Source organism: Aptenodytes patagonicus, chromosome 3, assembly GCF_965638725.1.
Source record: "Aptenodytes patagonicus chromosome 3, bAptPat1.pri.cur, whole genome shotgun sequence".
Taxonomy (NCBI): Eukaryota; Metazoa; Chordata; class Aves; order Sphenisciformes; family Spheniscidae; genus Aptenodytes; species Aptenodytes patagonicus.
Window position 1 is genome coordinate 129,032,685 of NC_134951.1, and position 144,179 is coordinate 129,176,863.

General features: G+C 38.7%; 2 protein-coding genes across 5 annotated transcripts; one reads left to right on the forward strand and one right to left on the reverse strand.

The window, feature by feature from the left end:
* The first annotated feature begins 29,850 nt into the window (after nt 1–29,850).
* Nucleotides 29,851–61,092, forward strand: FANCL (FA complementation group L). 3 transcript variants are annotated; one of them, XM_076335169.1, is made up of 14 exons: nt 29,851–29,978; nt 33,068–33,126; nt 34,111–34,171; nt 35,229–35,285; nt 36,973–37,070; nt 43,508–43,604; nt 48,483–48,551; nt 56,367–56,517; nt 58,285–58,368; nt 59,002–59,047; nt 59,137–59,218; nt 60,017–60,133; nt 60,464–60,535; nt 61,010–61,092. In XM_076335169.1, exons 1-14 carry the CDS (start codon nt 29,886–29,888, stop codon nt 61,043–61,045), a joined length of 1,122 nt encoding a protein of 373 aa, XP_076191284.1. In that variant the 5' UTR covers nt 29,851–29,885; the 3' UTR covers nt 61,046–61,092. The 3 variants fall into 3 exon arrangements, with proteins under 3 accessions (XP_076191284.1, XP_076191286.1, XP_076191285.1); XM_076335171.1 differs by lacking the exon at nt 58,285–58,368; XM_076335170.1 differs by lacking the exon at nt 48,483–48,551.
* VRK2 (VRK serine/threonine kinase 2) lies at nt 59,043–108,244 on the reverse strand. 2 transcript variants are annotated; one of them, XM_076335168.1, is made up of 15 exons: nt 108,126–108,244; nt 107,683–107,823; nt 96,136–96,191; nt 95,546–95,615; nt 94,623–94,710; nt 94,373–94,481; nt 92,833–92,925; nt 83,926–84,058; nt 73,792–73,912; nt 71,152–71,210; nt 69,162–69,343; nt 64,923–65,096; nt 64,405–64,581; nt 63,572–63,663; nt 61,283–61,349 (listed from the first exon to the last, which is right to left on the reverse strand). In XM_076335168.1, the coding sequence occupies exons 2-14, from the start codon at nt 107,816–107,818 to the stop codon at nt 63,592–63,594; spliced, it is 1,470 nt and encodes a 489-aa protein (XP_076191283.1). In that variant the 5' UTR covers nt 107,819–107,823; nt 108,126–108,244; the 3' UTR covers nt 61,283–61,349; nt 63,572–63,591. The 2 variants fall into 2 exon arrangements, with proteins under 2 accessions (XP_076191282.1, XP_076191283.1); XM_076335167.1 differs by lacking the exon at nt 63,572–63,663 and having other exon boundaries at nt 59,043–61,349.
* Between the last annotated feature and the right edge of the window lie 35,935 nt (nt 108,245–144,179).

Consider the following 144,179-nt stretch of genomic DNA (forward strand, 5'->3'; position numbering starts at 1 on the left):
AGGGCCTCTGAAATGGCACTAGATGAGTGTGTTTAGATACCTAGTCCCAAGGTTGCAGACAGTTAAGGTCCCAACTATGCGTCTTCTTATGTAGAAGATGTCTTATTCCTATCCAAAGCCTTACTGAAGTCAGTGAGGAAACTCACATTTATTTTTTTTTTTTTTAAATTAGAAGAATTTTCTCCACAGAAGAAAACATCTATTTCATCCAGTCTTTGCCTGAGAACATGTTTACATCCTTCTCCCCTCATTCAGCATTATTTGGAATTGTATTAGGGGTACATTAGAGCTGCAGATGCATTAAATCCCTTTGCCCTTCCCCCTAAAAAAAAGCAGGTAAACATTCTCCTTCTACACACCATTCTGCTGCCCTTCTGCATCAGTCTGAAATGTCAGCTTTCTGTCTCATTGCTGCATCTGGCAGCCAAATGCTTTCTCCCTTGTAACAGAACATGCAGGATGAGTTGAAACATTATCCACCAACAGACACAGTAAGTGCACAGAAGGGAACGTGTTGCTTACAGCAACTCTTTGCCTATTTGTTGCTGTCATGCTCCATGGCTATATTCTTTTTACCTTTGGTCTGGTGGGCTTCCCAGTTGGGACCTGATGTAGTTGCACAAAGCAGTAAGAAACGTACAGATCCAAGAGCCAGTTTTCCTTTCTCTTTGCCCTGCTGTGTTCTTTTTTTTTTTTTTTTCTCTCTCTTCTGGCTTGCACAAGGGTGGAGCAAAGGGGCATATCTGATTAATCCTTTTCAGACTGGAAGGCTTTGCAATTTTATTACAGGACAAAATTATTATGAACAGCTCGAGCTAGAAATACTCTTTGATACGGAGAAATTTATTTAAAAGTTTGCCTTCAATGCCTGGTAAGACCAGAGCTAGAATATTTGAATAAGCCCTTTGAAGCTTGTAGTTGCCTGAGTTCATTGTCGTCCAAAGCTATAGTCCAAGATGACTGGAGCTGCTGCAGGCTTTGTGAACTTATTACAAGCATAGGTGAGTTTCTGTCATGAAATTGGAGTGTCCATTAAAACTTCAAAGGATAAGCTTGATCTAAGTTTTCCTTGTCATAATGTGTAATACTAATTACAGAGAGATTTATTAAGCTTCTCTCATTTTATAGGTTGAATCTAGTGGAGGGTCATGGAACATATTAAGGTTTTGACCAACAGTAAAGAGCTGAAATTTTCATATTTTGCTATTCATGACCTTGGGACTACCTAAAACGGCAGTCACCTTTAATTCAATGCAATTGTGCCTAAGCACATCTGTACTTTCATTCCACTGATGTTTCAAGAGACAAAAAAAAAAAAGAGATGAATGTTGAGTGGGTTTAGGAGGCATTTTAAAAGCCAGGCACTATGCTAGGCCAGAAATGAGGGACCTTGCCATGTAAAATAGTCTTACACTCAGGTGGTAATGCTATAAATTGAGAAAAAAAGATATATAATTTAGTAAATTAAGTTTGAGTGCTCTGTCCTATCCTGAACTAAGTCTGTGTCCCTGCTGCACATTAAAGACCCATACTGTGTGCCTGAAAAATCACTCTTAAAACAGTGAGGTTTCGCACATACTTTAATATTGCAGTCCTATCTACTGTGAGTGAAATTACCAACTGGCACAGCACAGCTAATAGTCTTATTTTTTCCTAACGGCACAGAGCAGAACCACAAAGCAGATGAGAGAAGTGTTTATATTACTTATGCTGGTGTAAATCTATAGTAGCTTCTGGAGATTGAGAAAGTTTGGAAGGGCCGCATTTTCCAGCTGTTTGTTTATTTCTTTTGACGCTGGTTTTGCAGACTTGAGGGTGGGCTTCATCTGGCTAAGAACAGCCCTGACATCACCTAGACTCTCTTGGTATAGTTAGTTCAGATCTAGTCGAAGGAGCCTAGGGCTCAGTTTGTTTCACCTTGAAGTAGACTCTAAAGTAGTTCAGTGACTATTTTTCTCTGTTGACCTAAAAGGGAGTTTTGTGTGCAGCAGGTACATCATTGTAGATGCTTGCGAGACAGATATCTTCATGGGGTTTAGTTTTCAGAATTTCCAGTGCTCACTTTCATCATTTTCACCCAACATTTCAGACAAATGTGAAAAATTAAAAAAAATCTTAAATTGCTAGAGGCCCTGCAATACTGGATCCCAAATACATCATTTAGTGGATGGTGTTGTTTTCCATGCATTGTATTAATACAACTAAAAGCAACATTTATCTATCTTATCTTTCAAAATTAACTGAAACAAAACACCCAAAAGCCAACTGGATTTCTTTCCTTCTTAGGTTCTTTATGGTATCTAACAAAAACTCGGTAACAGGGCTGTTTCTGCTTAAAAAAACCCAAAACATTTGCAAGGGTTGCAAACCCCGTCAGGTTTATGAGACAACCACTCTATTTGTCTTGAGTCACTACACTCGGAGCAGTTCTTACTTCTGCTAACAGAAGATCCTACTTTCACTTCACATAATGTAGGATAATTCTTTAATAAACTAAGCTAAATTATCTTGAAGGGTATCACTGAAGTTATTCTGGATTTACAATAATGTAAATATGAGCAGAGCGTGAGCATGAATTTGTGTCTTATTCCATTTTTAGATGCAGTTTTCACAATTTTGTTTTTACATAATTTGCCACACTGGGAGGGCCAATGGTATGAATGTGGCAGGCAACAGGGAAGTATTCATTCCTCCAGATATTTGACAGTAAACTGAGAACGTTGTCCGAGTGAGGAGGTTAGTCTCCAAAAGCTTCCTGTATAATCCATGCAGAAAGAAAGGCTCCTCCAGAGAATGTCTGAGAGCACCTGAATTAGGCTTCTGCTCTGAACTGCTCTGTGGAGGGTCCTTTCACTCTCTTCATATATAGGAAGATTGCCTTCCCCCCAATATACATTGGGTGCCTAAACTTACATGAAGGTGAAGAACCTCCCTGGAGAATCTATTTTGTGCGTGGATTTTTGTGCATAGACGACATGACTAGTGGGAGAATGCTTTTTATATTGGTGGGGTTAATTTGGACTGCTGTACAACTGTACTTAAATCCTTTTGCAAAGAACAACCTTTTGCCTACTGCCCTAAAGAATTTATTTGTTTTCATGAGTTTGTCTCAACCTTCAAGTTATTGTAACAGTTTTGTGTATTTAATATACAGTGTGTGTTAATATCACAGACAGTTTTATAACAGCATTATAACATACACCATTCCCTCCAGCTTTTTATGGACATCTACGCTTCTGCATTAAACTACTGTAGCTTGTGGAATTTACAGTGGAAATCAAGAATGAAGTCTGATGAAAAGCCTTTTAAATTGTGTTGTATACATCCACTGCATCCATCTTGCAAAAGGACTAAAATGAAGAGAACTCTTATGTGATAATTTCTAGCATCGTTTCTTAGCAAGAATACAGGATTACCATTCTGCTAGACAAACCATAAAGGAAAAAAGATTGTAGTACAGTAGGAAGGCTAACTTCATCTTTTTATTTGAAGTCAAGTTTAATTATTTATGTTTTCTGAGGAAAATAAAAACAAAATGGTAACTATGCATTCTTAGTTTAACAGAGGTCTCATTTTAGATTCTGCAGCATTAAAATACAACTAATATATCCCATCTAGAAAAATAAAAGCAGAAGAGACCCAGCGGAGTGGGGGGAGAGAGAGAGAGAAACACAGACAGACAGACAGGCACCTCTCTCCCTACCCCTGCAAAAACTGGAGCTAAATAATGAGGAATTTTTCTAATTGCAAAGCAGTCTATTTATTGTACTCTGAAGATATATTAATTCTTAATTTGAGAATGTCTATGTAATTTTTAATGTAAGCTTTATGCAAGAGACGGAAGTTCTTATTATATTACCAACCAAAAAGAAAAGACACAAAAAAGCTGGACTGTTCTTTTTACCTTAGAAATGCTCTGAATTTCTACTGAAAAATATAATAGATGACACAAGTTATACTTCACATTATCGGTAAATACTACCATAACCTCACCATGAGGCAACACAGGTTGTCATATCTAGTTACTATTTTCTTAGGAAATAAATGACTTCTGGTTATCATGGGCCGATGTGACATGACAGTGTAAAATCATATTCCAGTCTGTGGTGAGCAAGATGATAACATATGTCACCACTCTACTAAACCTGTGAAAATCCCTTGGAATTTGTATTTATTAAACCTCATGTTCACCACACTGTACAGTATATGGCTTCTTCACTGGTTACAGTAAAGCACTGCTTACCGTTAATTGCTTCTGTGGATTCAATTTCAATAGCAATCAACCTTAAACAAACTAGTGAAAACTCTCCTTAAAGAAATACTATGAGCATTTTTCAAAAGTACTAGTATGCTACAAAATTAACTCAAGGACAGCTCTTTGGCAATCTGCATCGCCTGTTTGCATTCTACTAATTCAACTAAATTTAGCTCACAATTAAAGCACAGCTGACCCATACTGAAAGTACATTACCTGCATTTCGGTTCTATTTACATAACAGTTCTTATCCTCTTTATCACTCTATCTCTCAATTTTTCTCTTGTTTATCTTACTACAGATGTTCTTAATGGGGAATTATCATCCTGAAGAAATACTTTGAGGAAAATTATGATTAAACAGTCTATATGTAATAGATAGAAGCAATTCCTGCAGAACTATCTTCGCAAAGCAAAGCAAAAAGCAAACTGAAAAATACATCTCCACAGTTTAAGACCTCTATGTTCATATAAATGTCCAATCCCTCTTTGACTTTTGCCAAACTAACATCCCGTAGCAACAAGCTCCACATTGTGTGAGAAGTATGTCTTCTGCTTTAAATTTCACTGAGTGTTCTTATCATCCATGACAAGATCCTAACCATCCTTATCGAGACATTACTTCATAGCTTTTTATCATATCTATCATGTAGCCCTTCTGTGAAGCTGGTGATGCCAATTGTTTCAGTCTTTTCTCCTTATCCTCTGTCATTCTTGCCAGACAGAACTGAGCTGCTTCTAATTTTGCGAAACTTCTGTTTGCAGTTGGTGACCAGGATTGTACATGGTGTTTGAAATGCGGAGGACAACTGATGTAATGACATTAAAGAGTTTTTCATATTATTCTTCCTTCCCGTACCAAAACTTTCTACTATAGCTGCATGCCAAGTGGAGGACTTTATTGTACTCTTGCCAATGCTATCTAGGTCCTTTTCCTTCGATACAATTAATTTAGAACTCACTAAGGTGTAAAAATAGATAAAAAAATCCTTGTAAAGTACATTAATTTGCATATATCAACATTGAATTTAATCTGCCATCAGGTTGATCATTCACCTAACTTGTTTATTTTCTTCTGAAGTTTCTTATTACCGTCTCTGGACTTGATTAACCTGAATAATTTTGTGTCATCTGCAAATTTTATCACCTCAATGCTCATCCCTTTTTCCAGTTCATTAAAAAAATATATTAAACTATGCCCCTCCTGCTGCAGAATAGCATGCACTTGGATGTCAAATTCTGCTATGGTGCAAACTGAGAATTCATTTCTTCCTCCTTTTTATATCTCCTAGTTGGATTGATCCATGACAACAACAAAGTGAAATCTTTTTTGACTGAAAGCTACGGGAACTTCGTTGGGCATGGAATTTCTGTTTTTGTCTCCAGCTTTGTGACTACTTAATTTCTTTACATTTTGTGAGGGTTTGAAAGGCTAGACTTAAATGATTAAGCAGTTTACCTTTAGCCACCTTTTTATGACGTATTCAATGAGTTCTAATAGATAATTGGTATGTGAATGTCCTGTTGTATACAGAAAATCAGAAAAACAATTTTTTTTACCAGATCAGGTTCATTTAAAAGTAGTATTTATATTATACTAATTCTAGGGTGTATTGTTCTGAGAACCTTGGACATTTCAACATGGGTCTTTATTTAGAATATGTGTCTGAAGGGGTTAACTGAATTCCTTCAGAACGTGTGGCTCCCTGTATTTGTCATTTATGTTTGAGAGGACACTCAGCACACTTGGAGCCTCCTTTAGCCCTGCAAGGTTTCATTTTCAGAAGCAAACAAGCAACCTGTTTCCCCACCTGACATGTAATTGCTCCCTAGGATAGTCTGGCAAGCAAAATCATTACGAGTACTGAGAGGCTAAGTTTCTTGATCCTGCAAAGAAGGATTTGCAGTTGTTAGTTCAAACATAAAAATTCTCTGTATTTCTAACTAGCAGATTTCCTCGGTTGTCTGTCCCTTGAGAGCAAGTTATCAGCTAAATGAAGGCCAAAGAATGGGCCATACTACTACGCTGAAAGTAACCAGACTGTAGGCAGGTCTGTCAGGGCTACCTGTCTTCCCCCTGAAAGATGAGACCCTGCTCTGCTGGTGTCCTCTGCCTGATGATGAAAGTGAAATCAATAGCAACATTGGAGCCTTCCACTCTCTGAAACAAGAGGACCTTTCTGAAGCTCAATGATATTTTGGAAGGTGGAAAAGGGAATGAATAACAGAGGGTAGAGGGAATTATTTATTCCACTTGCTGACCTCCCTGAGATATCTTGGGAAAGTTTTTCTTGAGTTTGCTAAGGATTTAGTAGAGGGAGGTGACTGGAAGCTACAGAAGTTTCACTGATGCTTCCCTAAAATTGGGAAGTAATCCTCTAAGTTGTATTAATATTTAACTCCACATCTTGATGCTCTGTAATTCCTTTAAAAGGAATCTATATTATTATTTTGCCAGGAACATGGGTTACAATATATTATACACAGGATTAACAGATCCGTCTGGTAATTATGTAATCTGCATGTAACCCATGTTACAGAATTTTTTTCCATGCCTTAGTGATTTGCGGAGCTTTTTGAACACCTGAGAGCTCAATATGCAGAATAGAAATGTTTTTACATAAAGGAGTCCCTTTACAAGAAGGAGTCCTTACCTCTTTGCTGAATTATCTGTTGTATACAAGATCACTGTTAGAAAAATTCTAGTGAAAGGGTGGCACACATCAATTTTTTTAGTTCTAAATTCCTTGGAAATTTATATTGCATTGTGCAAACAGTTTCAAGATATGTAAGCTGAATTTTTTTGGTGATCTGATGAGTTAAGGTCATCTCTTCCTATGAGGAGAGGCTGAGAGAACTGGGGCTGCAGCCTGGAAAAGAGAAGGCTGATGGGGGATCTTATCAACGTGCATAAATACCTGACGGGAGGGAATGAAGACTAAGGAGCCAAGCTCTTCTCAGTAATGCCCACTGACAGGACAAAAGATGACGGACACAAATTAAAAAGCGTAAAATTCAGTCTGAACACAAGAAAAATTTTTTACTGCGAGGATGGTCAAACACTAGAACAGGCTGCCCAGAGAGGTTGTGGAGGCCATCTGTGGAGATACTCAAAACTTGACTGCACACAGTCCTGGGCAACCAGCTCCAGCTGACTCTGCTTGAGTCAGGGGGTTGGACTAGATAATCCGAGAGGTCCCTTCCAACCTCAACAATTCTGTGTAAATGTATACAGAATATTTAATGATTATTATTTAAAATGATTTAATGTTAGCTATAACTACTAATAGACAGTCTAAACACAGGAACTAGTTAACAAGTCAAACAGAATCCAAAACCAGCCAAACCAAACAACAAATGAGAGTAGTTCAGTCTTTGGTGAAGCCTGGAATTTCCAAACCACTTAACTAACTGCTTTTGAAGTCAGTCCTTCAAAACTTCTGAGGTGCTTCGGTACATTTACAAAATTTACACCTAGTGCCTCTTCTTTGTGCATGAATTTAGTCCAATTATATAGGTCCAGTGATGAATATAAACTGTCGGAATTTCAAAACATCATCAAATCTATGCACTGCTCTCTCGTGAAGAAGTGAGAGAAGTGAAAAATCCATCCTTTACTGATTCAGCCAGTAACAATTCAGTTTCTTGTCTCAGTGTAGTTAAATCCCCAAGACATGATTTTATGGGTGAGAATGTGAGAAATGCTTTAATAAAAACTAATGCCTCAATATTTTTTTCCAGTAAATTCATAGAATAGAGTACTAATTAAATTATTAAACTCTTATGCTCTTTTGTAAAGACTACCTTTTTTCATAATACAAATGATGAAAATGTTTCAACAATGGTACTTAAAATATTTTCGAAGGAATCTTTATCCCATTATTGCATATTAGACATGTTTTATGATATGTTACTGTTTAGAGTATGAAGAGGAGACTTCTCACTTCTTCCAAAGCAACATATGGGACACAACAGAGACAGCAAATGTTTATGAGTTAGAGGAGCATGTGCTACCAGAGCCAACTTAAATAAGAAGTATCAGATGTTTCTAGTGATGAAAATCTTTGTGTAAGGTGAAATGGGCTACATTCCGTTTCTTTTATTCCAAAGATGAGATGGATTTGAAAAACCTACCTGGCTCCTTGATGCAAGGACTCGCCACATGAGATAATCTCCAGCACATTACTATTGGCAAGCAGATCTTTCACCCTTTTTTCTCCATGCATTACAGAAAATATTAAATCAGTTTGGTGTCCATAAAAACTTTTGATCCTAGGAATAGCCTAGGGTACTATCATTATCTTCAGGAGAACCATTTGTAGATCTTCAGTAGGTAGCACTAATTTAATTTCTTTGCTAGAGAAAAAGTGGCTGATTTTCTAGATCAATATTTGATTGAATATGTTTGAAATGTCAGCAGATAAAGGCCCCTTTTTCTGGCCCAAAGAGTTTTTGAACCACAGAGGTATACTGTTCTAGCTCCCCTGGGATCTGACTGCAAGGAGGTCTCAAAGATCTGTTAGAAACCTTCCTGCTGTTCCTTGTGTTCTTCCAGCAAGACTTTCTAAAGGTTGAGATGAGAAGAAAGAAGATCAAGAACCAAAATGTCTTTATATCCATTTTTTAATCTTTCCTGGTGCTTCTCTTAACTAAAAATAATCGTTTATAACACCAGTTTACAAAAAAACTCCTGTAATACGATCATGTGAAAGGAAGAAAAAAAAAACAGTCAGGGCCAGTCCTTCAGATTTGCTTTAAGAAGATGCTCCAACAACTTTTGCAAGCCATTGACATTTGAAGGGCTTTTTCTCTTTCATGACACTAATTAAAGCAGAATATCAATGTATCATCTTCTTGAAAGTGATCTATTAAAGAGATATGCTCAAGGCTGAAAAACCAGGGCAATGGACATATGTTTTAGAACTTCAGAAGAAAAGTTGCCCAGTTATGTTAGATAACTACAGAAAAGCATAAAAGTGAAAAGATATTCTTAAACAATGATAAGAGATGCTGTTGAAAAAATGGCATGATGTGAGACCCTGCGTCAATATATTCCATATAAATTCATGCCAAATACATGCAGACAGACATCCCCCTCCCTCAGCCCCATACAGAACAGTGCTCGTGTTCATGCTGTTCAAATGGAGAGGTTTCTTTAAATCTTCAGGACCTAGACATACATTTCTCAGAATGAGACAATGAAATACTGTGGATGGAAACTTCGTGTAAAATTGAGACAAGAAATGCATCTAAAGAATAAACCATATTGCCTATCTTGACTACATGTATAGCTTGATGTTACATGATTAACAGTACATACACTTCTACATAGTAAGATCCATTCATCTTAACATTAAAAACTAATTTAAGTAAGAGAAAAATGATGGTGATTTGCTTCATAATATTTGACTTAGAGCTTTGATTTTATTTTTAAAAGTATGTTTAACTTGCTAACAATGTATGTGCACGTTTTTTCAATATAAAAATTAGAAAGAAAACTGTACCAAAGATAGTGAAAGCATGTGGTACCATATCAGTTCTGATGATAGCAGTTCTTACTCATCTGCTGCAGTGTCTAATACCAGTTTTCTGTCACCTTTATAAATATTACATTATTTGCAGGAATCCAAAGTCCCCTGCTTTAAAAATGCCTTTTCAATTAGCCAGTATTTGAGAAACACAATATACTACTTTAATTTATTTTACTGTGAATTAAAACATATCCCTATAAGCCAGAAATGTGTAAGATACACCAGTAGCTGTTTTGTATGTCATTTCAGTGACCCTGGGAAAGGCTTTCAGTCTTTTAGTTTCTTTTAGAAGCAGCAAAAATGCACCAACACTTCTGTTAATCTCTTGGGAAATACAGAAAAAAAATCACTACCACTCTGGTATCTACCATGTAATTTAGAAAGATGCTCTGGTAATTCCAATGCCTTGTATGTAAATAGAATGTTGGTTGCTCATTACTTCATTAAAAAAAAAAAAATAGCAGCTTTGCCACCCACTATTTCTGCATCAATCCTAAATGACTAGATTATATCAAAAACACCTCATCCAGTTGCTGTACCAGGTTCTGCTAACCGAAACCATAAGCCTCCAGCAGCGAAGTCAGATACCCAATAGTCTCTGCATGGATCAAAGTAAGCCAAACAAAATCTATGTTGTGTACCTGCTTCCAATACGTTTGGGAAGCACTGTTAATGAAAAATGAGGTTGATGTACCTATTGCACACTTCTGGATTACTGTTCACTACCATCAAACTGAAACCTAATGAAACAGAGACCACCTACAGTGGAGGGATATTGTGTCCATCTGACAAACTGCATCCAATTTACTAACTGATGGGATGGCATAAGCTGCCACTGGTCATATGATTTTCAGCTTCTGATTGGTCATACATTAAGCATTAGTAATGGGGCAATGCCACTTCCACTATCATTCTCTGGCAAGAGTAAAAGTGTTACATAGTACACTATAATTCTGAGATAATGATAGCATGCAATGTGCTGTTTTCTCCCCACTGCGGGCACAAAAATTGTAGGAGACTTGGCTCCTCCAGACTGTCTTTATGGAATTAACAAAGAAATACGCTTGCCATGACATATATTGAACCTTTTCAGTGCATTTCTGGGTAACTTTATGGGCACATGTGTTATGTATGTCACAACCAAACTCTGCAGGAAGAGATAAAATAGTGCACACATCACACAATGGGTATAAACAATGGGCAACCTAAGCTCCAACCTGCATAGTACAAAGAGGTTTTTTCCAAGAAAAATGCTGACTCTCTAAATGGAAGATGCTTTTGTTTCTGCACCTGTTTTGCTCAGTATCTTGTTAGGCTGCTTCTGCTTCTACTATATGTCATACTAATAGGGAGAAATTATGATGGATATTAGTTGATCCTCTTGTTATTGCTAGATGTGATTATTGCTTTTTCCTGCTTGGGCTCCCTCAGTGTACTCCTAACAGAGTGCAGCTTATTTAAAAGCTCTGCTGTTTAAGTTTTACTAGCATAATAACCAGTTCTCTCCTTATGGTTGTTCTGAAGTCAATTCACTGGCCACCTGTCAGTTTGTGAAATAAATGTTAGGTTTTCCTAATGACTATTAAGGTTTTTCATGGATTTTTCTCCCATCGTATCTCTCTGAACTTGTCCAGTGCTGCGTTCGTGCTTGTGATTTATGCTTAGCAGGTGTTTGTTTGCTATGGGTTTCTAAATGTTGGCTTCCTACTGTAAGAAAGGAATGGGAAGGTGGGAATGGGTTTATTGTATTCTGTATATTGTTCCACAACTACAAAATGGATTTCCAGCTGACACTCTATGTGCTGCTATGTATTAAGCCACAAAACCCTATCTATATCGGCAATATACAGCTAATGCAAGGGAATTCACAGTTAAGACTGAAGCTCCATTATTAACTCACTATGCTGTGCCTAGGTATTGCTGTACATATTGTTTTGATATATACCAAGAACACTGCAATAGGTAAACAAAAGCAGGTGAGCTCACAATACAACTTCAGTCTTCACTATGAGATTCTGTGCCCTGACTGTTTTAGCCAGACCTTTTATAGTCCCTGAATTTTATCCTTTGCTATTTCAGTTTCTCAACTTTAAAATGTTTGTTGAGGCTATGTGATCCAATAAAAAATATCCTTAGTGATCTCTTGTGTAAATACGTAAAATGTTTAGCTAACTTCTTTTAAAAGGCATTATTCACATAATCTTTGGATCTACAACACTAAAAACCACTGCAATTAGCTAGATTAGAGCAACCTAATTTTAAAATGCATATTATTTACCTGATAAACTGTAAAAGCTCTTGTCAGAGTCATTACAGTGTTTGTTATAAATACTTTTTGCCCCCAATTCTCACAGACATCATTCACTTCAGAGAGGATAACCACTGCCGTGAAGTTGTGGATTGTTAAGCGTTACTAAAAGCACTGAGATTGTTTTCAATACCGTACCTATACAAACAGTGGAATACTGTAGGAATCGTACCTTTCCTTAGTCTGCAAAAGCTTCTGAGGCTGCTTCCTCACACCTGCAGGATCATTACCCAAAGCCTCATGAGTCAGCAGAAAAAAAAATTATTGCCTTCAGTGGGCTTTGGATTAGTCTACATTTTAATATACCTTTCAAAGATGGGGTTTATACATGCACGGCTCCTCTTTTTCCCCAAAGACAGATCCTACTTAGCCTATGAGTCATAATTTACTTATGTCCTCAAGGGGCTCCATTGCATTTTGGTCACCTTTTTCTGCCAAGTTAGGTCTTCTTTTTTCCAGTGCTGCTGACTGAGCATGATTTGGGGCTTCCTTTTATTTTTACATTCTCATCTTGCCACTCATGTTACCCAAGTAGTCACTGGCATGAACTGTAGTTGACTCTTACAGTTTTATAAAGTTTTGACTTTCTTCCTGGTGACTTATAATGGCACTGGTATGCCATAAAGGGGAAAGAAGATATAGCTCAGCTTTCTGGAAAAAATATGAACCAACCCAATACAAGATAGTGCAAAAACCTGCAACTGGTTATCACACTTAGTACTGTGGGCTGGCTTTGATTCACCTTAAAATCATTATTATAGAGGTTTAAATCAGCATTTCACTTGAAATTAGAGCCTACTATAAAGAATGAAATCTTAACAACAAAACCACTACACTTCATGGTGTTTGTAGGACTCTACCCGAAATTTACATTTAAACTAAAATAACCTTCTATCTATCCTTTGCAGGAATTTAGTTACTGGTCTTTACTCTTCAGCCATTCAGCGTGTTTGGGAAGTTGCAATGCATATGATTTTATTTAGTGTATAACTTTCCTCCAGATCATTGAGATACACACTAGAGCTAAGATTGGCTGTCATTTGCCAACAAAAGGTTGTTATTTTTGTTGTTAAATGTCTGCACGCTGTTTTGACAATAACTCTTCTGTTTCCTTGTCTCCTCTGCTTAAACTTCATAGCACACACAGATAATTTAGAAGACCTTCTGAAGACTGCTACTTATCAATACCTGTTAGCTCCATTTTGTAACTCTTATTTGAGGAACGTGTCATTTGAGTTATTTCTTTATTTGGATTTTTACTACTCTATAATAACAGTACCCAGTCAATGCTCTGGGCTCTACCGACAACCTTTTAAAAATACGCACATAAATAAATAGAATTTCCAGTTGTCGCAAGATCCATCAGAGAGTCCAGCAACAAAATAGATATAACAAAAATAATTTGTCCCTACAAAGTGACTGATAGTTCCAATGACCTCACTGGAACAGAAGCTGTATATCATTACCATAGTACCATAATGACATCACCAATCCTTTCCACCTGTATTCTTATGGGATAGGGAGAAAGAATGGGCTGAAGATGAGAAAACATATGATTTTATAAACTGAGGGAAGGCACCTTGTAACAGTTCTAAGAGGAATGCTTCTAATATCTGTAAGACAACTTAAGAGAAAGGAATCTGGATGTAAGAGATCCTGATTATAACACTGTGCTGGTTTTGGCTGGGGTAGAGTTAATTTTCTTCATAGTAGCTGGTATGGGGCCGTGTTTTGGATTTGTGCTGAAAACAGTGTTGATAATACAGGGATGTCTTTGTTATTGCTGAGCAGGGCTGACACAGAGTCAAGGCCTTTTCTGCTTCTCACCCCAGCCCACCAGCGAGCAGGCTGGGGGTGCACAAGAAGTTGGGAGGGGACACGGCTGGGACAGCTGACCCCAACTGACCGAAGGGATATTCCACACCATAGGACGCCGTGCTCAGCATATAAAGCTGGGGGAAGAAGAAGGAAGGGGGGGGACATTTGGAGTGATGGCATTTGTCTTCCCAAGTAACCATTACGTGTGATGGAGGCCTGCTTTCCTGGAGATGGCTGCACACCTGCCTGCCCACGGGAAGGAGTGAATGAATTCCTTGTTTTGCTTTGCTTGCGTGCGCGGCTTTTGCTTTGCTTATTAAACTGTTTATCTCAACCCAGGAGTTTTCTCACTTTTACTCTTCTGATTCTCTCCCCCATCCCACCAGGGGGGAGTGAGCGAGCAGCTGTGTGGTGCTTAGTTGCCGGCTGGGGTTTAACCACGACAATCACTTTAATCATTAGTCTTAATCTGGACCATCAATTTCTGTGGATTTTTCCATAATTTTATTGGTTTAAAAAGAACACAGCCAAGCTTATAATAGGCCTAGTTAGCATTATAAGAATACTAACACAAACTACCTGCCAAACAGAATCACATATACATGTGTGTTTTTGTAAAATCTGAATTCCGGTATTGTACCACAGTGGAATCCTATTTTTCTCATAAAGTCTGCAACAATGCTGTATAGCTCTTGAGAGAGGAACTTTTTCATATACTGTTTGAATCACCTTCCTTTTAAAATGCTGCTAAGTGTGAAATTAGTGTTGTCCCTCAAAGTGGATGAGAATAATTGTCAGTAATTGAACACAGTTTGGGGGCTAATTATATAAAAATTGGTATTAAAAGAATACTACAGGATTGATTGAGTTTTGCAGTTCATATTTAGTTTTCAAATTACTAGAGTTGAAAGGCTGTGGTAAGAAACAATAAAAATCCATTCAAAGCTGCTAAAGCAAATTAAGGTTTACTAGTCCTTTGAAAGACAAATGATCCAAGTGAGGTAATGTAGGGAGGACAGTAAAAATGTTCTTAACACTTACCATAGATTTAAAATATCAGGTGTTTTAGGATGCCATATGTTGAACACATTTAATTTTTCCACCGAATTTCTGTTTAAATGGTTGGGATTTCTGATTTGTTTTTTCTTTAAAAAGGGGGAAACTGATAATGTCGTGGAAGAAATGCCTTCTTTAGGTGTATCAACTCCAGAATTTTGTTGAGGATCCATTAAAGTCAGTACATGCTGAGATGTGAGAGGAGCATAGCCTGTCATGACCTTGATCTATGCTTTTGAATAGGAGCAGGAAATTAGTTTTGGGGACAATTTTTAACCACCACTTGTTCTAATTATATAGTGTCAGAAATAAATGCGCTCTTGACAAAAGTAGAGCAAATGAACTTACCACTGTTCCTCATGCTGGAAGGAATTTTGCAACCCCAGAAGCAGTTGAAGCACTCCCAAATTTTCCTGGAAGAAGAACTGTAAAAAAATAAGACAGAAGGGAGAGAAATCATGTACACTGTTGGATGTCATAGGCCCAGAGGGTTTCAAGACCTATTGTATATTTCTTTGCAACCAGAAATAGCTGGAAATTGCTGAACAATTAAGAAAAAAAAAGTCAAATAAACATTGATCTACCCCAGAAAGTTATTGGTACAGAAACATTTCCTTTTTAAACTAGTAGCATGGAAAGACCACTAAGCAATATTTTGAACATGCATGTGACAGTGCAGAATGTTTTAGATGTGAATAGCCTACTCATGGAACATTCAAAAGGCTGGACCAAAATAATTTAATTCAGGGGTTTTTTTTAATTGAAGCTTATAAGTGTTGTGAGGAAGATGATACCCTTTTCAGATTTGTTTATTTTCCTACAAAAATGTCATTCCCTCTTTATCAAAAAATCTAGAAAAGGTTTGTAAGAATGATCGCTAATATTTTTCTCTTAATGAAAAATGGTAACTCTAGAAAAAAAAGTATTACAGTAACATTTTAAATAAATACAGGCTAGCTAAGTATAAAACAAATATTCTTGTAAAATATTTTAAAAAATCTGATAAATTTCAGTTTCCATGTAATTGTTTGGAGGGTGAATATCTTGCTATAAACAGTTATCATTTCACAGGATTATTGTATCAAGTAATTTGGATGTTACAAAAACAGTGAATATTTACATTGATAAAAAATATTTCTAAATGAAATAGCAAGTATTGGAAAAATAACTGAAATGTATCTGGGTAAAAAATCCATTTCTCTCAATAAAGACAAAGTTCAAGGCTAAACAATTTAAAAAAAAATCCAAAGAAAAGAAAAGTAATCACACCAGGATGAAGAGATATGAGGAAAGACTGCATAATAATTGCAACCTCGAAATGATCGTGAACAAGGAATCAGCCCTCTGATGAATCATGAGATTACCATTGAAGTCATTGCTTTAAGGAAAAAACTTTTTCTTCTGTTTTACTGTTAGTACAGAGAACGCAGAATTTGTGCTTCCAAGGCTCTGCTGACAGCCACTATGTCATCGACTGAAGCTGCTCTCAGCAGCTAGGCCTTTTGAAAAATAGTCATGGTATCTAGAGTCACATCTCTAAAATTGACAGCTTTGACTGGATACTAGGTATACCATGAGAGCATCCATTCTGCAAAATTGTTTTACGTCCAGCAAAAATTTAATACTTGCAAAACCAAATTACATGCCTGGGCATACACTTTAGAGAGCAAAGAGTTTAGTTTAACACGAAGAAACCAAGTTAATTATTCTGTTTCTATACAAACATTCAAAACCAGACCCTTTCAATAATAGTTTGTGACACTAGAAAGAAAGGCAACATGCAGTAGTTTTGCAAGTTGTGTGAAATGTAATAGTGGTAAACATATGCAGAAAAACTAACAACCACCCAATGCTCTAAATATGATTCATTAGTGAGCAATTAAAATGTTCAGGAGATGAAGCCAAACTGTTCTTTCTACAGAGGAGATGCCACTGGCTAAAGTTATAAGCAGTGGAAGAGGAAATATGCTTTCATATAACAGCCAACTGCAAATGCATATGATCAAACAAATTTGTCTGCTGAAATGGATGTACAAACTACAGTTAATGAGTCTGATGAAGTTTTTAATGGATTGGGATGCATTAAATCTATAATATATCACACTGCTATAGGCCCCAATGTGCTTTCTGAAGTAGATGTGCCACATAAAACCCAATTAACTCTCAGAGACAGAATACAAACTGAACTTCACCAGATGGCTCAATCATTTGGAGTTAATTCAGACACCACTAACTGGGTTAATAGTATGGTCACTGTACTAAAACAACAAAAAAAGTTATAAGAACTTCAGAGATAAGAAAGACATGAATAAAGCAATCAACCTAAAGTAGTTCCCCAGAAGAATAGGTGAAGAGGTCACATCTAGATTTCAAAATGCAAGAGAGCTTTTAATTTGGGATGTCAGCCAAGGAGCCTGGCAAGTCTAACTCTTTATAGAGTTTGTTCCTTCAACTCTTTTCAGAAGTCTGCAAGAATGAATACGTTTCACAATTCCATCAGCACCTGATTTTTAGGAGTGTCTCATCTCAGAGTTTGAAGGATGTGGACAGCATGGAACCAAGTAATTACTACTGACCTGCTGGGAAGTGAAGAAGATCAGCTCCAAATCAGAATGTTTAATTTCTACAAAGGAGAAAGAACATCAGACTGCACAGAAACACACTTCTTGTTCAGCCTGGAAGAATTTGGTTATGTAGAAGAAAATGGTGACAAAGAGCCAGACTTGACCCTGCAAAACTGGATTTAAGTGTATGAATGGAATATCCCAGAGCAAGGTAGTCTGGCATACATTCATAGGCTTGTTCCCATACTTGAACATATTCATCCATAACTTCTTACGGTTAAGTACTTCCTTCAAACAATACATAATGACAGTAGGTTGAATGGCAGAAGAAAAGCCTTTGGAATACAGAAGACGTTATTCCGCAAGTACTGGAATATTTTGAGATTAAGCAAGGTCCACAATCTCAACTGTATTATGGGCTATTTTAACATTTACTAACATGTACTTCTAACCCTATAAAACGTAACAGAATGCTCACACTTCTTTTAGTTCAGAAACAGTCTCGTCCAATGCCTAAAAAATCAGGATTATTTAAAAATCCCATATACAAATGATCATTTTCATAAATCCTGTTGTCCTTGCTGAAGCCATATTTTATACTAACACCTCTGTTTTGACAGATAGGTGAATTATTTTACTTTTTCTATCTCACTATCACTGCCATTTTAAAACATGCTTAACTGAGATTTGAATGTTACATAGCTGGCGGAATCTTTACTGCTGTGAATGTTGCCTTCTCTTCAGCTGCCTTAGAAATACGAATCCAAGGTCAATCTAAAAGCAGATTTTCCTTAAAAATAATCCTTCCTTACAAGCAGCTCATGCATATTACTGAGTAGTACAACACAACCATAACCTTACTCAGTTTCACCAGAAAAATCTTTCAAGCTTTCAATGGCTTCAAGGCCATGTAGTTTGAAGAAGGAAACTTCAATGATCAGCCTCAAATCCTGGTCCTTCTATATGACTTCTGCACTCTTAGCAAAACCCCTCCCTATTTTCTTTGTGATCTTTCATGATTTAATTAGAAACATTTTTAAAAGGCGCTTTTTTTTTTTTACTATAGTAGTATAACATCTGCATTTTCAGCAGTATGCTATTTAATCACATTTGGTTATAAAGTGAATTTCTTAGTACTTAGTGTAATATCTTGTAGAACCCATGCATTTGGTCTTTTAGTGTCCCTGACTCATCATCTTATATTCTTTCATCAACATTTTAATAGCCACTCTTAAAAATGTAATTTGATGGCTAATTCTCTAAACCTGTTTCAGTTTTGTTATTTCTTTCAAAAGTTGTGTCTCTGCACGTTTTCCTTCTGTGATTACTGCACCTGAAACTAATTCCAAGCAAACACACAGACTTAAACCCAGGGCCAGCATAAATTGAGAAGTTGAGAGAGCTCTGCTAGGTTATGTTATGGTATACTCTGATTCTCAGGTAAGAGAATTTTGTCAGTGTCAAGAATTTCACTTTTAGCTTTAATTGAAACATGTTTATTTATTATATATCTAATGTATGGTATGCAGTGTAGTTTGAGTTTAGACACTTGAATTCTGTTTTAATCCTGTGTTCAGTCCCCATGTGCTTTATTGGATCTAGCACTTGCTGTCTACAGTTAGCCCTCTGTTCCAATGTAATTTAGTCGGTGACTCTGAAAATCAACTATCTGCAGCTATTTTGCAGAGACTAACTGGGTAGAGCATTTATTCACTTACTTAACTTTTCTTGTTAATCTGACAAAAATAAAACTTCATACAGTGAAGTGGGATATCTAGGAGTTTCAGGGAATTTTGGATCAAAGCTTCCCTGAGGATAGCACCTACTTAAAACCATACCTGATCCAGACAGCTCTGAAATAGATGTTTACCTAAATGTTTTTCTGAATGACTTTTCTTTCTTGAGTATGGAGGGTGAATAGTCATACGTATTTCAACTGGCCTATTTAACATGAGCAATGTTAAATAGTTACCTATGAGAGTATCTGTTCCTTTTTTCTCTAGCAGTTCACAAATAGTTATCACGGAAACCAGGGGACTAGGCTGACTGAAAGCCCAAAAGAGAGTTCCACTGCTATATTTTTCCTTTGATAGATTTCTGCTAGTCTTTAAAGTACTGGGAAACAGGGAAATTCAAACTACTCTCTGGACTCTTTGAAAAATGCCAATAAGGAGAGAGAAAAAAACAAAAAAGGCAAAATAGAACTGGCAAGATCTAACATAACTGAACTGCATAAAGTTAAAAAAAAGAAATCCTCGACCAAACAAAAACTTTAAGGTGTCTGCTGTTGTTAAGGAAATTTCAGAAAGATAAATAACCTGAAAAAACAAAGGAAAGAAGGTGTAGATGCTAAATATCTGATGGAGAGTCTTCACCTAAAACTTGAAAACGTACTTTAAGTTCTAGTTTGAAAAGTGACTATGTGGTACTGATGCTTGCTTATTCAATAGCTGTGTGCACTATGGAAGTCATATGTGCCTACTTGGGTTTTGAAATCACATTGTGCAGAGTGCACAAAAATGAGACAGTATTTTCTTCCTATGTGTTTAAAAAAAACCCCACCTGTATACAAATTTCTACTGCATATTTAATGACACACCCAGAAAACTACCATGTTTCTACAGGAAAAAGGGAAAGTACTAAAAAAAAAAAAAAAATCTAAATTTTGCCTACAGAGATTTGCCTTGCTAAACTGCATTAGTCGTTACAGATAGACAGGCTCCTCTGGGGAGTAATACAGAGCAAAAGCCTAATTTTAAGTGCTTTGAATTGTTTTTGGAAGAGTTGGGTTCTTGCTGTACAGATACTGCTTAACAGTTGTAAAGTCAGCATATGTGCACATCCCCTAAAGAACAGAATGGAAGCACTGAAGCTCTAGGCCAACATATCTATTCTCAATCTGGATACTGAAAATAATCAATCTGCAGAAATGTGGCCTTTGCAGATTCTGCTTAGTGTACCTCCCCTTTGGAGAATTCCACCAAACCTTGTAAACTGAAACCCATAAAAATTCTTAATATGTCTACAGCATGCACACAGAAAGAAAGTTAACCTTAGCAGTTACTTTGGATAACCAAAATCTTTTCTGTATTTATGTATGTATACATTATACCAGGTGACCATTCCTTATTTCCAGGCAGTGTTGCTAAAGTCTTCATGTCTCGATATGCTCACCTCCCGCTTTCTTAAACAAAATCTTTAAAGCGCTTCGGTCCTTGAAGCACCATTGGACTGAATAGATGCTTTTGACCCACAAGTGATAATTATGAAGCCTTGTTTCAAAGGTGGAAGGAACTTACATTACTAGTTAATTCTTAAAAAAGTAATAAACAGAGCCATTGTCTGAACTCAATTTCATTACACATGAGCAAATCTGGAATAAAGCTACTGCAGTCAGGTTAAAGTCAATGAACTATATCAGATTTATATTGGCTCAACTGAGATCATAAATTGGTCCTGTAATCGGACTTTAGTTTTAAATATAACATTTGCAATTGGCTGTTCTGCCCAGGGAACAGACAACTGTATCTTGACAGAGTTCTGAACCTATTAGAATTAGTTGGAAGAGGGTGACTACATGATGAACATCTAATTCTATAAAAGAGATATAAGTAAAATTAGAAATAGGGAGGTGCTGAATTTGAAGTAGATTATTCTTAAACTTGTATCTGCGTTAGCAGTGTTTATATACCAGGAGTGTTAACTTAAAACAAAATAGGTGGTGATGAGGGTGTGATGACCATGTCACACTTTTTTTTAAATGTAAAAAAAGCTGTAGTTGGGTTCAATTGACTGAATGCCCATTTGCAGCTGGAGTGTATTAGATGCATTCCAGCATGTTCCACTTCAGTTTAATCCAAAAGGAATTCAGTTCATGTGCTTCAATACCACATCATGATGTGAATCAAAGCACAGAACATGGGGACAATCAGAGATTCCCTTCAAAAGCACAATGCTGATCTGAACAAAAATGACACTAAAAAGAGAACTCCCAGGTACAGAAAGGTATTTGTAGGCTTTGCTGCAGATTGTTTATACACTCAGTGGAAACTGTCTTACAAAAAGGCCCTGAGTGAATCCTATCTGTGTTCTTTCCTGAAGTGGGAAGACAGGGCCTGTGAATGAATTGCTTTTTAAACAATGAGATAAAATGATCCCGTCAAGATCAAACTATGCTTGCTGGTTTTAGCCAGCTAAAACTAATCATGTAATATAAGAATGGTATAGAAGACATCTCTTAGGACTGAATTGTTCCTAAAAGAAACTATTTGGAAAGGAACAAGGACTTACTGAGATAACATTAACTCTTCTGCTGACCTTTAAGAGAATACATCAATTGCAGTGCAGATACTTTTAGCCCAAACTAGCTAACCTGGCTAGGCTAAGGGCTGAAATACAGGCTTGCTCCCTTTTACGTAACATCTTCCATTTTCAGTGCAGATGAAAGCCCTAATGTGTTGATAGTCCCTTTACGCCCTTTCCACAGCTCACCCTCATGGGCCAACAAGGTGTCTTACAAGTCAAATAGCCGAAGAATCCCATGTTGCTTGACAACAGGTCATGTTCAGGGGAAGGCAGAAACTGTGAGGAATCCTTCACGCAGATAAGGCTTGATAGTGAGGATGCTCACACGGTGACTAGACTGTCTTGCTTATGCACCTGCAGCAGCCACCTCAGCTCTGCATTTCTGCTTCCAGAGCCTTTCTGGAAAAGGCAACATAATCTGCTTCAAGTGCCTTCATCAAATATTTAAATCAACCTGGATGGCTTTGCTAGAAGCAGGAGGATCTACTGTGTTCCCTCACTCAGACTGATCAGCTGAAGAAGCACTTTTTGGCACAGAAGGGACAGACAGGTCAACAGTGTCTTCAGCATCTTCAACCAGTACAGCTACTCATGAAAGGAGTATCTGTCCATGACCTGACACTGGGGTACAAATTGGCAAGTTAACTGTATGCTGCAGACACAGCCTAAATGCAATCAGTTCTTTTGTTTAAGAATAAACTGACTCTAACCACTTCTTGGGCATGTGGTTCCTTCCAGACAAAAAGGCAAATAACTCAGTTGCATTTAGAAAAATGGCTTTAATGAACAGGAAAATGGTATTTAATCTTTTGGTGCATCCTGCATTTTATAAGTAAATTCCGTGGGAAACTGTGTAAATGGAACGTAATTATTTTTAAAATAGAATCTTTTGTTATTAGCTATGTAACTGTCATGTGTACATAAAGCACCCTGCTGCACAGACAAAAGACTGGAAAAGTTTCCTGGAGAGTTTCTGCTATTGAAAGAATAAAAATTGAAGCAGTGGGGTGAACTTTTGGTTTACAGACTCAAATACTGAATGTTAAACCTGGCTGAGAGAAAATCACTTTATTCTGATAACCGGATTACTTAGAACAAAAATAGAGAAAATTAAGAACTGAAGAGCAGAAAATTAAGGTGGAATGCAATTTAAAGAGTAAGTAAATGATGTAGGCTTTCATTTTCACCCCCCCCCCCAGTGTCCAGCTAATTAAAATTACAATCAAAATGAAAGTCTAAACTTGTAAATATCTTTAGCTAATGATTTTGTCTTTTTAATCATCTTCACATTCAAAGACTTTATTTTATTCATTTAAAGCTTTACAATAAAATGAAATTGTTTTTCTCTAGTAAAATCCCTTTAATTTTCGTTATCTGTTTCTTTTTACATCATACATTATGTATTTTTCTTTTTTCTTTCTAATTTCTGCACAGTATTCTCTACTTTTATAGTCTGTGCTCCTCTTACGCATTTACTTAAAACTATTATAAAGTTAAATGTAATGAAGTGCTATAATGTAAACTTTTTGCTTAGCATAAAATCACTAGAGTTGCATCTACTGGCTTGAAAACTAATCTAGACAAACACTAGCTTTCTTCATAAGGTGCATATGCAGATACAATGAATTTTTGATCCACTGATCACATACAACTTTAAATTTAGACAGAACAGTAAGTATTCATCTTTGTTTCTAGGTCAAAGAATGGATTTGCCCAATTTATAGACTGCTATCCATGAATAATGGCTGGTTTTCTGTGAGTTTTGAGGCAACTCTTTTAAATGGTTCAAGAGTTAAAAGTAATGAAAGACATTCTTAATGTAATGCACAGCGATGACTCACCTTTCTTATCTTAATGTTCTAAATATTAGTGTTTCCTGTCAGTATACTTCACACTTCCCAACAGTCCGGGAATACGGAGTAATTTTATCATTTAAAAATGCATACACACTTAGAGCCTTTGTTTTACATGTTCATGTTGTTGTGAAATTTATAAAAGAACATACTTAGTTTTGCTTCAAAATTTGTTTTTGTTATGTAAGCTTTCTAAACTGAGGGTGAGGAAACCTTGAAAATATAGAGGAAATGGTGCTCGATGATATGGCTCTGTCTTAATGACTTCCCTCATTTTAGAAGACACAGGCATTTTATTTTATTTGCTAGACAATATTGATTTACAATGGGCACTAAGGTTGGAGCTTAGTCAGTCATAACAATATACTTTAACACCATACAAATACAACATTTAATTAGTAACCTAGTTCATTTCAACCTCAGTGTTACTTGGATGATCCAGCTACACTCTGAAATCTGAGGATTCTGAACTGGATCTTGGGAGACAGACTGTGGATTCTGAGCTATGCTTGAGAGATGGTTTTGTATTCCTACAGTATTTAGAAAATCCCACAAAAAGGCAGTGCCAACACCCAAGTGCAACACCATAGGTTCAAAATACTCAGATTCAGTGGCTGGCTGATGGACAAAAATTCAGTGTGAACACATCTAAAGGAGCTAAGCCTTTAACTTTACAGAAAGACAATTCTCATGTTTCACAACTGTAACAACTGTCATGGATGCTACAAGTCATGTGTGTACAGGAGATCCCATTCACACGCAAACACAGACCACGGGTGCATTTGCAATTTTTAACAGTTTTCAACCTACCTGGGAAGATTTATACTGTCAATCGTCACTCTGGTATCTGAATTATTTCCAGTTAAAACCTATTAGCAGCACAAAAGACCTTCAAAGCTATCATGAAGTGTCTGACAAATGTTTTGGGGGTTATAAAACTCCTAGCTGGAACACGACTGTATTGTCATTTGTTTATCTTCACTTTGGTTTTCTTAGGAATTAACATGAAAGAGGATGTTAGCATTATACTCTATCTTGCAAGATAATGATCAGTTTTATATTTATATTGGTGTACATATACACATCTCCACTGACATATTCTCATTTCACACTGGTAAAAGCAAGGCCAGATTTTGGCCCAGCATCTTTTGGAATCTCTAACAACATACATTCCCTGGTTCTGAAAGGCAACTTTCATCTGGCTGCTTGGAAGATCTCCAAGAGTTTGTGCTCTGCAAGGTTTGAAAGGGATTAACTGCATACTCTTGTGCCTTTAAAATCAATACAACATATGGATTGGCCTCATCTTCTTGAGTTGCCACTGACTGCAAAGGGAGTATTTGTACAATTCAGGAAGATGTAATTGGGCTTAAAGCCTCTGTGTTTTTTTATGTGCAGAAGTTAATTTATGTGAATACATTAATGTTCATACATCAGTCATTTCACTGGGTCATCTGCCAAAGAGAGTGCCAAGATTTTGCCTATGTGTACAAAGATGAACGTGAGCTTTGAGAGCCCTCTAGACCTAAGATTTTAAAATATCCAATGCTTACTTAATCATTTTATACTGTTAATAGATCAATCAGTGTTCTTGGTTTTGGTACCAGCATATGTTTTCTAATATTAAAGTTCTTAAATACAGAAGAACAATTGCATTTCAAATCATCAGAACAGACACATTTGCTGCTTCAGACACTTTTGCTAGCGGCTGCACTGCTTTGTATTGAGGTATTATCACAGAGATGTCCAGAGTCCATCTGAGTTTGTGAACTCTTTAATGATGCAAAATGGTTTTAAAATAGCCAGAAATAAAAGCAAAGTATAAGACAACTCTATGCAAATCACTAGAAGTATTTTGTAGCAAAAATTTCTTGGGTAAAACAAAGGAAGGAGTATATATGAAAACTGTGCCAGTAACAGGCTTTGGACTGGGAGGATTGTGATAGAAGGGGAAGCCTGGTGGTTCTCACCTGCATGCTATTCCAGCGTCTGCTTTAACATCTCACTGTTTCCAAAAAGCGTGGTTTGGCTTGTGGACGAGCCCTCCTGATGCTTTCTTTATGTCAGCTCTAGTGCTCATGTCACAGCTTCAGCAAGCCAGGCCAGCCTAAAACTAATTCATCAAAAAAGCAATTAGTTTTTGGTCAGTGAACAAACTGGCCCAGTATACGAGGGGATCAATCAGGAACCAGAGTTGGCCTAAGTGAGAAGAAGGGGCTGTAGGGCCAGGAACAGGGTGAAGGGAAGAGCATGACTGTCCTTCACAACAGTGAGCCATTCAGTGGGAGCAGTAGTACAATAAAACCTCTTTCAGATGACAACCATGGCCTGCTGGTTTAGTCATAGAAAGCTTCATCTAGTCCCAATGGCTGTTACTGTGTCTGAGCTGTGCTTTCAAACAGTGGAAAATTGAAGCTCAAGAGAGGGGAAACTCCTTAATTAGCTGAGGATAAGGTTTAAGTGTTATTTTTTTGTCTAGGACCTCAGTTAAGTTTCACTGGTTTTCAGTGGGTACGCTTTCAGCGTAGCTTTTAAGCATAAGCAAGCTAATTTACCTTTAGTAAAAAAAGGTACAACTGCATACTATTCAAAGTACTCTCTTGCTATATTTAATTGAGTCCTTTCATATGCCTTTAGAATTACCTTTAAGAATTCATTAGGACTGGAATTCTTAAATTGTGGTCTATGGTGCATTTTGTAGAGGCCTGTGAAGTTGTTCTGTGGTTTTAGGTCCACTTAAAAGGCAGCTAAAATATACTAAATATTTTTCTAGCGTGGCTTTTCCTTACAAACAACTACTGCTTTTGACACCAGATTTTGTGATTACAAGACAGATGAGGAATCACCTCAGAAGAGAGGTGCTCTCTGAAATAGCAGCTCTGTATTAAAAAATAATCTAAACTATGAAAGTTTAAAAACACTTGATCGATGGCTTTGCACTCTTAGTAACATTGACCTTCAGTGGCTTAAAATACTATTGTAATTTTTCAATTTGCCATTATAAAATCCAGATTTCATAAACATATTATTATCTTTCCATTATGATTACTTATTCCCTCTAAGGTCTACAATGCTCTTCTGTAACATCTAGATGGAAATGGGATTAGGATGAAATTCTGTGACTCGAGGGCTTTGTGGAAAAAGGTGGAGATATGCACAGAAAAGGTCATTTCTTAGGGGTGAGATGAATAAAATGACACTGAGTTATGAAGAAGGACAGCAATAACAGTATTAGCAATTTTGCATGTTTTTAAATTGATTGTTTTATGTTGGAGATACTAACGTTGGAGAACAATGCACTGTTATTTTCTTGCCTTTCATAATATCCTTAAATAAATTAAAAAAAAAAATCAAGCTCTTAAGAAATCTGCACGTTATTTCAATGATTTTTTTTTTTTTTTAGATTACTGAGCGGTTTCACGTGAATTCTGTCTTCTGTGAATGTACTTGCTGTCTGACTGTTTGTGGGATAATTTTACTAACAAAATCTAGCCCAGAAATTGTCGCTTTCAAGTGTTTGGTCTGCATACTCCTTGTTTTGTCACTCAAGTCATGATTTTTTTGATTACTTAACTGGCTGAATGTGATATTTGAATGGACAAATAATTAATATCAAACTGCATTATGATTATTCTGGCAAACAATGATTGTAATTAAGTTAGTAAAGGTGGCCTGTGGCTGAAAGATCAGATCAGGACTCCTTTGCCTTAAGAGTATACCCGTCAAACCTCTTTCTTGCTTTTATTTTGTTATTTTCCTGTTTTAAAAATGCTGAAGTCTGTGTGCCAGATCAAAGTAACATGATGTTTCAAGTAATTGCACTTTCATACGAAGTTTAAAACTGTGCAGCATATACAGTGTAAGATAATGATTAATGTTCTCTGGGCCCCAGTACTAAAATATTTTATGGTTCTGATATTACAGTATTTTTATTTAGATACATTACTCCATAACTGTACTTGGCCAAAGTGACTTGATATTTCTTTTAATGACAGAGACTAAGATAAATATGGCCAAAAGAAGAAGGAAAAAAACTGTCTTCAGTTTTGCATTTGATGCAATTAAGAAATAATCTCTGTACCTGGCAAAGTACAGAGATACTTCACAATTAAATAAGGTAATTTCTAGTGTAATGCGTATTGAGAGAAAACAGCTCAAGAGAATAAATGTTTTGATCAAAATGAAATTAATAGATAATATGAAGAATGCAATTTACTATGAAGCATTGGATTAACTGCTCAAGGTGAGCCATGCTGGGTATTGAAACGCACATGAACAGCTTTAGGGGAGCAAACTACGGGCATACAGGTTAAACACAGTGGTATTTAAAACCTGTTTGTGCATATATTTAGAAAATGTTTCTTGAATTGGTAACTGAGTCTTGCATTGTCCAAAGTTCTCTGGAGCAAAAAAGGGTGACTAGAGCAACATTCTTGCAAAGAACTGAACTGCTAGAACATGTCTTTCTCAGGTACACTCATAATTTGCTGGAAGTCTGGAAATCATAACTGATGCTTGCAAGGGGTGTGTGTGTGTGGGGGGGAAGTTGACCAGCACTGAGGATATATTTTTATTAGCATGTATTCCTGAAAATCTTACTATGATGAATTCAAATGGCAAATTTTGGGACTCTTTCACCTCTCTATTGACCCTTCTTAGTGCATTGTACGCCTGATGCTTGGGCAAATCATTGGCAGAATTTGGATACAAGACAGAGGAACTTTGGCAGCATATAAAGAGAACACAGAACGCAAGACACTAACATCTAGCTCAAACGAGCAAACAAGGCTTCACGTTCATTCCCTCACATAGCAGCTGTGTTTCCAATAGCCACTACAACAATATAAAACTGCAAAGGGTTTGTCCCCTTTTGACATTTCCATGCAATCCCCATGTACAGGTCTCCCAAGCTAAGGGGACAAGATCTAGCTGCAGGTATAAAAATTTCTGTTGTTTTCTTTGCTTCTCTTTCAATTCTCCTCTTGTCCCACAGATACTGAGCTGCTGCCAGTAATCAGAGACAGTGGTTCTCTGATTGCCATAAAAACTTGCAGAAAACACTAGCAGCCACTTCCCAGTTCCCTGGCCTGGAACAGCTGAGCTCCTGCTAATACTGCCTTTTCTACATTTTGCTGAGCCTTCTGTACTCCTTTCCACAGTGAGAAGCACTGGTTTAAAGATATGAATGACTCAATGTGTGTTGGGAGAAATAACCTCCTCTATCACATGAGAGGATTAACTGGAAAAGTTGACAAGATTTAGCCACTTCAGTCATTCACACCGTATCCAACAGTGGAGGCCTTATCAGCCGGCCTATAAATATATGACCTTCTACAAACTTCAGTAATATATTGCATGCTAATCAGATTGCATTTGCATTTGTTCCCAAGGGAAGCAGCCTCAGGGATTCTGAAGATTCAGTCACTAGTTCTGCAATGCACCTCTTAGGTGACTTACCAAAGTCACCTATCGCTTCGTAAAACTGTTTTTTCTCTCTCAAACATGTCCATTTAGGCAGAAACTGCCTCTTGCTGTGTTTTGCATGATGCTCAGCCTTAGTAATATGTAAAGTCTTATGGCCTCCTGAAACATACATAATAAACCGCAAAGTTTTGTTTAAGTCTCTTTCCTCAGGCTTTCCCAACCACAGTGACTGTCAGGTCCTAGTGGCGGCCTACCCAGAAAAGTGAGGAAGGTTTTTATCGCAACACCTGTGTGAGAGGGCAGAAGAGCTTTTAACACTCTAAATGTATTGCGGCAGGAAACACTGTATGATCCCTAGAAAAGCAGCTCGTGAATCGAGCCAGAAGTAACCCCTTGCCTTGCCTTGCCTTGGGTGGCACTGCGATCTGCTTGGCACAGCCGGCTGCGTATGAAGAGCCTCTCTCGACAGTTCTCCTTAGTCCAGGGCGCTTGTCCCCTCAGGACGTGCTAAAGCGTGAGGAAACCCCGGGGCTGGCCCGCGGCTCGGCTCCCGGGAAGCCGTGCTCCTCAGAGTTCTAGAAGCCGCTCCTCGCCGCGGGAGTCTCCACAGGAGTGCCTGCCTGAGGTAACGGTCGGCACGCGCCCGCCCTAACGGCCGCGCCGCGCGCCCCTCCCTTCCCCTCAGGCGCGTGCGCCGTCTGCCGGCGAGGCGGGACCTCACCCGGCGGCGCGTCCGATTCGAACGGCGCCGGGCGGGAAGGAGCGACGCGGTATGGTGGGCTCCGGGGCCTTGCTTCGCCAGTGCCCGCTGCTGCTGCCTCAGAACCGGGAGGGGACGGCCTACGAGGGCTTCGTCACCGCGCAGGTACCGAGGCCCGCGCGCCGCTTGGCCGGCGGCCGTTACTCCGCGTCAGCCTCCCCCCCCCCCGCTCCAGGCCTGCGCTCGCGGGCAGTCCCGTGACCGAGTCTGTGTGAGGGGGGAGCGCTTCCCGCCTCACCCCTTAGCCGGGGCCGGCCGCTTCCCGGCCGAGCGCGGAGCCGCCGGGTTTGTGAAGCAGGAAATGCCGGGGGGCGTAGCGGGGCCCCTCAGCTTGCGGTGCCTTCCTGCGCCTGGTTCCCTGCCGGGTGCTGTGGAGAGGCGCCCGCGTCGCGATCCCGCGGGTTTGCACTGTTTGTGCAGGCGGAATTGCTCTTCTTTTGGTGGCGCGGTCTCGCTGATGGCTTGTGGGCTGGATTTGTTGCTCTGGCAGATGTTTTTTTTGGGGGCAGATTCAACGTGCCTGCACTTTTGGCCTAGGGTAAAGGTTGAAGTAGATGACTAATTGTGGGTATTTTCCTTTCGCTTATTGTGTTTGTGAGGTTTCAGCTTAAGTAGGTGCATCATCTCCCTGAGGATCTGGTAAATTGCAGTGCAGGGAGAAGAACAGCACCTGAGACAGGTTGAGAGTGGATGCTCTTAAGCCAGCTTTACCATCAGAGGCACTATGCAGTGACACTACAGCCATGGCTCATTAAAATATCACATGTGCGTGCACACAGACCACAGAAACAGCTCTTAACGGGTATATTTTCATTTAGAAATAGCGTGGGATTTTCTTCCTACAAAAATAAATAAAAGTCAAAAGACATGGGCTGTGTCACACTTGCATTTTCAGAAATGTAGTTTTGCAGTCAAAATTCGGGAAGGTTTTTTGTGATTCTTGTATTCAACTTTCACAAGACATTTGCAAGCGTGTGTTTATATCTGCATTACTCTAACAGCTGCAACTTTTGAAATGCTCTGTGTGTTAGAATGCATCTTGGAGTTAATGGGAAGGTTAAGATGTGAGTGTGAGCGTCTGTTCTCAGATGTGATTTTTTGATTAGGGCTAAGGCCATAATGTAGCAGTCTGAGGTTATGTGCTCAATTTAAGTGTACAGTAAACATCAGCTTTGGAGGAGTTTGGAAGCAACTGATGTGCCAATGGGTTATATTCAGCTCTGAAACAGGTATCTTGTTTTGGCTTGTGAACATCACAGAAACACTGAGGTTGAAAGGAACCTCTGGAGGTCCTCTAGCAGAGTCAGCTGGAGCAGGTTGCTCGACCATGTCCAGTCGGGTTTTGAATATCTCCAAGCATGGAGACTGCGCAGCCTCTCAGGCAGCCTGTTCCAGTGTTTGACCACCCTCATTGTTACTGAGTCTCTTTCATTGCATTTAGGTGAAATTTCCCGTATTTCAACTTGTACCCATTGCCTCTCATCCTGTCAGTGTGTGTCACTCAGAGTTGGGCTACATCTTCTTTAGTCCTCCTCTATCAGGTATTTGTACACACTGGCAAGATCCCCCCTGAGTCGTCTTTTCTCCAGGCTAACCAGTCCCAGCTCACTCAGTCTCTCCTTGTATGAGAGATGCTTCAAGCTCTTAATCACCTTCATAGGTCTTCACTGGACTAACTCCAGTATGTCCACGCCTTTCTTGTACTGGGGACCCAGCACTCCAGGTGTGCCTCACCGGTGCTGACCAGAGGTGAAGTATCACCCCCCTCAACCTGTTGGAAATGCTCTGCCTAATCCAGCACACAAGGCTATTGGCCTTCTTTGCTGCAAGGGTGCATTGCTGGCTCACGGTCAACTTCATGTCCACGAGGACCACCAGGTCCCTTTCTGCAGAGTTGCTCTCTAGCTGGTCAGCCACCAGCGTGTGCTGGTGCGTGGGGTGAATCCTCTCCCGGTGCAAGACTTTGCACTTTCTTAAGTTCGTGAGGTTCCTGTAAGCCCGTTTCCTCAGCCCGTTGAGGTCCCTCTGAATGGTAGCACAATCACACAGTCTATCAACCACTCCTCCTAGTTTTGTGTCCTCTGCTAACTTGCTGAGGGAGGTGGGTGCAACCTGTCCCATCATCCAGGTCACTAATGAAGGTCAAATAGTGTCAGTCCCAGGACTGACCCCTGGTGTGCACCGTTAGTCAGGGGCCTCCAGCTGGACCTCATCCTGCTGATCACAACTCTTTGAGCCCAGCAGTTCTGCAAGTTTTCAGTCCACCTCACTGTCAGCTTATAGTTCATCCTTCTTCAGTTTGTCTGTGAGGATGTTATGGGAAACAGTATTAAAAGCCTTTCTGAAATTGAGATAAAGCATCCACTGTATCGGTCATCTAATCACAGGAAAAAATCTGGTTTTGTTCTTAACTTCCTGCTGAAGAAATCTCAGAGTTTGTGGACAGAATTCAAGGTATGCTGAGCTGGAACAGAGTCTGGAATAAAAGTTTTGAGATGAGTTAACTGTCCTCTTCGCTTCAGGGAGGAGTTAAACCTACTCACAAACCTTCTTTATCTCAGTTTTATTTTGATCATCCCATAAGAAGTTAGAGGGAGGATCACAAATCGGGACAATTGCTGAAAATACAAGTAGGTGGCATTTAGGAACTGCCCCATACGGATTGCACTAACAGGAAAAAAAATGGCATTCATGTACTTGGGGCTGTTTTTGTTTACAGTTTCTAAAACCTTGCTGAAATGTGTTGTGGATGAGTGCCCAAGTTCCTTTGTAGTATAGTACTTTTATCATAAAAGTCTGTTTTGACTTGAGTTGAAGACAGACTTTCGTGTACTTTAGCATGACTTGGATTAAATTATATTTCTTGGTTTTGTCCAGATTTGGATAATGTTTATTTTTCTTCTCAAAGGTGTTATTTTTTGCTTCATGAAATGTGATGCACTGAAGAGTTTTTACTGAATATTGTGAGTTAGAGGTCAAGAGTATTTCAACTTCAGAATTAAAATCAGCGTTATTTCTACCTGTCACTCATGCTGCTGCTTCTTCCTAAATAAAGAAATTCTGAAAAATATTCCTGAAAGTCAGATAAGACAAACTTTCTTTCTTAGTAGCTGATCTTATGGGGAATACTTCCCACAAGCGTCTAACTATTTTTCTTTGCTGACCTTCCTATTAACTAAATGTTTATTTTCAAGGGTAGAGACTTCCATATCAGGGTACTGTTACCAATGGATTTGCAACTGAAAAATGCAAGGTAGGACAGTTTTATGAAAACAATTTGTAAGTGTATGTAACAAAAGTTTATTTTGATAAAAGCAATGATGGATATGCATATGAATTATTATTTTTTCCAATATCAGTGTTGCTAATTAATTCTTACTGGTTAAAACTTAACCTCACAACAAAATTGTACAGCATCAGTGTTAATAAACGCTGACAATAAACATTGCCTGTATCAAAATATTTTGTTGTTAATTAACTTTGAAACCTGTTGTAATTAATTGGTTGTATTTATATATAAATTAATGTACGTGGGAAAAAATGTTTATTTAAATCGGACTACTTATATGTCACCATTTGGGAAACAGAAAATTCAGTGCAAAGTTGTAAATTTAAGCAATTATATACTTGAAGTTACAAAAGCTATGCTAACCATCATTTTCTCTTTCCTGTTAATACATACTAATTTGCGTTACCCAACTTTTCTTTAAAAGCTCTGTTGTTATTCCTGTGAGTGTTTACCATAGTAGTATGGGGGGGGGCGGTGGGTGTATTGTGTGTATGCACACATGCATGGATTAGTCTGCAACGTTGTATTCCATACTTCTGCCTAGGCCAGCCTGCTCTGAACTGTGAACAGATGTGGTATTTGACAGCTTTATTACATTCTAGGTCGGATACTTAAAACCACATTATAGGCAACTTTGACATTTTCAGGATATAATTTTAAAATATTGGTATATTTTATGAAGTCATATTAGCTTGCAAGAATTATGTTGTTGTTGTCAGCAAAGAACAGGCTTTTGTAGGTAAATGCTTAATTTTTAATGGGCTTAGGGATAGTGACATTTGAAAGTTTTAAATAACTGAATATGAAAACTCAAAGAAATTTTGAAGTATTGTTTACTTTGGGTTTTTCTTGAAGAAAAACTTAAGTTGTTGTATAGCAGGCTTTCTGATCTCTTACAAAAATCACGTACTGTGAATTTGAAATTTATACGAAATACTGTTTGTCTAGGATAGAGTGTAGCTGGCACCTAAAGAAGATACTGCATGGATATCGGCATATTTTAAAGCAGGTATACAACTTTTAAGACCGTTTCTGTTAAATGCGTGCTTATAATAATTCTGAAAAGCTTATACTCACGCACCTATTGTAAAAGTGTTAAAGAACTCTCCTTTCATTGTATAGCCAAGATTTATTTTGAAATGCTGGAGGATTTGCAGGTCAATCTAAAGAGAGATGGGTAGAATTTAGTAAATACTTATTTTTATTCAAGCTTTATTTTGTTGAAGATTGAGATAGCAGCCATTGATTAAAAATCGTTCTGACATTTTACTGGAATTTTTCTTTAATCTCTCAATTAGAAATGAGGTTTTGTTTTTCCTTTTTTATATATTTATTTTTTACAAACTGTTCATAATGCAAAGAAGAGAATTCACATTAATTATTGATAGACCTAGCTCATGCTGTGTTGTAGACAGTCAAGGACTCTAAGTTAAACTGTCCTATCCAGGAGCAGCTTTGGAGCAAGGATACAACAGCTCTGCAGTCACGAGGAACGTTTTGTTTCTAAGAAGGCATCTTTGCTACCTGTGCTAGTTGAGACACTGTATCTCATGGACTGTGCACCCCTTTGTAGAACAAGGGTTGTGAGTTGGGAGTAATCCAAGATACAGAGCCGAGGAAACTGAAGTGTAAATATGTACTGCATCTGAAGATAGACAGGGCTCCTTAATCATGTACAGCATCTAAAAGCAGGCAGGTCTGGAGAGTTCCTAAAGAAAATGTAACCAACTAAGAAACATTTTTGAGTGATTCTAAAGCTTCTGTTCTCATTGGTGAAGACTAAAGTATTCATAAATGTCTTCATAAATACATCAAGTGTAAAGTCTTCATAAACTATAGAAATGTGTAATGTGACATGATGTGACGAAGGTGATGGTTAATTTTTAGTAGTTTCCTGTAGTCTGGGAGATTTGTTCTGTAGTTGAAATACTTAAACGTGGTGTACGGTTGGGGTTTTTTATGTTAGTTGGTTTGACAATACTAGAAAAATAGACAGTTAGCCTGAAATTATTTGCCACTAAAAGTTATGAGTTGAAGAAAATGAACTGATATTGTGTTCCCTCCAGAGGTTGCAGAGCTGTCCAGATCTTGCCAGTTTTATGGTGGAGCTGAAAACTATTTTGGTAAGTGACAGAATATGTATGTAGGAGATGGGATGTTCTTATAGCTTTGGTTTTCACTTTCAGTTTTTTACAGTTTACTGTTTGATAGATGAATTTATGTTTGGTTTTTTTTTTTTTAGGAAGAGGTGATTTTGTATGTAGGCTGTTCATGTAATATTTGTATAACTATCCTTTAGGATTTTAAGTAACTGTACTCTTTGGAAATTGGAGTGTTATAGAAAAATTAAAATCCGGGCAAGGGATCTCAGTATAGAGCCATCCTCTTTACAGTGATTTTCTTGGAATTTGTGGTATTGTCCAGGTGGTAAAGAAGGCTTATCATCATACAAAGGATTATACAGTCAGTGGATTACTGAAGGTGTTTTCACCTCTGTGACAACTTGACCAATAAATGCAGAAAGCTTTTTTTATAGTTCAGAGACTGCTGTTTATTCTTTTTTTAAAAGTTTTTCTAATCTGGGATTGAAGAGTAGCAAAGTCTTTAGTTAACAACATGAAACTGACAATTTCTTGTCTGTTAGTAAAACATGATTCTATGAGCATTCTTGGCAAAGAATACTTGGGTATAACCTACTTAACTTAGAAATAAAATGCAGTAAGTATTCTTCAAAACAACAACAAAAATACCCTCCTGGTATTACGCTACTGTTCTATGCCAGGAATGCCTTTCCTCAGTATTGGTTCAATCCCTGCCAAGCTGGATTACACTAAACCAGGCAAAGGTGCTTGGAATAAGACTCAATAAGAATGTCTACATGTGGCTATTTTGGAATATTTCACAATAGCTATTCCAGTTTATTTGCCTGGCTACACAAGCACTTATAAAATGAGAATGCAATGAAAGTATAACTCATTCAAAATAGTAAAATAGTGATCCTCAGCGCAGATAGTAAAAACAACAGAAGACACTGCGGGAGAACTGGGCAGAAATGATTGTTATACTGATTAATTCTATTTCTTTTATTTAAATTTCTTTTATTAATAATTTTATTATAAATTTCATTAATTTATTGTCCTGTAAGCATAATTTTAACTCAACTACAGTTTTAAAGAACAAGTAGCACAACGCAAATGTGGAACATATGGTTTGGTTTTGTTTTTCTCTGTAACGTGGCATTAGCTTTTTGATAAAAATTTTTTTGAGGCATTATGACATACTTGATGAGTGTCTGTACCAAAACTTACTCTCTGGGATCCTATGATGTTAAAACTGAGAAATTGATTTTTTGAAATTTTTTTTTTTGATTGCTATATAAAGTTGTATATACTTACTTAAAAATAATATGGGAGATTTCATGTATGTGTTGTCTTTTGTGGCTGTGGAGCCCAGGAGACAGCTGTGGGCTTAATAGAACCTTCTTTTGAAATGTTCTTTCAGTCAAGATGCTTGACTTCAAATTTATTAGCTGAAAAAGAGGCACATTTGATATTTGCATCTGAAGACTATGTTGTCAACATCTGTGGGGTTTTTTTAAATTGCAGATGTTTTCATTACCAGTATCTGAAGTAATTTACCAAACAGCTTCTTTGTCTGCTTTAGCTGGAGGCTATAACAAAACAAATGCAGTGTACAGTTAATTTTACATAAGCTTAATATTTTTGAATGAATTGCAAAAATCACATGACTAAATAGATGCAAAAATATTGAAATCTTTCTTAATGATGTTTTTAATGTTCTTTTAAACAGGAAATTGCTTTAAAGAATACACAAGACCTGCATATACCACGGCCGCCAGAATACTACTCCTGTCTTGTCAGAGATCTGGAAATACTGGGTTGGGATAAGTATGTTTATTTTATTTCTTAACAGACATTATCTTTAGAATATCTGTTCTTCTTTTGTATTTGTGAGTTGAACATATCAAATGTACTTGTTCTGTTAATTTATCCTGTTCAGAAACTGATTTTGCTTTAAAAACTCTGCTGCTTTGTTTTTAATTAAAAAAAAAAAAACCCAACAAACCTGTATCAATTGAAGGTTTATTTTCAGTCTCAAATAACTGAGCTGAAAGGTGAGATGCTACTACTAAGAAATCAATTCTTCTTTGACCTATGAAATATTGGCATAGTAAACATATTTAATACAACTCTTATAGTTCTCCTTTTTCTTCCTTCTTTTTCCTACTTCGTACAGCTTTTTTTGGCTATTCCCATATGCTAGGGTTGATCATCGTGTACCTTTATGCCTTCATAAAAACAGTTCATACATTTTTTAGAACTAGAATAATTATCTTTAAAGAATAGTTCTATCTTGCTCTCCATAGCACAAGGATCTCCTTAGACAAAGGAATAACATAGTTCATCCACAAAAAGGTAAATCTACAAAAAAAAAAAAAAAAAAAGTGAGTGGAGGGGAGAATTTGGAAAGCTGTAAATCCAGAACTTCCAAACAGCCAGCTCTTTGCAACACCCACAGAGAGAAACTTAGATGTATTTTTTGCTACCCAGATGGGCCCAAACAGAGATGAGGGCTATGGAAAAGCATTCCTTAGTCTCCAAAAACATTGCAAGCAGACCATGTCTGGGGGAGCAGGGGGGCATTTCCAAGCGGCAAAAATGTTGGTTACTGCACAAGGAGAGTATAAACTGTGTCACCTGGGGATGGAGGCTCAGTGCACCCAAGAACGTGGTTTCATGTATATGCTGTACTATAAATTGAGTATCTGTGGAACAAGAAGTGACGGTTCAGGTCGTCTTCTGGGGGAAGGAGAACTAGAAGTGAATCTTTTCACCCCAACTAAAATGGTTGGTTTAATACCATGGGGAAGAATGTCACATCAGGAAAGGATATTTGACTGTGTTGAGGAATGAAATGTACACATTTCATGCCTCTGGGTGCCTTCTCATTAGGGTCTTGAATGAGTGCAAACAGATTATATTATTCACAGTCCCATATACTCTCATATGAGCTCATAGAACAAATCTAATTTCATCCTCCTACAGAGGAAAGCAAGGTTGTTCTCCTCATACCTCCTATAGCAACCTGAAGGAACACACAGTTGTGATCGAGTACACAAGGTCCGTGTGGAAATTTTTCAGAAATCTGCAAAGCTTCCTGTTTTGCAGACTTTTACTTGAAAAGCTTTAACTGCCATCACGTGTGCCACCACTGGCAAGTTCTCTGATACTGAGTCTTCTCCTCCTCCAGCAGAGAGCCTGGGATGGACTGATTTCTATCCTCTCCCCTAGAACCTCCAGGAGACCTCTATGGGGTTGAAGGAGGTAGCTGGTTCTATGTAGGGAGGCATTAAGGAAATATATTTGAAGGCTGTCTTTAATAATGTGCAATTAATCTCTCAGTGCCTTCTTTTGGGGGGGTCAAGACAAAAGATTTTGTAGGATGTTGAAGAGTTTTGAATAAGAAGCTAATTTTTAGTTTCAGTAAAATGAAAGTTAAAAAAAAAAGTCTACATTTGCGGTTTTCAACAAGACAAATCTACTTTTACCTTAGTCTTGGATGGTAAGTTAACTTTAACAAGTGTTTATTTTGCTGGATGAAATAAAGAAACCTTGGGTTTAAGAATAGTTTTGGGTTTTCTCACCTGATTTGTATATAAGTAAATAACGTGATTAACATTAAGTAGGAATTTGCTTTGAAGGCCCACATTTATTTAAAGATTTAAAACATCCTTGTTAAATCAGCTGAAGTTTTTTCAGTGATTTCCGTTATTAAGTATGTAGTTGTGCCAGCTGATGACATACTCTATTCAAATTTCTCACTCAGATCTGAGAATATTAGTTACAATTTCCTAAACACATGGGAAATAAATTTTGAATCATGCCTGCTCTCCCAAAATGGAAAAAACCAGAAAAACAAACCCCACTTCAAAAAGCCCATGCCAGCAAAACAGACACTGACATACAATAAATACACTTTAAAGATATAAGTATGTAAAATGTACTATATTTATAATTTCATATATAAATATAGTATGTAGCTGAGTATACTAAAAATACACTTTGAAAATACGATTTAGTAGCTTATCTCAAACCTGATACTTCTTCTGACTTGCTGTACATACAAAACATCCAGTGGTTTATATTAAAAAGCACATCAGTGTTTTATCAGAGAGCGTGCTTCTAGGGCAGAATTTGACCTGGTTTCTAGGCAAAGATGGTCTTCATGTAGACACACAACTTATGCTGTGCTTTTGTCCAGTGCAGTCATGTAACTCAGTAAACATACACCTCTTGATTGACTTATGTTACAGATAAGGTCTCTATTTGATTGGGTTTTTTTGGTTGGGGAAGTCAATCATTAATCAAAGGGCTAGGCTGTACGTAGGAGATCATATCTGGTTTACTGTGAATTGGAAGGAGAATAACCTAGAGAGGCGATTTGAAGTACATTAGTAAGCTACACCTCTAATTATATTGTTAAAAGCACACTAAAATGAACTACTAAGAAGGCCTCTTAACCTAGACTGATTTTGAGTTGCAGGTGATGCGTATTTGCATGTTAGTTCAAAACATCCTGGTATGGTCTTTCAGCACAAAACTAAGCCTGCATTTAGTACTGGCAGTAAGGATCAATCACTGCTCACACCTTGAGAAGCCTCCAGCTTCATTTGTCAGGGTTTTTCTTAGAAAAGAACTGGCTTGTTGCGGACCCTAGACTTACTTTTTTTCCTAGTGAGTTTTGGGTCATGCTGGAAGCTGACTGTATCCAAATCCAACTGCAAAACTGGAGGATATTTTGTTTGAAAGAGAATCAAAGCAATAGGCTGTGGTTCCTTTACTTCTGAAGTGAGTTAAGAAGCTCTCAGGTATGGCACAAATTTAGTGTGTTCTAAGGGCTTTTATCTACGGAATATGTGAAGTTTCTCAGAAACAAATTAAAGACATTATCTGCAGTGATATTGCACCTCTTTTGTCCTAAACCACTGGAAGTACAAACAGTAATGAGGATTGCAAATGGGCAGGCTGCTGTGATTAGATACAATCACTTTCTCTGTGATACAGAAAACTTGATTCTTTGACCTAATTTAGGTGTGGGGGAGGGTGAATATGCTTTCATATTCAAATACTTGTACACAAAAGTCACAGTTCAACAGGTTATAAAATTGTACCAAATTTCCAACGCTAAGTGCTATCCTAACAGCTGAGGAGTTTGAAGGAGGATACTTCCTTCGTTTTAAGAACGTGGAAAAATACCAGCACAAACCTAATCAGCTGAGGTGGGAGAGAGTACACATGTAGTAGTATTAAGCTATAGGAAAGGCTCGTCTAATACTATCTTATAATCTCGCTAGTTGATTCAATGACAATGTCTTGGGAAGGTAAATTATCGACTATAAAACATTTGTAGGACTCTTATCACCCTCACGTGGATTCATAAAGGTTGCTAGTATCTCTTAAGTCCATGGTGTGAGTCATGATCTCTCAAGTCTCGATGCATTTCTGCTTGATACTTGCCAAGTTTTTTTGTAGAAAGTATCTTCTCTTCTTGCCTTCTCCCTTTCCAAGGGAATCTGGCCTTGTCATGTGCTCTCAATCATTCGCGTGTTATGCTGCGTTACAGTGCTTCAGAGATTTGACTGAGGCTTTCCATCTTTATGGTCATTCCATTTTTTTCTATGTGATAAAATGATGGAGCCTAACAGAGGAATAAAGGTTTATATAACTGAAATATCACCTATGTAAACAATCCCTTATTTGAGTATACAATCATATGAGGAAGTTCATACGACTTTTACAGCATTGTCCAACTTTCTCCAGTCCTATGGAACTGACCCTCTCACCTCTTCTTATCCAAAGAATGGTAGAGTGATGTTACAGAACAGGTAGCTACAAAGCTACTGAGTTCCTTTTTTCTATCCTAAACGGAAAATTGAATCCTCCTTCGTTCCCCAGAGGCAGTTTACTGTTTTTACATTCTGTTGAGAAGAAGGAAGGCTAGCTATGAATTTTCAATCTGGGCTTTTTTCAACCCTGTATGCCCCTTGTCTGAGGAGTTTTTTATTCCTCGGTGGTCCTGTTTGTGAAAAAGTTTGAAAGGGAAGAGAATGTTTTACTAGAAAATCTCCGAGTACATGGTTTGTAATGAACAATACTTAAAAGGTGGTGTGTTGCTTAGCTTGAATAGTTGTCTGGATTGTAGAGGCACTTTATAGCTGTGATGACATTTTTTTTTTTTTACAAAATCTACATTTTTTTACAGTTTTTTTCTGTTATCTCCAACTCAACATTTTAAATTGGTTTTAAAAGATACTTTAAATATGAATTCTAAAACTAGAAACATGATAAAAATTGAATAATGGACAGAACTTGAAAATCATTTTACGATGTATCCCTCAATACATAATTAAACGGGTAGCCATTATTGGTGCTCTTAGCACCTTTTCCAAATGCTTACTTTTTTTTTTTAAAGTTTGTCTAATTTACACTGTCAATAAAACTGAATGTGAAGTCCATTGCTCTCTAAGAAATAAACATAATTTTTTAGTCTTGTTCCCTCCCACCCAATATAGAGTAAGGAACTGTAAAAAATGTTTGATTTTAAACTAAAATAATCCATACCTTTCTGGCACCTCAAGAGTGAAGTGGTCCAAACAAGATGACTGTCAGAACAAATAATTTTAAATCCTAAACACCTTGACAGCATCCCTTTAATTTTGCCGTTCTCTTTTGCTGTCTAACCTCAAAGTGCATTGATGCAGGCACCAGTTGTGCTCTGTTTTGAACACTGATATATCTTTTATTGCAGTAACCCTTCTGTGCCTTAGCTGCTGGTTTAGGATTTCCCCACCCCAGGCAACAGTAGATGGAGGGGTGGGATACAGGTAGTTTCTTATCTTTATTAAACTTTGTGATACAATTTTGAGGTAAAGTTGGAACAAAGCGGGAGTAATGATTTTTTTCCAATTAGAGGGAGAATGCTCTAATTCTTTCTAAATAAATCGAGTTTAATTGACTACAGTTGAATTCCGCTTTTATCAAGACTTATTTCTTTCAGCTGTTGTGGAGAAAAGGAGTGTCAAAATACTCCCAGGAATCTGTAGGACTATTTAATATTGCGTTAAAGTTAATCAGCATTAAACATGAAATAATATATTTCCTTCCCTACTTACTACCACTACTGCTTTTTCCATCTGTATTTTTCAGTTCCCTCGTATTGAGGCTATGTCATTTATGCAGATCATTTTCTTTTCTTCTTTTCACTTCCTTCCTAGGAATGTGCACACCCTTTGGTGTATGTCTACTTTTTCTTGTACAGGCTTCTACAACTCCGTTGTCAGTTTGGCTTGAAAGAGAACCATTTTTCCCAGCATGCTGGCTTGAGTGACTGGGCTAGTATGGAATGGCTTAAAAAAAAAAAAAAAAAAAAGTTACTTAGGCCAGCAAGCAGATGCTTTCTTTGACCTCTGATAGGCCTTTCCATCAGCCTGGGTGATAAGTTGTACGGTAATCTTGGACTGCTTTTTATCTTTACATGAGAATGACATAGTAAAAATGCCACAATATCCACACACCCAGTTCACTGCTAAATATACAGAGAAGTCTGAACCTTTTTGGCAGTTGTACAGAACAATGTATTTTACAATTGTATTTGTCTTCATTGTTGTGGGAAGCACAAATCAGTGACATCTTAAGTAAAGAGTCAGTGATTATGTCAGAAGTTTTAAAACTTATTTGCATTTAGTATGTACTTGGTACTTGCTTGGGTGCATGTAGACTGTGTAAAACTGTCATGAAACGAAGGCAAATAATCATAAATAACTCATTTTGTACCTGTTTGGGTACTATTTTCTGCAGAAAATCAATTTCAGAATATGAACCAATATCCACTGAATTTTCCACAATAATAGTATTGATAATAAAAGAGAACTTCATTGAAGAGAAAAGCAAATCAAGAGCATAAAAGTCTCATACAGTAAGAAACTGCAGAAATGGATCAAAGATTTGACAGGAAGTTTAATGTGTACATAAGTAGAGGCTGACAGGAACATGCTGTGTGTGTCAAAGGTTCCAGTGATGGAAAACTGAAACACAGTGCTCACTGACCACAGCATGAGCCCTGACACACATTGTAAATAACCCAAAGATATATGACTGCATTAAGCAGTAGACTGGTGTATTAACAGCAGTAAATCTAGAACAGCAGAAATGGTTGGCATATAGGACTTCCTCTGATTAATATTTGTAACAGACTAATAAGAGTATTGCAGACATTTCAAACTGTACTTCTTACAATGCTGTTAGAGTTTTCTTTTCTCTTTCAGAGTCGCGTATGTCGATACTGGTCTTACCACAATCAAGCTAAAAGCTGAAGACTCTTGTGGTCGACAGCATCTCATCACTCTGAAGTTAAATGCAAAGGTGAATTTATGTGGGAGAAAATATTTTAAGGCTTCCTTGAAATAAATGGATTTTTCTTAATTCATAAGGATTTTAGAGCGTTGCTTTGTTTGTTAGTATGGCTGTTCTGAAAGATAATGGGGGGGGCATTGAGAATTTTTTTTACATAAAGTAGAGTTTTCAGACTTTAACTATATTTAAAATGAATATTGCGTTATGGTTATCTGTAAGAATCTTTTCATGTGAAACTGTGCATCACATGAAAAACACTTTATGATATTGCAACTATTTTACTGGATTACAGACAAAGCCGTCTGGGAGACTTTCATTCATTATCACTCCATCCAGAGACTGTGCATATAACAAGAATTAGAGTATGTTGGGTTGCTTCTTTAGCAAGTCTTACTGGTAAAACTATAGATACAAAGATTTATGAAAAACTGACTACAGAAGTGAGTTCCTTGTGTTAAAAAAATTATTTCCTTTTAGTCTAAATAATTGGCTGATTTTGACAGTGCTTGCAAAGCAAATCCATGGTCTTGTGTGGAAGCAGAAAAATGTTAATTCTTCCTGGTACTGAGAACTGAACTCAAATTGCAGTGTTTGTTCACAGAATTTCTCATTTCAAGGCATAAATCTCTTATCAGAAATGATGAATATTCAGGCTGCATGGTGACAATTGTATTGTAATAGCTGTTGTCTTCAGAAAATCAGTCTAGGGGAAAAAGTGGATCCGCAAGTGTCTAAACGTTGTTGTTTGGGACTATCCTTGGTCCATCATCTGGAGTAATAATCTTGAAGGGATGAGGAGTGGGCACGGTATTGTAAGATTAAATTTCATTTTCACAGACCTCCTATATTCCTTTATATAGCAGGAGTTTTTTAGTAAGACAAGCTAATTTTACCTTAGAGGGGAAAAAGGAGCCTGTGTAAAAAGTACTGTTTGGGAATTGAGGTTGCTAAAGTGGATTTTAAAAAAAAGAGTATAACTATCCTACATGCACAGAGTAACGAATGCATGATTAATTTGCTAGTCAGTCCATTATGAAATATATTGATGGAAAAAAATACATCTGGAAGTACAATTATGGTCTATTTAACGTGCAAGGAGAGTAACCGGACTGTATTGTCATTGTTTATAAGGGAGCTGCTATCCCATATTTAGTATGACACTAGAATTTAAGCGCAGCCTGTTGCCCCTAAGTTTTTTTTCTTGACTTTATGCGACTGAAGTAAAGTATTTTAACTATTTGGAAGTATAAAAGTGCAGGGGAAAAAATACAGTGTGATATACCCTTTTTTACCAAGCAGCTGCCATGGTGAAACACTATTACACTTGCGCGTTGGCTGGTTCTGTTTAGCCTTAACTTACCACTATCCTGTAAGGGGAATGGAGCTTACCGTTTTCTGTTCTTGTAAAAACTTGTGTATTATCTTAATCGTAATAGAATATCTGAACCTGAGACTCCTAATAGCAGAAGAAAGCACCGTCTAACAACTAAGGATATAGTGTAATAAAGAGACTAGATTATCCAGCCTGTCTGTTGTAACAAGTAATCATCAATCTTTTTTTTTCTCCCCCCCCCCCCCCCCCCAAGTGATTGTTATGGTGAAGGATCAATTGCTTGTCCTTTTTAAGCCATGTCTGGCATTTAAACTTGCCACCAGAGAAAATGTATATGTGAAACGTGGTGTTGGTGACATGGGGATTTGATTTTCCTTCATGTACATATCTAATACATTTGAAAAGACACTTCTGAAGTATTTTTTGAAGGGATTTCTTTTGATAACCTGCTTTAATAAAAGTATGCTTATTTTTGTTACGCTGTTTCTTTGATTAAGATTAGTATGCAAGCTAAACTTCTCCCCAGCATATATTGCTGGCTCTTGTCTGTATTCTGGCAGATGGGTTTGTTCAGCCTTGTCCTCCTGGATGCCATACAGTGAAATGAGTTTATAAGCCTGCCGACAATGTTTTCTGGAACAAACTCTTCAATAAGTGGTTTAGGAAGCTCTTTTTCATAAGGTTATCACGTGTATTGAGATAATCCCCTAAATATTCCTTTGCTGTCATTCTTAACAGTTTGGATGTGTTTTGAGGACTTTTCCTTAATGCATTGTCAAATGTTTCCACCTGTTACCCTTGTCTTAGCGTGCTTTGTCTTAGGAACTGTCCTTTCAAAACACTTGCTCTCCATAAACTGCGTTTGTAAAGCATCTAGGAAACTTGGGGCGATCAGTTTAAACCTGGAAGAATTGCGAATGGTCATGTCATATAGTTAGGTATGTTAGCCAAATCACGTGCTACACGATTTTGACTTTTGTAAATGATTAGGCTTAAACCTCAGAAGAGGATATGTTGTTTAATGCTCAGATTACATTTTGTGAAATAGTTTTCCGATTTATTTGGTTGAAAATGCCTGGTCCAGAAGTCTTTATCCATTCACAATTTAAATAAATGACTGGAGAAGTTTTCAGAAAACAAAGCATGCATCTTTGCAAGTATAAAACCAAATACGCTGGGTTTTGTTTATCAGATTTCATTTTGTATTGCATGAGAAGTGGGTTGGGTGCTTGCCATTTCAGATCCCAAGAATTCAAATAGGCCACTGCAAGAATTTGCATGCCATGTAGTAATCAAGATGCTTTGGTAATTATCGGAATGATTTGGCAAGGGTTATGAAAATACTTTTTCTAGATAAAGTTAGCTGCGTGCTCAAAAATACAATATAAATATTTTGTTTAATAATTGCTTAAATTGTTCTAAAGAATAATAGGATGATTTCTGACATCTACATTTGAATGTAACTAATAACATATGAGGTCATTGATATGCTTTGCTACAGTATTTTAAAACACTGTCTCCTGGGGAATCACCCACCTTATTTTATACAGGATTTCACTCTGCAAGGTCTAAAAACATGTGCATATGTACAGAATCATTGTTGCATAGTTCTTGGCAGTGACCTGGTGCACAGTACGATATTGTGCTCTTAAAGAAAATTTGACTAAAAATGCAGGGGAAAAAGTGCTGTAGGTTTTTTGGTTTGGGTTTTTTTTAAGGAATGGCAAGTTAGTAGAATCTGTTTGCAAGCACTTGTTCAAAGGCACCCTACAAAAGACTGCATAAAATGAATTTACTTACCAAGAAAGTGAACGCATAACTGGCTAGCGCTGCTGGGATTTAAATGAGGTAGTCTTAAACCCAATCCTACGGAAAAATTGTTCAGCTTTGTTCGGTCTAGGCATACTTTTATACATTGAAAACAAGTTTATTCCTATGCAAGTATTGAAGTATTTCATGAAAAATAATATCTACAGTACAAAACCACTAACCTCACAATGCCTACAATACAAGAACAGCAACACTACAATAAAAGAAGCTGTATCAGCATTTATGGATACACATTTTCTAAGTTGTCACCGCCTCCTGTCCAAAGGAGTTGTGCCGCTTCTCTTGGTCTGTCATTGTTAGTTAATTTGTCTGCCGCCAATTTGGTAAAATGGTAAAGCCCAAGATATTCAAGTTGTAGGAGTTGCCTTCGGAAAGTGTGGATACCTAACACAAACCACAAATGAAGGTGAATTAAAAAGCAAGTTTAAACAAATTTCTGTGAAATCCATAAATCCACTAGATTGTTATTAAAAGCAAAGCAATGAAGAATGGGTGCTCTAGGGAAGCTATGTCTCTTTTTTGCTCTTTGCCACAGAAAACAATTGGAAACTAATTACTGTAGAATTACATTTTACATAAAACAGAGACACGTTTGAAAAGTTCTGATAACTTGATGCCAGATGTCTGATTAGACAGAGACACTGTCCTTATTTGAGGTTTACTTTGGATGGAGAACGGTTATGGGAAGCAGCACAGCTAAACTTCGCCTCTTTGTCTTAACTCTCTTTAATTCTGTGAGGAAGCTGGGACTTTTGTTCATATGTCTCCCCAAATAAGATTCTCTGTAACATTTTCTTGTGTTGGCAGTTGATGCAATACTAATACAATTTCTAGAAAACTGCTGTGTACATCATGGGTAGAATTTGAAAGGTTGCACAGGACTAAAGGAGGCAACTTCTCGGGTGAAGAGAATTTTGGATTGGTGCTGTCAGAAAGGACACAGTTGATTTGTAATTAGATGTTTCTTTCCTTTGCTACTTTATTTTTCAGAAAATACCAAGTTTTTTCCACAGATGTCATATAGGATGCTGAACAGCGATAGATTTACCAGTGTAATGAATAGTCAGTGGTTATTTTTGGAGTTATCAAACTTTTTATAGCTTCAGTTTTCTTAATACAACTATTTTTTCTTTTCCTTGTTGATACCTTTTAATTTGGGGTGGGGAGTTGTTTTAATTTTGGGTGTATGTTCATTCATCTCTTTCTAAACAGTTACGTACTTACTCTGATTACTTTCAGTTTCAAAACAAAAAATGTTGCCAATCAGAGCAAATATTCTAGTTTAAATGAAAATTAGTTCTTGATTCATGAAAAGGTTGTTTGGGGTTTTGTTTGTTTTTTTTTTTTTTTTAACTTTCCTATCCAGTACAGGTAATTGAGGAGAATTTTTTTTTAAAATATTTGATGGTTTTTATCTTAGGTTCTTTTTTAATGTGTCTTTGTGAACACTGAACACAGAAAACTGTGGTTCTCCTGCCTTTACTAAAAACTGATATATAAAAACTGTTTACATGTAGATTTCTTCTTTAAATGATAATTAACATTCATAACTATTTCTGAAAATGCTTTACATACTGTTTCCTCTAAGAGCCAAGTTCTCAAGATGCTTGAAGTGCTCATATTTCGTTATCAAATTTGGCAGCTGAGTATCAGTCTGACTTTAAATCACTTGGGGGGGAAAAAAAAAAAGAAAAGAAAAACTGTATTTTCTTTCCCTCCCTCAGTATCCAACAGAACCACCGGATTGCCTCGTGGATTTTCCTGTTCAGTTTGCTATTTCTTGGATGCCACAGGTAAACTGCCGTACTATGCATCTTTTATTAATAACTGAGATACATATGCAGTGTGTAGGTGGTAATGAGGGGTTGGACTTTCTTTTTTTTAACTCCAGCTTTTTTCCCTGTGTGCATTTTACTTTTATACATGCTTATGTAAATGTAGTAATACTGACCTCCATATTCCTTAAGGGAGTGTTTTAAATATTTTCCTTGCCATGTAGATACACCTCACATGTTGTATGCTTTGCACTCATTCTAGCTGTTTTTTTCTTAAGCTGTTCATATGGCTGAAATACCTTTAGGAATGATACTGGGGAAACCCATGCATGAGAAACGATTGCCTTCTAGAAAAGAAGCACCCTCTAAAGTTGACAGACATTAAAAAAAAGGCGGTCCCCCAGTTTGTTATCTGATATAGTTTCATAACATAATAAAACTTTTTCAGTTACAATCAAAAGAACAACAGGCAAGTACTTAATAGAGTTCTGATTTCATAGTTTAACGGATATTGTTACTATAAAGAACCAAGAGCCATTGTCTTTTTTTTTAGTCTCTCTCGCATTATTTCACGTATCTTTTTTCCTTAATAGAGCATGTGTACTTGATTAAATGGATTTAAATGTGACCACTTAGGTGTAAGTTAATTTGAAATATCTCTAGAAAAGAGTTGATGTTTCATTTCATTTAATTCAGGAAAATAGATTTTACATAAACGATTGCGTTTCATAATTCTAACTCTCGCGAGGATTTCTACCCATCAGTAAATCCTGTCTTTATGGTACCAAATTTACATAGGGAACACGACTGAAAGGTTGCATCAGAATGATTTTAAAATGGGCATATAATTTTGACTGCAAAGCTCAAGGTTCTGTGTGTCACCTCAGATCCTCTAATACAAGAGCTTGAGGAAATAACTGCAAGAACGGACCATTGCAAATGAAAGATATATTTAGTTTCACATGCAATGTTAGGTTTTGATTCTCTGGTATGGTTTGGAACCATTTAAACAGATACTGTTTTTCCCTTAAATTATACTGGATTCCATGTATTACAGCAGGACTTCAAATACTGTTTCTAACCTTGAACTTCATACATACTTTTAATAGTATTTTATTAATTTTACAACCTTGCAATTTATGTTGCCTCAAATTAACAACATCTCAAATATCCTTGACAGTCATTGCTTCTCTGTGTTTATTGTTAGTAATTTTAAAGGTACTAGCTGGACTTTCGTTTTAATAAGATGTTCTTGAAAAACATGATATGAAGCAGCCTTCTTTGACAAGTTAAAGATGGGAGCGAATATACTAATATTGACACTACAACCAAATAAAAATTGAATGTTAAAAATACAGCATTCTAATGCTTGAGGTCTTAAAAATCTTTTTGCAGTTAGAATTACCTATGGCCTATTTGAAAACAGGAACAATAGATGTTTGTATGTAACTGAAGACCCTGTTTTGAAATCATGAGTGTTAGTCATGCACAGCAAAATCATTCTGAGACCTTAAAAAACCCTCCCCACAATTTATGCAATTACTACACACATTTTCAAAATGCATGGAAATCGTTGCAGTGAGCAGTCTTTGCGCCGTGGTAAAATAAGGGTTAAGCTTAGATAATGCTGAAACACCACTGGTAGCAGAATTTAGCGGGTCCTCAAGTGGTTGAAAATTTTGGTTCCTAAAAGGGAAGAGAACATGCTATGCCTATTTTGTAGTAAAATAACACGAAGTTTTGATACTGCTAGGTCTTAAATTTTAATATTTGTTGGTCATCTTTAAAGTAAAAACTGTCAAGGCAATTATGCAATTGCGCTATTAGAATATAAACTCCTACGAAAGAAAAGAAACAGATTTCAGGTGATTGATTTTCCCCCCCCACCCCCCTGCGTGTGCCGTTGCCTATTTGAGGTTCGTGGACTTTAAACTTGAGGGGTTGTTGGGTGGTGTTTTTTTTCTCCCCCCACCCCCCCCCCCACCCCCGGTATAATAATAGACATGGCTTTATGGCATCCATATTAAAAATGGGTAATTTTCCTTATGGTCCCTGTCTTCCTGCTGGGTTGATAATGTTTTGATGTATTTTTCTTTTGCTCTGATGAGAGGTCTGCTGCTGCTGCTCTGACATATTCATTTGGATGAATAATTATAACTTGCACAATGTCAAGCTGAAGATGGTAGGGTTTTGTGCGTCATGACAAGCCTAGTAGCCAGTGCAGGTGTCTCACAGCATGATCAGCAACAGCCAGTGTATTCTGGCTCAGAGGAGACATTTTAGAGTAGTAAGAAATCAGCATCAAGGGCAATGCTGCTGCTGCTGCTGTTATAAGTGCCAAATAAATGCAGAGTGCTTCTCAATGACAAGTGCAAGAACATCTACTTATTTCAGTTATGTTCTTTTTCTAAATAACCAGATAAATGTGCCGTCTCCACATTTTAGCATACGCTGTAAGCACAGTTCTGCAGTTTCGGCGCATCTATATTCTGCTGCCCTCACATCAGGGTATTGTTTCTATACTGACCACTGCCCACCTGCTTGGCTACATGAAGGTCATGAGAGTGGAAATTAATGACTAATGAGGTCAAGCAGCCAGCCAACAATGAAACAGTAATACAAGATTCAGAAGGTATAGTGGTATGAATGAGCTTATTCTTCGGTTATTTTGATGAAGACGCAACAAAATGCATCATAATCGTGCTTTTTCTTAGCAAAGGAACTTTGCAGACACCAGCTTGATATGCATCTGTAAATACGAAAAATGGAGATGGTTGACGAGACACTTTATAAAGATTTCAGAGCGTTGTGTCTTGGTTTGATTGGTGCTAAGGAGGGGGAAAATTGTTAAACTACTGTTCGTGAGAAATAAACCGTTTCCAAACAAATCTAAAGAATCGTAAATTATTTAGGTGATACAGGTGATCCCTTTTCCATCCAACAGCTGTTCGCTTTATTAAATTGTATTCTATCTATGAATTCATAAAGGGCAAGCAGGTAGCAGCACCTATAGTTTAGGCTGCTTTACTTTTTCCATTAGGAGGCTTTGCAGGTGTTTTAATTTTGGATAAGCAAATTTTGTGTTAGGAAGAATTTCAACAAAAAAAAAATCTCAGAATAAAGATCACATTTTTATCTTTTTTAAAAAAATACATTTTAATAAATTGTGCCGTATTTACCTTAACGAGAACATTCTTACTACCATTTGATTAATATTTAGTTCATCCAGGATTTGGAGCAGGTGTTTGAAATTTGGCAGAATAGCCATATAGGCAGGCATACAGCACTTCTTAAAAGTTACCGAAAGCCTTCGTGGATTTTATGGCAGGCATAGACTCAAGGCTTTCTCTTTATTCTTCCCAGCCTCTGTGGCACCAGAAATAAGAACCAAGAGCGGAGTGACTTTTTTTCCATTCCTTCTTATTCCTTTAATTGAAGGAAACCGCGTATAGGCAATAGGGGTGAACTTGGGAAAGTGTTTGAACTGGAATAAAGTAAAAAAAGAAGGAAAGAATTGGCATGAGGAGCTACCCGTGATGAGATGGAGATGAGAGTGCGGAGGATAGAAATGGAAACACAAATGTTGCAAAACTACATGGGACTCTTTCCTGGTAGAAGAGAAGGTATGTTCCCCTCGGAAACAGATAGGTCCAGAATATCTGATTTTCACTGACCAAAGTGTGTGTTTCATCTCCTACCAGCTGATGAAATGAGTGGAGGATACACGTAGTCTGATAGCACAAAGGCAACATCTGGGTCAATCTTTTCTAAAACTGCTGGGGAATCATCAAAGCTGATACGTTTACGTGTCTCTTTTCCTGTAAAATAACCGATTTAACCCTGTCTCTATAGGGGTGATCACAGAATCATGGCCCTCCAAATTAACATTAAATTGCTGTTCGGTCCAAAGGACCGTGTTGGTATAGCTTGTGTCAGTATATGTCAGAGTTTTGCCTCATGGAGCCTCGAACAACTAGGACTTTGAGGCTGAATATATGCTTTGTTGAGAGCGAAAACTGCCTGTGCCGAGAGTGGCTTACAGTGCCTTTTCACAAGCCATCCCTAATTGTATTCTTTGTTTTCTACACTCACAACTTGGAATTTGAAAAATCTGGAGAAGTGTTGAGTGTTTAAAGCTATGACTATGGTCACGGGAGGTGATGCTCTAATAAAAACAGTCCTTTTAAAGCCAGATGAAGGGATCTCAAGCTGAGTATTCCAAACTAACATTTTCTCAGTCTCTTATTTTTCCCTATGAAAACTCGGAACGAGACCATCTAATCTGAAAATGCGTTTTGACGATAAAGTCGATACTGGTTTTGGGCTGCTCAGTTGCTGTGGTGGTCATTATAGAGAGCTGAAGGGAACGGGATCATTAAATCATGCGGCACATCTCTGTCAAAAACTTAGCAAGCTCCCACTTGAAAGTAATGAGGTGTCCTGGGACTGTAAGGCTTTCTCAGAACCTCAGTGCTGTAACGGAGAGGAAGCCGGCTCCAGCTGCTGATTTTGTATAAATTCACATTTGATGGGTCCTTCAACCAGCCCTAGCTCTAGGGATCTTGTACAGCTACCATCGTGTAGTTAATAATCACATCTCCTCTTACGCTGTTTTGCTAGTCTAAACCAGTAAAACTTTTTTGACCTTGTCTAACGGTGGACTCTCCATTCCTCATCTTAGAAACATCTTTCTTCGTCCCAGCTATGGTTGGTTACTTGAGAAGGTCCGGTCAGAATCATGCATGGTGTTTCCGCTTGGACCCACACCCTCGCTAGTGCCTTCTGCACCGCCTTTAATAATGTCCCGTCAGCCTGGGCGTCAGGGAGCAGAGCTGCAGAGGGATCGCTTTCCAGCCAGGGCCATAGATGTCAGCGATCCCGTGGCGAGGGTGGAGGGGAAGTAGTATGTGATCGAGTTAGAAAAGACCGTGATACCCACTTGCGCAAAAAACTGCATTGAGGTTTTGTGACTCTTGGATTTCCTTACCTCTGCTACCTAGTCATTACTGCTCGTGCGGGCAGCTGATGTCAGCATCCTCAGTAGTTAGAAATAAAACACAAGGTTTATATTATACATCAAAACCATCTTCATTTTGTTTTAAGTTGTTGTGAAAGATTAAATTGCCACAATGTTCTTTGTTTTTAGACCGGATGTTTTGCCTCGTGAGGGTGGAAACCTAACTGATATGGAGGACGGAGTAACCGGTTTGGTTTTGCTAGTGGTTTTTAGAGTCGGGGCAGCCAGTGGTGATATCCTGAATTACGAGTGTCTGATTTTCCAAAGAACATTTGACATATTTCATACAAATTCTAATGCACTGGTACACAGGTGACAAAGAAACAAGGAGCTTGTGCTGTTTGACGTTATTAACGACTACCTCGGTGTAGTGTAGAGAAAAAAAAAAAAGCACGATAGCGGTCTTTGCTAGAAGTGTTGGGCAATGACCAAAAATTAGTTGGTTAATCAAATCAAAAGGAATGTCATCGTTTTTGCGGTTTGCATGACAAGCATGTGATGTATTTAAATAGCTATAGATGCATTTAGGTATATAGCAGGAGACAGCTGGCAACATCAATGAAGCATGCAAATAAGATCAAATGAACAGTGCGTTTAAAAAAAAAAAAGATTTAACTACCTTTTTAAGGAACTTCATTGAAAAATTACAATTAGTATTAAAATTAATTGGATTTTAAAACTTATCTGTGGGTTATAATCCCTTGATGTTTCTTTTTTCTAGTGAAACCCTTTGAATTCCCAGAAGATAAAGATAAAAATGATTATTAGAGGATTTATCTGTATGTGATATAGAAAAATGTAAAAAATCAAAATGGAAAGCAACTGTTGCAAGTACCAGAAAATTATGCTATTAATTTAAGTGTCATCAGAGCACAAAAGATCACATTTCAGGACTGTGTGAAAATTATTAAAATACTGGAAATAATAGTACTTAAGATGAAGATATTATACTCTAAGATGTGGTTAAGTGACTGACACTATTATATCACTTCAGGTAGTATAAAAGTAACAAAATGCTTTTAAAGATAATAAGCGTTACGTTTTGAGATTGGCAGTATTCACACTTTTCTGCTTAAGTGCTTTCCTACTTTAATATAATTTAATAACAGCAGGAAAAAAGCTAGCATTTTATTTCTAAGCTACACCGTTTCTTTCTAAAATATGTATGCATTCGATATGAAAACTTATTACATGTAAAAATCGTATTTCTTCACCTGAGAACGTCCATATAATTTGCCTCTTTTTGTCCAGGTGAGAAAGGAAGAAGATGATTACCAAAGATTAAAGGAAACCATTCTGCGCGTGTGTTGTGTTATTTATAGAAAAATACCTCTATGCTTTCTATTTATAGAAGAAGAACCGAACATCTAATTTGCCTTTTCTTTTTGAGCCCGCAAACTTGTTCCCAGGCCAGAAGATCTCTGACGTCTGGCCCTTGTCACACCTTTTTTTGTTTCTCAAAACGTACTTTACCATCTCTTTATCCGAACTGAAGAAGTCCTGTCAGTTCTCTCCTGTCCTTCCTGCTCTTTACTCAGCATTCGGTTGTTCAGTTGTGTTCTGTGTAACACGTTTCAAAATATTCTTTGGTGCTCCCAAATGACTCCTTTTTTCCTACTCTTGAGTTTCCCACTACCAAGCAATTTGTGAAAACATGTTGTTTTCTGGGAAGAGTCCATCTCCAGAACCCTTCTCCCCACCCTTGATCTCCCTTCACTGCCGCCTTTGCCTAGTTTCTTGACGCCTTCACTGTTTTCCTCTCATAGCTTCATCTCTCCCCACGAAGCCGCGTTCTGACGGCTCCTTACCCTCCTACTGGTCTGTTCATGACACTTCCCAGTTCCTCCACTGATTCCGTCTGACGTCAGGCTCCAAACTCTGACGAGAACTCATCTCTCTCCCCCTCCTGCATTCTTCGCCTCCGATCAGTTCCCTAAATTCATGTTTTGTACCCTCTGGGCATCTGCATTTGGAAAGGCGTTAACTGGACTGGCCGAGTGTTTTCTCTACTTGAAGAAGTCTTTCCCTGTAGAAATAGTTACTTCTTTTGGGCTCAGTGATGATTTTCAAAGGCCTTCTTTTGCATTGCCGTTCTCTATATTGTCCTGTATAATGAAAGATTTTTCTGATTCCATCTAATCCACTCTCAAATATTGAAATCCCTTGAGCGTAATCCTCTGATTGCTAGAGATGGTTTCTCCTTCTCTTACCATATTTTCATGGCTTGAAATCAAATGTTAAGGACCTGGTTTTATACTGCTTACTTTTGAGATAATTATGACATTGTTAGGCTACATTTCGTAGAGTCTTTAAAAAATAAATAAGCTACTTTAGTTATGTGGGTATTTCTGTGTATTTATACTTGGTACCGCTGCCGGGTTGCTCTGCTGAAGTAGAGACAGAATATCAGGATGCTGGAAGTTTAATAGCAGATACTGATGATATTTACTTTAATTTTACAGTCGTTCGTTACAAGTTACAATGCAAATTAATAGTTGCTACCAGTTTGCAGAAAAGTTTTCTGAAAAGGAGTAAAAACCGCTGTCAAATCCAGGTATGATGTGCGTGTATCACGACACGTTCGAACTACCAGGACTGGCGTACTTATTTGTTCTCGGGATACAGCTGTTCTTCACTCCTGTTGTTTCCGCTAAAAACCCCGTGAGGTTCAACGTTTTATGCTACCATGCTACATACAATGGGATACATACCAGATTTTAACACTTCTTCAATTACCTATAGTTTGTTTTTTAAATATTCTATACGGCTGTAGGTGGAAACTCTATAAAATTTGTTTAAATTTCTTCTTTTCTCAGAACTCCTTAACAGACATCTACGATCAGTTCCTGGCGGCATTAGAATCGCTGAAAGAATTCTGGGACGCCATGGATGAAATTGATGGGAAGACATGGGTGCTTGAGCCAGAAAATCCCACACGGAGCGCTACGACAAGAAGAATTGCAATAGGTACGAAAAAATTTGAAGGAATGCAGCGGGGTTGAGAAGTAGAACTCGGATGGTGCTTGTTAGAGTTAGGAAAATGAAAGGTAGCACTTAAAACCTGCAAGACGGCACTCTCTTGCTTTGCGTATTGAAAAAAAAGCCCTTCCGCAGAATACTGAACCTGTTTAGAAAATTAATTACAACTTTATGGTGTTACAGAAAATGAAAGTTTCTGCAGGAAAATACTGTGTATTTGTAAGTTATGAACGTGTAACTGTCAAAAGCTGAGGACTTGCATGATAACTCTAGAAAAATCAGTGTTTGTAAAACATCAGCTTAGATGAAGCCCTTGTCTCATTCACAAATTCCAAATTTTTTAACGGACTATTACTTTAGATTGATCCCGTCCTGGAAGAGTGAAAGCAAGATTAGAGTGCGGTCGAAAGGGGGTTAAAAGAGGCAGGTGGAAAGGACAAAGAAATGAGAGAAGAGAGGAAATTAGAGGCTTACAGTGTTAACCATCTGAAAAAGTACCTTAATTCATATGCTGATGTCTGGCATTTTAAGGTCTGGATACATATAGGATAAGGAGTCTTGTAATTGCAAAGGAGAAGCTTGCCGCTGTCAGAGGTTAGAAATACGGGGGGGAAATATTATCTTTGAAAGAAGAGTTCTGATTTTTAGCTGAAATCCAAGATATCAATAGCATATTGTAGAAATCTGAGAACATAGAACAACGGACCAAAGTAGACCTAAGTTGTCCCCAGAAGCTGCGGCAAGACTGGCTGCCTGCAGAGTGGAGCAGGAAAGGGGCTCGTGGGGTGCCGAGGCTGCTCCTTCGCTGGGGTGGCGGGAGGGACAGAAAAAGTTCAGCAACCGGCTAAAATGGCATGGGTGGGACAACGCGCCTCGCGTGCATGCGCGCGCAGTCAGGGTGGCTTTGTCTTGGTTCTGCTGTACTTTGACCCAGACCAATGGAGGGGAAAGAAAAGCCTCCAAAAGCGCCTCGCGTTAGATCAGTGGAGGGCAGCACGAGGCTTTGAGCCCCTTGCTGTCGGTCACAGACAACCTTCAGTTACGACTAAACTTTGATTTCATTCATTCCACTTTCTTCAAGGAGGGCAAGCCTCGCATACCTCTTAACTACAAAAAATGTTGGGTTTTGCCTGCTTTTATTTAGAAGAGAATTTGCCGTGAGGTTTTTAACCTGGATCCAGAATGTTTTTGAGCTGCTTACCCCTTATGAATAGCCGACCTTATGAGGGTGATGGGGTATCTTGTAAAAGATTTGCTCTTTCAAAAAGATGCCATTGTTCGCTCAGTCCAGGAGTACGCTGTGGAGGGGACTGACTTTTACTGCTTAATACTGTCTTTATGCTTCTCTTTTTGACTGTAAAAGATGAGGAGGAATTAACAACAATTCCTGTACTACCTTTAAAATGTCACCAAGATTTCAAATGGATTATGTCATCTAGCTTGACTTTGATTATTCAGAATTAAGTCTAAGTGTTAACCTTAAGACTGGTCTATAAGAAATGCAAGACTGGCAGTTTTATTTAATCAGCTGCTATTTTTAATTACAGTCCATTGAAATTTAAACATTCAATATATACTGATATTTTGTGCAATTAATTTGGATACCTACCAACTTTTTTATTATTTGTAGTGATGAAAACCAGCCTGCATTAACCAATTTAAAACTGCTTGTAAAAAAAGGTTAATGTTTCCGTTTGCAAATACTTGACTGCAAAGAAAAGCTTCCCCTACGACTTGTTTGCTTTCTCATCGTAGGGAGCAATGTCTCGGTGAACATAGAGGTAGATCCCCGGCATCCAGACATGCTCCCCGAGTGTTATTTTCTTGGAGCAGATCACGGTAAGGCAGCAGACGTACGCCCTTTGTTTCTCTTCTAGAATCTGGTCTCTGGTGAGCAGGTTCTCGTGTAAGCTGCGTCAGGCTCCTGGGGTAAACTTTACTTAAGCAGAGCCAGGAATTAAGCTGAGTATGTCCGTAGGAGAGCTTTACACGGTAGATGCTGGGGTTTTTAACAGCCTCAATCCATCGCGTGCTGTTTTGCTCCGAGTGACACTTTTTTCCAGTGCTTTCCTACCACAGTTTAGAGGGAACCCTGTGTCCTACAGCTCATTACCCAATCGTGTTTATATTTCAATGTAATTTTCTTTATTAAAAAATAAATAAATAAAAAAAAATTACTACATATGTCCCAATAGTGTTTGGAAACTTTTAAGTCTTTTACTCCGTGTCCCACAGCTTTTTACCAACTTTTTAAGGTAACTGCGATCATGTCTTCAGCAGTATGGTATTTTAAATATGAGTGTAATTCCCAAAACTAAAACCCACGAGCGGTCATTGACTTACGTACCTTAAATAATTAAAAAACCTCCCCCCTGCCTTCCCCTTCAGTGCTGAAATCTGAGCGGTTGAGTCGGGTGGGGGAGCGAAGGGCATCCTAAAGGTGATGTAATTATTTATGTACGTTGTTTGCAGTGGTCAACCCTTTGAGAATTAAGCTGAACAACAATATGCACTTATGGTAAGCATCTTTAATAATATAGGTTTGAAACAGAAATGGTATTCGCCATTCCTAGCGTTGACTTTTTTCTCCCTCTCTCCCACCTGCAGGGATCCAGAAATCGGTTTGTTACAGAACTTGAAAGACCTCTTAGAAATTGATTTTCCATCTCGTGCTGTGTTAGAAAAAAGTGTAAGTTGCTTTTTGTTAATCATCAGTCGTTATTTCTGAATAAGTAAAATGTAAATGGTCACTTTATAACTGCCGGCAAAAATAAGAGACTTAGAAAAGAGGTAATTGGATTAATATATTGTCATAAGGACTTCTGAACTTCAAGCAACAATTGTCAGAGCTTGTTAACCTTTGATTAGAGGTGCACACTTTCCTGTGGCCTTCATAGCAGTAAGGCGATTAACAACAGGCTTCACTATTAAAAGGGAAAGAGGAAGTTCCAGAGTAGCTAATGAGATGTGGAAAATCCAAACATGCTGTTATGGATGTTGATGACTTAAGTTCTAATTAGGTAGAGCTGCTTAGAGGGGACAAGAGGCCATCCAAATACCGGTGCATTTCAAACAAACTTGGAATTAATTTTTGACAATGCTGTAACGCTGGATTACTAGCTTTGCTTTCACTTGTGAAATTTTTAAATTAATATCTGACTGTGAGGTCTTGTGTCCAAATGTAATGGCAAATCATTGTGTTTAATAAATAAAGAAACAGCGGGGGCCCAAGGGTATGAAAATGCTTGTCAAACTAGACGTAATTCGGTGAGAGGATAAAGTACAACCTAGCAAAGTCTTGTATGTCTGGTAACTAGTCTCACTCTTTACACCATTATGGTATAAACATATATATTGAAGGCAAAAATACTTAGTAATTCTACGTAACAAAAAATGCAAAAGCAAAGACAAATAGGTGTTTTCTGTGTTACCAGCCCTGCTTCTTCCTTGCAGTTGTACTGTAAGCTAAAACGTGTTGTGTTTTAAGGATTTTGCTAAGGACTGTGGGATCTGCTATGCCTATCGACTCGATGGCACTACTCCGGATCAAGTGTGCGATGATCCCCGATGCGGACAGCCTTTTCATCAGGCTTGCCTGTATGAGGTAAAGGAATTAATGGGACAAGCTTGCTCATTAACTCACAGATTCTAGACAATAAGCATCGCCCGCTTAAATTGCAGATGAAGCAAAGTCCTTTAAGGAGTGCTACAACAATCGCTGTGCTTCCTCTTGTCTTCTAACCCACAGCTGATAGAGGAGCTCCCTGTGGAAGGGAACCTGCCTCGCTCTGTGGTTATACAGAGTCTGACTTGACACGCACCGTGTCAGATGTTGATCAAATGAACTCTGGGTTGGAAAAAGCCCTGGTAATAGATCGTTCTTAAATGTGAGAGGAAACAAATGTGAATTTTAATCCACTTACTTGTGTTGCAGTGGCTACAAGGTCTTCCTTCTAGCAGACAGAGTTTTCATGTCATCTTTGGTGAATGTCCATATTGTAATAAGGTAAGGAAATCTAATGAAAATGAGTGCTTGAACTAAATAGTGTGTGGTAGCTTAGATAACGGCAAAAACTGCAACGAAGTCAGTTGTAAAATAGAATTTGTGGCTACTATCTTCCCTTTACACACTGGAATAGAGGAAAACCTTCAATTCCTGTGCATTTAATCCATCAGTATTTAACCAAAGGTTTTCTGAAAGAGTATAAAGATGGCTACACACCAGTTATCAACATACTAGCGTTAGAATAATTAAATACCATGCCACACTGTATTTCATGATACTTTTTTTATGTTGCTGTAACAAAGGTCCAGTTTCAAAAACAAAAAAAAAAAGCATCCCAACATTTGTAACAGAAACCAGCCTTGTACAAATAGTTTAGTGCATGCGTAACTATTGAGTGCAGATTTGGAAAGCTTAAGTGAACGTGCCTTTAAAAGATATGTATTGACAATATTATTTAAAAAAATCTTTTCCAAGCCACTGACACTGAAATCTTCAACGAAGAAACTTTGAGAAAAAAAACGCGTGATGGGAACACCGCTGCACTTACACCGAGGACGCTGAAACAGTGACATCAAAGAAAATACAAGGAAAGCAATATTAGTAGCAGAAGTACAAGTATAGCTATCGTGTAGGGGTATGTTTCGTCAGTAAACGCAAACCTAAATACAATAGATAGAGAAGGACGAGTGATGTCAGCACCAGTTTCTTGCAATGAGACTGGATGAGCTGTAGTTAAGAGTCGATCGTGTGTCTTTCTGGATTCGGAGAACATCGCTTGGAGGTCGAATGGTGGTAATTCTCTTGCAGTGTCTTTCTGCAGGGAAAAAAAAAGTTACAAGAAAATTAATGTTGAGTGAGATGTGAATCGGAAAAACAAAGATGCCAGCTAGGTATTTAAGTTATCCTAGAGAAAGCAATACAATTCTTACAAAGTCTTAACTCTGGAATTTGCAGGTGTAAGTATATTGGATATTAAGTCTATAACACTAGGTATGATTAAACACCTTCTAAAGAGACATACTCTATATTTATTACTGAAATCAACAGCTGAAATTCTTCCATATCTTTAATTTGTTTCCAAAAAAATGTTAATACGTTAAGTCTTTACAGTGTTCCTACTAATAGTTTGAGCCTGGAAACCCTAGACGTTACTCAGGAGTTTCATTTGCCGTGTTAATTTGTGTAAGTTTTTTGCATTTCCTAGTGAAGCTAAAGTTCTCCTGATTTATCATAGATAGCATAAATATGCTAGTAGTGTGGGGTTTGTTCTAGTTGGTGAGGGTGGTGTTGGGGGGGGGGGGGAGGCGGGGGGGGGAATTTAGGCTTCCAGAAGCAATGCCATCCTTAGCTTGCCTTTTTGATCTCCATCTCTGAAAGGAATTCCCAAACGCTACGATTCCGTTTCTCACATATCTAAGACTTGACCATATTTTCCACTGTCCCTTAGAAAAATTTCCACCTTTGGTTTCCTTTCCGCAGTCCCATTCACAATATGTTATTTTTCAGCAATACATCCCACTTAATTTCAACTCTAGCAATATAGGTTTCTTGGTGAAAATTCATAACCTAAATTGTATTTCTCTAATAGAAATTTCCTGTCTTCCTGTTTTATTCCTCCTTTGAATTAGTGACAGACATGCCTGTTTCTTTTCTTTCGTCTAATAGAAAGATGCTATTATGTCCAACATAAAGGCAGCTGATATGTTTTTTCTTCTCTGCTTTTTGTTGTTTCCGTATTATTTTCTAGATGTTACTTCCTCGTTCTCTCTTTCGCAGTTTGTCAGCTGTCCCGTTTCTCACAAGCGTCCTACCCTTCTTGTCCTACTCCTCTCAGTCAGGTGTTCCCCTTTCAGCATAGAAATGCTTCTCGGTTTCATTTGTACCTAAACTGTCACTGTTTTCCAGCAGCATCTTACGAAGCAGACCCGCTCGTTCTTTCATTGTCCCAGCTACGTGTGCGATGTTTTTCTGAATGTACTTCCCCAAAAGATAAACCAGGAAGAAAGAGAACTTTCCCTCCAAGTTCTGTATTCAGACCTTCAACTGCATCGTCTATTAACGGCAACAGGGTGGCCATCCTGTCTAAGTGTCTAAGTTAGAGCGAGGTGCCTGCACTGCAGTTAACTACTCCAGGCAGTTGCCTAACCAAAGTGTTTGGAATTGCTCCCTGGAGAATGCTCGAGAGCCTCTTGCCACTCTAGTTCCTGCATGAACCATTGTTTCTTTTCCCCCTTTGTGCCTGAAGAATCCTCCTGAATTTTCATAACCTCAGTACTCTAAAATTTCCTGTAGAGCTTTCCTTTCCCAATCTCCTAAATTATGTGAAAGGAATTAAGAGGAAGTCTGCAAAATGAAACTAATACCATCCTGCCTTTTTTTCCGTCTCCAGTTTCTCATTTGAATATCTTAAATGTTATCTGACATCCATTTTAGCTCTCCCCTATTATGCATAATATTCAGTGAGTACCACAGAACTATTCTACATAGATGCAGCATTATTAATCACATTGGACCAGCGGCTTTTCCTTTAGAAAGACAAAATCAAAACACAAGTCCATCTAAATACTAGACCAGTGATTAGTCCCATTGCTGTAAAAATGTACTTTTCCTTCCTCCCACAAAAAGGAGGGAAACACAAATCCCCGAGGCCCTCTCCCGTGTCAACATCTACAATCCATACCGTGTGCTTGCTGTTCAAGTCAACAGGGGAAGTTACACCAGCTCTTTTTTTCCCCTATGTCGTGTTGGAAGCCTAAATGTGGCGCTCTTTCCATACCTACTTCTTTCTTAGGACTACAGTAGCTTTTATACAAAACATACAGGAGGGAGGAGATTTGGGGGAGAGATTTGCTGCCTTTTTTTGCTAATGCTTTTTAAATTTTACGTTTGAGGACTAGGAAGTAGTGCTGGAATATCTTCATCTCACACAATCGTATTTGTTATTTTGAGTCACTGTTGTGTCAGGACTCCAGAGACTTTTCAGAATCTGCCTGCCTCGCTATCAGCCAAAACATCTCCAAAAACTGTTCTGCTCACCACTTTACTGCCTGGTGCTCTTAGGTACAGCTGTGCTTTTTCCACTTCACTTTCCGAACTTGTACTGGAGGCTCCAGGCAGTGATCAGCAGACTGCTCGAAGCAAAGAATTTTGGATTAATAATAAAGCTATCTTTAAAGTTGTATTTTTGTGCTTATTAGAAATTGTCCTCGTTTAACAAGTTATTCTTCTGTATGAAAGAAACAAACAGGGTAGAATCTCTTTGTTAAAATATATTTAAACTCCATAGAAAAGGAGCACAGTATGATTACTAAGATGTACTTTATTCTGCATTATTTTTACTAAAACCTTGATGAATTTTTTTTCATCAATTTCTTCACGTACAGTTGAAGAGTAAGACTGACTACATTCATTCAACCCTTCTATGCAATAACTACTGACAATATTTGAGGTGAGTTAGTTAACTACTAAAATCCTCAGATTAAAAAGTCAGAATTTAAGAACTTAATTAAGAGCGCGATGAGGTTTTCCACTACGGAGAAAAGGAAACTACTGAAGTAAGTTTCTACCAAGAAAACAACAGGGTCCACAGCCGGACATTGTCATTTCCCGACACTTTTATCTGCACACGGGTGCAGCACTCCATGCGCCGCTTTACTACCAAACTACAGAAAAAACTGGAGTGGTAGTTTGCTAATAGTATGACCAGGCAACTATACACAAACTTTTAGCGTTTGTGGCAAACATTTAGTTTAGGCTTTCTTTGTGGGGTGTGGGTGTGTTTTTTTTTTTTTAAACTCTTATTTTTAGAAAAGCCAATCTTTCTTTTGCAGGGTGCCATGACTGTTCTAAGGTAACACCAAAAACCTCACCTTTTGTGGGCGGTCAGGCTCCTGAATCGTAGTGTAAAATTTAATTGGCCTCTCTTCTGCCTGGAATTGCTGGCGTGTTACCCGAGCGTGGGGCCTGCTTAGGCCGTTATATTCTTCCTCTTTCACCTTGTTTTGCTTCTGTTGCACTGGTTTCGGTGAAGGCTTCAGAAAGCGAACCTGTGGATGTACAGATAGTAATTCTGTATGCTGAAAAGAATTCAGTAACATTCAAAATTATCACAGGTGCCGTTCCGATACCCGGACCTGTCAAGTTTGAGACAGGTGAGGATAGTGCCCTGTTTGCACTTACTCCCTGGGCTTACAAGAAACTCTTTAGTTTTACGTTTGGAATAATACAAGCCAGTAAGCATATGGCAACTTCTGGAGTTTATGACATAGCTCCTGGCTTTTTTCAAGCGCTTTTCTTCCTTTCCCACCCCAAAAGGTGGACATTGAGCTAACAGAGCAGATGAACTCCCAGGAGATACCATGCATTAGTCTAGTGCCCAAATCCTCACCTGCTGAGGCTCTGTCTGGTGAAGCATCCCGTTTAATTTACTTGGCTTTTCTTCATCTTGGAGTTGTTTGCCTGTTACCCCAGTACAGGCTTTGTTTTGACAGATGCATTCTTCACCTTCCATCTTTTTGTGGTTCTGCTGAACTCGTTTTGGCATGGGCTTTGGTGCGCAAACCTGTTGATGTACAGTGAACAATTTTGTATAGTAAAAAAAAGAGTCAGTATTTCAAAGAGAAAAATGTTCTATCTTCAGTACCAAGAACACAGAATGAGAGTAAGCTTTCATCTTTCTCAAAAGAATTGTTTCCAGCATTTTAATTATCAATAAACGCCGCCTTCAAACAGTACAAAGTTAGAGCTATGCTGTATTTGGGAAGTATGCTATAAAATAAACTCAGGTTGTACATTTCAAAACATTCACTAATAACCTTTATTGGGAATGATGCCAGTAAGTCACTGTTTGTTTCATTAACAAGTAGAGCCGAATGCCTTTTATATCACAGGACCGAGTCAAATGCAAAACTTTCTAAAGTAAGATAATCAGTAAGTCTTCTGACTCGGGTAATCTAATTTAAGAGTTAAGGCTTTCATTCTTCGACAGTCTTCTAAAATGTAAATGGGGAATACTCGGTGAATAGTTGCATGAGTTAATGCAAGTTTTTTCCAGTGCTGCTCTAAGTACTAAGTATCAAATGATGTCTGGTTTTGGCTTTTGTAACTTGGAAGACAAATGTAGCCAAAACACAGGCTGTATGCCACATGCCTTTGGTACTTCTGGCACGCTAATAACTCTGTAACTGTAATGTTTGCATATGGGCCTCTACGCAGCAGCTGTATCTGAATATAGCAGCTAAAAAAGAAGTAAGGGGCTGCTTTTTTGTGCTGCAAATTAAACACGTACAGGAGATAGAAATTGCCCAAGCTAAATACCGTTTGAAGTGCCAGTAGGCACTTCGCATACTGTTTAATACCTTTTAAGAATATAATCCATAGTTCTGCTCTGTGAAAGTTATTAACGTACAGAAACATAAAGGTGTATCTGTTCTGAATAACAACTCCAGCTAGTTTCAAACAGCCTACCCCAGGACAAAACACTGTAGACAGCCCCAAGAAATGGAGTGACGCAGGTGAAGCTCAGTGCCACGCTGACAGTTACCTGAGCGCAGGGTGGCCCAAGCTGTTTTCTCTGCATCACGGCACCACACTGCATCACGCAAGAACTGCTAATCTTGTCGACAGCTAACTCTGGTATCTTCATAATGGATACATACCTTCAGTGACTACATCCCTTTCAAAATGGGACTTGCAGCACTTGTGAAAACATTTATTTTATGCCTAAAATTTACCATATTCCACACTAATAAAAGTTACAGGATGGTATTGATGTAATTACTTTTTAATATGAAATCTACAAAATCTAGCAAGTAGTCAGCTGGCCTTACCATACTTCATTTGGCCCCAATGCTAGCACTTTCACTGTAGGTGAAAAAGCTGAAAATATTTATCCAGTGCCAAAAACTGTGGTAAACAAATTTGAGAATTAACACAATTAATATTTTATCACCTATGTTTGGTGTGCAATTGAAACAAAGAACCGGGACATAGCCACTGTTACGCTTTTTATGTCATCTCAAGATTAGATTCATGTACTATACAGGGAGCTGCATCTTAAAATTCATGTTCTGTAGCAATTGCTCTTCACATCATCTTCAAGGAGCCAGCGTTACAGGATCCCCTTATTGGTACCTACGGGTGTTTACTGGACTTCAGAAGGGAATTAGCCCAAGATCACCTCTTTCCTGCGTACCAAACTGGTACAGGTGGAATCAGACAGGTCACCTGGAGTCAGATTCTGCTCATAAGCAAGAAGTGAGGAGACAGTGGATTGTTTGTAGTGGCTCCCACTATTCTTAGGTTGCCTCTTTAATGGGAGAAGTGTTTGGTGAATAAAAGGAGAGGTGGAAAGGGAATGCAGAGGGCCGAGATGAAAAGAGTCAGACCTAGGATAACTACAGACAGTGCCGTGAAGAGATGCAGTGGGAAGTGCCTGCCTGTCATCGAACACTTTGTCAGGACTGTAGCACCAAAGGTGCACCAGGCCTTGAATATCCTCCGCAGCCAATAACCACAGATTGAAAAATCGGATTTTCTGAAAATAGCAATAGATTTAGAGAAAGTTCAGTTATCTGCTCGCTCTCCGCTTGTATTTAAGTGCTTCTTAAGTCCTTTGAATAACCCTAGAAATTTCCTTTCTGCAGCTGTTTTGCAGTGAATGTTACAGGAGACTTGTGCATGTAAGCAGCAGAACTGGCTGAAGAAACACACTCAAGTGAAAAATAGGTGATCGTTGGAGCAGTGCTAGCATTCTTACTGTTCCAAGAAGCAAGACACTCAACATCAAAAATTTCTCTGAAAAAGTGATGATAGGTGCCAAGATGTAGCAATATGCAGACACACTCTCTCTCTGATCTTGTTCTTGGCCATCAAAACCAATTCTGCTTAGTCCTACAGCACACGAGTGGTGGTAACTGACACTCCTCATTCATGGATTTTTCAGTGGGGTTGCGAACTTGCAACTAGCAAGTGCTACAGCAGCTTTTACAGCTTGGAAGTTCAGGATCATCTTTTATGCCAGTATACTGTCAAGTCTTAGGCCAGGCAGTAAGAAGAAAATAGATTTACTATTCAGTACCTGACTCTAAGAAATCAAAGACTCTTGTGAACCAGAGGTCCAACCGGATCAGCTGGAGATCAGTTAGCAGCTACCTGATATTTCCACGAAGTTCAGAAAACAGTACAAACAAAAAAAAGCTGCTCAAATTAATGAGGACGAAGTGGTCACCATCATAGCAAGAGAAATACTGTCACTGAAATAGCTTTTGGTTTTGTTAAAAGAAGAAAAGTGATAAAAACAGAAAAGTCAATAGAATCGCTAAAATAAGTATCTGTAATTATCAAGATCAGAACCCAGTGCCTTTTTATTAAACATGAACTTTTGTTCTGCCTTCCATAATACGTAAATAGTGCTGACAATTGGTTTGTGAGGCACTCGCTACAATAAAATGTAATTGTATCATGAGAGAAAGGTGACAATCAGGAGATCATGAAAAAATTACATATTCTCACTGGTGGTTAATTAGCCATGCAAAACCCCCTCAAACAGATATTCTCTTCTATTAGGAATGATTACTATGCAGGCCCTACAGATGTCAATACCACAGTCATTCAAATACTTCTTTCCCTACTAATTGAAGGTTGTAAAGCTCTGGTGCCAAGGTTTTGCTTCCAAAGAGCTAATTTATGACTAGAAGGATATTTTATGTCTTCAGTTGCAGCAGCTACAAAACTCAGCAAATCAGAACCATCTGTGCACTGATACTTGAATCACCATTCATCTAGCAGCCTATCAGTCACATTAGTTTGCATCCTGCATTCTTGGCTCACGTACACTTGTGATGGTCCAAAGTTCACCAGAAATATTAAAAATGAACGGTACCCTGACCCTGCCTTATTGCACACGCATCAGACAGAAACAGGGCTTTTGCATACGGGGAGTTTCGAGGCAGAGGTATGATGGGACTGACATTTCACAGCAAGTCCAGTAAGACCGCTAATTACCTCAATCTCCACTTATTAAAACACGGTTTTATTAACTGTATAGTTTCAGACTTAAAAGTACAAAAGGAAAATATAACGCGATAGCTGTCGGTTTTTAAATTCTGTGTTAGTGCATCACACAGCACTGCATACCAATAACATGGTTAAACCCCAGAATAATACCTCCTCCACATTAGTGGCTGCAGGAGTAGAAAGGCAAATGACAAGGAACAGTTTGAAAGCGAGAACATGAATTAAATGCTTTCACTAATAAAGGTAACTTTGCTTTTAATCTGGAACGAAGGAAAAACCTGGCATTCAGGCTTGTCTTCAAGATGTTAGTGAACAAAGTCCTTGACTTCCCCATTATCCTGAAAGTAAATCATTCTCCACAGACCTACCGCTTTGAAGTGAGAGGCTGTAGGTCAAAAGGACTCATGACAGTTCTTCCTCCTTAAGGGCTGACATCCCACTTTTTAGCAAAGCCGGGGGAAACGGGAATTAACAAACATGGTGTATTTAAGGCAAAAGAACTGCTGTGTCAGTCTCATTTTGAGATCTTAAACTATTTCCTCTCCTACAAAAGAAAAGGCAACAATCAAGCAGGAGATGTCAGAAATAATCCCAGAACTGTCTTTCTTACTTTTGACACTTTAGCAGCACAGTGATTTTGTGCGCATGCTGCAGTGGAAAATTCCAGAGGGCCATCGTAGCGAGTTCCACTTGACTCTAGTCCATCCAGCAGGATTTTCTTGAGCACTTGATACTTTGGCTTCTCATCGTAAGCTAAGCCATAAACATGTGCCAAGAACGTGGATATTTCACCTGTAGAGCATATTTTAATGTAAATTTCACTTGGTGTAGACCTAGAACTTCAGAAAGAATTTAATTCCAAAACGGATGCCAGTCGTACGTTGCCAAACAAGATGACACAATTTCAGCTGCAGACACACTCAAAACACAGAACTGACAATCTCTTGTCTTTTCGAGATGAGAAAAGGAAAAGATAGACTTGGATAAACAAGCTAACCCTTAAGTGCTATGTCTTGTTATGCACGTGCACTAATTCGTATAGTACCAAAAGCTATCCCAGTATAAAAATTAATTAAAAGACTTTATTGACAAATATTGATAGTTCTGTGTAAAATAGAAGTAGTTTATATTTGATAGATCATAATACCCCTTTAAATATTAACTACTCTCAACAACACTTTTAATCTGCATAGATACTATACTTTGAATGCTTTGGAAAAAAGCAACTTTTTTTTTTTACTTCTCATACTTGGACAAATATTGGTTTTGAGATTACATCCTAAACCAGTCTAACAGCAGCATTAGTTTGCTATCATTACTGAGCGGTTCTAGAAACAGGGAAACCACTGAATGGGCAGAAATAACGCTATTAGGAAAAAACATATGGGGAGGATCAAACTTTTCTTTCAGCTGAAGACCCAAGTGTATCCTAGGACTGGAGCACTACACCAGATATTAGCATCTGGTAAAATCCCAGAAGTAAAGATTTACTAAATATGTATACACATCACAAATATATTTTATGTAATATATGATGCATTCCAATAATTCAAATACAGAAATGTTATGAAAATAAGTGAATAAATCAAAAAGAGATACTGATCTTTGAAGGAAGTTTGGTGTTTTCCCTGGGTTACTTCTGTCTTTCAGTGAAGGAAGACACATATGACAAGACGAACCGTCCATTCATTTGCCTTTTCAAACTCTGAATACTAAGCAATAAACCTTTTGTAGACAGTTGTTTACTATTTCCATACTAACAGCTACTTCTGTTTCTGAGATAGCCGCTGCTTCCTAACGCCTTGGATTACGTATGGCTGAGATCCCTTATGTCACTCTACGGCATACATCGCAGATGAGACCGACCAAGATTTTTGTGCTACTGCACACCGGGGTTGAAAATTCAGCCCTCGACGTCTGTATCATCTGCTTAGTACTTGTTTATGGTATAATGCAGGAAAGCAGCAGGAAAAAAGAGTTCCTGCAACAAAAGCATTAAGTATCCTGTATCAGTAAGCATCAAGAATCATTTACTGCAGAGTGACCAGCATTCGACAGCATCCAGAAATTTACCTTCTCCCCTTCCAGTAAACAAGCCTTTGAGCTAAAAATGCTTAAAATACAATAAGCTTGTACATGAAGGGCCTGATCTGGTTCCACTGAAGCCAGAAATATTAGTTCCATTAAACTGCACCCTGAATTAATGAGTGTGACATACAATCTAACAATGAGTATTACATAAATACTGTTATCAGCAAAATACAGATATTGCAGGCTGAATTCTTCTGTTGGATAGGTATGTGTAAGAGTGGTGCATTCAGGCTTGATTTCAAGAGGTTGATTCGAGGATGACTTCCGCTTGCACGCTATAGTTTGCCCTAAGACCAGAGCCTGGTAATACTGCATGGACTCGGGCCTGGTGAAGGCACCTACCTTAAGGTGCAAAACTTGGCAATTACATTGAAGATTTTAAATTGAAGGCTTTGTTAAATTTGCATTACTTTTACTTTTACACTGCTTCCCCCAAATAGACCAAGACATTTAAGTATTTTTTGTAACAGACTAAAGAGCTATATGGTACATACTGCAAGCACACTTACTACAGCTGCTTCCAGAAGAATCCCATTCCGTCACTGAATCTGGGAGCTCATCCATAAGTCTGAAACAACATGAGAGTGCAACAATTTAATGTGGTTTTGGAGCAGGTGATTCTTCATTTGGGATTTAGGAAGACAGCAAGTCTCAATTCCAAAGGGAGTGGACCTCCAGGATAGCTAATGATTCACAGTACTGCTTTTAAAACAAAATCTCCTCTTTCCAGCTACATTTTTAACTCTTTGGAGACTGCTGATTTCAGCAAGACCAGGCTTACAGCTAAGACTGCACTTTAAGTTTTTCTTTGCGGATGTTTTAGGCTTTCTAGAACGAAAAAAGAAAAATCCTTTGAGCTGAAATGGCTCATTCTGATTTCAGCTTAATAATTAATATTTGTATTTCGGAATTTAAGAAGCAGTTCTGGCCTGCCTACTAGTCATTTAGCATCAGGTTCTTTCTGCCGTTGTAGGTCACGGGCAGCTGGGTGATGGCTGTCAAAATTACAAGCAGACAAAAGAGGAGAGGGAGGTTAAACGACATTAAGTCCCATGCACTTCATAAACTGAAGGGCAGGGCCACAGATGTACTTTCTATCCATCCAGAAAGAGAAATAGCGAAGGACACTGGAGCTCAGAATCAATCATACCCTAAAACCAGATGAAGTAATACCAGCTCTCACCTTTGTGCAGGCACGAACCAGGACGATCTCCTAGCACCTGTAGGAACCTGCAGCTGCACAAGCCCCCTTGCCCTGAGTAAGTGAAATCTGTCAGTTCACTCTAGCTGTCAATACTGTTAAGGGATCCCTTTTGTTTGTTTGTCTAAAGGAGCCATAAAGGTCCACCAATCGGTAACAGGATGTGTTCTCAAATGCATAAAGTTGGGGTACATAGGCTAATAACTTTCAATTCAGTAATCTGTTGTTTAGTATCAGAAATAGGGGTTTCAATTTTGGGGAAATGAAACATTTAAACATAAATATTTTCCTGTAATCTAGCTTAAATTCTAATTCAAATGGAGCCTCTCCTCTAATTATGGCATGGCATGAACATTTCTAAACTCAAATACACCAGCAGTCCTTAAATATCCCCTTACCAATGCTCAAAGCTTTGGCACAGTTGCCTCATCGCCCCAGCGTTACTGGGAGGAAAGACTAAGAACTTGGAGCGAAGGGATGAAAGGATGAGACAACTGGTGAACAACAGAGTTTGAGGTCCTGCTCTGGCTCCTGCCTTTCAACCGCACCCCACCTTCCAGGCCCAGCCCCTTCTTCCTCACCATCACACAGACTCTGCAGCAAAGGACTGGCAGGCTCAGAAGTGATTTGACTGTGCTGCTTAATGTACTTATTAACTTATAAGCAACTGGATACGCACATATCTCCAGATGTCCATCTCTGGCCTTTCAAAACAGTATAGGCACTGAAAATTAAGATAAATAAAAGGGGATGGCCCGGGCAAGTTACCTAATGCCAAGAACGTAATTCATCAGACTAACAGGATACTTCAGATAAATGGAATCTGTATCGTTTTCCGTGCGTTTCCTCTAAGCATCTGTTTGCTTGGCATCCTGAAAATGCTAGCAATCTAAGGGTTAACCGCAAGGGAAGAATTAGTGAAGCAGCTTGATTGATTAAATTGATTTAACATTGAATTGTATAAGTGCTACCTTGCAGGGGGTTGTGTAATGATCAGAACTTCTAAAGGAGAAATATTAAACATAACATACGATGTCAACATTTACAGATGCAATCTGTATTATTCACAGTCTGCAGGCTAACCTTTTTCTCTGTTGAGAGCCGATGCCACACTGAATTTGCACCTTGATTTCTGTGAATCAGCTATTCCTATTGTGTACCGCTGTTGTGACTTGCCCTACTTAAAAGTTTGCTGTCTTCTCCAATTGCGATGTTACATTTATGGGTAACTACTCTTCTGTATACCCTTCTACAGGTTACACTGTACCACACGCAATTAACTCTCTCAAGTCCCAACTGAAAGCAAAGAAAGAAAACACTAATACACTCTGTTGCTTTAGTAAGCTCTAAATGAGTCATGCTGGGAAAAAGGAAAGATTTTAATCAAGTTCTTCAGTATTTTGGTATTTAATTGTTTGTAATGGCAGTAGGCTTATATAATGTTAAAAACTTACATAAAAACATCTGAAAAATAGTATCATATAGAAAGTAAAATAAATTGAATGCACATGTGGAAAAACTCCCAAGAGATGTTTGTACTATAGTCTCTATAAAGCACCCATGAAGTTTAATGGAAACACACAACAACCTTCTGTATGTGCAATAAGGCCTGCACTAATTCACAAATGTTTTCTTTAAAAAAAGAGTATTAAAAAAATACACAGCAGACAAAATGACTGTGTACTGTGCATTTGAATTTATCATCTCTCTACAGCAGTACATACATAAACATGTGGAAGAGGGTACACATGCACAGAGTTCAAATTTTTAACTGCTTCTAACATCTCTCAATTCAGGAAAATTGTTTTAGCTTTCTCATAAGGCGCTATTCTACAGGATGTAAAGCTGCCTTTTTCAGACCTGTTTTGTTAAGCGATGAGGACATTGCAGGGTTCTAGGGTGGTATGCGTGTGTGCATGTGTACATGTGCGTGTTGTTTTATTTTTACTTTGTTTTCGCAGTCTGGACAGCCACAGGGTCCTTCAGGTTCTGTTCCCAGGGTAGCTTCCCACATAACCATTGCAGCATGCAGTAGCCAAGGATTTCAAGGTCACCTCGTCTGGATGGGGCTAAAATGTGGGAAGGGAAAAAAAAAAAAAAGATGAAGAATAAGAACCTCTTCTTAGGAAATAGAAAAGACTTTGATTGAACTAGTGCTGATGAAATATGAAAAAGCCAAATGGGCAAAGTGTTTTGTTTGTTCAGCTGTATTAGACCTAAAACGCCCCGGCATTTGGCCGCAGTCCACAGACAGGCAGTGACTTGTTACTGTTGAAGTAAGGGTCAGTTTCCTCACCTCCTCCAACTTCATCCTTCCTCAGTCTGGCCTGTCACATGGACTTGATCCCCATGGCCTCTGACATGATCCAGACAGCCCATAACTGAGTACCAACACTTTCTCAAAGAGCCAAGCAGTAAAACAAAGAAATAAATGTCTGCTGCTAAATTGCTAACACATGTTCCAGGAAGTCCATGGGGTCCACATTGGTCATGCAGGGACCCTGTGAGTGCAGACTAAACACTGATGGCCTTTCCTGTTCTCCTACAGAGCTATTTGAACTTGGAAGATATGACAAAACTGCCATCTAGTGTACATTTACACACCAAAGTTGTCTGCTTACAAGTACCATGAACTGTTTGTTTAGAGAGTCGTAGCACAAGCTAAAATACACTTGCTGTTTTGCAAGTCCTGTGTAAACTTACCACTACTGCTTCCAAAAAGGAAGTTATTTCAGGAACAACTTACTCTCACCCTGCACACCCCAAACAGATACACTAACTACAGAATACAAATACAGTAGATATGATTCAATCAAAAATTAACCCCATCCCCAAACATCATCTATGCAGAAAAACAGGTAACTGAAGTTAATCTATAGATTGACTTTTCCAAGAGAAAGAGGGGAAGAAAAAGTGCAATACTAATACAATTGCTATTGCTTGCTGCTATTCAGAGGAAATCAAACGTGAAAAAACTGAACAAGCAGAATTGCTGCAATATTTCTTTGTACACATTTGACTTGCAGCGTATAGTTTGCAAGTCGAGACCACATGGAATCTGCAAAAACAGAAACTGTTAATTGTGATTAAAGAAAGGCGGATGTAGAAGTTAAATTTATGCTTTTCCAAAATGAATTTGAACTTTCCAGGAATGAAAGATTTTGGATTTGTTCAGTACTTTTTGCCTAGCGTAAAGACTAGGAGTTGAGCGTAGTGCTGTTAATCCAGCTGTAAACAGATACTGTATTTTATGGGCCTTGATTAAATAAATTCTAGAAAGTCACTCGGCAAACTTATCTTTTTATATTAAAAGTCATCTGCTAAAAGCTACAGTGCCAAGACATCGTAACTATGTCTTGTTACTGTACACACATTATTGTAAAAGCAGAAGATTAGTTCTTATACATTCTCTATCTTAACTGCTATTAGACTATGGGATTATTAAAGGCCCTTCAATCTAACAGAATGCTACACTATCCCTTGGGGGTCGCTTATTTTCTGCACTAGATTCAGCAACGTCCTAATGCAAGACTTGGCTCTCATATTAAAATAAAAACACAATCTCTACCACTTGCTGTTCTGTAGTGATTTCTTCAGCCATAAATCTCCTGTTAACTGTGGAACAATTCCATTCATACACATGTGTTCACAACACCTTTTTCCATTATGGCAATTCCAGATTATAACGATATAAACCAGCATTTTTGATTGCAGACCTTCTAATTTTCACACAATGCTCTTCTGGCACCTGTTTGTGTAAGATGGGCTACATTGTAATTGTCAAAATTACAATGGACCACTTTTTTTCCACTGAGGGACTAATTGGTAAGAATCTGTAAATAATGCTAAGTCAATTAGGTTTCAGAAGCTAACCTAAGATAACTCGTTTTCTGACAAAACAGCCCCCAGAGAATAAAGTTTACTTCACAGTTAACAGTTTGGCCATGACTAATTACCTTCTCACTCACGTGCAGATCTTCCAGCTATTCCCTGACCAACACTAGGGCAAAGCCACCACAAACAGGGAGATGTGTGCAAGTAAGACTTTACTAATACCTTCCTAAAGCCACGGTAGTCAGCTAGGGAAAGAAAAAAGGTACATGTAACTAAGCCATACATCACTAAAAAATAGAAGGGGAAATGTTTTACAGAGAGATGGTAAACTCGTGTATCGCTTTATCTCCCAGGTCACTGCAAGTGTTACTACATAAAGATATTTACATGTGTTTTTCATAGAACCACATGAAAATGTCAGCGTTTGATTATTTGACTGTACTAGCTTATTCTTTCTCTCCGCTCCTTTGTCAGTTCAGCATTAGAGATGCTAACTTCCTCAACTTTTTAAATCGTTTAGATCCTTATAAAAAAGTATTCGACTAATCTTTAATGAATTATATTATCTATGAACAACGGAATAATTAGATTGTCACCCCAAATAAAGCACTAATACGTACATTTCAACTGTATGTTTACTTGAAAAAAATAAATCTGCTAATATAATTGGGGATTACAAGAATCTTGATAAAGATCAACTGGGAGAAGTCAATCTGGCTTCATTTTAAATGTGATAGCCATGCAAAAATAAAACGATTCTGCTTGATAACTTGTCACTGTAACAAGAGTATACATTCAAAATAGTATTTATTTAAATCAAATTCTCTTACTTCTCTGTAGACTAAAAACTGGTTGGGTGTTTGGTTTTTTCTTTTTTTTTAATAGGTATTTGATTTCTGCTCTTCTATTAACCAGGTTTTTTTATCATTATTTTAGTCTCATATGAAATACTATTTAATGGGAACATGTTGGCGATATTTTCTTTCACAATATTTTTATAGTTTAATTTTTTAATTTGAAGATTTAAGGCCTGATTCTGTCCCCACTCCTGCCAAGATAAATCAGGAACAACTCCACTGAAGTTAATGAATTAACAACCATGTCAATGAAATCACAGTCAGGCCGTAAGAAGTTTTATATACACCACAAACATACACTCAACATGCAGGCACAGGGTTCAAACGATAACTCAGAATAACATAACTGAAGCAATTCACCCTGAGAAGAAAATATATTATGTATCTCTGTATACTGGATTTGGCAGCTGTCTGAGCCCTAATTTGTATTCAGATTACTATTTCAAAATAGATCATAAATGATATCACACCAGCCACAATATGCTCTCAAAACTACACCTCTCCCAAGAACCCATCTGAAACTCATGTAAAAATAGGAGTTTTCCTCTATGGCCCGTATTAAGCTAACTTTCTCAAGCCTTTTGTAAATATCTAGGAGCCTAACGAGTGGCAGATGAAATGTTCTTCTATTATCTTTAATTAGCACTGTTACATTATAATTTCACCATTAGTGTTTCTTTAGATTGGAAGCTTTTCATAAAATGGATCATTTTAGTTGCTCATATTGCATCCACATGCAGTGGAACCTCCAATTCTCACTGGCACTACAGCATACAAATTCATGTTAATTCACAAACAAATATACCATAGCCATTAATCCAAAAGCCCATAAAGGAAAGGAGTGTTAACATGACCATGGAGAAATAGAATTATGTTAAAAATGTATCATCACAATGTTTTAATAAATGAACTAAAAGTAATATAACTTTTTAACTCAAGGTGGAGATGATAAAAAACCCAGACGAATACAAGACTCGTCAAAATTCAGTGCCTATATTAGGGGCAGGAGAAAGGAAAAGACTAAAAAAAGCTAATAATGAAGTATTGCTTCCCCATGGTACTGGTCTGTCTGAGGAGTTCACTGCAGCAGGATAGCAACTAACTGAATAGAGCGGGTGGCTACAGGGAAAAGGTTGGATAAATATAGTTAAATTTAAAAAGTTCGATAAATTTTAATGTTTGGAGGCCATTCTGTACAGTTATCCAGTCTCAGGCAGGGCAACTGCCAGCAGGGGCTGGGAACAATCTCTCCTCCCCTCATGTACAGTTCTGCACCGTTAGCTTGGCACACTGCTGAAGTACTCACTGACAATAACCACCACCACATAGAATGCCGGAAAGAAAAATAAATCCAGGCCAAACACGGTGTCACCACAACGGGACTACAACTCTTCCAGAGAACTCAGTCTGGGACATGGCAATGAGCAACTTTTCCTGTGCCAGCTATGGTCTCTCTCCTAAACTCGGATCCCACAGCTATACACTCAACTGGTCATACAGCTGATCAGCACAAGACCTACTGCAGAGCTGGCAGGAGTTCCCGCAGTTGTGCACAGGGAGGATACAACCGTGACTCCCCAGCACTGACCTCGCCTCGGGCGGTCACAGAGGTGCCATGCTGACAGTATCAGCCTCACAGTCCTGAGGGCTCATGTCCTCTCAAAGGCAGCATCAAAGCTGGCGACCAGCCCATACATCAGCACTGCCCTGTCAGTCACGGGACGCAGTCCCAGCACAGTAGTCGGATAACTTGCTTCAAGGCCCACAAAAGCAGCAACACTTCTGCTGCTGTCCTGCCATGGCCAAGCTCATGAGCAAACTGTGAGCCAGCAGGTCTTGCAGGCCAGAAGTTCCCAAACCTCTTCAAAATAGCAGAGCTGTCCTGGACAATCACAACAGCCTAATGTGCACACATGTGCGCAGCAACCTCCAAACAAGCAGTTACATGTGTCCACTGACCGGCAGGATCTAACTGCAGAGCCTCCTCATTTTCACACTTGCTCTGCTGCATCCATTATAGAAGAGTGCAGAACCACCACAGTGGTTCTCCGCTAAACATGGACAGAGAGTGAACAATCATCAGGACTGGTGGAACGGGATGTGCTAAAAGGAAGAGGGCTGGGGTCCTGATTTGGTGGGGAGAAGTTTATGTAGTGGGAAGGCTGGAAGATGCAAGGGAACTTCACCACGAGATCCGAGTGGGAGATAAAACGGTGGTGGCAAGAGGTGCAGGTACCCGGTCGGAAGTAAAAAGTTCCAAGCTTGCAATAAGGAGAACATGTGGCAGGAGAATGGGGACAGGAAATTTTACTCTTCTTTCACATCTGTGTGGCAGAAAAAAAATCACAAAGGTAAGGGGCTGACAAGCAGCTGTGAGATTCACTAACTTTCTGAATTCCTGGGGTAGAGAACGAGAGCCAAAATTAAACAGCCATTTCCCAGCCACACTCCTCAGTTGTGCTAGAAAGTTGTGATGCTCATCATCTTATTTTTGCTGCTTCTGGACTTTCTTGGCAGGACAGAATAAGCTTACAGAGGTGGTTATAGAAACCTATTCAATCTTCTCCTTGCTAAAGCTCGACTCTTCTTTCGCTTACAATGACCTCCTGCTCCCTCTTCTGCTGGGCACACACTTCTAATCCAACACTCAGAAACGAAAACATCTTTTTATTTATTTCACACTGCAAAAGGTCCAGCCATTTTTTGCCAGACCAGTTATAGCTTCCTTTTATTTTTAGGATTTACAGTTTGTCCTGCACACAGTCTTTGGGAAACACATACCAAACTACGGCAAATCAATAATTCATTTGACCGACAAAAAAATACAGCAGGCTCCCTCTGACTCCTAACTACACATGGACAGACGCCAAATAAACCTCTTGATCCAGAGCCATTTAGAGCTCTGTTCTCTGGAAGCCATGCGGGCTCAGAAAGAATATGTTTCCAGGCATAGGTGTTTATATTCTTGCACATCCTTCCTCACAAAATGGACCTTGCATATATTCTAGTCAACCCCTGCATGTAAAAGAAAAGGAAAAATGGACAAGCATTGAGCTATGTTTTTAATATCAAACAGCAACAGTTCTGTCAGACCAGTGAGGAAAACAAGAACTGCAGAGCTTTGCCTACAATCAGCCCGATGCCTGCACTGCCCTGTAGAAACACCGGGTACGAGCATTTGGATGGACCTCAAGGAGCGCATGTTGCAATAACCCAATGTGAGGGGCACAAAGAACTGGCCAAAATATGGAATCAAACATAGCTGCAACTGCCTTCCCCAACACAGGAGATGAAAATAAGCAAACACACTTTTGCTCAATGAAACCAGCTCAGACGAAACGTATTCACCAGCTACAGAAAAGTGACAACCAGTGGGCCTGAGGCAAGCATCATCAGACATTTTGCTTATCCTTAAGCTGGTCAAAAGTCACCACTACTGTCTTAAGCAGCTTTTACTATTGCAGATGTGGATGTTAAGTTCTGCAAGGATTTCGGTAGGCCCTCTACCCAATGTGAGAGATGGCAAAACTGCTAAGAGTTACTGTGAAATATTGTTAAAAGGAAGGGGAGACTTATCTTGAAAGCTATGGCAAACACAAACATATGCCGGAGGGAATTCAACATAGACAGTTCATACTCTTATGTTCATCAATGACAGCAAATTAAAACTGGTCTTACGCACTCAATGCACAGGACTGGAGTATTTAAAAAAAACTCAATATGTTAAGCGCAGTATATCTCCAGAGAAATTAGGTATTGACTGCATGCCTCAGTGAGTAGAAAATCTACAAAAATCCATAGGAGGCATTGATCCAAATATTACTTTTTAACACTAACTATGTAACAATTTTTTAAATGTACACTGGGTGCAGATATAACTCTCTTTAATTATCAATCCACAAACAAAAAGGTAATACTGTTTATACAGTATGTCTTTAAAAATGAATATAATGAATACACTCAAATACTACGCTAAAAGTAACACTGCAGTTGTGCCATATGAAATTTGCATCAAAATAAAAAGGGTTTAAATTTAAAAACCCCACGTGCTGGTTGCAATGAGGACCAGCCACCAAATACAGGAGTGGTGATGGTGTGAGTCAGATCCTGTGGCAAAGCCCGGCTTGGGCCCTGACTTGGTTCAAAGTGAACTCTAGACATAGATAGGGGATGTAACTGAGGTTGTGGTGAGTATCTGCAAACACACCCTACAAGTTTGGAAGCCCCAAGCAGCACTGCAGCACAGAAGAGCCAGCCTGTGGGGCCCACACACACCAGGTGGAGCACAGGTGAGCCATGCAAAACTAAAGACAAAACCAGCATGAGGAGCTGAGGCAGGGCAGCTGCTCCTAGCCTTTCCCAGCTCAGGGGGAATTCCTCTTCAGTTCCAGCACAAAGTCAAAGCCGCCAGCACCGTCAGCATACACTGGCACGCACTAAAGTAACTTATTTGAAGGCAGCAATTTGCCGTCAGCTGCCACAGGAACGGTACATCCGACTTAGCCCTTACCAGAGGCTGTCAGAAGAATACGGACTAATTCTACCACAGCTACCATGCAGTGGCCGCTGATAGGAAACTTTCTGGATCTCAGTGGACTGCATAACCTCTACACCTGACAAACTCCACGGAGAGCTTGGGGAATAAATAGGCATGCAGCTGGGTTAATCTCTCGATTCAACTAGGGAAACACCAGTGTTGATTTGAATTAGTGGGAAGTCGTTGCATCTCATTGGCTTTATGCAAGGAGGTTATCAGCTTTAAGCATTGCCAAGAGGCACTTTGGAAAGCAACAAAGTCATAGTTTTGTTTTAAGTTTCAGCATGTGCCTCAAATCGCTGTACACCTTCAGGTGGGTACTTTACGAATAAAGGCAGAGCAAGTCAGAATGTTCTCATTTGTCTAGCTCAGTACAGCAACTGGTACTATTCAGGGGTTTTGAGGTTTGAGATATATTCATGTTGCTACGTACACTCAGGAAATGCCCTCTGGAAAGGATCTCATTTATGTAAAATAACATTTAAAAATTGGAACTATATTCCAAAAGCATTGAAATAACTATTCCACCCTGAAAAATTGGGTAACACCAGAATGAAGGCTGTCTGTGCAGCTTTAATTTGCCAACAGTGAAACAGTCTTTTAAACACTTTTCAGAAGAGCACCCCACCTCACTTGGTACATGAGACTGCGCTGAGACTCAATCACGAATCGGGAGCACAGGAGATTGTTCAGCAAAGAAGCCCTTTGCCCCAACTGTTGGAAACATCTCCACAACTCTAAACCTCAAAACAAGAGATGAGATGAGGGAAACCAGCTGCCGTGTTCTGCCATCTGGACCTGTGCAATCTCTGACAGAAGTCGCTGCAGATACATATTTTACCTGGGATGTTGAGAGACCTGCTGCAAATGGGAAACTGGTAATTTGACCTTAATGGATTCAGGCTGTTAAAAGGTCAGAGCTGGGACATTCAATGTGAATAGTCTGGGTTCTCTACAACATACCAGATACCACATCACGTTCCGCAGGCTTTCTGTGGTGGGAGCATCAGAAAAATCTGTGGATTTTGTTTGCGGCTATTAACAAGCAAAAAATTTTCAAGTGTAAGATGGGGGTAAGCTCCCTCAAGCTATCTTTCTGAATATTTTGTTTTCTGGAGTCCTCCACTTTTCACCAATTCCATCACAGCTTTAGCTACTTGAGGGGGGAATCCAACCCACAGACTGCAAAAGACAACAACTTAACTCACACTTGCATGTGCACACCCTTTGCCACCCAAGTCTGTAAAACTTCCCTACTCTTTCAAATAAAAGGAATTATCTGTCCTGTAATCACATAGCCATCAACAGACACCTGTCCACTAGCCAAACTAGCTGTTATAACTATCCAACTGCCAAATCGCAAATACTCCAGCCTCCACCTGTTTTCAGACAGCATCCACACAGCCACATCACTCACACTACCAGGAAAAACAGCCAGAGTCAGGTCTCCAGAAAATTCACTGTATACTTGGGGAGGGCTAGAAGAGTCTGAAACAGATGCCCTTTTCACCACAAAATATTTTTTAGCAGGTGAAATTGTGCAATTGTCTTAGCAGCAAATACTTGACAGTCTTATTTCATTTTTCCTAATGACCAGAGTTAAACGATTGCAGGTTTTAACAGCGCCGGCAAATTATCAAGGCCCTCTACATTACATGGTCAATGGTCCTTTTAATAGAAAAAGCAATAATATACAGTTGTTTGTGCCAACTAAAACTCGTTAGAAAGTATTAGTTTAAGGTAACAGTTCAGCAGCTATTAACAAGCACAAATTTCTACAGTTATCGCTTGTGACACTACGATCCTAGCAAAGCTAGCAGCAGAAAACCATTCCTTTTGTTTTAGAAGATCTTGGGGGTGAAGAGGGAGGGAATAGGGGAAAGAAAAGTTAACAAAAACACTGTTCTGTAGCAAAAGTCAAAGTTTTTCAATAATCACAATTTTTTTCACTAGCATAACATTAGAATTGACTTTTTGTCTTGCTGACATAGCAACTAAGAAAGTTGTGTTGCATTGACCATATTGATTGTGAACAATGCAGCCATCAGTGGGACTTTGCACCATATATTTTCAATATTGACCTCCCCTTCCCTTTTCCATGGCTCTATGGGTCTGCTATTGGATTTGAACTGCAGTGTAATAAACAGCTAAGGTTTAATTAATGGTAAATGAATACAAGACATAGGTTATGACTTTAACTAATTAGGGAATTGTTGAATTAAGTCTGCCTTGGAATGCAAGGCAGTACAATCAATATCCAATAAAAGGACTATGTATGTAATTTACCTGCAAATGTGTTTCCAATACCATCAAAGTGAGTTTAAATAAGTAAGATATATGAAAGGCTACTGGAAAAAGATTTCAAAAAGTTAACACTTTATGGCTTCAAAAAAGGTTTTTCTCCTTGCAGAAGGAATGTCATCTTGAAATATCCTCTCATAACACAGATGGTGACACTCAGACACAGCTCTCCCTAAAGGACAGTGCAGACTCGAAACATTTTTCCTTGACAATGCAACATTAGCAAATATTGCCTCTGCCTGTCTACGGAGTATAGCGAACACAAACCAGTACTCCCAACATGAACCAATTAAGTTTAATGGCAAGCTCTTCTTAGGGCGTCTTGGTCTGCCTTCCAGTACCATACGTGCAGCAGCCTTCCAGTTTTAATCATGCTGCCCCCCTTCCCCCCCCAGCCCTGGAAAAGCATTCCCAGGTACAAGAAGAGGTCACCACACAAGGGTCTGATCAACCCTGAGCAATCCCCAAGACTACTTCTATTGTATACATCAGCTCACACAGCCTGATTACTCATTCTGTAATCACTCCTCTGAAATAAAAAAAAGAAACCTACCTACTCCCTTGTGGGCATCTACGCTGGTAAACTCTATTGTCCCATTATGGCCCTTCCTAGGATTTTCCTGATACTGTTTGTGGTTCCCATTGGGACAATATCTGTAGGAAAGTCCATAATCTGCAAGATAAACCTGGAAGACATGAACAGACAAATGAATAATGCTTTTGTCCTTTGAAAGTATAACCTTTATAATTAAGTCTTAAGAAACTGATAGGTTAAGGACAGCCTTAGATCTAAATTTTATTAAACCAAATGGTGCCTCAGGATAAAATATGTACAACTTGGGGCTATAACAGCTGCCCTCCCCATTTAAATCCTTCCACTGCTATACTCTTATCTTATTTCAGAGTCGAGCAGAATTTCAGTCTTTTTATTTTGTTCCTAAGCTCTCTCCTCTCCAGGTGGGCATCTAGACATCATAAACTGCAATATGCCTTTTATGTATCCTCACGTTGCTTACGGGACCCCTTCATCTCTTTACTCAAACAGGCACATACACACCCCTGTTCAAATTTTCCATCAGCTGAGACTGTACGATTTCATAACAGAGGTGCAACTTAAAAGCCAGGGGAAGCGAGAGGCAGGAGCTTCCCTCAGCTGGACTGGGCACAGGGCTCCAGCGCTAACAGGGACCGTGACCACAAGGCTGCTGGGCATTAGCCTAACTGTAGTCTCATCTTTTTCAATGTCACTGTCAGTGACTTCATACTGGCAACAACTATTTAAATATAAAGCGTACGATAAACTAAAGCAAAACAAACCAGACCCCCCCAACCCAGAAAGCACTCCTAGTAAATCACTCCTGAATTTAAAATAAATTTTAAAAAGGCACAGAGCCAGACTTCACTCTAAGTTACTCTGAAGCAAATCCATGGAGCTAAATCACTGTAAGAGAAAAAAATTTGGGCCCCCACTGTGTATATTGCAGCAAGCTCATACATTCTGCCACATTTACCTTTCCATCCTGGCACAGGTGATTCCCCCCCCCCCCCCAAGATGCTTCACTATAGCTACCTAAACAACCAGAAGGAGGAGGCCCCACAGTTCTGAACGATGTATCTGGGAGATGCACTGGCATATTCTTGGGACTTAACTGTGAAAGTAGTAACTGACTAAACTTCGTCTTGGTCACTTTTATGGTATTTGAAACTGAAAACAGAACAGCTCAGGAGAGCTGAGTTTACCTTCTGTTCTTCTGCTGCCTGTCAAGACAAACCCGAACATGCCATATGGCTCCTACGCCTCTATTTCTCTATAGGCATAGTGCATGCAGTACTGCATCCATGTCAGTTCTGCCACTCACATAATTTAGATTAAGGGCACAAGTCCACTCTATGAAGTTCAGATTAACATGTTCTACCCTCCAACAGCGATGGACTTAATACATGCGCATGGTCAATTACTGCAGTGCAGCTGACAAGCAGTAACTTGTTGAAAGCAGCTGGAATTTAATCACAATCTGTCCACTCCACAATATCCCATAGGTTATTTTCTCACTCTGTCATTTTCACACTCCCACCTGGCCTTTGCCCCTTACATTGACCAGTTCTCACATTAGGTAATTGCTTTTTTTATAAATATCCAAGTATAGTACTTTCACTTAAAAGAAAAATAATGCTACAGACTGCTATTATATTGCCAATGGAACTGATCTCTGGGGCAAAAGCTAAACCATCTGAAGGCATACAGAGATCATTTCTACTAAATCATATTATATTATAAAGAAAAACTTTTTCTTATTTGAACCTTAGTTTTGTTTCCTCTATAGCTAAAAAACAGTTTATCCCATAAAAGTCCAAAATAAACTCTTCTGGCACTCACTTGTAATTTTATTATGTCACTCCTGGTAGAGGAAAAACACACAAACAAAAAACCCTCAAGAAAACTTAACGCATTATTTTGTAGCACATTCTGTTGAACTACTGATTCCTGTTTGTGCTCCAGGCAGCTTCAAATCCTGGGATGACTGGTCTCTTGGTTTTACTGTTTCTGCTGCAGGATCTGTGCTTATTTGGAGCGTGTAAGCTGGGATGCAGCACTCGCTTCCTGCAGGGTGATGGCTTTTAAGATACCGATGATGTTTTTCACCTGACAGACTATACAAACTGTGATACAAGATTAAAGACCGTAGGCACATTTAGAAAATCTGGGACAAGGCATAAACTTTGTTGGGTTGACCGATTTGATTTTCTCCCATATCCATTCTCCAGCGTATTCCTGATGCTCTGGTACCTGTCCTAATTGAGTCCACAGTCAGTGTGAGAAAAACTAATTTAAACTACCCTAATATCAAGTTTTGCGAGTCTTCTGCAGCCTTTGTGGGCTGGGAAGGAGAAAGTAGGCTAGAAGGTATATTCTTCCCAGGCTAAGTGGTATATTTTGGATTTTGTTTGACTATAGATTTCTGACACGTACAGTTGACCAGATCCAATAAGATGAAATACAGAGCAGATTTCAACCTTTAAAAATTCAGGCTATGCCTTATATTAAAATGAGATTTTAACTGTTAGAAAAAACAATACATGAAAAGCATCTCTGCCAGTGCTCTGGTTCTGTCTGGGCTGGGAACACTAGCTTATGTGATAGACACTCCCATATGGCAGCCCAGCCTTGGTGGTCTTTCAAATTATCGTAGCAACAGGGCATCTAGAAAGTAGCCACAAATATTGGCTAGTCAAACTTGAACTACGTAAAAAGTTATCAGTTATCCTACAGATAAATCACAGTAACTATGTGCTCTTAATTCATTTTTAAGCAACAGATTTGCTTAGAATACCTTCAATAGTAGTATCAGCAGAGCAGTTTTAAATTTATACTGAAACCCCCCCCCCTAAAAGTGGGAAGTAGCTTCAGGTTATCCTGCCTTGACTGATGGTGGCAAGATCTGCAAACCAAGAAGCAATCACTTCTTAAAGCCACTCACATAAAATTGCAACAACATCTATGACTGTACCACTGTTTGCTCTAGAAGTTGGCCATGAGTGTCACTGTTCAGCTTACTTCTAGCTGAGCCATTTACCACTTCCACAACTTTCACATCAGATTTTTTCCACAAACATGCAACCAACGGTAGCCTCTCAAGGCAAAGGCTCTTGGGCACCAACAAAAATCAATCCCCTTCAGCTTGTACAAAACCAGCAATGCACTGTTACAACCTTGCCACAACCATTATCAGAATGACTACATTATTTTAAATTACCATTAATTTCATTTCATCAATTCTCCTTATAACCCTTCCATCGTTAAAAAGATATATAGTTCTTCATAGCTAGTTGTCACTTTTTGATAATGTAACACAGCATGCCCTTCCAAATTTGCTCAGAACACGGTGGGTAGGGGTAGTTAACAAATTTGTAGGTTGTTGCAGTTTTTTTAAGGGTATAGGGAGGGGGAAAAGAAGATGATTATTAAAGAATATTGAGAAAAATTAAGTCAGTGCTAGTATGTTTTTCAATACCATAAATATTTTTCATTTGCATGCTTTTTTTAGGAACAACAAAACAAATAAGAACAAAAAGAGAACAAAACATGTGCAAAGTATGGTAAACAAGACACTTGAAACAAGAAATGGCAACATTGATGATGAAGGTGCAACAGTGACATAAGCCTAGAACAGCTGGGTTTAGCTGTGTTACATTTTGTACACTCCTTCCCACACACTTACTTATTTTAACTCTCTTAGTTTTGTTCAAGTTTCTCTTTTTTTACACATCCCAGACTGCACTAGACTCAGCAGTGCTTAGCATGGTCTGTTATTAATAGATTTTGTTATAGATTAGGAGCCAGATTTCTGAAGTCTTCGCACTTAATTTCATGCAAACATGAATGTGCCCATCTTATTCAAGCAAACAGCCACACAGGCACAAATAATTATTTATGTGCACAAGCAACCAGCCGTAGATTCAGCAGTCCTCTTGTCCTTTCTGTGCATGACTCCCTCACAGTGCTTTATATCTGAAGTGCTAAATATCTGCTAAATATATAAAATGCTTACAACTTGTATACATTATGATACATAACTGCACTGATCTGGGAAGTCATAAGCCTGGCACTTTGGATTCTCATGGTATTCTCTTTATCTTGAAGTACACATAGCAGGAGATTTATCACTGAAAGGATAACAATACAGTGATTTTCTTTGTCCATTTTCTTTCCAGTGGTTCCATTACTAGGGTTATGTAATGCGCTGTAAATAATTAAGTAGATACTTAATTAATAACCGAGGCAGATCGGCTGCTAATGGCCATAGTGCTGTCAACTTCAGTTGGACACCACACTACAAAAAGTCTAAAGGTAGACTGAAGTCCATCTTGGGACAGGAAGTCTGAAGTATAGCGTTTGGGACAGAAGTAGCATCTTTCACAAAACAGAAGCCAAGGAAGGAGGAAAGCAGGTTAAACAAAGGAAAGAGGGGAAGAAATCTTCTGTGACTTGTCAGTGGCAAGTCCCAAGGCTGGAATCAATTGGACTCCAAGATATTTGGGCCATTACTACAAAAAGAAATTAAACCAGTGTGAACAGTTCTATCCAAATGTAGCAGTAGGACTGATGAAAGAAAATTAAGGCCATCTGATTGTGAAACTACATCTCACATCAGGGGCGTAGCCAGCATCCATAAGTTAAAACTCAAGTGTTTCTGTATGGTATCTCTGCATACTGTAGCCTTCCTAAAAACACGTGAAGGAGAACAGAAAAGATTTTCCTTTTTCTCAATTCATCTGCTCTTTAGCATATCTGTCATACTGGACTACAGAGCAGGAATCAATGATTCATCTCTCAGTGAAAAACGGTTTAAAGCTGGAATTGTTTTCATGCATGTTTTTCCCATATGATCAATGCATGAGCTCTGTATCTTCTATGCCGGTCCACTGAAAACTCGTCTTAAAAGTTAACATTTTGAAACGTTTTTGTATTCTTCTTTTTTCCTTTTCAGTTAGGGATATCTATGATAATCAAGTCTAAGAGTTTTAGTCTGTAACTATCTTGTCTAAGAAACGCTTAAAATCAAAATCAGAACTGAGGCGCAACTGTAATTAAAATTTACAGCTTAAAAATCCAAATAGGCAACTTTTGGTGCAGACTTGAGTCTGCAACACAGCAGCATGTCTGCCCATATATTCCATGGGGGGAAAAAAAAAGAAAACACTACAAGGTAATTGTTTTGAAGAGGCATTCTTCCAAACCTTATTTCATTTATTAAAAACTCTGACTTTAAGCTCTCGTCTGGTGACCGCTTGTCCCTTTCAATAGTATCACAATTTAAATGAGTTTAATGGATTTGAATTTCTCTCTTAGAGTCTATATCAATAATGCTTATTCTGCTTCACCATACAAACAGTTACTACTACGCACTGAATTATCTTTAACTCGCTGCAATACTGAGACAGTGCTTCACTTGTTCCGTAATTTATAGGTCTGATCACTTCAAGTTTTCTTTCAGGCCTCTCCAAGATTCATGTGCCGTGTACTTCCCTCGGTACATCACTCCTATTCTGTCAGTCATTGTGCTGGGTCCACGTTCAGAAACATATTGACTAGAGAATTGATCTTTTGACCTGTAACTCACTGAATGGCCTCGCTCCCTTCTATTGAATAGATCTGCAGCAAGCTGCTCTTTGAGGTCAGTTGATTCTGATCTTCTAACCATTTCTAAACATCATCTGGAGGTCACAGAGTGACAGGACCTTCACTTTATTTGTTTCTCTGCCTTGCCATAGAAGGTAGGGGATAGCAGTATGGATTTCACACATTCTTTCAAAAAGGGGACTATGATACTTATTGGCTGTGGTGTAAATTTACCAGGTTAATTTACAGAAAAGAGAGAAAGTAGCAGCAGAAAGTCTAACACAGAAAAATGATCTTTTTTGGAACTGCAGGAAGTCGGTGACAAATTCGCACATAAGAGTACACATGAACAGCCACTAAATGACAAAAAAAATGCAAAGTTGAATATAAAGGTACACATGCTTTTTTGAACAGAGATTTATGTCTCTTCACCAAAGCAGAATATGGAAATACATTTTGTATATATTTTTTTTATTTTTAAGAGATTAGTTATGGGTTTCTTTTTAAAACAAATTTCTGGAATTAAAGAACACTTCCAATTTATTTTCTCTTAAAATCCTAGACCCTACAGAGCAAGAACCCGCTAGCATAAAATTCTTAACAAAAACTCACCACAGAAATTGTTAGGTCAGAGAGCTTTATTATGCCAACTCCCACTGAAGCTACAAGTCTCTCAGCTGGTATTCCTGAGTTTGAGTTTGCCACTGGCTAGATGCTCTCACTCCCTATTTATGAGATTAGGTTGATCACTTTACCTCCCAGTTCCATGGTTTTAAAAAAACAAGACCAAGGCAATCTAGCTATCCACCAGTTTAGCAGAGAGAGAAGGTTGGACAAAACACTTCACAGACATTTGGTAGCAATAACAGTGTCTGAGGTTTTATCTGAAGTGTCTTAAGGTTAGTACGAGATTGCCAAATTAAAATACAGCATCTCCGACAACAGTTTAGAGGATACAGGACAGGATATTCCATATTGTTGTCATATTTAGTCAGTGGTAATGCTCCATAGAGCTTCTTAAAATAGTGTTCTGGTAAATACATAATACATTCAGCTCACCAGCATGTTATAAAGACAGCTTGATTTGTAGAAAAGGCTGTCGCAACATCATGAAGTCTTACACAGGAACTAGACACATTTGGGATTAGGAAGAAGCAACTTTCATGGCAAAATTACATGCAAATTAATGGCACATGCAAACAGCCAGGACATGACAAATGCAAAATCATCTGTGCAAGTACACATGTAGAGTTCTGAATACCTGAATCTGTATGAGAATATTGTCTAGTACTGCTCCTAACCCAGGTAAAGAACATTTATTGAAGTATGGGGGCAGACAGCACATCAGAGTCAACAATTCCAGGGGAAGGACATTCAATTAGTGGTATATGTAGATCTCCCAATTTGAAAGTTTTAGCTGCGGTGTTGGTGAGATTATTCCTTCTTTTCATGTCCCACAAGCCACAGAGCATACATGTTTCAAGATATTGTGCAAGCTGTGTCAGGAAAATAATTTTTATTTGACCAGAAACAGTCGTATTAAGCCATCTGCCCTGCTGTGTAAGCTAAATATAGTACACATTACCTCAAAATACATTTAGAAGTAATCATCACTGTCTACGTGGCTGTAGACTGGTATGGTATAGTTATCAAGGCTTCAGTGAAATCAGCAGACCTGTGGCCACTTGCAGAATTTCTGGGACCCATGACTGGGAAGTTTATCTGAATAATATCTGAACAGTTGTAAGTTTTCTTAAGCATGCAGAAATAAAAGTTTAATTCATACCTTACAAATGCAAGCAAATATTAGAAATTCTCTCCTGTTAGTTCTTCTGAATTAGAATGTGAACTTTGTAAAATGTTTTATAGAACAATTTCAGTGGAAAAGAAATTTTACTGAAACAGAATTCTACACAAAACTTCTCAGCAGTAACATACACTTTGTACGTGTTGAGCTAGGAGCTACTTAAACTGGAATATCTATTGATTTCTTTTATTTAATAAATATAACTTAAGTTATATTTCCACCTAAAACCTCTGTCCAGTAACTCACAAGTATCTTATTTTTAATCTGTCAATTAATTTACTACTCATGAAAACAAAACACTATATAGCACGATATATATTTCATGCAGACAACATGAGAAACATCAGAAAATCATCCCACAACTGGCTAATTCAAAAGCAGCTGATCAAAGTCAGGTACATGTCTTAAAATTTCATGATTACTGTAAATGGACACTTCCAAAACTATTTCAATGTGAAAAACTGCAGCATATCTCACTGTCATAAAAATACACAATAGCCAAGACAAAAAAAGTCATTTGAGTTATGTTAATGGGTTTGGGTAGCAGATCGTTTTGCCTCTGAATAGCCTCCTTCTTTGGATTCGGCAGGCTGGTAAAGACAATAAACTGAGATTATGTACTGGCTGCTACCACTGTCTAAAAACATGGTTGTTTTCAACAGCCATGATAGTTTGAAAACTATGTGTTTTAGAAAGCTGAAAAGTTAAATTTGACCCAACCATTTAACTTGAAACTTGTAAAAAAGCAGATATAGTTCAATGGTTCAACCTTCAATGGCAATGAGCTGTTTTGCAAGATCTGTTTCTTCATCACTGCAGCGGAAAAACAAAAATTGAAAGGAGAAGTATTGCTTACAGCTAATTATATTTAAGTGAAGTTAGAGGTGTCCTTTTTTCCTAAAAGATATTCTTTTCCAAGAAAAAGCATACTTAGATTTTATTAACTGAAGAAAAAAAGACCCTGTAAGAGCATGTGAAGTATGACAGGATCAAAAGATTTGTTTCAAAATGTTTCTCCAAAACACTTCAATTTCAAGGCTAGCATTAGGCTTTAGTGTGTTAGACAGCAACAACCTTAATCCTACTTACCTGTTACATCCACTACAACGAGCAGGACGTAAGAGTTAGTGGCATGGAAACACAATTCATGACAATATTAGAAAGCTAGAACTTCCCAAGAATGAAAATTCAACGGGCCACATCCTTCAACTCTACTAATATACTTAAGCTGGCATAACCTAGAACAGCAATCAGGTCCTCTAACTTGCCTTACCCTCTTCATTAGTTTACCTATCCATACCAGTATGCCAGTCAGCAGAGCACAAAGGGAACAAAGCAGAGTTTTGTCCTGCTTCTTTCTCAGACCTTAAGCTCCACAGAGCCACTCTCAGATTTGTCGTGAGAGGATGTGAAAGTTCATGCATAAACTTCTTTTACTATGTGAATTGTTAATGCAGAACATACATAACTTAAAACTATTAAACAGTTATAAACACATTAGAGTAACAGTGTAGATAAGTAAACATGCTTACCTCGTGTGGATTGGTGTAGCCCAAAAGTAGATTTGCTGCTTTAATGTCACCATGAACATACTCATTTTCATGTATATATTCCAAAGTATCCAACTAGGAAAGGATTTAGAACAGAAAAGAAAACCATCATCTTCTCCACTCTGCCCCTAACCCTACCACCAAATATTTCTCACTTATACAGTGAAATCAAGGCCTACACAGACTGGGCTGACAAATTTGTTTTGAGTTAGAGCACAAGGACTACCTACTCTGTCCACAGGGTCTGTTCCCACCAGGCACATAGCGGATGGCAAATAATAAACAAGCCATACTTTGCCATGAGGTATCCCTGTGTAAGTACCTGTGAGTACCAGCTTCTAAGGTCACAAAGCAAGAATGAAACTAGCACTTTATAAACACTGGAGGAAATGTTGAGAACACCAAGCTCTTAAAAAGAACATATTCAGTCAGCCCTGAAGGTTTATAATATATTTGATCCTGACAGTTATTATATGACCTGCATTTCATGTCACCATCCCCCTGCATCATCATCCTTCTTCAGCTTCTTATTGAGGTATGATAGCTCCAACTGTTATTAAAAAACACGTTTGCACTTGGCAACTCATACAAACAACAATCTAATCCTGGCTTTTGGAGAGTACAAAGATTGCTACAAGTTTGTCAATTATGTGACTATGAAAGCCCTTCACTTTTTTTTTAATTATCATTATTATTATTATTTAGGTTAAAAGGAAACTTTGGAGATGTCCAGTCTAAACCCCCTGCTTCAAGCAGGACTAATGTAAGTTAGACCAGGTTGTACAAGAGACTGAATAGTCAAGTTTTAAAAGTCCCCAAGGATGAACATTTCACAGCCTCTGCGAAGCACATTCCAGTGCTAAGACACTCTTTCTGCGAAAACATTTTCTTTATACTCAGAGTTCCTCTTCCTGCAACTTATGACTATTGCCTCTATTCCGTTTGCTGTGCACCTCTGTTCAATAATAGCAGTCTTTCACAACACAAATGATATTACAAAGGAGCACGTATACAATCTTCCATTAGTATGTGCCAGTCTACACACATTTGAAAACAAAACTGGTATTTGCAGACTAGCCTAATCCTGGCCTGTACAATCAGTGCATTCAGCAAACACACTGAAAATTTTGCATTCAGGCATGCAATTGTGAACTTTGACAAATATGGATGTTTAATACAATACCCTTCAGACATTGGCAAAAAAAATCAATACATGTTAAAGCATATAAGAATAGGCTTACACATCTCAGTCTAGGCACGCATTTTGAAGTGTATGGTCTATGTTTTAACCTATTAGAAAAAAATTTGATTTCAGCCCACCAACTTCCAGTCTGCAGGGGGTCTCGATGTTCTACTTAATACTCATTTTATTTTAAAAAAAGATGGAAAATAAGAAAATACATAGCATTTACACGTTTAATTCTAAACTCAAGAGCTACCTGAAGGAACTATATTAGAAAGATAATTTTCTAGTTGAACTCAGCAAGTTTGAGACAGCAATTTCCTCTCTCTCTGTACATACCATTCGTGCCCCAAGTTGCAGAACAGTCTCCTTCTTAAATCTGCTTCCACAATCTTCAAATATTCTTTGAAGGTCTTCCCCCAGTCGCTCCATGACCATGAATCTATAGCTACCAGGAAATATTTAAAAGGGAGGAATCCTTTAAGACAAGACTGCAAGTTTGTGTCAGATTGAAAGGACTTATCTCCATTTTGTTGAAAATGGATCTTCAGTCAATTTGAGGCTTAATAATTACAATTCATCTTATTACCTTTTTCCCTTGTACTCAGCCAAGCCTGATCCCCAAAACACTGGAATTCCTAAACATTTTATTTTTTTGAGATTCATCCATTTTCTTACTGTAATGATAATAAAAAGATAACATTGGGTTAAAGGTAGCTAGAGAATTTCAGGTTTGGTGTGGGGTTTTTTTTGTTGTTTTTCTTTTAGCTATCAAGCCAAGCCTTTAAATGAAACAATGAAACAAATAAGACTTATTTGGCAGTTTGTGTAGCAAACAATTCAGACCATAACTTTACTCTGAAGTTCTCTACATTCTGCAACACAAGAAGCAGTTTTTTGTTCTAGCAAAGTGGTACTTTGTTCCCTTAGAAGGCAGATAAGCAATTATCAATAGCTGAAGAAATAATTCCTTTAGAAGCTCTACTTTATTCAATACAGAATGCTTCAAGCTATCGAAAGTGTTTATGTCTACCAGCAATCTAAGTCATCTAAAGTCTTTAGGACAGTTCCCATGAATAAATCACATTCATGCTTAAGTGTCTGCAGAATCAAGTGCCTTGATTACTACTAAATCCTGCAATGATTACACACACTCTTAGCTCTGCACATGGAAATAGTTACTCTCAGAAATACGGTCACTAATTAGTCCATGTAGTACCTCTGTTCTAAGGCTGGCCTCTCTCTGGAGTCCATTCATTGTTGTGCACTCTGAAGTGTGCACATAATAAATTTGGCACGCTTCTGTTCTCCCTCCTGATCAGAAAGGACAAGGATGACATCCAAGTAAAGAAACCTATAGCAATCTAAAATTATTATAGCACCAACTATTATTAGTTCAGTGTATATGAAATGAGTTGGCTATCAAGCTCTAAAGCAACAGTTCTTACTAGAAGTAGTTAAACCCAAACTTGCCCTTAAATCTACCTGAATCAGAACTGATATATTACTTACTATGCTCTTGTTTTGCAGCCCTCTGGTAAAATTTCAGTTCAGAAAATAACGGGCCATTTTCAAGATATTCCTAGTGAGAAATAAACTTAGTATCATAAAATGAAAGACAACAGTTTCTAAAGGTGTATGAGAAATTCAAAGAGGATGAAACCCCCTTTTTTTTTCCCCTCACCGCCCATATACCATGCCATCTGAAATGTAATTTTAATAAATAGCTTAAAAAAAAAAAAAAAAAAAGTTGTTTGGCAACACATTTTCATAAACAACACAGATTCTTTCAGGAATTATTTAAGACACTATTTTCAGAAATATTGTAGATCAGGTGTGTTTAAGTTCATAGTCTGATTTTCCTTACTAAACTGTTGAGGGCAGTAATCAAGGAAAGGGAAGAATCAAGTCAAGGAAACAGTGTGTGTCATGGAAATGCCATATATATCCCCAAGCAGGGAAAGTATATCAAGATATAAAAAAACAGGGAAAAAAACAAAAGCCACAAGCATGCAATACAGACCCAATGCTGAAAATAAGGACGGATAATTAAGAGAAAGAACTGCATACAAGTTAATTTAGAAATTAGATCTACACATTACCACTTTAATTACATGCACCGCATCATCTTCTACAGGAACATGAGTTTGAGGGGAAGCTGCAAAATGAGAAAGAGACAGGGATCAAGCTGGATGCAACAAAATATAATTGCAAACAAAGACCAAGCTAACATTGCATAAGGTGACCAAAAAAAATACATGACAAAGATACCCAACATTTTGTCTGAATTCCTGCTTTTAAAGGTCAGAGTTTTGCAAGTTCAAAGAAAAACAAAACGAAAACCACACACACACACAGAAGTTTTAATCAACAAGTACAGAAGCAATTTTAACCCACATTTTCAGAACTCTCTCCCTCGATGCTAATTAAGGAGTAAGCAGGACGTCCCCATCGCATGGTTGCACCACAATGAGCTATTCCATTATAACAGACTATGTTTAAGTCATTCCAGTCAATTGGATAACCTCTGTATTTGGTTGCTGTCAATCCACTGTCGTGACAAAGACACCACTTAGAAGTTATGACCTACATTATGCCTCTAGACAGGATTGTCTGCTTTCCTCTGTTACAAATTAATTTGGCCCTAGAACCTTGATTTCTATTCTGACATTATTTAGACACTGGCCTAAGTTAGGGATAGCACAGCCACCACCTGCCTAAAGGGGAGATGAGGGATTGTGCCTCTTACTGCAAGTAGAGATTTCAAAACAATAATTGACCACATGTGCCAATTACAGCCCAGGAGACAGAACCTCTCTGCACAGACAATGCAATCCTATTTTCTTCTGACCCTGAGAGAACTATCAGTTCTCTCTGATACTACTGAAGCTACATGGAGCTACACTGGGATTAAAATTTAATGAGACTAAATCATCTTTTAGAATCATCACTGCAAAAGACTAAAAAGAATACAGTTCCTAGGAAATAAGTGTCCCTTTCAAACTTTTTATAATGATCAAATACCAACAACAGTCCAGGTGTGAAACACTTCAAGTATCAGCACACACAAAAATAGACTACTTTTATCCACATAATAAAAATCAAGTAAACTTGGATCTAATCAAACCATCCAAGCTTACATTTTTTGACGGTCAGGGCATAAAAATATTTTTACAATGGACAGACTCCTTCAGCGACCATTTCCTTCAATTCTATTCAGCATCTGGGTTGAATCTGGCAGCATACACACCCCAAACACCCGCAGGGTCCCCACTGCCTTCTGCTTGACACTTCCCCATGTGAATGCTTCTGTGCTAGTAACACATGAAGATAAAATGAACATATCCTAAAACAGTAGCTCTGGAAGGTGTGAACTACCTATAGACTCAAACGAGTAGCAGTCACATTCAGAATACAATTTAAAACTATCATACAACCAGGAAGGAAATTTTGGTAAACTTTGTTCTTACCATATTATTATACTGAACTGGGAATTAAGGCACAGGTGCTTAAGTCTTCATCTTTCTCTGCCACATGTAGGCTATGCGTTAATAGCTGAAGACTTTAGTTTAAAGGAACACATCCCATGTGTTTTCATTGTATTCAACACCATCACATTACTCAAACAGAATGAGATGTGCTCCCTTACTGACACAGATCAGAAAAGAACCTGTGTATAAGAAAATGTATTTTAATACTGTTACTTAACAGAGGTTGGATAGGTATAGAGAAGTATCAAATTTAAATGTATTTGAAAGAGTCTGATCTAACTTCCCTGTAGACATCTTGACATTTTATAAAGAGAGGCCTCATTCATGGTAATCTGGAACAGACAGTAACAGCTGTCAGGGTAATGAAGAAGAGCAATTAACGGGAGGTAGCCCAGCAAAAGGGCCTAACCCCCATGGTTCTTACACTATGCCGGTGCGGATGATTTTTGGAGTCACACTGAAAGAACATCCTGAAGAAAAATAAAACCAAAACTAACTGGCAATCGTTACAACATGAAAAGGGAGAAAACTCAGACAAAGCTCAACAAGATACAGGAACAGATGCTCCACAAAATGAGTAACATGACATTCAAATCTACAAAAGGAGAAATGGTATTATTGTTTTTACTGCACATAGATGAAACAAGGCATAACATTCACAGTGAAAAACACTCTAAACTTCTTACACAGATAATGCTTAGACAATTAATCTCATACATACAGCTAAGCAGAAGTTGCATGCCTACCTTTTGTTACATCATTTTAATTAACCATTCATATATCAGGCAGCAATACACAGCTCAGAAATAAGACAGACTAGTTTTTGTCCATAAATAAACATAAATGGTTTTTAAAAAATTGTCTCATTACTATGTATAGTTACTTAACAGACTGGAAAGGCTCCCAAGGTTTAACAAACAGTCTGATTACATACCTCATAGACCACCACCACATACTCTCCTGCGAGTTTAGCTCATAGTTAATTACTGTATACTCGTAATTAGCCATGTGCTAGCCTCGTTCTGTGTGGTAGCACATGGCTATTTATAATATTACAATCAGTTAAATGCTAGACTGCAGGACAGTAAGCAGAGACCCTGCAGGAGAGCAATGCTGATAGGCAGGAGGTCTCTGATGGCATATAAGTACACACAGAGTACCAGGAGCACTATATGGCGAGATTATGTTTGCAAAGGATATCTTAAAATAGCATAACAAGCGTGAGAGTTCCCAGTTTACAGTTTATGTTGCTTTTATCAACTAGAGACGCACAGTCTCCTTACATTTTGGGGGAGGGGTGTTGATGTATGCACACAATCAAAACCATTGTCTGCATAATTGTTAACTGGGAACACTGGCGCAAGATGAAGCTGTGTAGGGGGCTGTGGCTGTTTCTATCTCATGCCAAGACGAGTCTCACAAAACATTTGCAAAAGGCGAAGGGCACAGCCCTATTTTCCTTTCCTCCCCTTCACTCCTCAATTGCAGCCACCATGCCAGTGAAAAGCATATGAATTTAAAATGCACTCTGAAATAAAGCAGTGCAGCAAGATTCACATTCTTTGCCATAATTTCCAACTGTTGTGCCTACACAGCACAGCAAATAACTTACCTCAAATTAACCCATGTCCAGAATTCCCTAGTTTCACCCAGGCACAGCAGTTATGGTCTTATCATCCACTTTAATGGTGAATTTCATCCGTTTTGTTGCTGAGTGCCACAACCTTAATTAATGTAGCTTTCTAAATGTTAATAAGACATGGTAACAAAAGGGTGTTTCTGGATGAACTGTGATTTCCTACAACCACACAGCACAATTGCATGCAGTCTGACAAAGAAACGTGCCAATTCTATTTGCCAGTTCAAACGTGCTTGTTGTAGTTTTAGCAGTTAATTTGTTGCAGTCACATTTGGAATATGGTGAAATATTTTCAATGGCTCTCACAGAACCAGTTTTGTTGACAAAGTTTACACAGTGGAAAAGAAAACAGCATTGATTTGGCAGTTTGAAAAAACATCCCTGCTCCTGTCCACAGCTGGTGTCTTTGCCACTGCTGGATATTTTGAGGATATATTTGTTTGGGAAACATGACTACAATTATTTTCAGAAGTTCTTGGGTTGCTAGTATTTTATTTTTGCTTTGTTTCATTGGTTAACTAATCCTGAAGAGTGATATTGTCAGCTTAGTTTTTTGCAGAAATAAAAACTAACCTCAAAAATACCACACTTCAAAGTTACAGGCTACCTATAAAAAAAACTGGAAAAATTCTGACCCCGTTTAAGTCAAGCCAAGAGCTGTTAAATTCAATGGCTAACAAATGGGGGGGGGAGGGCCATTCCTCAGAGCATCTAACGATAAAAAACAATCCAAGTTGCGGGAATACAGTTACTAAAAACAAAATGTACACAAATAAATAAAAAGTAGCATCTGCTATTTAACACACAACTTCAAGTATTTCCTAAATATGGAGGATACTAAGGCAAATATTTAAAGGCAAACAAAGCACATTGCTTTCCCCCTTCACCTTCGCAATATCCAGTATTTCCCAAGAACTGAAACATTCAGTGCTTGAAGGGTGTTTACAGTTCATTTTTAACACAGCCTAAGGAAGACCTGCTTCTCTGCTCATATTGTTACTTTAAAGACGCATCGTCATTTCCTGGACAGACTCTTTTCTGAGCAGTGTTTATGAATATTTTTTTTTCCTAGATTCTTCTAGGTAGCTTTATGAATGTAGAGTTTTATTATACAAATTACATATACATAGCCCTCTGTATCGTGCTTGTGAAACCATCTTCCACAAGACCTAACTAAACTGTTTTCGGTAGAAAATGGTGCTCAACTGCTAAACTATTTTGCAGATAACTGCAAATGCCTCCAAGTTCAAAACATTCAGCTCTGGTAGGAAATTTCACTGTATTTCTTACTCATCTTTCTATGAAACCTTAATCTTGATTCACTAGTGCCAAAGTTTTGTATTCCACAGCAATGGAAGCCACTGTTCGACTTTCAAAGTTAATTACTCTAAGCTGGAATAGGTATGACACATCCTTTAACCCCAGGCAGAAAAGCTATGCATGGTCTGCTCTTACAGCACTCTCAGATGGGAGTCCAGGCCTCTACTATTTAAAACTTGATGCACAAACTGTTTTCTGGCAAGATTCTGCTCCAGCCCATCTGCTAGTCTGACATGGTGCCCACTCAGAAGATACTATGCCAGTTTCAGTGGGGTACAGGTGCCAAAGACAGCTGACAGGAGTGCCCTCTATAAGGCAACAGGTGCCCTATCTTTCATCCAAAGCTCTTCCTGTTACCATATAACCCTGCTCAGAAATACATCTCCCACTGAAGGGGGGGGGGGGGAATCAAACCTGCTCTCCTGACTTTCTAGTTTTACTTAGCATGCCAAGGCCTCGGTCCCTGACCAGAACTCTTGAAAGATGGACTAATGAAGAGCAAGACAACAGCTCCCAAATCACAGGTCCATACATATGGAAAAAAAACCAAAACAAAACCCAACACATTAAGTGGCAGAACACTAAAGTGTAATGGTAATGATCTCTGCAGACTTTGTAAAAGGTTTTAGACTACTGTGTAAAAATGAGTTATGCTTTCAAAGTTCAGACTTCTAGCCTACAGAGGACCAAAAATAGAAGAGGTAAGATTCAAGAGGAAGCAGTCACCAGCAAGAACTCGTCAAGGCAGGGAGTATTTCCTCTTCAACAGATGGAGCAGGCTGATCCTGTACTATGTGGTCAGCCCTAAGTAACCACCGAGTAGCAAAATCAGGCTAAACTTATGATTTAGTTTCTCCATAGACAGGGTGAAAAATTAGGTAGTCTACCTGCTATATCTATATTTATACAGTTTAATATTAGTGACTAGGTGAAAAGACTCTTTCCTGAAGTGGTGTTTGCCTGCCAGTGAATTTATTTTCACACTAAGGTTCACACCTGCAGCTACAATGAGACCTTTGCTGAAATGCATTTTAACATCTGAAGGTTAAGAAAAATCCATCCCTAACCAGACAGTTACTTGCTAGTGCTATTAATTACAGGGTTTTGCTATTAATATTCTTCTTTCCATTGAGTTTATAAAAAACATGCTGAATGTATATCTTTCGGTATCATTTTTACTGCATTTTTAATTCATTTGCTGCACTATAGTAAATATTTTCAGTGAAGTTAATTTAAGCAACTGTTGAAGTACTTCATTTCCCTAGAACCAATTGCTAAAGCCGGCTTCCTAATGCAAACCAAGGAATGAACAGTATGACAACGACAGAACGTGCTTCCATCAACGCTTCTCTTCCCTGACACAGGTACACCCCTGCTCACAGCTATACAAGTTATCCGTGGAAATTACCCTTTCTGAAATAGAAACAAACTTTCTTTCACACCTCAGCCCGATTCCCAGAACACCAGGCCTCAGAATAGCAACAGCAGAGTGTACTATGGTCCAAGCTTAAAAGCAGAAAAGGCCACAACCAAACCTCTTACCTACCTCCACCAGCAGCAGAGCCCCCTGTGTCGCTGGTATTAAAAGACCATATTCACCCATTTAACCACTGTTTACTGCTCAAGCAGATATTCTTTGCCTCTTCTTGGAAAATGGGGGGGAGGGAAAGAAAAAAGAAAAGGATAGTGTGCTGGCTATACTGGTGACAGATCTCCAAGCAGGGCAGAATTATCACCAATTATAGCTTTATCAATATGTACTTTCCTGAGATTCCCATATTGTAACAACACATGCAAAAATAGCAGTCAAACAGCAACACATAAACACCTGCTGCAAAGCCAGCTACGAAAAATGGTTTCAAAACTCTTAGTTTTCACCTATCACTTACAAAGTTCCATTACAATATACAGGTATAACACAAGTAAAACACATTTGCAACATAATAAATTCTATTGTAAAAGACATCATCTAACAAACATGTGTGTATATAAATATATATTAAAAAAATATTTTGCAGAACCATCAGTTTCCATGAGAAAGAAGCCTGCAAGTAGATAGTGCTGTGTACAGCAGATTTCACTGTGACAGTAGAATCTTAAAAAAACATTGTGTGACCTTTCTGCATTTAAATTTTCAGTCCAAATTGTGCATTAATAGAGTGCTTGCAGCAGGACTAGAGAATGATTTATATAAAGACTGGTGTTAATTACTGACTGCGATCAGGAAGATAAATGAGAGAATATAAGGTGCCCAGTAGCACCCTCCTCAACTCTTGCTTAATCTTCCAATGTACTGCCACTGTTCTCCACAGGGCTACAAACTAGCCATGAGACCACCAATATGTCACGTTTTTCCCTGGTTGCTCTCCATTCTGCTCCCCCTTATCAAAGAGACAACAGTTCTGTCTGAGGTGCCTGACAGCAAATCAGCACTGGTAACAAAAATAAAATAAAATAAAACTTCTAACATACAACAGCATAGTTAATTCCATCTTATGATCCATGTTGCTCTTGCTACAGCAAAAGCAGTGCTTGAGAGAACATCTCTAGATAGCTTCTATTGCTTCGGGCAGCAGAGGAAGCTCTCCTCTTCAGAAATATTGGGAGGAATCAGTATTTGTAAGCCTTCTGCTGCTGGATTTGCTCTGGTCAAGATAAAAACGCAAAGGGAACCCAAGGGAAGGAACAAGTCAACAAAGAAACAGACAAGATGGCACAGACAGGAAAGAGAAAGACTAATTAGAAAATCAGGGAAAACGTTTGTGAGGCAGGACAGAACTTGTAGATAGTGATAACTTTCGGGTACATAATTAGAAGTTCAGAAGCTCTGCACCTGAAGAGACTATTTGCATCCTAGGGCTCAGGGTCAGTAAATGGCTTTCAGCAGCTTTGATTTAGTGAACAGAACCTTCCACAGAATGCATCCCTTGTAAATATATTTTGCAGAGATAATGTAAAATTTCTCAAGAACATTGTTATAGATTAATGGAGTATGGAGTACTCTTAATGAGAAATTTAGCTATAACAACGCACATCAAAATCTTTACACCGCTACTGTAAAAATACTTATTAAAAGATATAGCTGGCAAAGTTAACCTTTACTTTTATAAAAGGGCTGTGCTGTTCATATGTGGCAGGCAGTCAAATCTGTCCCTGTTCTCCTGTCTTGCCCACCTCTCTACAGCTCTTTCTGGGTTAGCTTCTCACTGAAAGTGTAGTGGTCCTCTCACATCTTGCTGTATATGCACTAAAAACTAGTTTGAACAGCACAGAGAAAGAAGGTGCCTCTCAGCACCAAGCATCCGTATCTTACTCTCAAACATTCGTCATCTACTTCACTCCCCTTGACTCTCAAAGACAGCTAAACTCTTTTGCAGGATCAAGCCCAAAAAAACCTACTGAATGGTATATTTTACATAATATAAACACATATGAGAGATAAAGAGGTGGACTAAACAAGAAAGCTTCAGTTAGCATCAATACTTGGGGATAAATCTTGTCCATTTCCTCTTTTAATTGTAGGATGAGCTATAAGGGGAACCTAGCCTTCAGTTCAGTGCTACATGTAACATTCACTACTTCTGAAAGAAGAGATTAAACGAACACAAATACCATTATAAAAGTGGCTGCTGTATTTCTTCAGCTACGCTGTCGCTTACAAAAAAACACAGAATAGTAATACCAAGGGTCCCAGATAGTATTCTCATTCTCAACTAATCCACTGACTGCTTTCCACATCGGTTCGGTGGGAGCCAAACTGCAACAAACACCACAATATATGAAATCACCTCAGTGGTCTGTGTGATCAGGCAGAAAACTAATAAAATCTGCATGAAACTGACTGAATCCCACATGCTACACCACCACAAGGTTCGGTGTGACTTGACTGCCACAGAAAATGCCAGAGCTATATTCCGAGTGATTCAGGAACACACTTTTTGTCTTACACGTGGAGAACTGCACCCACTACAACCTTGCTTTCTGCACTGCATCCCCAGTTCCCTCAGTCCCCCCTCTCCATGGGAGCCTTCTGCAAGTTTCTGTCTTCCTTTCCTTTATCCTTGAATGGCAATATCCAGAGACACATTAACTCTACTTCTTAGCTCATGCTAAGGTCTACTTTTCATACGGCAATATCTCATACATGCTCTATGCACAGCATCTCCCAAATGTAACCAACTGATGTTTCAAAGATGGTCATAAAAAGCTATCAGATATATCAAAACGAAAAAGAATGTAAATATTCTAACTGCACTAGAATAGAATCCTAGAATCGTTTAGGTTGGAAAAGACCTTTAAGATCATCCAGTCCAACCATTAACCTAAGCCTGCCAAGGTCACCACTAAACCATGTCCCTAAGCGCCACGTCTACATGTCTCTTAAATACCTCCAGGGATAGTGACTCAACCACTTCCCTGGGCAGCCTGCTCCAGTGCTTGACAATCCTTTCGGTGAAGAAATTTTTCCTAATATCCAATCTAAACCTCCCCTGGCGCAACTTGAGGCCATTTCCTCTCATCCTATCGCTTGTTACTTGGGAGAAGAAACTGAGACCCACCTCGCTACAACCTCCTTTCAGGTAGTTGTAGAGAGCGATGAGGTCTCCCCTCAGCCTCCTTTTCTCCAGGCTAAACAACCCCAGTTCCCTCAGCCACCCCTCATAAGACTTGTGCTCCAGACCCTTCACCAGCTTTGTTGCCCTTCTCTGGACACACTCCAGCACCTCAATGTCTTTCTTGTAGTGAGGGGCCCAAAACTGAATACAGTATTCAAGGTGCGGCCTCACCAGTGCCGAGTACAGGGGCACGATCACTTCCCTGGCCACACTATTTCTGATACAAGCCAGGATGCTTTGACTCCTCTGTAACTGCAGTTAGTTGAAACCCCTATCATCACCACTGGTTCAGTCTGTAGAGCAGTTAGGTATGTGTGAACTATATTAATTATACAAATTCCAAAGGAAACCAGACCAGAAACTCCACTACAGGAACCTGTCAGATGCACTCCAACTACTAACAGCAGCATAAGGATTCAAAACAGTTCCTTCAGACAGCCTCAAACCATGCACTTGGTGAGGAAATTCAGTGCAGCAGACCACACCAAATCTAGTCCAAAGTAAAACAAACTCTCAAATATAGGGCAGATGTAAGGCCATAGCCATCAACTGTTGCCATGTACTTATTCGCTTCTGTTACACCAAACTACTTGCAAACATATACACAGCCTTAGTTTTCTCCAGGTTTTTCAGTGACTGTTTACTTTGTGGAAAAGCAGAAGCAGTGTCATTTAGGTTGTTACCGAAATCTTTTTGCTTCATTTACACAGGCATTCAGCGGAACAAAGTGCATTTTCCTCTTCTTTCTAAAAGCCAGTTTACGCCTTTTCCCCTCCCTAGAAAGTTTCTCCACTCAAACCTGAAGTCTAGATGCAACTTAAGTCCAGACGCACAAGTAAAACTGTCCACCCTCCTGTAGTCTACAGCCACACATTAACAGCTGGAAGAACAGTACAACTGGGCAAGCACTTTAGAGAAGCAACATCTGACCACAGATGGGACTACCACACCATGAAATAAAATACGAGTCTTCAGTTGCCATTCAATTCTTTGTGATTAACCATAATGGATATGAGGAGGAAAAAAAGAGGGAGAGGAAGAACACTTCAGTGCAATATAAAATGTTCCTGAACAGCTGAAAGCAGACAAGCACCATGAGATAGCCAGACAGATGTAACAAAGATCACAGTAAATCTGTCACCAAGAGACCAGTGGCACACAAGTGCTACATTTATGTCTGCAAATACAGAAAGAGCAAACATGCTAACCCTTCTATAGAAAATGCACACTTTTTCTCTCTACAGTAGGTGCCTGATGCTACAATTTGACACTGATGGACAATTCCTTCACCTCCATGAAACCACACTGAATCTAGCACAGCTCTGCAGATTTGAAAGGAGTTACTAAAGACAAAAGAATTGAGAAGATGCATGACATGATACCTGTTCTAATGAAAACTTGTCTCATTATAAAAATCTGGAAATCACACTAAGTGGAAAGCTCATGCTGCATAACACTATATTAACAGATTATTTTCCGACAAATGATTCAATATGACAGAAACATCATTAAGAGGTCAACTGAAAAAAAACCAAGAGTGGGAAACAATCAAAACTGTATTTCCCATGGCAGAAACACACAAAAAGGAAAAGCTTAAAAAAAGAAAATATAGCTGATTTAGGCATAAAAGGAAGTCGATTTATAGGAGTGACTTGCTTATCAAGTTTTAAACATTAATACTCCAAATAGGGAGTTAACATACCTCTAACTTAAAAGATCATGTTTGGCTCCAGGGATGATGTACTAAACTGCTTCTAGATAATTCTTTACTGCTGTCTTAACACAAGCTCAATTTAGCCCCTAACAGTCACTGTGGACTAGTTTGCCTGCATATGTTTGCAGTGCAAAAAAATCCCAACAAATTCATAATATTGCCTTGAAAACAAGATTTGCCCTTTCATAGAGACCAGCTACAGTAATATACATTATATCCTCTCCAGTGACCCAGAATGCTTTACAAACTGCCTCTCAAAACCATTCATTCCTTATAAAACACAGACCGAGTGAAATGCAGCAGCTTCTTCTGAAGAAACATATCTAGGCTAGAGCAAATAAAGAACAGCGTTTACACCTCTGGTGAAAGACACTAATTCAGAGGCAACGCCCAGCTAACTATTGTTACTGTTACGTTTCTTGGATGAAAACTGATTTAGTCTTGGCCAGAAGATAACATTTCCAATAACTGGAAACCCAGAGCGCTCCAGAGCGCAAGACTGGCATAAGTCCAAAGTGGCAGCTCATGAAAGAATCCCCATTACTTTGAAGAGCATCGCCTAGCAGCGCTCTTTGGTAGTCTGACAGCAGAAGCACCTTGCCTACCCCACACAAGCTCCATAGAAAAGTGCACTAGAAGCCAGCAAACTGGGCTGGACAGCCCATGGAGAACACGCTGCACCATCAGCAACACTTTGAACAACAAGGACGCTCAACAGGGTGCTGCCAACCTCAGAAAACCACACTTCAACACAGATGACCACCAGCACGTAAACAACAGTAACTTTTTAAACCCAGTCTGTCTTACTCATGTCAGAAAGTTACAAAGAAATTTGCAAGTCACCCTTCTAATCATCACCAGTATTTTACCTAAATAGATCAAGCCAAATCCTCCCTGGCCGATCTGACTGCCCAGCCTCCAGACTTTTCCTTCGGTGTCTTTCAGGATCATGTCTCTTGGGAGAGGAACTGGCAGCTTGCCTCTGCCGCGATTCTTAGGCGGCATCGCACCTTGAGGGGGAAAAAATGAAAGGAAAAGTTGACTTTTGCCAGAAGAAACAATATCCCTCGATGTCCTCTGCCCAACAGACACCAAGCAGGGGGGCAGCTCTCCGCGGCCTCCCCGGACGATCCCCCTCAGGGCGGCGGCCGCGCGCCGGAAGGTTCTCCCCCACCTCAGGGCCAAAGGGCCTTTCACTTGAGCAGCAGGCCGGGGCGGCTCACTCGCAGCGGCCTCCCCTCCAACGGCCGACGGGACAGGGGTAGTAACCGGCCCACGCTCGGCCTCGCCGCCCGCTCGCCCCTACACCCACCTCCGCAGGGCCCCCGCGGCCTCCCCCCGGCGCCGGCCGCAAACTTCCCAGCCGGGAACTTCCCGCAGGCCAGGCCCAGGCGGCTAGCGCCCGCCCGCAGCAAGAGGAGGAGGCGGGCTGCCGTCTTCCCGCGGGAAACCCCGGGGCGGGGAAGGGGCGGGCCAGCCCCGGCCGGGACGCGGGCTCTGCCCGCCCTGCCTCGCCGCCGGCGGGGCGGGACTCCCTCAGCCGCCCTGCTTCCCTCAGCGAGGCGGTGCCCGGCCGGGGAGGGGGGGAGGTGTCGCGCGCCTCCCTTAAGCGCGCGTTGTTTCCCGCTTCGCCTCAGCCCGCCGGCCGCTCGCGCAGCGCTCCCCGCTGAGGCGCCGGCGCTTCGCAGGGAAACGGAGAAGTTAGATGGCACACCTGACCCCGCCTGAGCTCCAGTCGCTTCGGCTCTCCCTCTTTTTAAGCCGCACTTCACAAGTGAGGAATTTTTGTTTTTCTTAAAGTGCTTTGGTGTGTATAGTAGTAGTTGATCAGACTGTTCCCTGCCTGAGGTAAAAAGGGGGGTTTCCGTGTGCAGCAAGGACTTCAGGAGCTGTAGTGAAGTCAGAGCTGTCAGGGTGCCACCCCTCAGGCAGGCCACTTCATTTTTACCTCGGGATCTTTCGATCATAGGTCCACCACTGCCTCCCTGTTGTATTCCAGGATCGTTTCTACACACAGAAACGTAGATGCCTACCCAAAGCCAACATGCAACACCTCCTGTGTTCGCTCCGGTTGGGATGACAGAGACTTGCACTGCCTGGAGCACCACGAGCTATCAGCAGCGCCACAGCACAGTGGGAAAAGGCAACAGCCACCTCACAGGCCAGCCAGCCATTGCTCCAGGACAGATGCAGCCGACCCAGGGGTGGATCAGCCCCATCACCACCATCAGCCTGTGAGTTGGTAATAAATGACACAATGAAGGGTTTTTTTTTTTACCTCCCAAGCTCACCAGGCATACCTCTGATCACAAGCCACCATCTTGTGTGAGCTTTGCTTTATTAATAGGGTCCACCCACCCAGCCAGCACAGTACACCTCAGTAGAGCTCACTGGGGACCACCACATCTTCCAAGCAATGACTGCAAGTCCTTTTACCAAAAAAAGGTTCAAGAATAATCAAAATCCAGAACAACTTCAGCAACTCCATAATTTACAAGTGAACTTAAAAGTACTAACACAGATTATGACCACAAAGTATATATTGCTGTCAGTAGATTAGGCCTTAACATAACAACCCTTTCTGCTTCATAAGTCTTGCAGGCTTTGTGGTTTTACCATTACTGAAAGGACCAGCTGAAGAATTGCCAGTAGAAATCTCAACCATAAAGCAAGCAAATTCAAGACTGCCATAAAGCATTTCATAGGGTTTCTCCCCTTTGTAACAGCTGTCAAAACAGGCTGTAGGAAGGTGTTGTTTGGGTTGGTTGGTTTGTTGTTTTTTTTTTTTTAAATCAGATGCCCACTGCTGCATCAAATAAACCATTACCACTCACTGGAGAGCTAGCACCTTTATTCACTGAGACCATTTGGGCAGTGCTCTCAGTGTATCTGTCACTTGGGATGAGAGCTACCATTCTGCCATGAGTAAAGGATCTTTTCAGAAGAAAACTGTCTTCAAATAGTTGCCTGGGAATCAGAGAACCAGCCTCTGTTTAAGGAGAAAGCTTTTTTGCTCAACTTTTGCAAAAATGTAGTCACATGATTAAACTGAAACTAAAGCATGTATTAGAGGGCTTGCTGCTTCTGAGCTATCTTTCCCTGCCCACAGAAGTAAAACATCAGGATAAGAAAGTGAAACAAGTCAGATGAGGTTTGCATCTGTCTTCTAGACATTTAGCAGATACCAGTGATAGCATTAGCTTGCTGGCAGACACCTACATTTTTATATAGTTTAAGGCGCTTTTTTTTAAAGTAGAAACAGGAGAAAAACCTATAACAAATTAAAACACTCAAAACTTGTAGAAATTGTGTGGAGAAAAAAGATTAATTATGAATTAATAGAAAAATACACAATGCTAAGGAAACAAAACTGATAACATTCATATTTTTATTTTAGTTTTAAGTACAGAAGAACTGGAGTTGGTTTCCCTTTTGTTCCCACAAAACCATTGAGAATACTCTAACATCAGTAAGTTAGTGGAATACATTGATTTAATGAAAGGTTGGGGTTCAATGCAAAACTTTACAGTCCAGAAATATAAGTTGTTTTGAGCTTATTTAGTGCTTTTTATTCATGAGCAAGGATAAGATCACAAAAAGAAAACAAGTTCATGCAGTTCTGAGGAATAATGAAGTCATCAGAAAAGGCTATTTTAAAAAGACTCATTATAAACTAATAGCAAAACTAAAAGTAGAACTAGATACACAAGGCTCTCTTTCATTGTTAAAGAATACAGTAGCAAATGCAATCCATTACTGTTTTTGAAGACTTAAGTCAGGCTACATAACATCCCTTTGACTCACACAACACAGATGCCTACATAGGTAGCTGAGGTTTAAGACCTTCAGTTTTTAAATGAAAGTATCCTTGTACTACTAAAAGAAAAGAAATTGCAAGTTTACAACTTCAGCTCCATCCAAATGGAAGAGTATCTGAAGTCTCAGCCAACTTTAACATTATGCAGCTCTTTCACAACTTTTGCAGTTTAACATTATCACAGAGTATAAAAAGGTTTAAGATACATATCCTACAAGTCACAGAAAATAGTTGTGGGTTTGGTGGTGGGTTGTTTTGGTTTTTTTTGGTTTTTTTTTTTGAGAGAGAGAACAGACAGAGTTAAGGATTTTGAAGCTTTTATCATTTATTACAAGAATTAAAGAACCCTCAAAGACAAATGCACAGAATTGTAATAGAAGCCAATAATATCACTCAGACAAAAAAAACTTACTAAAAAGAAAAGTTTCCTGCACATACCAGGCTACTCCTGAAGAATGAGTTTGTTCATCACTTACATCCAGATGTTTATTAACAAACAACCATAATTAGTAGGCCCACCAAAAAATGTATGCAAACATTACTAGCAAATTTTTCATACAATTCTATTCTGGATAAGGCAAAATAAAAAAGTAACACATTTATCTTTTTAGAAATCAACAAAGATCAAAGACTTTACCTGCAAAAAGCTCTAATCTGATTCAAACTTGATACTAGGGCCTTTTGCCCTATAAATAGCACATCCCTGTGTTTTGTGGGCGGGACTAAGAAAACCTCTTTTCCTGTTGGGCTGAACTGGAGACAGGGCTTTTTTTTTTTTTCCTCCCTATCATCAGCCAATTAGCAACCCTCTCAAGAAACATGAGCTTCATTTAGTCAGGTTAAAGCCTCCATTGCCTCTTCACAGTTGCTTCAAATTAGCAGTTTGGGGATGTGATGTAAGGGGGATGAATGGCCAAAATAATTATAGATACGAGGGTGGGGTTTTTGTTTGTTGTTTGGAGGTTTTTTTTCAGGAAAGCCTAATTATGATGGAAGCAATTTCTCTTCAAGGTGATACAGCCACCATTACTGCCAAATTCAAGAATCCTTATAGGAGAAAGGTGTGTATGCTAATAAGAGTAAAAATATACAAATCCTGCTAGCATACAACTGAAAATGCTACCAAATTACTGTTATTTTACTTCCTAATGGCACACTGCTGCAAACAGCTGAGAGCCACAGGCCCTTCTCATGAAGAATCTATCCCTCATGTGGCTCAGGTGGGCATTTTCTCATTACTCAATTATATATTAGAAGTGGTGGAAAAGACTCTGTTTGGATGTTTGTTTTAGTGCTCCTGATATTTTCAGGGTTTTATTCATTTGTTTTAGCTTGGTATACACTTACTGATACACAGTATGTGAGGAAATCCAAGCTTGTCTGTAGAGTTGGTACAGGTATGGTCACTGTCATATTACTGAAAAAGAAAACGATGGTGCTATGCTTTTTAGGTTATTCTGTGATCATTGCTAATACCCTGGGCTGGCCCTTCTGCAAGGTAAATACAGTGATCTAGTTTTGGGGTGAGAATATCAATGTAGATCACTTTACATAGTGGATCAAAGCTATGTATCCAAGTAACTTTTGAATGTATGTTTCTGCTATGTAACTATGTATTCAGGTGTCTGGTGCTATTGAACATCTGGTCTTCAGGATTTGTAGGTGCCCAAGAGGCACTTTGAAAGTTGGAAGTGAGCCTGTAAGGTACAAACTTTTGAAGTTTTATCCTGATCTGTGGCTCAGAAGCAGCACCCTACTCCTAATATTCTTTCCAGAATAAGTTCTAGAGGGTGACAAAAAGCTATGCTGTGCTATCATGGGTTGCATTTAAGAAGTGTTGCGAGATTCTCAGCTTTAAGTATTTAATAATATAACAAACTATTTTTATCTCTGTCCTGAGGCTCTATTTGTTTCTGTCTTCATTTTAAAGCACTGAACATTAAACATTCAGTCCATTTTCCATTTATTTCAATCTTTTTTTCTTCTCTTTGCTCAAACCTAAGCTTGAGTATAGAAGACTTCAGTCAATTATATGAAATCTTGCAGTATCACATATGCAAAGCCCCTTAAATTTGCTACAGTAGGTGAGCAACTTGTAGCTTCTCTCACTGTTGCATTGTGATGCTTTTGTGGTATTTAGCACTGACATTTTAGCACTTCCACATTTAATTCCCCCCTTCCACTCCAGATCTCCTTGTTGCTTAAAATATCATGGCTAAATTTACACTAGAGATGTAACATCTCTGTATTAAGACCATTGACAACAAGGCATCAAGTTTCAGACTGCTTCCCAGTTTCTGCTGAGAAATCTATTTGTGTTCGTGCATCTGTGCGGAGTCCCGTGTGCTTGCCGTGCTTACTCAGTTGTCACTGTGCTTGCTGCCAGTTTCTTAGAACTTTTAAAGTAATTACTTTTTGCAGTATCAAGGGATCTCCAACATCCAGGGGGCATGTTGCCCAACTCAGTCATTGTCTAGGTGCATTGACACCCATTTTAAAGACTCTTGACTCTATTTTGTGTGACTGGCCCCATGATTGAGATCACATAATTACAATAATTAGGAAGCTCACCTCAGGATATTATGAGAGCAACCCACCCAAACCTAAGTCCATATGGTTTGAAATAGCTAATGAGTCAGTTAATGTGCTATGTCCAGGAGTAATGGACACTCAATATGGATGGCATGAAGACATAATTTACCAACTTCCTGACTGATTAAGGTTTTCCATGTAGACAGTTCTTGTATTTTGCATCTCACAATAAGTTCAAAGTATTAAAGGCTTTTACGTGTTAAACAGAGCAGAAGAAAACAGCTGAGACTTTTAAAAGGCAGGCAAGAAATCAGTCCTCTCTCTAAAGAAAATGCAAGAAACTGGAGATCTTAGAACTTTCATCTTAAATATAATACTGCAAACAGATTATTTGAAAAGCTTTATTAAAGTACAGGAGATGACAATGGCAATAGGTGACATTTGCTTTAATGACACCCACACTGTCTTTTTACCAAAAAATAAATTCCTTCTATAGGGACTGCTCTAGCCTCTGTAACTTGCCTACCCAGTCTCCCTTTAACACTTGCCTTGCTACCGATACAAGAGAAATGTGTAATCAGTTCTACATCCTGAACTAACCAGAGTAGGGAGTTAATACAACGAGGTCAAACCTTCTGGCAACAAAAGCACCAAAAGCCCTGAAACAGGGAAGAAGTGATGTCTGGTTTTTGAATGAGCTACAGAATCTGTCTGACCAGTCAGGGTCAGGATTCCTCTCCCCAAGTCTGTTCCTGCTCTCGCATCATTTTAATGACTGTTGGGATGAGATGTTACGCCCAGTTCCTATCTCTATAACTGAAAAGACAGTCAGACCCTGAGTGTGTTCCTTATCTCTTCTCCTACGTCAGAGGTTTTACTGCTTGTACCTTTAGAAAGCAATTATTTATGAGCATTGAAGAAAAAGTCTTTTCTTTGCATGTTTCTGAAAGTAAATAAATGTGGCTAAGAGAGAATGTAAGTTTATTGTTGTTGTGGGAATGGATTGTATTTGCAGGGAGAGCAGAATGTCTACTGGTTAGAGCAGAGAAGGGGATCAGGAATGATTTTCCTTGTGGGAGTAATTCCAGGAATCCTAATGCTGGCTCTGCTACTGACTGACCTATACGAATAATTTCATATCTCTTTCATTTTATCCATCTGAAGCAGTCCGGGTGGCTTGATTTAAGGCACTGAGATTCTCAGGTGAGAGTTACTATGTATGTATTATTGCCATGGCTATTGTAAGGTAGGGCTAATGTTCACCATCAGATCATGGGACATGAGATGCATTAGAACTGGTTTCCCATATAGGCAGCTTGAATGTACGTTCTTTCTGTCATTGTTTCAAGCGTTTTTTATTCGAGCTTCTCCCCTCCAAAATCGAACACATCAAATTTGCATGAAGTTAAAGTTGTCACAGCATTGCAAAGAAAATAAGTACATTTCCTTCCGCTGGTATTCTCATGCATTTTATCCTAGGCATAAAAGTAAAGACATGCTGGTCCAAAAAGCAAGGAGGAAGGTTGCTAAGCTTCCATAGTGGTTATTACTTAGACACTAGGTCTTTTCAAAGGATATCTAGGAATGCAAATGAAGGAATTACAGGAATGTTAGCAGTAGCACACCAGTGTTCTTGGTCTACAGGAAGCAGTGACTTCTTGTTTTTCTATGCAGCAGTGTATGTGAAAAGGTTTAGAGAAACAAAGAGGAATTTGGCAAAGCACTCGGGGGAAAAAGTGCATATACTCATTTAAGTCTTTCCACTTCTGAGATTATTCACAAAAAGTTGCTTGAGAAGGAAGACTCATCTGTCATAGCATTCATTATTTGTGTATCAATGCTACTTTTTATATATAAACTTAATTATGATGATGGGATATGTTAAATATGACTCATTTTACTGCAAGATTGATTTTTTTCCTGACCTCAGAATAAATATTGATCTTCATGGTCTTTAAATGTAGTGCAAAGTTCGTTATATTAATGGCATATTAATAGAAAGTAGCCCTGACCATGCAATATTAATGTATTTGCATTGTTATTTCTCAGACCCCATCCAGAAAGAAAGAGGCAGGGTGCTGCTGCCTTCTTTCCCAAGAGAAATCAGGAAGCCATTGATTTTAGTGACTGTTCAGACTGCTTTGAATTTGTTATTGTGCTTTGGGTTTTTGTTTGTTTTTTTAATTAAAAACAGTGGTGAAGTGGCAAATAGATTGTATAATACATCTAATAAGATAGCGATTTGTCGCTTTTCCAGCATGCCCGGGAAAGCAAGGCACTGTCCTTACCTGATAGTTCTGCACTACCCTTTACCATGCAGTCAATTCCATGAACAGAACCATAGTTGTGAAAGGAGACTGATGGGATAACTTGATGGTTTTGGATTCAGTATCTGGGGCTCTGATTTATCCAATAATCATGCTAGTAGTTTCCTCAACGGCTGATTTTTAAAAGCAGTTATCTTATTTAAGTGAGGCTTTGCCCTGCTTGGGTGACTTTTTTTTTTTTCCTTCTTTTTTGCATTTATAGTGACTCTTGAAAATTCAGGCTTAGAACTGTTGTTCTAATGGTTGGCTGAACCAAGGCAGATTTGTTGTTTTTAAATATTCCTCACAGAGTAATTGTATATGACTTTTCTATAAAGTCTACTCTATAAAGAGCAGGGATAAGAGATCATGCATTGAAATAACCTTTAAATAATACTGTATAGTTTCTAGAGGTCCTGAGAAAACAGTGCCCACTTAGATAGAGGAGGAATACTGGTATGCCTTTTAAAAATGCTGTTTTGTGAGCAGTCTTTCTGTTTAATACATGTTTTGAGTGTTTTGTGTCAGGTGACATAAGTCAAGAGGGAAGATGACAACTTCCATTCCATAGTTTACAGACAGCAAAGAAAATAAATGTGTCTAGTATGACATATGACCATATAAAATATACTTACAATTAAGAAAGGAAGGTGATTTGGGAAACTAAAAAACTGGTAGCCTGACTTCAACAGTTTGCAGCTTTAGAACTAATTTTGAAAGAAAGAATAATAACAGTGCATGATGATAAATGGAAAATGAAATAAAATGCAGTATTGCTTTGCATCATGCCAAACTAACTTGGTGTCTATCTTTGCTAAGATAACTGATTTGCTAGACAAGAGAAGTGTGATAGAACCAACTCATTTGGACTTCAGCAAGGCATTTAATACAGAATCACATGGGAAATCATTAATTGAGCTGGGGAATGTGTGAATAAGTGTGAAAAGTGTAAAACAGTGGAGAAATGGGCAAGGAGTAATAAACTGAAAGGGGAAATTGTGAATGACAAAAAAGGTTACTGGTTTCCTAAGTATCTACCTCAGGACCTGTTCAGTATTACTGATTTCATGGGCAGCAACAACAGAATAGAAATGTCCTGTATGATTTGCTGATGAGTATAAAGTTGTGAGGCACTGGAGTATTGGTGTAAGAGAAACAGAACAGAATTTCATAATACAAAATTTGGGGCTATGCTTTTTGAGACTGCTGGTTTGGAGGAAAAAGAGGAGAATCACAGAATGACCATGGGCTGGTAATGTGACTTAAGAAGTTTGCAGAAAAGTCAGGCCTGATTCTAGGTTGCATCAGACCAAGTAGTTTTATTATGAAATTCAGAATACATATTTGGTGGTCTTTCATTGAGAATTCATCTTTACTGTCCTATATATTCCTTAAGTGTTAAATCATGAATGTTATCGCTAAAACGATGAAGGCAGAGGGCAACAATCACATTCATCTCTGCTGTGGAAAGCAGAGCTAGGTCATGACTGTGAATTGAGTTGGAAGAGGACCTCTTCTGCTGGAAACCAGTTCTTGTAAGAAACAGATCTGAAAAGAAGTTGTGAAGAAATTTCTTTCCAGAGGTAGAGTAACCAAAATTATATAGTTTTTCAGATATTAGATGCGTTGAGGGGTAGGAACACACAGAAATTCCTTTGCATAAACAGTAAGTGGTAGGGAATTAATTAACTTGATAGATGAATTGGGAGCTGGGCAGAGGACAGAAAGGGGATATTTGTTTTGTACCTTGAGAAATAACATCAGAAATACCATGAAAGGTAATAGTAAGGCCGAGGGTAATAAATGTGAATTATTTTGGGATATGCAGGGCTAGATTTTGGAATCAACCTATCCTTCTATTTCTCTACTTCTTCATGATGTGAAGACCTGTTACTTGGGCATACTTTCATCCCTTGCACAGGAAAAAAGGCAAGAATTGCTGAGTTTTGGGATAATTTTGCTTTTTCCCCATGGGATTTTCTAGAAAAAGAAGAGATTTCAGCCCATTTAAGCACCGTTATTAGTTTAGTGCTTCCGAAGTATAGCGATACAATAATGGTTATGCACTATTTGAGTAAATTAAGACAACGGCATTTAAGTAGTATTTCAGAAACGTCCTGTGCTCAGTTTGTTCCAGAAGTTTTCAAGGGAAAATTGGACCTGTTTACTTGTTGACTTAATGTTTTGATGAAAATGTAACTTTTTGCTTTTTTCTGTGATTTTAAAAATTAGTAACGACATTTATATATTAGGGATATCAACAGACACAGTTCATGTATATTACTGCGTACATAATATACTGCATATGGTACTGTTAATTTGCTTGTTTGTATGTCTGTCTGCTCTCTGCATATCTGCTTCTGTGTGTGATATTTTATTGGAGCACATATGATTTGAAGAAGCTGATTTCCTGCTGTGGTATTTATCCTATATAAATTCTACAGTAAATGACAAATTTTAGACCCATCAGAGACAGAAGACTAAGTTCATCCATTGAATTCCTATTTGTATTATTACTTTCTAATGAATTCTGTACTACAGCAGGTGTCAAATCATATCTGTTGTTTTGCAGTCGAGTATGAATAGAAGATGTATTGCTATTGCAAATGAATCTAATATGAATCTAATGAGCAGTAATGAGCAACTGTTTTGTCATTATTGAGGCAACCACTGTGATGCTAATAAACTCTCATTTCTGCTCTTTAGAAAAAAGCACTGACCAGGATTTATAACATGGCCTTAATGTCCCAAAAGCCTGAGGCAAAAGAGAAAAGTGGAACCCCTAAACTGAGCATAATTTAGTCATTTTCTGTGTGGCAGTCCTCTTATTTTCTCTTATTAAACTAAACCTGGTTTAAGTCTTTCAAGCTTTCTTACATTTGAAAGGAAAAAGATGAAGAATGAGTGTCTATTAAAGGAACATAAAGTTAAGAAGATGGGCATTCTGCCTTAATTTTCTTTAATGTAAGTACACTAATTCCATACTTCTACACTTGACAGTGCTTTTGTAATAATAAAGGCAACTATGTGCAACTGTTTTAAAAGCAGTCACTTTAAAAGTAACAGGCCATTAAATGAATATAGAACTATAATATATTTTGGGGGAAATATCACAACTGTCTCTTAATTGAAACTTCATTTTTTATTTTTTAATTTATTTTCATCATCTGTGGATCATAACTGCTGAATAAACAAAAATACCTTTGACATAATAGCATCAATAGCTTACTACATAACTGATACGTAAACGAGTTCTGACTCCTGTGTGGCTCTGCCTTTTCCAAGTATAAATAATACATAGAATGATACATAAAGCTGTGTAAAAGGGACAGCTGGGTACATGGTACTTACAGTGGAGCACGGGAAAACCAGTCAGCACTGCTTTTCTAAAAGCTAAGTACTATACTTCCATCAAAAAATAATGCTTCTGTGTATATAGTCTTCATGGACTCATCTCTCTGTGCAATAAAGCTAGATGCACTGTAGAGATTCATTTCAGTATTTCATTTGGAGGTTTGAACTATTCTGTGTAGGGTACAGCTGTTTGTTTTACTACGGTACACTCCATACTTGCTTTAACTGCTGAATGGAGACTATATTGCCAATATTTAAGGTATTATATAGACACAGCAGTGAAACTGTGAATTCGTGAGCAAGCCAGGGGATGGGCATTAGGACAGATTACAGCAATCATTGCTCAAAGTTGCAAATAGGGCGTCAAAGGTTGTATGAAAGCCATAAACTGTTCCTTCCACGCTGGGGCATTAAAAGGACTTTTGGCCCGCTAAGCAGTAGCTTGCAATAGTTCTCATTTACTGACATTTCAATTCCATCTCGATGCCTAAGAAGGGAAGGGAGCAGGAAGTGCCGGCTTTCTATCAGTTGCTCTGCCAATGCTGTGTTGTTAGCTGGGTAGGCCATTACATTCAACTTCTCTTCCCATCATCAGTAATATATGGATCGTATTTACTTACCTTTTAGGTATGTCACAGGGTTAGTTTTTAGTAACGCTTGATGTGCAGAGTTGAAAAAGGCAACTCGGCTTAACAGCATCAGTACCCTAGAACTCACCAGGAAATACCTTTCTAGATATATTCACTCCAAAATTCACATTCACATACCACATTTGTGGCAGTAGAAGCCATCTTTCTGTTGCTTTGTTTGTACAGCACCTTATAGACAATGTCTGGATTCATGTCTCAGGCTCATCTGTGTGCTATGTGAAACAGTAAGAACACATGGGGCAAATTTTCCTGTTCCCAAACAAATCTATCACAGTGGAACACATTCAGCATTTCATTCGACCAAAACCAACAGGCTTTTACTGGCTATCTTAAGAAAAAAATGCGCAAGTACTCATTCAAGTCTATACATGGTAACCTAGCAGTGCATGTATTATTATACATCTTGTATACATTAGTTTGAAGTATTTTATGATTTAATTAATGTGAATATCATTTACATTTCAGTAGTGGTCCATAGCTCTTAATATTGAGATAGCTATAGCCTTTAAAAATACCATTTAACCTACTTCTATAATATCTGCATTTCAGCATCATTGGGGAAGATGGGCTTAAGATATTAAGTTATAAATTTGTTGGAAAAACTATGACCTGGATGTAGCTAATGAATGAATTACAGAATTTTATGCCAGAGGCAGCAAGTGTGAGGGTCTCTCCATCTGACAGTCTTTTTTTTTTTTTCCTTGTGCTTATAAATTTTGCTCACATAGAAAGGCAAAGTAGTTATTTTAACTCTGAAACCACCTTCTCATGGAATTGCTGAGTAGTAGAAAGCTGAGCTGAATGTTTCCTTAGACACCGTCACATGTTTGCAGGGTCAATTTCATTTTGCAGTACGAGTCGTGCAGTGGCCATTTTTGTGCTCTCTGGCCACAGTTCTGGAAGCTCTGGACAATTCTTTGGGGTCTCCCACACCTTCTGCAGTGCTGAAACAGAGCAGAGTTGTTGCATGTGTGAGGCTACAGAGGTCCAAGAGGACTTGAGCAATTGAGTATTCAGAGATGATTCTGCTCAGTTAGAGTCCAAGTGGCAGAAACATTCCTGAAGATTAGATGAGAATGGAGAAAAAGTTGGCGGAAAGGGAGCAAAGCTCATTGCAGTTTTTACAGCATTATGCATAAATCACAAGACTCACATGGCATCATCACTAGTATATAGATTACAAGAATCTCCCTTTGGTGGGAGCAGATGTTCAAGGCTTTGTGTTGTCCACCTTGCAGCCAGTGTTCTGGAGTGGCCTGTGGGTGGAGTGGCTTAGGTAGGGTTTGGGAAGCAGTTGCTGTTTAGACCATCTTTGAATTCTTTAGTTACGCAGGGAACTTTCCAGCAGCACTACCAATGGTGCACAGACTTTGTTGTGCTGAGTGTACTGTTTGCAAACTGTGTCAAGCCCTGCTTGGAAAATTGCACCAAGAGGATAAAAGCAACTCCAAAGTAAAGCACTGTAACTGAAATACCTAGAAATTCAGCTGAGATGACTACAATTTTTCTGCTTGTATATGATAAAACTGTCTTACTGGCTTGTATAAGTGTCTGTCCCTGACATTGTGATTATATCACTACAGTGACCTACTGTAGTTGAGTGGTTCATCAGATCGAGGCTTTATGGAAAGTAGAGTGTCATGGGAAGGCATTTGATGAAATCCCTTAAGGATATAAATATCACTTGCAACAATCTAGAGGCATGTCTTTAGGAAAAGAAAAAAGATTTCCTTCCAAGAATCCTAGTCTTCATATGCTGCTACTTTTTACATCAATAATAAAACAGCTGTTTTGCATAACCATTGAAGGCATGTACTAACTTTTTTTACATAGACACCAAACCCTAGACAATCTCCAGAGCCATCCTTCCCTTTGCTTATGGCTCTCTTCTCTGTTCTGCTGCCTCCTCTGCCTAAATGTCACCAACAAATTAATCAAGGGGTCATTAAGCTTTAATAATCTATCCCAGTCCATCCCCTTGTTCACCTAGGACAGAATCATAGAATAGAATCATAGAATCATTTAGGTTGGAAAAGACCCTTAAGATCATCAAGTCCAACTGTAAACCTAGCACTGCCAAGTCGACCACTAAACTGTGTCCCTAAGCGCCATGTCTACACATCTTTCAAATACCTCCAGGGATGGTGACTCAACCGCTTCCCTGGGCAGCCTGTTTCAGTGCTTGATAACCCTTTCAGTGAACAAATTTTTCCCAATATCCAATCTAAACCTCCCCTGGCGCAACTTGAGGCCGTTTCCTCTGGTCCTATCACTTGTTACCTGGGAAAAGAAACCCACATACACATGGCTCTCTTCCTGTCTCTGTAGGGCTGGAGCAGGGAAAAACCCACACCTTCCCTTCTCCCCTATTACACCACTGCCTGTGTACACACACAGTAAGTCAGTAAATCTTCTCCGTTGTATCCTTTCCGTCAATGTGGCTCAGTTCAGCACCTGATGGAGTTAATGCTTGGGGAAAGGGTGCTAGAAACTAGCTGACATCCTAGGAATTTTGGTTAGAGGTTTTGGTAGGCATGTGGCTAAATTTCTGGAAGAGGTGGACATGAAACATTGTAAGGAGAAAGTAGTAGCTTTAGCTATACAACAATTATATGCAACATAGCTTTATAAAGTCATATTGAGTTGTATTTGCATTCTTATGAAACCATTGTAAACACTGTAAGAGCCATGTATAAACCAGCAGCAGTATCACCATATAGATAGCATCCCGTTCAGTTTGAGAAATACAATCTTGCGCTTTTTCTCTGTTAAAGAGCTGACCCTACTCTTAAGGAGTGAAGGGCACCTGAATCCAAATGAGAGAGACAATATGCATAAAGAAAATGGAGTTACATTCCCTATTCTAATAGGTGGCAGAAAATCTATAAAGAAGCTCTTTGTAAATTTGTTCACAAGGTATGTGAAAAAGCAATAATGCAGCCAAGGTAAACGTTACCCATACAGAAGATGTGCCTACCCTCTACTAACATTATAGAAAGGCTATGTGTACTGCACGGTACAGTAAGAACGTATGTATAAGGAGCACCACAACCAAAAGGTGATGGCCTCCGGGGAATCCTTGCTATCAGCTTTAATCCAATGCCTCAAAACCTCTGCAGTGCTGCTAAGCCTCCTTCACAAACTCTGGAACCACAGATTTTAAAGCATATTGTGCAGGGAATGGCTTCCCATTGCATCAACCATATAATGCATACCTGGCCACAGGCTTTCCTTCCTCTTCCAGGAGGGAAAGATGGCCAGTCACCAAGATGTTCCCAGATGTATGGCTACACACAATGCGTATTGACAAATAGATTATTTTTCTCCATGGAAAATAGCCGGATTATTTTAAAGAGGCTTGATGACACAAAGCCAAAAGCTCCCAGCCAACAGTTATGGGATGAAGTTAATGGACAAATCACAGGATTGGGAGAGAGGAAGCAAATCCATACTTCAGCTTTCCAAAACTGGGATTACTTTAAAATGTCTAGAAAACATTTTGGTTTGCCTTGAGTCAGTACTCTGTGAAATATGAAGTATGGAAGAGAGGAAGGATTTGCAGGTGTCTTGTGAGATGAATTTCTTGCCTACAGGCTATAAAAGTAATCTTTCTTTCAGAGTAAATTTCTATCAGCTCTCCATCCTACCAAGTTATGACAGGCCACAGATTTGGCCCCGTTAACTAGGTTGGGTATGGAAATTACAGGGTAAAGTTTTATAGCTTCTGATTGTTTGAACAGATGATCACAGTTGCTGTCGCAGCCTTCACATCTCTGAAATTGCTAGACCTTTCAACTGTACACACTGTCAGGCAAAGGTGTACCCACTGGATACTTGTAACCCTGGTTGCCACTCCTGTTTCATTAAAAGGAAGCTCTGTTCCCCACCTCTGTATAGTTGCTCCTAACTTAAAAATAGATGCCACCATCCAGTGACCTGAACATTTTAGCCGTAGCATATTGTTAATCAGATATATGCGTTGTTTCTGGTTTCACAGCAATTGTGCTCAGTAGTTGAACATGATTTTGTAGACTAAATAGGAATCAGTTCAGTCTGTTTTACTGCCCTGCAGCCTTCTGCTTGTTCTGCCTTCTGTACTTGTTCCCTACAATTAGATGAATTGGAATTGCTTAATTTTCACAATACTTTGTTTCTAAGTTCTCAAAGTTTCCCTCAAGCTATCGGTGATCCTGTAATTCTCCAGCTCTCATGTGCTTTGTTCCTTGACTCTATAGTGGAGTTTCACTGTGACTTTTAAATCTCTTTTTTAATAGCTAAATGCACAAGGGAGTGAGGTTCATTTCTAGTTCTTGGGAGATATTTCTTGTCCCCAGTTCTTCTGTACTATTACAGCCTTACTTTTTGGCAAAAGGAGGAGTAAGATAATTCCAAACGCACTCTCTGGGCACTACTCTTTCTTGCCTCCTCGATACTGTGATGCTTTTGTATTTGTCTAATGCAAGGCTTTAATTTCATTGGTGTTCTTATGCAGGCTTCCTGATTAAATAAGAATGTATGCTTGGTAACTGCCCAGATCACCTTTGGTCTGTTTTGAGAATGGCCTCTCTAGAGGGTCTTAGTAACACTGAGCAAAAACTTGGTGTCAGTCCATGGCAGAAAAGTTACCTTGCCCTGTGGAAACCCTCCTGCTCCCTTGTTTTCGCTCATCTCCTTTAGTGAGCAGTTGCTGTCATGAGCAACCTGCTGCTTAGTGCAGAGAGCCTTAATGCAGCTGTGCTTGTGATTCCTGATGAGCTTCACGAGGGACTACACTGCAGCCCTCGGAGGAATTTGCTTCTTCAGTTGAGCTCTATCCTTCTCAGAGCCACGCTGCCCTAGATGACACTGTGTTGCTGATGCTGAATGTTGCTGTAATGCAACCGCGTGAGGCAGGTTGATGAAAAAGTCATTATAATTTCCAGTTAGAAAAGGCAGAACTTAAGCAAGTGTCTAAGTGTTAGAAGATTTATGTTCTTTTCATCAGCTAGTCTGAGATGTTTTGTGCAAGGTCGTTTGGTAAAGTTCAAGGGTAACTTGATTTTGAAATTTTTGTTGTTATAGCAAGGAGAGGTTTTATCCTGATGGAAAAAGAAAAATTGCTGGCATAACATAGCTTCTTTTAAAAAAATATTTAAGGGAAGAAGGAGGAGGTTTGTGGATTAAGAGGTCATTTCTAAACAGAGAAAGCATAAAAAACATCTCTCTATGGAACTCTGTAGTTGGGGACAAAACAGTTTTATGAGACTATTGCAAACAATAATCACTCTGATAAAGACACAGGCTCAGCCTCTGCAGAATGGTTCTAGTGACAGTCATTCAGCTTCTGATTTGTGCAGTGAAATCCAGAGAACAGAAGGCAAAGGACATCCAAGTGTAGTAAGTAGAAAAAGGGTAATAGTTACTTTATATTCCAGGTTTAAAGAGATTGTAAAAAGAGAAGTAAAAGATAATAAGGACAGAACCTAGCTTTTTATTCTTTTGGGCAAGATTGTTGGAGACTTCTGTAACTTCAAGAACTTTGTCATCAACATCTGGAATGATTTTTCATCTACTTTCCTGAGGGTTCCCCAAGATGTATTTTTAAGGTGCGGTGGATAAACAAAATATTATTTGCAGCTTCTCATTCCAGCTTTACAGTGAAAACATTGTAATAAATGCAGCATGCATGCAAAACATCTGTCAGAACCTGACATTATTTCCTCTTTATGGCTTGGAGTGGTTTTTCATTAATTGGTTGTAAAATGAAAATATCAAAAAGCTTGTTCAAAATGCACAGTAAAAAACATAAACGCTTAGAGGGCTGTGTTCGTAAGTGTGGTTTTTATGCTGACATTTGAATGAGTCATGAACACAAGCAGATGAAACAGAAATGTAGACAAAGTGTTGAAAAGTCCAAGAGTTCAGTCCATTATTCTTCTCTTTTACTAGTTACTGTTAAGGCATGCAACATGCTTTCAAGTTTTTTTTGAAAAAAACCCTCTCATCGTATAATGTGGTATGAGCTAATATGTGATGGACTCTCTGAGGTGACATATGATGCTCACGTATGAGGTCATTTGAGGATTTTGCAGTTTTGCAAAGAAAGCAAAAGCTTTGTAGTTTGTGCATCAAACTACTAACTTACAAGTGCAAGCTTTTTGTCTGCACCCAGCTTGAGACTATGGGCTATCATAAAGGGGGGGCGGGGGGGGCTGTTAAAGAACTTTTACTGCTTTGAAAGGGAAAGCAGTTGAAAGTAGAGTACAAGCACATGCTTTTACTGGTGTGATCACAGCACTGAAGTTGCTCCTAGGGTTTAAATGGAATCCAAACGCATCTCAGGCCTCTGCTTCAGCGCAATACAACAGACTATTAGTCTGATGACATAATTAATGGACATTTGGCAGAAGCATGAGGTACCAAAGGGCACCAAACAAAAACCTCACCTTTGTCAGTATTCAGATTTTCATGAAACTTGCATCTTTTCATAAAACTTTTGCAAGTGGGCTGATGCCTGTCCAAGGTGTATAACAGGCATTCATAAGAATTTGGATTTTTTCACAAAACGTCTGTATCTGGGGGGGGGGGGTGTTGTTGTTTTGTTTGTTGTGGTTGGTGTTTTTTAATTAAACCATTGACTTCCAGGGAAAGAAGCAACCTAGCAAGCCTGTATTAAAGTGCATTTGCTTAGTGTTTTTGAAGTAGACTATAGTGCTGTCGGTAGCCCAGGAAGGTAGTGACATACTAGATGATTTCCAGATTACAAAGAATGTGTTTAAAACATATTTGTATATTATATTTTTATATTTTAATTCATAAAAGTGTATCTTGCGTGGCAGATATGTAATATTCCAACCCACTACAAAAATAGCTTTTCACAGTTAGATACAGTTTAATTTAAATGATTTTTTTTTTTTAATTAAGTGAAAATTCTTTCAAGTATTTTGCTTTCTCCTCTGGTTTTTACCCCTTGTTAACATTGTCATTTAAGGAATAGTATTATTAATGATTTGTCATTTTTCTATAATTCTGAACAAATCCACTGAGTAAATTGTAACATATAGAAGCTAATATCTAGAATAATTTTAATTTAGTCAAGGTTTGTATAGTATCAAAAAGTCCTGTTTGGTCTAGTGGTATGAAAACTTTTCATGAAACTTTTTTTTATGAAAAGTTTATTAAATCAAGGGAAGGTAACTGTCTTCTGCACAACTTCTACTTGCAGAAGGTTTTCAAAGATCTGAAAAGGCTTATATCTACTAGATAAATTACTTACCTCAGTTCCTTTTAATCTTTTTACATTGTGTAACCACAAGTTATATTACAAGCCTAAGTACTGTTCTATTTTCTTTTCCTTTTACTTCTCCCCACTTACTTGAAGTAAAGTCCCAGCTCAATGAAGTCAGTGGAAAACTCCTCATTGTGTTCTGTGGAAACAAGGCTTAGAACAGAATACTTAGTTCTTCCTTCTTTCACTTCTGCTTTCTCACTTTTTTCCTGTTTGTTTATCATGTGAGTCTCTCGCTGTGTGAAAATGGAAATCAGATTCAAAGATGGTATTTTTAAATAGGTCAGCTGGACTTCAATGTAGTATTGTTTGCAGGTCAGCACAGGAAGAAAAGATTAAATTAGTTACGTGGTGACTCTTCAATAGAGTGAATCAGATACTTTTCCCAAAAATACCATGTTTATCATGCTGATATTTGGACCAAAATCTTTGCGAACCTATTTGAGTCAAGGTGATAAGAAGCCAGTGTGTTTCATATCCTTTTTTTTTCTCCTGCAAATGTTTAAAATTCTTCAGCTATAAAGGTGAATGTTTGAAAAGTTTTTGTAAGCTTTTATGCAAAACCCATAATAAATAGAACTTCAGATGTTGTCTTGGAAGCCGTGTTGCTTAAAGTATATTTGTCAGTCTTTTCATTCTTGGAAACTGCTTTGGTGATGGTAGATCTATTGTGTCTAGAAGCAACTAAAGATTACATCCAAATTTCTGTATTTTTCAGCTGGATTTAGGAGGTGATTGCAGGCCACTTTTCTGCTATCCATCCCTACACAGTGTTGTAAACCCTGAACCTGCAGAGTCTCGTGCGTCTGCAGAGCGATCCATTGATTTGACTGATTTCACTGAAACTACTTGGCAGAATCTTTCACTTAGTGATAAGATATAAGAGCCTTTTTTAACCATTTAACTTTTTGACCTAAGAAGTTAACAAGATATTTGTGATCTAATGAAAATGTAAATATCTTCCTATTCAGGAATCTACAGAATTTCCAAATTCCTGCAAGTACTTAGAGCATCCTCTTTACTTTTATTTTAAAGATCATGATTTTGGGGATTTTTGCTTGGGATTTGGTGGTGTTTGTTTGGGGTTTTTTTTGCTTTAAAGAAAAGTTAGGTTTCTGAAAGCAATTTACCCTTTAGTACTTTTTAATATTTCGCATGATAGGCAGTCACCCACAACTGCAGGTTTGAAAATTACAGTGTTCAAATTCTAATCCTAATTCTGACAGAAGTGTAGGCTTGAAGGTATCTGCAGCTTCTTGCTTTATTCAAGTATCATATTATATTTTCTAGTCTAAAGAAAATCTTCTATAAGGACCATGTCATAAGACTTATTACCTATATTATGGACTTATGGTAAAGTGGTGAAACTTCCATTTCAACTAGGTAGAGCTAAAAATTATTCATGCTTTCTGACAGTCATGGGCACAGCTCCTACATACATGGATTTGCTTTTTGCTGGGAAGTAGCTGTAAGTCTCTCATCTGTCATGTAATTTCTATGTAACTTGAAAATTCAGTTTTTTATATCTGCAGAATTGTCAGTCTCAAGCATTCAAAAATTATATACCCACCTCTGCAAAGTTTTAGCGTTGACTTGAAGTGATTAAGTAAATGTTTGTCAGGTTTTTTATTTATCTCCTGGGCTTCTATGATTTCATGTTTTCCAACTTTTCTTTTTAACGGCAAGGTTTCCAATCTTTTACAGTAAGAGATGAAATTCTTATTGACTCTCAATACCCTAAGAAAACTAGGCCTTTATGAGATACTTCAAGTATCAGAGGACAACAGTGAGAGAATAAGAAAGATCCTTGATGCAATATAAAATAAGAATCAGGTATTACTTTAACGTTACATTATTTGCTCATTTTTAAGAGAGAGGCTAGTAGCTGTGAACAAACAGCTAGAAGTGAGTCTAGGAATTGTCCTACCATCTAGGCTTCAGAAGGGGCAAAAATTTGTTTAGTTTTGATCCAAATCTCGCACACCATATCTCAGTCTGTCAAAAGTAAACAGAAGTGAGGACAAATAGCACTAAGATGCATTTCCAGGGACTGATACATCTACCACATTAACCAGTGGAATTAACTGAATGCGTGCATCCGCATTTCTGAGTATAGGAGAGAAGAAAAACAAGGCCAAGTGTTTGGGTCACAGAAAAATCTCAGGGAGGAGGGCTACAGGCTTAGGCACTGACTGGGAAGGGTTCTTGGAATTTGAGCAAAAAAGTGCTTCTTGTTGAAGCACTGTCTTCAGGGAAATGGAGCTTTGTATGCTCTTTACAGATGAACAGAATTGCTTGGAGGGGATACACAGCTCCATTGCCAGTTCTGCGTTCTAACTAGAATAAACTCTAAGACTTCTGAGTTTTTGGCTAGCTGCTCAGAGAAGTAAAGATAGGATTTTGTGTATTTTTCCTCAGCCTGGCTTGCCACAATAAACTATTTAAGCTTTTGCATTGATTACTTTCACTACCCGCTTTTAACACAAAAATACTAGTAGTTGTTTTGGTGTGGATATAGCCTATATAAGTAGCAGTATTTCCTTCCAAGTAGCTGAAACTGCTGCCACTTGTGGGGTGGAAGTGTCTCTATCTTCACTTTACACATGCACATGAAAGTCACGCGTCTTCTAAGGTCCCACAGGAAATCAGTATCAAAGACCGAAATAGATGAGTATGTATATACATAGATGTATAGCTGCAAGACCTTTCCTTTCTTGTCTGTCTTTGTGCTAGCATTTTCACCCTGTTCTTCCTATTGATCCCTTTGCTTTTTTCCCTTGCTTTTCCCTTCCCATTGCACTCCCCTCTTCTCGGCAAAGCCCCACCTTAATCATAGAATCATTCAGGTTGGAAAAGACCTCTAAGATCATCAAGTCCAACCATCAACCCAACACCACCATGCCCACTAAGCCATAATCCTCAGTTCTTCCTTTCTAGGTGACTCCACACTCCTTTCTCTTTCACTTCTTCACAGAAAAACTTTTCAGATCCTTCTCGTGCTGAGCATTAGTTCTTCTGTACAATCGTAATGCTGCTTTACTGTGATGTGAGATCCAACTGGGGTGAGAACGATAAGGGACAGCGATGCTGCTTCTCCTCTGATCAGAAATGCAAAGTGTCATCTCCTGTTGCTGGAGTAGAGCTGCAGGGGAAACAGGGCTCTGCACACAGCTCAGGCTTAGGAGCCTCGCATCAGCAGCAGAAACAAGTGACAGCAGTGGCAAGTGTCAGCTCTCGCCAGGTATGACACTGCAGCATGAAGGTTTTAAATGTTGTGAGGACAGCAATAAGTGTGCCTAAACTTGGGGCTTCTCTGAAATTAAAAAGCAAAAAACAAATAAAAACCTCAGCTGAACAAAAACTGAGCATATGAGAGAAGTGCGTTAGTTTCAGGTTCTGTAAAAAGAGGCTGCTTTGGAATAAATCTGACCTGACAGTGACCTTCAGAATAGGCTGATCTTCCCAAAGGAGCTTCCTAATTTGTACCTATAATGAACACATCATCTATATAACCAATTCCTGCATTTGAACTATGCCATGTTTGTTCCATTATATGATGAAATACAGATGTATTTCCAGACACACCAGGAAACTATTTCTAAATCATCTTTTGCTCCACTGCTGACTAAATAAAGTGATTCCAGGCTTTCAGGATTTAAAACAGGTTCCTATCTAAACAGTTGTCGAGGGCTGCTTTATGGACCCTGTAACCGCAGAGAGAGTCGTGCTATTTCACAGGATACTTGCCCAGCAAATGTAGAAAATTACAGAGTTAATAGCTTACGCTAACCATTTTCTCCCACAGTTTTCAGAAGCTTTATGCTGTACTGTAGTGCGCACAGTCCTCATGCTGACAAAGAAACTGAAGCCTGTCCCTTTCTAACCATATGGTCCTTATGTTCTTTCTAGCAAGGCAAAAAACCTCTTATATATGCTTGTTTCCCAGGATTGCTTTCAGAGGGGTGGCCCTTAAAAATCTCAGAGATTGGAGCCAGAACACCTCTAAAGAGAAAACTTGGGAGTAACTTCACCTTTAGGTAGTTACCTAGAGTAACAGATTTCTATGGTTAGCAAAGACTTCTGGCTTTGTGAGCTGTTGTGTCTATACAGTAATGTGTCGGTATCTGTGACTTCTCTAGCCATTGTGTTAGGGGTTGACTGCCGATCATCCCATTATCATTATTCTTCCCTCCTTTGCCCTTCTGACAGAGACTGCCCTGAGCCACCCAGTTGCACTGAAGTGGTACCTGATGAGAACTTGTTTATGTTAAAATAAGAGATACAATAGTCTTCAGTATTTTTAATATTTAAGTAATATTTATGTATCACATCAATGCTGATAGAAATTCATGGAGTATCACCTGTGTGACTATACAGTAGCATGCCTCGTCTGCATTCTCATTTTAGATCTTGCTTTTATGAGCAATGTTGCTAGGATAATTGGAAAGATCATCTGTTTCACCGTACTGACCCTGTGCATTTAAATGGTGTGAATTTTTAAGTCCTGCATCCATCCATCCCTTTTCTATTACGTTATTTCTTATGGGAAAATCTCCTTGCTATCTGTAAAATCACTAACTATTAGACTTTTCAGGAATGTGGCTGGACATTGGTATATCTTGGCTAGATTTGAAAAGCAAATTAGTTCTCCTGGAGTGTTTAGGCCACGTGTCTTAAACTGCTGCAAAAGGCAGTTGTTCCTTCCAACAATAGGACCGGTAGGATGCTTTTCCTGACCCGATTCTGTCCTAATTCTGTACCAGTCCTCTATATCTCCCCATTCTGGGGTAGGGCAATGGCTGTCAGTTTTCATGGCTCTGGTGATCTTTCCTGATGACACCATGTTCCAGTTTTTCCCGTTGTTGGGCCATCTTGCTCAATCTAATTCTATCATGAACTGTTTGGGCTTGGGGAAAATACAGCTATTGATTCGCATAGTAAATTCAATTCTGTATTAATTGTGTATAATTATGAGAAGCTAAGACTTTCTTCATGACGGGCAGCATGCTGCTCACCCGGGAGTGTCAGGTACACTTCCGTCTGTCACTTACTTGGGTTTATATTGACTGTCTTTATGCCACCTGCTTTGCCTTCTCACTCCCTTTGCAGCAACCTGGAGCAGCAGTTCTGACCTCCAGCATGCTCTCAGCAGTATACTCTGGACATCTGTAGTTTCAGCTGTCTGCTGTTACAGGGGCATGATTTGTGCTCATGTTTGCAAGGCAGGCTTCTGCAGTGCTCTTTCCCTCGTTTCTATACGCATTCTTCTTGTGTATAATGAATTGTATGTACCTGCAGACTCAAATGCCTGAATGCTATGGCAGGCATACATATGTCAAACTACAATGAGCACTCTTTAAAAAAACAGCAACCGACTTCCTTGTAATGTGATCAGAAGGGGACAATACATGTTTCAGAGTACACTGGGCACATTCTGAAGGGAGGCAATAGCTTGGGGGTTTTTTAGGCAACTTTGATATGCTATAATGCATTTCCTCTTTTACTTCTCAAGGCTTAGATCTTGGCTGAAAAGGTTCCGCGTCCTGGCTAGGCACCCCCAGGAAACCCTAATCCAGCACCTTTGTGAATCTGACCCTGTTAGATATGGTGCCAGGAGGCATATGTTTCAGCAGCAGATGGGCAAGCAGCTCTGCTGTGGCATTCTTACAGGAGATTTAACAAAAAGTTTCTTGTATTGCAGCCTTACAAGAGGCTCTTCCTACCTCTTGTTGATGCAGTTTTATCCTTCCTTTATGGAGCAGTTTTTATAGGATTTACCTGATGCCTTTTGGCTTTCCGAAATCATTTGGCCTTATGTGGATGATAGTGATGAAAGGTTAGAAGAGTTAAGTCACTGAACTTAAAAAAGACAAAACTTAAAAGGAATGAATTTATGGCTCGATAAGCTTGTATTTTGCATGATTTTTATGTGATACATCAGGGGAAATACATGAATGAAATATTAAAAATCTGATTAGATCAAATCCGAAAGGTTCTATACTGATTTTCAAAATCTGTCTGTTCTCTAGAACAATGACAGAAAAAGTCATGCTTACAATAAGTAATACCACTGTCAAGAGTTTCTTAGACTAAATTTTGTACAAGCACAACCTCAAATGACCCATTTTTGGTGCTAGCCGAATTTCCTCTTGGAAATTTCCTGTATTCTTTTCACCTGGAACTTCTAAGTTAATTCAACCTGACTACAATAACAGTTTGGAGATGTTTTAAACCACATTTATTATTGAGAGAATTACTATTCAGAACATTTTGCTGATTAATACATGACTAGCACATACATAGATGTCCCATTCCACATATAAGATTGTACAAACTCTGCATGTGGGGTTTTTTTTTGTGGTAGCATTACCCCCAAAAAAATTTATAGGCATGTTAAAGTGGAAAAGGAGGGGCCAGTGGTACTGGACTGTATATGACTCTTTCAGACTGTCAGTATCAAAGTGCTCAGTAAAAACAAACAGATCAGATTGCATGGAGTATGAATGAAGCATGCATCTTCATATACGTAGGGACATGTATGAGTTTAAGACTTTTTGAACTTAAACAGCATTAAAGCCCAACTTTACTTTCTCCTGATAAGGGTGACACCACATGCCCTGAGCTGAGACAGCCCCCTGAACAAATTGTTGCGGGGAAATAACTAAGCGTATGGTCATCAACTCATCCATATTTTCCTCACAACACCATCAGCAAGCAGATGCTTTATGTCATCAGAAATTCCTGCTTACTAACAGAGAAATCACAAATATGACACGTTGCCCAACATTTGGGCTTTTTTTAATTATGGGATGGCTACAGGAATTTTAAATATGTAGTATAAAACTAGTGAGTCTCTCTGTCTTACCTAATTTTCCTAAAAACATAGAGCCTCCCTAGTCACCATTTCCAGTCCCTTTCTCTTATCTCATTAAGCCAGTATCTCTTTAGAAATAAGGTCATAAGATTCCTTTTTTGCATCCTGATGAATTCTTACTAGCCCATCTCTGTGGCCTTGTTCCCTGTGCCTTTGTCAAAGTCATCTGTGAGGGCTGGCCCGTTCCATCATCCCACCCCTACAGAGAGGTGGCAGGTATCTTATTTTAAATGTCCTGGTTTTCACAGATTTAAAATTTTATTCCTTGCATGTGGAAGGACATGCTTTTGGACACCCGTCCTTTCTTCCCAGAGGAACAGGGTTTCTCCAGGACCTGACACAAATGTGGAGGAGCCTCTGAAACTCCCAAAACACACATAAGAGGGGAGAAAAAGAGCATGAGAATTGCTCACCCCTTTCCTCCTTGGTCTCCTCAAGTTCTTTGCAGAGTTGTGACCTTCCGGTCTGGCTCCCCACTGCCCTTAAAATGCTCTTCCTTCCTTGGCCTCCTCACTGTTCATTAGTTCCCCTGTCCTCCAAAGCAAGAATTCATATGTGTAACTTGCTTTCTTTTTCAAAAATGTTTTAACTGTATTTACCCCAAATAATAAAATATGTCTTTGTCAAAGGTTTTTGCATGACTAGTTGGTTTTCAGAATTCCTTTTGAGGATCAAACGCAAACTGCCACTAGCTATAAAGTAGAGTAAGTTATTATACATCCTCTTCTACCACCCAGGTCATTTGAAAGTTGGTCAGTAAGGTGGAAGCCATTCTTGATTTCAGAATCCTAATATGTTCTACAATCTCTTAGGATCAGGAATTTAGACACTTACCTATTCAGGGTGCCAAATGTTGAATGTTAAGAACATTTGGAGCACTGTGGAAAGCTGTGGTTTGATCCACTAAGGATATGCAAGAATAAACTGTTTTTTCTTTCAGAATTTTATCACTTAGGAAAAGGTGTTTTTTCAGGCCATATCTTGAAAAGCACAGGCAAACGTGACCCTAAGCTTATGACTCTCACCTTACCTTGGATACCCATGAGGCACACCAAATTTCAAGGCAATTTGAGCAAGTATGTGGATTTTAGAGCACTTAAAGTATCGACCTTTAAACAGAAATAGGTACTCAACCTTGGAGAGCCTGCACTCCCTGATAATTAACAGGAGGATTTAGTTTTTAAACTGTATTGTGGGGAATGTAAAAGCTCTTTGTTGATATTATTAAAATGGAATTTTTGAGCTACGATGGATTTAGATTTTGCTCTTACAGATTCTAATGAATAACACTGCTTAGAATATGTCAGAGCAGAGCTCTCCTTAAGGATCTTTACCTGCTGTATTCTGGAACTGTCATAAAATGCTAAAATGCACTTCATTGTGTGTCCTCAGTAATCATTTGTATTTCCTGACGAAAATGCTTGCAACATGTATTTTTTTTCTAAAGTCGATTGCAAGCAGTGGCAGATGAAAGCAAGCAGTCTAACCAGCACGGACGCTAGTATGCCTCTCAACAGCTCTGGAACATGACATGTTACAATTAAGTGGTTAAGCACAAAAGCATATTGTGGCATTAACTACAAATTTTGTGATTGTTCTCACACGCGCACCAGCTGGTCAGATGTTGCTGTGTGTTATGGTAGCACCAAGTGGTTCCAGTAGAGGTCGGGTCCTTACAGTGGTAAATATGGGGGGGGGGGGGGGGGGGGGGGGGGCGGACCCCAACCAAAAAACCCAACCCCAAAACAGTAAAAACAAAACTAAAGTTGCAGATAAAGATAAAAAGAGAGTGTGACAGGAAAAACAGAAACAGCAAGGGGATCGGTGGCAGAGGTAGAAAGAGAATTCAGCTCTTTTTTCATACCTGTGTACCTCATTGTCTTTCCATGGACATGCATGTGTATTCTGGAGTCAAAAATGTTCACTTATTTAACTGATATTCTAGCAATAATTGTAAGTCTTTCCCTTAGTACCGTCTAATATCTTGCACATTCTTCAGTCCAGCTTCAAGCTTTCCTAAGAACTGGGACAACGTGTTTAGCAATGCTTCTTTTATCCTTCTTGATCTCACAAATCTTAGATAACCAGCTGGATTCTGTGGTCTTTTCAGGCATGTTCTGGTTGTAGTCCAAACTGTAAGTAAAGACTTTAAAACAGTAGGATGTTTTCTCAAATTCTGGAGACAGACTTACAGTTGGTGTAAGCGGCCATAAAACTTCTTTTCTGTCGCCTACTTATGTCTTTTTTTTGTTGCCAATTCATCTGCAAAACCCTCTCTTCGTGGAGAGTGCAGTGTACTTGTATTTAAGGTGGTTTTGCTCATGTGAAACTAGCCTTTACATGAGTAAGTCCAAGTTCTTAATCTGCAATGTATCTTCTGTATTTGCACACCTATGTTGGGCATAGTCCAGCCCTTTTCTCACTTCTGCATTTGTCATTCAAGCGCTGTTTTATTTTTTCTTGGTGTCATTAATACAAATGTCAAACGAGCGTGGGCCTACCTCAGAACCTTCTGGCTCCCCAGTAGGTAGCAATATACCAGGTTGAAATGTGTCAAGTATCTATCATTACCCTTTGCTTGCAGATCTTCAAGCAGCATCTTTCACTACCTTTGGCAGACTGTATCCTACAAGCTATACTGAAAAATTAATATCTAGTTGCTTGGATGGGGGGACTGTGACATAGATGTATTAAATAATTCTATCAAGTGCTTTTTTTGCACTGTTTTTGTGAATGTGTTAAAACAAGAGTCACGGATACAGTCTGGCCTGCTTTTGCTTTTTTTAGATTCCTGGTTGCTTATTGTTCAGCATTTTCATCATAAATTCCTATGCCTTTAATGGTTATTGAAGATGAAAATGTGGATTCAAAGTTGCATAGTTAATGTCACAAGTCTTCACATATATGTGTGAGTGTATATGATGATATGCGCACACACACATAAAAAAAATCTTTCTAATTTGATTTTATCTGCTTCATCCTACTCATTTCACATAGTCTTTTATCATCAGAAGCAGTATCAAACCAGTGGGAAGAAAGTGGTATCTACCTTGCTTACTCCAGTGAGAGTTCACTGTTCTGGAACAAAAGCGGCATGTTTTCATTCACTAAAGAAAGTAAATATAGACTGAACAAGAGACATTTATGTGATTTCATTGAAATTATACAAATTAAAAACATAATTAATGGACGTGTAAGTAGTTAATATTTTAAATAATTTTTTAGCTGAATTCACAGGCAGATATTATATGTTAAAATTGCTAAGCCTCAATAACTTGGATATTTTTTCTTTCTTGTTGCTCTATGTATGTTGTCTTAGAAGATTTCCTTAGCTTGAAAAGAGCTACGGAAGGAAAAACCCTTTGGCCTGTTGGCCTGACACTGGAGACACAAATTTGAATATCACATCAGACAAGCTAACTTCTTACTGGTCTGTCACCCCCAGCAAGTTCTTTGTCTTCTAAAATGTAGGTGTTTTGGGATGTGGAAAATTACCTTGTCTGTACTTTTCATGGCTATGTGGTATTAAAAGACAGTAAAAATAGACAACTAACAAGGGAACATCTTTACAAGAGGGCAAAAAAGCATTTAGGCCTGTGGGAGATGACTCTTTCCCCCTCTCTTTTTCTCTCTCTCACACACACATGCACACACTCAGATGCACACACACACACACCCCAAGATGTGAGTGATCAATGCACCTGCTGGGCCAGGCTCCTGCTGAAATTGCAAGTGAGTTCTAACAAAACAGCTGCCTTCGTGGCCTCCTGTAGCATGCTCTTCAGGACAAGGCAAACATATCCACTTAAAATCATGTTTTGTTTGCATCCTAACTGAAACAGCATTAAAGGGGGAAATGGGAATTCAAAGCTGCCAGCTACAGTATCTCTGCTATCAGTTCACCAATAAGGCCTATACAGACCCGCAGAGCCTCTGGATAAATTGTATTTTCCAAGGGTTAATTAAGCTGTCTTGAGCTTCTGCATGAAGGGGAACAAACTGGCACTTGCAGCATTTTCTGAAACCTGCTGTCGACATTACAGTCCCTGCTGCTTTTAGCTGTATCGATCCAATGCCTGACCTGTGAAATCCTTGATGGCTGCTAACACTGGAAGCTTACTGGAGCTTTCCAAGGGAGCTTCAGGACAGCTTGTGTAGTCAAGTACAATTACCTGTCCCTCCAGGAGAGCCAATTAGTTCACAAAGAGCTGGAGCAGAACAAATGTTTTGTGTGTGATTTAGAATCTTTAAAAAAAAAAAAAAAGCTTTGTTCTGTCTGATTCTTTTGTTTCTAATTTTATGATTATTGCTCCGTTCATGATAATCCACCCTGTGTTTCCTTACGTGTTTCATAAAGGACTACTTGGGCATGAGGAATCAGATTTACAGTTGTTATTTTTTAACAGAAAAAAGTCTCATGTGCGATGCAAAAGCCAGCCTTAGTAATTTTAAATATCATGGACCTAAAACTAGAATGATCACATATTGAATATTTTCAGAGCCTTAGTTTAATTTGTTTAAAACTGACAGCATATGTAGACATTTGTGCTGTAATTTTTATAGCACATATATACATATATGTGTGTATATATATACACATCTCACTTTAAATTCTGGGTCTTGATTTTCTGAAAGTGAAAAGACAGCAACTGTTGTAAAAAAAAAAAAAAAAAAACCAAAACCAAAAAAACCCAAACCCCCAAAACCCCCCACCAACCCATAAAAAGAGTGGAAATTAAAGAGATCACCATGTATATTATCACCCAGTTAATGCAGTATTTATAACTTTCAAGTAGAAATAAGACAGTGAACCAAAATTTAATCTCTGTTATTCCAAACAATCTCACTACTTGGCTCAAGTTGTACAGGGGTAACAGAGCAGCATTGGCTCGGTAACAAGCCTCTTCAATTAATCTGAACTAATAATTCAAATAAATAAGGACCCGATAATTTAAGTGGTCAATTACACTGGACTGAGTCCACTATGCAATGTTCTGCATGTAAATCAGACTATAACAAAGGTGGTTGCAATAGGAAAATTTTGGATGGTTATCAGCTGGTGGTGAGAGGTGTCCTGGGGTCAGCGATTATGGGTTTCGTAGGTATTGCACAGCTCATAGCCTGTTGCTGAAAATGGAATCCTTGGGCTTTTTTTTTTTTTGGGGGGGGTGGTGGTGGTGGTGGTTTGGGTTTTTTAATCTTCGCTTAGAAGAGTGATAGAGAGTATAGATAGAGAATAGATCTCACTGGCTTCCAGTTTAGGGCACAGGGTTCAATGACATATCCATTACATTTGGATTCCTTCCAATCCTAAGAACTCTTGGCATTGCCATTCTGCTTGAGAAATGGAAGGAAAGGGAGTGGGACGCAGACCTTTTCATTTCAAGGTCACTGGTTTGATGAGGTCTGGGTTAGCAGTGACCAAAAGTTATTACTGCATGATGACTGTTTTGGTTTCCAGTGTGAAATGAGACGATGGTCTTTTAGTCCAATTCCCAGTTGAAGAATGTTCATAGTACAGAAACCACCATTACAACTGACACTAATTGGCACTCTGCTTAGTGGTGATAGCAGATAGACCAAGGATGGAATGGGCATTAGAAAGGATTTATATTCTAATTCTTCGTGGTTGTCCTTCCAAAGGAGGCTTGAAACACTGTGGTACCTCAGCGGGGAGACATAACCTGCTGTTTCATTTACTGTACAGGTGTGTCTTGTAGGGGATGCAGACTTCCATGCTATCAAGTTGGCAATTCTTACATGTAGGAGAAAAAAAATAAAAGTTGATCCACTGGGCAGATAACTGTAACTTTTTTTTTTTACCAGAGTAAATGATAAAAATTTCTTACCATTTTTTAACCAGAGTAAATTACCATGTAATTTATTTTAGAAAATTGGGAGCACTTAGATTCACAGCTGAAAAAAAATTCTGAGTCAGTCCTTATGCATAAGAAAAAAGGCTTTTATGCTCATGTACTGGTAAGGACTTTGTGAAAGTTGGAGTTTCCAAGCCTCTCCCTAAAGCATGAGCATATGCAGGAAATAGCTTTTGTTTACTCACTTCCAGAGTTTGCTTTTATTGTTACTCTATTAGTGACTAAATCACAGGCATCAGTTTAGGAGAAAACGTAAGTTTGGCTTAAGTGCTTTTGTCAGCTCCTTTTAATCAGCTTTGGGAACTTGTCTTACCTCTTGGACTGGATGTGTTATGATACAATAGAACTTTAAGGAGAAGTTAGGGAAATCCACTGCAGGAACTGCTACAGTCAAATTCGCTGCTGTCAGGGAAGACAGCTATTTCACTGATGATGCTTGTAGTCTCTGAAGCTCCCCTCAGCATTTGCAGGTCAGCATGTGCTCATTCTTTTTCATTGCAGCTGGGTGCATGCATCCATACTTCATAGGTATGCAAGGAGAATTGTTGGTGCATTTGACAGCCATCTTCCTGGTTGAGATGGAACATCTTGAAAAAGAGATCCAGGAGTGTCTCATGCTGAGAGAGACATTATTCTTACATTAAACTTAATCAGGCTAAGGCTGCATCAGGCATATTCATTGCAGCAGAGCCATTCATAGCGGGAAGAACTATTGCACTGTCTCCTCTAGTTGTGCTTCTGCCAGGTTCTCTGACTCCTAGATGCCTCAGTGAAGATGAAAAGCATGGACTGTGTTGGAAATTCGTGGGTTGGATTGACCAAGTGACATTGCATAGAATCTGGAGGACTAAGATTTATAAATGTGCCCGATTAACCTTCAGGAAGGTGAGACTAGGTGCTTACCATTTGAAGGAACACTCACTGACTTTCAGAGATTTCCAAGAAATCTTCTGGCAATGATAGAGCAAGATGATCCTACAAAGGGTGAGGCAGTATGCTCTCTAGGTGGTTTTTGTTTGAACTAGCAGTTCCCACAACTACATTCAGCTATGGTCTTATCAAATGGTGGGTGAAGGAAGGAACCATGTGAAGAAATTTTGTCTGGCTTCCATGGCATTACCTACGTACTGCACTAAGTATCAACAAATGCCTGACCCTTTGTGCATTACCTGCTCTCATAGTAACTGTGCTGAGCTATAAAATGATCAATTATTTATATGGGAAGCAGAGTAAGTCTGAGTGGCATTTCTGTAACCTGGAGCTTCACAATTAAATAAAACCATTTCTTTGACTGTCAGTGACCTGTATCCTTGCTTGCTGAGCTGCATGCTGGGCAGCCAGAAGAGGAATTGTAGGCGCACATTGCCATACACTTGCTTTGCTGGTGTAATTACTTGGCAACATTGTCAATATTATCTACCTTGCTTAGAAGAAAAAGGATATTACTGTGAAAATCTCTACAATAATATTAAATGAAGCCTTACTTAGTCATTTGCTAAGGAAGCATCATAAATTATATTGCAGCAAGCCTTCAGAACAATTCCTTTATTTGGATTTCTCCCTTTCTTCTCTGCTACTTCATACTGAGTCCAGAAAAACTGCATGATGTGGTGGGCAGAAAACACAAGGTTAGCAGTAAGGAGTAAGTGTTAACCAGGACAAATGCTGCAGTATTCCTTGCAGTGTAGTGATTTTTGTCCTTTGAGTCAGGGTTAAGCACAGTACAGCAGCACTTTCAAACTACCTTATGAGTATGAGAAGCTGCAAAGGGGGTCATCTTATGAAGCGTCAGCAAAAGCAAAATAACAAGGTATATCTGTGTGTTGGAGGGAAATGTTTGGTGTGTCGGTGGTACATGTAAGAGACCAAGTGAAATCTTTTTAGGAGTAACATTCAGCGTCCAATCCTGGGAGTTCATTTGTGCCTCTAGATTTCTGATTCAGGTCTCTCAGAGAAGGGCAACTTGCTATGGAAAAATAAGAAGCAATCCATGCTGCCAGAATTTTGCAAATTTTCACTTATTAGGTTTTGTCCCCTGATGCCTTTCTGCAGAGCAGTCTCGGATGTCTGGTTCAGAAAAACTTAGCCACTCTTAGATGCCCTAGCTGTATGCAGGGAGGGAGAAGAGTGGCAGTGTGCCAGGAGAAGCATCAAAAGCATGTGCAGAAATGCTTTCTGTGGCTTCCAGGTGCGAAAGGCTACCTGTCCCCTGTTGTGCTCTGGTACGGTGAGTAAAGCAGAGTGTTTTTATTCAGGAACACAGACTGCTGAGGCTGAGTCCTTTTCTCCTATACTGGGAGAGCCACAGGCTCAAGCAGATCCTGCATTCCTATGAAATTGAGCATTTACTTGGGCTGCAGCATGGTATTGAAGGATTCTGGTACTGAGAGATTCTGGTACTGCACTTCATCTTTTGGGCTCTTTTTTTTTCAGGTTGGCTTTCTACCTGCAGGTCATACTTTCTCTTTCTAACATTTAAGCAGTTCAGTCATTTTTTAGTTCTTTTACTACAAGAAAGACAAAAAAACCCCAAACCACCAAACTTCTGTTTTTCTATAATTACAGCAGCAACTTTCTTTTTGAATATTTCAACAGAGTGCCTGACTGAGGAAATTTAATGTGGTGCTGAATAGCTCTCATGGAAGAATAGTACCTGTGCTCCACAGTTCCACTGAGCCACTGGAAGTGGTACTTGGGGCATGTACTGTCCGCTTGGTACAGGCTCGTATTAAATTTGTAAAGCATGCATCTAAAAGTCCATATGCTAAGCATGTGTGGTGAGCTAGGTTAGCTGTATAAGAAAAAGCCCACTGAAGGTCTAAGTGTAATATAAGTCAAGATGCTTATTAATTAATTAAACGTTTTTGTTCATCCCTCAGCATTAAAACAGTTTGAACTTTTCAAGTGCAGAGAAGATTTAATTCCACTTATGCACAATAATCATGTGCTCCATGGCCAGAGAGGTGGTCATGTTAAAAAAAAAAAAAAAAAAAAAATCCCATTGCATAGCCTACAGTGTCCTCATCCCCTGTTGCAGCTCTCCAGTGGTCTTCATGAAAAATGGATTTGGGCAGATTATAACCATTCTTCAAACATCTGTGAAATATCACTATCCACAAAACACTTGGGCTTTAATTGTTTGAAATGCCTGTCTTAAAATGATCCTTCTAAAAATGAGTTTGATTTTTTCCTTTTCAATGTAGGCAACATTTTTATGTTCTAAAAAAAAAAAACCAAAACAACCTGACAGCATTGTCAGAAGTGCTGTGTTCCACTTTATGAACCCTGAAGTAATGGCTCTGCAAAAGTATATGCAGAAGTCTGTTATTGACTGCGGAGACATTCGTTACCGATTGACTGTGAACTAAAGCATCATTTTCACTCTCATACCAGCATCAAGATAATACTCCATTTGAACCTCTGATTTGATTGATACGTCTCAGCAGCAGGACACTTAGACTTTTATGTCATAAAATGAAAATGAAATATTTTATGTCACTGAACACAACAGCCTGGCATGCAGTAGTTAAAATCCAATGAAGTTCCAGTCAATCCTGTAGTTACTAAAATACCTAGAATCTTGCATTTTTGTTCTGAGAGGGCTTCCAGGAAAATGTCATAAAGTTAAAATGGTGACTAGTTAGAATTTGTACTTTTAAGGCTCTAAAATGTCCCAGCTTGACAAGCAGTTGCGTAAACAGCAGCTTGGAATACAGGATATCCAACTTGCCCATTTTGCAAACTGAAAACCTCTATTTTACAAGTGTATTTACCTACTAATGTTCAGGCAGATACATTCTGCGCTTCACTCAACTTGGGCATCTAGTTTTGAAAAGTCTTTCCTAAAAATTCTTTTAATAACATACATTTAATAAAATGCAGGTGATACTTGAATTCTTCAGCTTTTGTAAGGCAAATATCTGTCCATTAATCTAGAAAATATTTAACTTGAATATATCATCTCAGCATTGAGGTAATCCATTGCTTGTATTTCTTTAAAGAAAAAAAAAATTAAAGGTTGTTTCAACTTTTTATATGAACTGCCCATCTTGACAAGTTCTTAACTTCAGTATATTGTGCCTCATTAGTACTTTAAAACCTGCTGAAGCTAAACTGCATCTTACTTGCCTATTAGTTCAACCTTAGGCCCATCAGTAGAGCATTACCCAATGTCTTGGGAACAATTAAGGCAAGCCTTCCCTACCAAACAGTTTCTAAGTGGACAAAACATATTTAACAGTGGAGTTTGTGGCACACAGAATGGAAATGCAATGAAAGCTACTGGGAATATGCATTAATCCTAATGCTGAACAAGTTCCTGATAACTCACTTGAAACTCCTGGGGATGTAGCATCAAGTATGTACTCTCTAAATGCTACTAATGTAACATTTACAGTCCACAGTGATAAAAGGAAAATAGAAGAGTCTGTGGCCAGTTAAAGGGCTACTTGAACAACACCCAGAATGCAAACTTAACATGTACGTGATTATTGATCTTTTCAGCAAAAAGGCTTTATGAATAATATTCATACCATACCATTAAAAGCTAAAGTAGCCTGGGAATTAAGCATCAGCAGGAGAGCAATTGATGGATTTAGACAGGTCAGACAATGTCATTCTAAAAGCAGCTAATCAATATGGACAAATGTGTCAGAAAGGTGATTTGAAAAATGACTTTATAATAAGGGAG

Excerpts from the sequence above, each read along its gene's own strand:
- VRK2 (XM_076335167.1), bottom strand. The coding sequence starts at position 107,818 with ATGCCGCCTAAGAATCGCGGCAGAGGCAAGCTGCCAGTTCCTCTCCCA. Across the intron at positions 69,344-71,151 it reads TTCTTCTGGAAGCAGCTGTA|GTGAAATATCCACGTTCTTG; the intron begins GTAAGTGTGCTT and ends TATGCTCTACAG. Across the intron at positions 61,350-64,404 it reads AGCCTGACCGCCCACAAAAG|AAAGACACTGCAAGAGAATT; the intron begins GTGAGGTTTTTG and ends TTTTCCCTGCAG.
- FANCL (XM_076335169.1), top strand. The coding sequence starts at position 29,886 with ATGGTGGGCTCCGGGGCCTTGCTTCGCCAGTGCCCGCTGCTGCTGCCT. Across the intron at positions 37,071-43,507 it reads GAAATACTGGGTTGGGATAA|AGTCGCGTATGTCGATACTG; the intron begins GTATGTTTATTT and ends TTTCTCTTTCAG. Across the intron at positions 48,552-56,366 it reads CTATTTCTTGGATGCCACAG|AACTCCTTAACAGACATCTA; the intron begins GTAAACTGCCGT and ends TTCTTTTCTCAG.